The following is a 144,179-nucleotide window of genomic DNA, read 5'->3' on the forward strand; positions in this document are numbered from 1 at the left end:
AGTAGTTTTATTTCGAACAGACTATTTTTTTGACAAGTTATTCTTACAATCTTCTAATTATTATTATTATTTTATTTAAATCTTTTAATCATTATTGATAGTGATGATTGCTTGTATATAGATTAATTTATTAGAGTAGTTTTATTTCGAACAGACTTTTTTATTGATAAATTTATAAATAAAGTTTTAAATTCTAAAAATTAAATTAAAATCATTATTTAACTATAAGAGATTTTAAATTGATCATTATTTTAATTTTATTAATCAAATTATTTAATTATTTAAATTATACCAATCAAATCAAATCGTATACATTTAATATTAAAAAAATTGACACAATTATTAATAAATTATTTTTTATTATTTCCATATTTTGTTAATTTTTTCCTTATTATATGTGAAATATTAAATGTGTGTGTATATATATATATATATTGTTATTTTAATAGAAAAATAATTAATGCTAATAACATTTAATTTAATGGGATACGATATTAGATTCTTTAAATAAAATTATGAGTTTAAATTTTAATGTTTGCAAATAAAACAAATTAAATTGGGAGATCATTTTCATCCTGTAATATCTTATTAAGATTAATAGATTAATAAATCGAACTGGTTACATAAAAAAAATTAATACAAAATGCAAACACTTCGGCGAAAGCTGAATCAGCAGTAAAACAAACAATGCCTACCGGTTCTCGCGTTGAAGTTTCCCCCTCTTTTTTTCGTTTCCTTTCTAAACTAATTTTTTCTTTCCTTCCAAACACAAGTTTTCCTTTCGGTTCCTTCATTCCTTCAACTTTTCAATTCAAATTATTTGATTCGTTCCTTTCATATTCTTCCTTACCAAGTGACATATGATTTTTCGTTATGGCGGTGATTTACAGTTTCCGCGAAAAGGAGAGAGATAGACGAACACAATGATTCGTTCGATTTAGGGATTTTTTTTGGCTTGATTTGGCCGAAACAATGAATATGCCAAAGAAAAACCAGGTGACGGTCAGTGACTTGGTAGAGGAAGCCAAGAAGCGAATTGTGATTTTAGCTATATGCGTCGTCGGATTGTCCTATCTCATGTCACGTTAAGTTATGAAATCCTCTTTTTTGTTTGCGTTTCTCATCTTATTGCTATTGAATTTACTCTATGATTTTGATTGTTCAATCGTTCTTCTTAATCTTCAAGTTAAATCTGATCAATGCTTTTATCCAGTTATTTGCTTTTGAGTTCACTTGGGATATGAGTGTGTTCAATTAGAGTTAAAAAAATCTTGGTATGTTCATTACGGCTTTAGTTTTTTTTTTTAAGTCTCGTAACATCATATTTTAGGATAGAGTTGCATCGGTTATATATGTTTCTAGCATTGGTGTTTTGAGAAAAAAAATAGTAATTTACAACTCTAGTTCCAAAATTTATGTTGGCATCTTGATTTGTAGTTGGGTTTCTTCCTTTTGGTGAGGGTGGTGGAGGGGGGGGGGAGAATTGAGTTAGGTTTCTTCATAATTATCCCGCCATAATTTAGCCAGTCTCACATTTGATTGTCTGGGTGATAAATCGCCAGTTGCAACTACTTAATCTTTAGATGTTGTCCAGGTCTCACAGTTTTCCCAACTAAGCCTTTAAATTAACATCACTAATTGGTTAACATATTTAAATATAATGGTACTTAACAGTTGGCCTTTAGTGAGCAAAGATAGAGCACACCGGTTCCTTTACTTTTTTTTTTTACTAATTGCCAGCAAGTGCAGTATAATGCTATCAATGTATGGTGGAATTATATGTATGGAGCCCTGAAATTTTGAATCACATGAAGTTCATTCATTAATTTTTTCTTAATTTGGACTTGGATTTTAAGATATTTAAAAAGACATCTGACATTTTCAGTACATGATTCCTATTAATTCATTTCAACCTTTTGAATTGATATTTACACATTTCTTTTTTCTTATATCAGTGACAAGCTCCTCGGTTTTGGTTAATCTTCCTGCTGCTGCCTCCTTAATCATTCTCCTCAGGTATTTCTTGCTAGATTATGAAATGCGGAGGAAAACTGATGCATATAACAGAAAACCTGCATCTACAAGTGCCTCGGCTCCAAAGCAACCACCAGAATGTCCTAAAGTTGTTGAACATTGTGATTGGAGAAGGAAAGTAAATTCTCCTGTCGTTGAGAATGCGATAGATCAGTTCACAAGACATCTTATTTCCGAGTGGATGACAGATCTATGGTATTCTCGTTTAACACCTGATAAGGAAGGCCCGGAAGAATTGGTGCAGATCATAAATGGAGTTCTTGGGGAGCTCTCAGAACGCTTCAGAAGTATAAATCTCATCAACTTACTCACAAGGTATAAGTCCATTCCACCACTGATTCTTTTTATTATTGTTCAAGACTGCTTAAGAGGGAGCTAATCTATATCTAGGACGATGCAGGGACCTTGTTAATCTCTTTTGTTCACACTTGGAGCTTTTTCGTATCAATAAACCAAAAATTGAAAATAAGCAAGCTGAACCACCGACTATCGAATATCGAGATGCTGAAATAAGACGCATTCTGGCAGCAGAGAACAAACTGCACCCGGCTTTATTCTCTACTGAAGCTGAGCACAAGGTTGTTGAGTTTTTAGTTTGACCTTCCAGTTATGTCAAAACTAGTCCATTAACCTGACATTCCTATAGGAGTGTACTATCCCTTGATTATGATAGTGCCTGCCCTGTTCATTTCAGGTGTTGCAACATTTGATGAATGGTCTCATTTCTTTAACATTCAGGCCCGAAGATTATAGTGCTCTTTCTTTCGTTATATTGTCAGGGAGCTTCTGGCTTGCACAGTAATTCGAACTGTCATAAATTTAGTGAGTCCAAGGTGATATGCATTTCTACTTTTCTTGACTTCATTATTTTATGTTGCTACTTGTCTCAATCATATTGAATTTTTGCCACAGGTTTATAAATGAGAGGATCGAATCTGCTGTTATATCTAGGACAAAAGCTAAAGGAGAACTTAATGCTGCTCAAGATGCATCTCAATACAAAGCAAATGGCTCTTCAAAGATCCCGTCTGATCATTTTTCTAAGTTTCTAGATCCTTCTGTTACTGGTGTTGAACTTGTACGGTTAAAAACTAATCAGTCTGGAGCTGCTGGAGACACCACTGCAACAGACGAACTAAATGGAAAACAACTTTCAAAGGATTCATTGCTTTCCATGGATACCCAAACTTTCCGTTCATGGAGCTCGGTGCCCTTGAACTCACAGACTGGTGCTGAAAGAGATATTGAACGACATTGTTCAGGCGGAGAATGGGGTGACGTGTTAGATCTGATTTCACGTAGAAAGACTGAGGCCCTTGCTCCCGAAAATTTTGAGAACATGTGGACAAAGGGGAGAGATTACAAAAAGGATGGAGAAAAACAATTAATTGGGCAAGTTCCACATCATTTCTTTGCTGGGAACTCTGCTGCTGTGGATCATGCAAAAGCAATAGTGAAGACCAGAGAAAAGTATCCAGCCAAGCTTAACTCATCTGAGAGTCATGTTGCTCAACCGGCATTAACTGATCCACGCAGAATAGAAAGATCATTCCCACATGAAGTTCGGAACGTATCATACTGCTCTTCAGTTGTATCTTCTCAGGAAGATGATCATAACCTTGTTGATTTGGAGGAGGTTGAAACAGAAAGCAGTGATTCCTTTATGTCTGGAGAAGAAGACTCGGGGCTTGTAATGGGTCTTGATTCTTCTGGAACTAAAGTTTGGGATGGTAAGAGTAACAGAAACCTGACTGTTTCTCACATTCATCATCCACTTGAAAATCCTGAGGGCCATATTTAAAGAAGGCTGGTGGAAGGCACGTTCAATATCGAAGATTGACTAGAACCCCATCCAGAAGGAAAAGATCTAGATCAACCAGTCAGAAGTTGCCTGTCTGGCAAGAGATTGAGAGGACAAGCTTCTTATCAGGGGATGGACAAGACATACTTAATTCACTGAATGGACATGGAAAAGCTGAATATTCCAGTGATGATTCTGAGACTGAATTCTTTGGTAGACTTCACAGTGGAGCAACTGCTTCTTCATCTGCTTCTCCTCTCTCTATTTCAGAAAGTCGTAGTTTGACTGTTAATTCCTTGCAAAATTCGTTGGTTGGAGGGTCTTTTTTTAAATTGAGATGTGAGGTACATAATAATGACAAGTATCTTCTTCATGTCAGTTTGCTATAATTTCTCATTCTGGTACTTTTTCCATGATTGTTGCAATATTATTTCCTTTTGCAGGTTTTAGGTGCAAATATTGTGAAGAGTGGTTCAAGAACATTTGCTGTTTACTCCATATCTGTTACAGATGTAATAAATAAAAATAGTAGTTGGTCCATCAAGAGAAGGTGTGTAGAGTGTGCTATATACTTTCTGGTCTACCTCCCATGTTGCATCCTAGAGCATTGTCGAGGCATCTCAGCTGGATTTTTCGAAAATGTGAAACCAGTTAGATTTTTATCTTCACCTCTATCTGTGTTGCTAGCCTTTTTAATTGTTCTCATTCAGGTTTCGCCATTTTGAGGAGCTTCATCAGTGTCTTAAATCTTTTCCAGAATATAAACTTCACTTGCCACCAAAGCATTTTCTCTCATCTGGTTTAGACATTCCTGTAATTCGAGAACGGTGTAAATTGCTTGATGAGTATTTAAAGGTTAAATGCTTGAACTCAATTTTATCATTTTTCTGTATTGAGTTTTTGTCGTAAAATATATATGTTGGGCTGTTTGATTACTTGACATTTAATTCATATGTGAGAAATAGGCATAGCATATGCTTTATATACTAGATTTTCGTATCTTTATGTATTTAGAGGACTTATTAATATTTTTTTCGTCTTCAGATGCTATTGCAGCTTCCGACTATTTCAGGATCAATTGAAGTTTGGGACTTCCTAAGTGTTGATTCCCAGGTGAACTTATTTTTCCTTTCTTTTATGGGAAGAGAAATTGTTTAGAGGTTGGGGGTGGTCTCAGATTTTCCTAGTTAAGTACAACCTCTTATTATATAATATTTTGTAATGCAGACATATGTATTCTCGAGTTCTTTTTCTTTTGTCGAAACATTGTCAGGTAATTCAAATATAATTTAGTAGGCTGTTTGCATAGTTTGCTTTTTCCTTCAAATGATTATATTTTGTGCGTTGCTTGGAAACTTTCTAGTTGGCCTTGATGATAATCCATCTGGAAAGGGCAAAAAGGCTTCAAATGTTATGGGGCCTCTGATGGGTCCCTTAACTTCCAGGAGACAACAGTTAGATACTGAAAGCAAGGAACCTTCATTGCAAACAAAGCTTACTCTTACAACTGATGGATTAAGAAATACAAAAAATGTGTCTAATTCTCTATCAAAAGTTGCCACTGGAGCATGGTGCAAGTCCTCTGAAGATACTGGCAATGGTTCTGATGCTAAAGTGAGAAATACATCGTTGGGAAGGAACTCAAAGGAAAATGTTAAAGGAAGAGAGAACGAAATAGTGGAAGATGCTTCTGAGTTGCTTCTTGATTCTGACATGTACTCAACACTTCCTACAGAGGTAATCAGTTTAATGCCAAATGTTTTCTATCCTCTGTCAGTGTCTCCAGAATTAACTTGTCTGTCATAACCATGCTTAATCAAATGCAAAACTTTCACGTTTCATACTTATTTGCAATTCTATTTGAAACACATCTATGGTCCTCGATGGATTTTAACCGACTCATCTTCTGTTGTAGTGGGTACCACCAAATTTAACTGCTCCTATATTAGATTTGGTGGATGTCATTTTCCAGCTCCAGGATGGTGGATGGATCAGGTACATAAATGGCTATAGGACTGTTCACTTATGTTGGCATCATATTTTGATTTTGCCTCCTTAAAATGGGAAATCATCTGCCCTTATGTAAGATTAGCATTAACACATTGAATTTTAACCAGATGCACAAGTTTTATGTACTTTGCTTGTGTATTTCAGGTACAACTTGGAATGGGTGATGCTTTTGATGACTGGCTGATAGAAAAGATCCAGCTACTACGCAAAATCAAACGGGTTGAGCAGGTAGTTATTTGATCTCAGAAATTATTTTTTTCCTTTAAAAGTATAGCCAAGTTATCTGTAAATTTGTTTGGTGTCATTAGAGACCTAGAAGAAATCTCCTCTTGACCAAGCTTGCAAGAGGATTGAAGGGCCAGCCCAACCCCAGTGATCTTTACTCAAGCCTCTACAGCGGAATCATTTTTGTCCTCTATAGTGGAGTTTTCCATACAGCTTAGTCTAGATCTGTCCGACATATGTTTTTAAGATCAAAGATCAACTAGGATTCTATTCAATGTCCTATCCGACTTGAAATTTATATTTACATCCTTTGTCTAATATGTTTTTGCTATATTAGATTTTTTTTTTCTGTATTTACTTGTGCTTCCACTTTACTACTTCATGTCTTGTTTTGTGGAAACTGCAAGTGGTTTTTTACAAAAAATAAAAAATATAACTTTTAAACGTGGCTACCGATGCTTGTATGCACTTCTAACATAGAATGCCTGCAATTTTCATGCAGATACTTTGGCCTGATGGAATATTCATAACGAAACATCCAAAGAGACAACGTCCGCCACCATCTTGTAGTCCATCCCAAGCTTCACCACATCCACAATCTCCTGAGACATCATCTATATCGAGTGATGAGCAGCAACAATTGGAAGCAGAACGTCGTGCAAAATTTGTTTACGAGCTAATGATTGGTAGTTTGTTTATCATCAATGTTTCTGATCATAATCTGCATTGCACATTTTCTAATGTCACCAAACCGAAAATTCTAAGAAAGTCAATTAATACGGTTTTCTCGGTACAGACAAAGTGCCTGCTGCTATTGTGGGTATTGTTGGTCACAAGGAGTACGAAGAATGCGCCAAAAATGTCTATTTCTTTATTCAGGTAATTTAGGACATTAATAGAAACAACACTTGAATTATTAACATCGAGTTGGGTATAACGTGATCGGTGCAGCTTACAAGTTGTTGAGAGTGGCTGGTGATTTTGGTTTTCATATTGAAATTCATTATGGTTAATGTTTTTGGTGTCTCTTGTTGCAGTCTAGTGTGTGTTTGAAGCTGTTGGCATACGATGTTATCAAGCTATTGCTGTTGTCTGCATTTCCGGAGATGGGTTACTTATTCAAGCAGTTGCATGAGGAAAAACACAAGTTCGGTGAATATAAAGCGTATTAGTTGGAGGTTGAACAATAGAGGTTTGGCCGTATATTTCCCCTCAAGTCAGTGGAATGTTGAGATTCATGTTTTTGGTTCATTGCATTGAGAAGAGATTACGTCATTCATATTTTACAGCGCCAATATGTACCACTTCATATACATTTTCAAATTCTGTAATTAGTGTCCTTTTCCTTGAGAAAAAAAAAGATTCATCACTCTTGGAGGGAATTGTAAGTAAACCTTGAGAACAGTTGATATACGATTGAAAGCTTTTGGCTGTGCTTTTTCGCCCAATTCTTATCATCTAATGTTTAACAATTACCTCATGAGCCGCGATTATCAACTAAAAATACACAGGATTTATAAATCTTTTGATGCATTATTTCTAAAATTTCAGCCATCCAAAACAATATTACAGGCAACGTCACTTAAACAAGTATGTCATTAATTTAATCCAGAAAAGAAAATAAAATAAAACATCAATTAAGAGTCGAACAAAAATAGCCTAAGCAGCTACATAAAAATAGAAACTAAAGACGACAAAACATCCATTGTTGTAATAAGTGGCACTTGTCAAGTAATGCTCCAAACAAAACTTGTACTAAAAATGATGAATTCAACTAAACAACCTCATAAGCAACTTAAGCAGAAGAAGCTAATGCGATCTTCTTCCTCGGTGCTGCTTCAATACCTAGGATCATGATCCAACATGCAATTCAAAATATTAACAATTTTTGGGGTTAAAAACGTTTCAACTGGAACATAATATGTTCATATAAAGAGATTAGCAGGCATTTACATACCTTCTCTGAAACCAGTCTTGAACCTCCTAGGAACATGACGGAGATACCTCATCCTACCAGTTCCGGTGGTCTTCCTTCGGATTGCCTTAACACTCCAGTTATCTGATTGACACAATAAACAGGCTCCCCTTAAATTTAACAATTAACATACCAAGTTACAATCCCCATTCACACATAATTTAACATCTAAAACATCACGAGTTCACGACACTACAACCGTATTACTGCGATCTAAGAATATAAGCAAATTTCTTGTAACATTAGAACTAACAAGTACGATCATCATCATATTACAAACATTCATACTCCTGCAAGTAAAAAAGTTTAAACTTTGGTAAAGAAACAAAATTTCACATCAGTGATCACACACTTCTCATTATATTCAGGATCTCTATCCCCATCAATCACCAGCAATTTTTGATTTGGTACACTAACATAGCCCTGGATAAAGAACTCTAATTATAAGAAATTTATTCAAGTAGAAAAGCAAACTAGTAAATTACAATCCAAGATACATAATCTTATCAAAAGAGATTAACTTGAATACACTGAGTACATAAAAAGAAACAAACCCAGAAAAATAAATCAGCCAAACGGGAAGAAACCCAGATTTAAAAGCATACCTAATAAACCGTAAGCAACGAAAAAAACTAAAGCTTTAGAGATGAAAGGAAAGATGAGGTACTTACATTTCCTCTTACGGGCAGCAGGGAAAGCACAAGCAGAGCACCGGCTCTTTTGGATATGGAAGCTACGGCGGCCGCATCTCACGCAAAGAGTATGGGTCTTGTTCCTTCGTTTACCAAAACTCCCTGTTCCCTTTCCCTGCAAATTACAGTATTCATTTCAATTGTAAACATGCAAGCAGATCAAAGGAAGAGAAAATAAAAGAGTGGTTGCTGTTTTTTCTGTTTTACCATTGGAGCTGAACAAGGAGGAGAGCGGCGCAGGAAGAAAGTATTATGGCAGCTGAAGGGTTTTTCAGAATGGAGTTGAAGAATTCGATTTCTTGGATGCGCCTAATGGGTTCGTTTTACGTTTTTCGGCTTATTATAAGAGATTAGCTCGATTTGTTCGTCCATAATGGGATTAGGTTTGAACTTTCCACGTGGTCGAGAAATTAAATTTGAAAGGGGAAAACCCTCTTAACTCTCTTTCAATTTTAAATTTGAGCAAATTGGTCCCTGTAAAAAGGAAGAGCAATCCAGACTCGAAAATTTTGAAAGTCAACACTTATTGACAATTTAGTGTGATTTTAAGATTTTCATCAATTTTATATATGAGTAAACTATATAAAATATCATTAAACTCTAGACGGTGTATAGTTTATACCACTAAATTTTCAATGCCCTAATTATAACATGGAATTTTTATTTTGATGTAAATTATATGTTAAATTATACAATTTGACTACAGTTGCTGTTGAAGTAATCTTTTTGCTCTTTTCTTCACATGGTGAATCTGAATCATCCAGCAAACTGCTGCCAAATCAATTTTTTCAATAGAATCTCCCTTTAAAAATGCAAATAATAATAATAAATCATAAAACCAAACCAATCTAGCAATGTATTTCGGAAAAAGTCAAATGAATAGTTTGACTTCTATCTTCAACTCCATAATCAATAGCCAGATGAAGATACTAACACGTTATGCTCCTTTAAGCGCTTATGGAAATAAGCCAATCGATTTTGTAACTGTGTGACGCCGGCAGCCTTCTGAGAAAGAATAGCAGTCAACCTCGATATATAATCATCCAGCTGGTTCCCGGGTTGATCTGCTTCAACCAGCAGGTTCATCTCCTGAAAATGTTACATTTGAATTTAATGAAATCATGAAAGCAGCTCAATGAGGTAAAGAATAAGTTGCGAACTCAGGTTTACCTCTTTGACAATGTTCATGGTTTCCTCCACTTGTTTCCTGTGGGCATTTACAAGATCCTCCTCTTCCTGTGTAAAGGCAACACTTGAGCTTTAACATTAAAAAACAAGTTATTTTTTATGTCATCATCTTGTAAAAATTACCTGTAGGAGAGCATTCAAATCATCGTCTGAATTTGAATGCTTAAAGTTGGATCTTACTGGTTCTTTCCATTTCTTCTGACCGATAGGTTTCGGTAACTTGTTCTCCAATGTAGAGAAATTGTATTGATCCCGCTTCCCATTTTTCTTCCACATCACTTTCTCCTGCTCAAAGGTGTCTTCTGATGCTTCAAAATCATCTCTTTCATCTTGGTCAGGCCATGTATCATTAATATCATCCTCGAAGGATGATGATGCAGTTGCTGAAACTGAAGATAAGGGCTGAGCAGCGGATTCTTTCAGATTTAAGGTCGAAGATAAAACATCTTTCTTTGGGTTTCCCCCTTTGGAAAGGCTCTTCACCCTGTATGTAATTTTTACATCAAATAGAAGTCAAACACATGAAAGGAAAAGGCAATTAAAACCAGAGGAATGAATTTAAAAAAAGATTAGTAAATTTTGTTTATAATTAGACAAGTCTTGTTTACCTATCGGCATATCTTAAGGTGTTCAGAGTGTGTTCACATGACCCTGAACTCGGTGAAATGCAAGATATCATAACCGTACGGGAATTCCCCATAAAAGAGTCCCTTAGAACTTCAGTCAGTTTACTGCCTCTAAAAGGAATGTGGCCCTGATCATTGTCAAGAGCTCTTATGCACTCCTTCAAGGCAAGCAAGCTCTTGTTGATCTCTGCACCTTCCATTCTGCATTACAAATAGAAATGGCTAATTAAACAAGCAACACTAAATTCTGTCTGTTTAACTTATAGTAACAACGCTTTTTTTTTATATATATTAAGCTCTGTAATTGAACCTGCTCTTTATCCATGGTCATTTTGCAATTTAAAAGATGTACAGTACCTTGTCTGCTTATCATTATCTGTAGTATCTGCACCTCGTTCACTTCCAGCCAGATCTATAAAGGAGAGCTTGCCAACAAGACGGGGAGGCTTTGATCCATTTCCATCAACAGATCTCTTGACGGCAAGCTGAAGTATGGCATGAGATCGGGATGATTCCTCATTTGCACCTGTGGTACCAGTACTTCTTGTGGCATTTCCTTTCTCAATAAGCTCCTTAATAGTCTCTACATCTGATACTATGTACTCTTGCAGACCCACAATACAAACTTGCTGCTTACCATCCTCTCGCATGCAAAGTTTTCTACAGAAAGAAAGGTTAGTTTTTAGCGAATTTAGAAACAAAAGCACTGAACAGAAAAGGAGAATGCTTGTAACCATTAACAACTTACTTCCTATCACCGAGAAGATCATACAATTTTCCTCCATATATCTCAAAGAAGCTTACAAACAACTGAAACCCTTGGTTCCTGTAGGTATGGTGCATCAACCTCAAAATATCCCTAGAGGCTCTAAGCGGAAGCGGCTTCATAGTATAGGTTTTTCCACTTCCTGAACAAGAGAAAGATCTATAAGTGCAAGATGGCTTAAATTTGTAATTCAGAAATAAGAAATAAATTGATGCAGAAAGCAAATTATAAGTTAGTGTCAAACAAGAAAAATTCACAGTTAAAAAAAACCTCCAACAAAGTATCCATCTAAGATTTGGTGACAGTTATTTACCTGTTTGACCATATGCAAAACAAGTGGCTTTGGTGCGTTGAAAAATTATAGGAATTATGGGCTCCACCGTCTCATGATAGACCTTCAGAAAAAATGAAGCCAAGATAGGGTGAGAAAAACAACAATTCTAGGAGATCCATATCCTGTAATATATTCTAACCTTATCCACTAATAAGTTTAGACCATCTACTCACCTCATCATTAGAAACCTCTTCGTTCAGCACTGCATCAAAAACGAATTCATGCTTCTCCAAGTATTCTGTAAGGTCAACCTACAAAATGTCAAAAATTAAACATGTCAATATATGTAGTATAAGAATAGACTAATTATGCTAGATAAATAGTTGAAGTGTGTCAAAAAAAACCAATTAACAAATGAAGGCATAAAAATGCAATAAGCTTTTTAATGTGTTATGCCATGGCATAAAAAACATATAATACTTCCTCCAAGAAGGGCCAAAATAATCATTTGAAACTAAAAATACAAGTGAAGGTTTGAGATTCCTTATTGATGTACAAAACTGTTGTTTAAAATAATTTTTTTTGATAGGAGTTGTTTAAAATAATTAAATGTGAAAACTGTTTGTCATTGGTTCCATTCACATTTTTCTTTGTTCTTCGGGCATAAAATTGGGAAATACATATTTGAGATTTTCTGGGTTCATTTTGAATCGCTATGCTTTTATGTGACCTTTCTAATTTGGTATAGCCTTGACCTTGTAGAGGTTAAAATAATTTAGTTGTTACCTTAAGTTTAGTCTCATGCACTACTAGGGAATTGGAAAGGGTCTCTATGATATCTTCCTCATTTTTTGCCAACTCCTTTTTATTGAGAGGTCTCTTGCGCACCTGCAATAAAAAACCCATAGAAACTGAGTGGTGGTGGTGGTAGCTTGATGTAAGATACTTAGATGTTGATCATTAATTTACTCATGCAAAACATGTGATGCATGAATCACAAGATAGTAAAAAGCATCTACTGCTTTTGTTGGTATTGCAATCCCTTTAGGTTGAAAAGAGAGTAAATTATGAAGCGATAGTCAAAGGTAATCAGCATAACAAAGACATACCACAACTTTGATCTTTGCAACTGAATTGACCTTCTCTTTGTCTGCAGCAAAGCTTTTGAGGAGGTCATTGCCTGGCACACCACCAGCTCTGCCTGTTTGTTTGTTATTTGAAATATAGGGTTCAGAGTCATCAAAGCTTTTGCCTCGGACAGGATTATAGAGAGAAGAACCATTATACAGGTCGGGAACAGGCATCTGTCACCAATAAACAAAATCATGGACATAAACAATCATAAAAATTGATTTACTCATACAGTTGAATCTCAAAACTTCTAGATTGCACACTTCCCGTGAAAACAAATAAGACTAACTATAAACATAAATCAAAATACTATAAACATGGAGTGCATGAGGTATAAATCAAAATAGGTTAACAATCCTTATGAATCTACCAAAGTTGCTATAAGAGAAAATTGAATTCAGTCAAACAGCTTCCTTCTATCACCAAACACTGATTTATACTAATTTTAGTACATGCTACCTGCCCCTTTCGCTAAGTTTAAGCATTAACTAGTAATAAATGATTAAAAATACAAGAATCTAAACTATCTTCTCTCTTTTTTTCTTTCTTTCTTTTTTTCATTTTTTGTTACCAGAAATTATAATCCTTTAAGACACTAAAATCTGAACTATGATTCAATGTATGCACCCAAAAAGAAAACTGATGATTCGATGAACTTATGAATCCCCTATTTGTTTATTACTGGACTAATTCATCAATAGTAGACGTGAACAATAAACCTACTAAATTTAAAGAAACGGTGAATGACTAACCTGAGGTATAAGCTCTGTATCAAAAGAATGCAGATCTAGGAGACCAGGACTAAATTCATTGGGCGACTCTTCACCATTCTTCCTCTGGCTTGACAGCCGTGAACAAACTGGAGGACCCATAGGTTCAGAGAATAAATCGTTCCCCATATTGAAATCCCTCTGCACATTCGTATAAATCCTAGACCCTTGTCCTCCTCCATCGCCACCTCCACCGCCATAGAATGCATAATCCTGTTCTCAATTCAAGCAGCAAAATAACGCAATCAAGCATTCGGATATTGAAATAATAACTAAATTGAATTGAACGTTGATCCATAAAGATCCAGAAGTCAATCCTCCAATCAAAACCTTCCAGCATTACTTTTTACACTTTCAAGTAGTGCAGATTAACACAAAATTTATCTCTTACTTCTAGCTCTTTTCATTTTCCCCCTTGGAAAGGGATTTTAGATCTACAAAAAAGAAAACCATCCATAAAGAGAAAAACCCAATTTTGTTCCAACGAAATGGCATCTAAAAACCCTAAATTATTTTAGTACCAAAAACGGGGGGTTATATCTCTCGCAATTCTCCTTATCATTAAGACTAAAAATTATATAATTATAGATCTAAACAATTTTCTTACATTGTCCATTAATACCAAAAGTAGTACGTGTACCTAGATAGCAAATTAGCAATTTTCATTTTGCGTCATCTGCGCATTACTCGGAGCCAAACATGATTCAGAAATCTAAAAAGAAAAAAAAAAGTATGAGGACCTGACGAGGAGGGATGGAGTTGTTAGAAGAGTGAAGATGCTGAAGACCAGCAGACTGAAGCCACCTTCCATTCGACGTCGTTTCCAAGAAGTTATCTGAGTATTGCCTCTGATGGTGTACCTGCAACCCCGACGCACCAGATCTCTTCCCCTGTCTGCCCATTCCGTTCATCTCCCACAACTGTCTCCCCTTACTCGATTACTTATACTCGCAATCGAATTTTTTTTATTTAAAAACAAAAATAAAATCTCGGATGCTTCGATTCAAAGCTTCCCTTTCTCTGTCCCTTCTTAAAATGAAATTATAAAAGGAAAAAAACGCACCCGATCACTCGATCTACAGTTAAACGAATCTTAACCGGGTTTATACCCAAAACAAAGAAGCTTCTCTCTTTTTTTTTTTTTTTTGGTTACAGACAAGATTCAAAGGAGGAATGGAAAAGAAGATGACTCTGTCTGTCAGTGAGAGAGCTGTTTTTTATTTTTGAATTTTGAAGACAGATTTCGAGACATGTGCGGCACGTGCGGTGTGGGTGAAAGGGTGCTGAAGACCTAAAACGGCGGCGTATTGCTATTTGATTGGGATAGTGGTGGATTCAGTGGGCTGTAAATGGGTACAGTGGATGTTTTCTTAAGCATGGGCCAATCAGCAACAACCACCGTCCCACATGGTGGGGCCCTGGAGAAATTAGTCCGTTGCGCGGACGGTTTTTGACCTTTTTCGTTTGAGCCTTCTCGTTCCAAACTCCCACACTTGGAGGGATCCCTCTCTATTACACACACCTGTCGCTATTAATTATAGATTAATAAATCATAAGATTAGTACAGATCCATGGACGAGATTAATTTTGTTCATTCATATTATTATTATTTATTTATCTGTAAAATCACATTATTTTTTATAAAAAAATTAATTTTATGTGTAAGATATTTCATTATAAATATTAATAAATTATTTTAAATTTTCAAATAGAAAATGCATAAGGAGACAACAAGGAAAGAAAATTGTCATAAATGGTAGAGACAAAGCAATTAGTGTTGGTGAGGATGGGGAGAGTATCAACTGCATTAAGCTATGGAATCTAAATGAATCCAATGCACCCTTGGTGTTTGACTCGGATTCATTAAATGTTCGCTTAGCTTATCTCTCTCATTTTTTATTCATGCTTAATATTTAAAAAATGAGTCAATCAAAATTTCTTATGATTGGATTTGACGTCTCGACTCATCAAGATTATGCTTATTTATTATAATGTTTATTTTCTCTATTTTGAACCATCGACTAAATTTAGATATGCGACTTACGTTCAGAGATAGTTTTCTCACGATATTCAACTTTGATTTGCGATTATCGGCGATCTTTCAATAGTTTGATATCTTTTCGTAATTCGTTTGTCGATACACTCTAACATATTCATATCCTATTTTTTATTCAATTTTTTTTGATGAACTTTTAACATTTTTCTTGTATAGTTTTTATATGACCAATTATTATATAATCATGTTCTAATTATGTTTCATTGTAATTTTAGATATTCCTATTTTCAATAAATTAGCAGCTTTTATTTACGTTAAAATAAAAATGGATATTTAGAATTGGACATATAATCTTAATAGTCATTATAGCTTAAATAATTCATTTTTCTTTGAATTTTTAAATTCTAAATCTTAATGCCAATTTTTGGATTTAAGTCATTTTGCCACTAAATTACATTTGAGAATAAGCTTGTAATAAAAATAATACCTCAAAAGGGGTTTAATATTCGTATAAATTATCTATAATCCCTTAAATTCTTGAACTAGTATTTTCAATTTTTTCCCCAAAAAAATTAATTATTTTTTTAAAAATTTTATTTACAATTAAGAGTTTAAATTATTTACTTTCTACTAATTTAATGTATAATATTATCTCTTAATAATAGTTAACAACCGCTATTTAAATAGTTGAAACTTTAACCATAAATTTAATAATAAAGACCTAAAAATTAATAGAATTAGAAAGGTCGGAATTATGATTTAATTTTATCAATTTTATAAATAACAATAGTCTAAATTATAATTAAATTAAAAAATAAAGAGAGATTAAGATTTCATTTTATTAATTTTAATCTACAAAAATTTTAAATTTAAATGTTCAAATATAAAATTTAATTTTTAAACTCTACATGTGATACGTAACAATATTTAAATTTAGTTTATAATATTTTTTGTTATCAGCGCATTCTTAAACAAATAATATATTACTGTGAATCAAGATTAGTTGTGGAAAATTGTATATCAAATAATTATATTTAAGCTTAAAAAATAAAATAACTACCTCTAAAATATAATTTAAATTGGGATAATTTTTTCGTACGACGGGCTTAATTTTAACATTTTTTTAACACAACTTAAAATAAACTTTTTATATTTTTCGATTTAATTAAAAATATTATAAAAATATAACATTTTTAGTTACCAATAAAAAATATTATAAAAAATTTGTGCAAATGAAAAAATTAATAAAAAATTAAAATTATACTCAACTAAAAATATTAAACTCTTTTTAATATTTTTGATGTGTCTTTCTTTAGATTTAAATTAAACTGTCGTTCATCGTACATTCCCAATCAAATACATTAGTAAAAAAATTTGTTTAACTTTGCAACGTGGAGTTTCCATGGATTTCCTCCCGCGGATTAAAATGAAGAGGTCGACCTTTTAATGCTTCATGAAACTTCCCGAACTAAACAAACACCTCCAACGAGCCTTTTTTATAGTTCCCTCCAATCATCGTTACCAGATCCTTGAAACTAACGAAACCGTAGTGCCAACCCATTGAAGCAAATCCACAAGCATTCTGGCAGCCATGGCAGAAGACGGAGCTGTAACACTCTATAAACACGGCCATCACCGACCACAAGCAAAACCCGGCCTCGATCAAGGTGGGCCTTGATAGATTACAAAATATTCTCCAAATATTTTGTATTTACTATTGTATATTTAGTTGCCTAAGTTATAGCCTAATTCCTAATTACAAAATATTCTCCAAATATTTTGTATTTACTATTGTATATTTAGTTGCCTAAGTTATAGCCTAATTCCTAAATTATAGCCTAATGATTAGGATTGTATCTACTAATGACTGTGTATATATTGAACCCCTGTGGTAATGAAAAAGACACGGAATTACATTCTTTCATGGTATCAGCTACGGTTGATCTATCCTAGCTTCTGCAACCCTATTTTTTTCTCTTCCTCTTCTTCTCTGTCTTCTGTCCTTCCGTCTGATATGGCTCCCACATCATCTTCCTCATCCTTTCACCCTGCTCTTGCTGTTTCTAACATCAAGACACATGTTCCCATCACTCTTGAGATGGAGAACGTCCAATATACAGATTGGGCAGAGTTATTCAAGGTCCATTGTCGATCTCACAAGGTTCTTCATCATATTATCCCACCGAAATCTAAGGACGGGGAGGCCACAGAGCCGGCCATCTTTAGTCAGGAAGAACAAGAGTTGTGGGATACGTTGGATGCTGCTGTGGTTCAGTGGATTTATTCCACAATTTCGACAGATCTTTTGAATACCGTTATTGAAGCTGATGTTTCTGCCATGGCTCTATGGAATCGTCTTCGCGATTTGTTTCAGGATAATGAGAACTCTCGTGCTGTTTCCTTGGAACACGAGTTCAACAACACCTACTTGAAGGATTTCTCCTCGGTTTCTGCATATTGCCAGCACCTCAAAACACTTTCCGACCAACTCAAGAATGTAGGTGCTCCGGTTTCGAACAATCGTCTTGTTCTTCGCATGGTGGGTGGTCTTACACCGGCTTACAAGGGAGTTGCTTCGGTTATTCGCCACAAAAAGGTACTACCTCCTTTTTATGAAGTTCGATCGATGTTGGCCTTAGAAGAAACCAGCATGAAGGAGGCGACGGCTGATGATGTGATGATGGTGACTAATCATGACACTGATGAGATTTCTAATCATCCTCCTCCAGGTCGTGCACGTGGGAAACAGAACAAGCACCGCAACAACAACAAAAACCGCAAACCTACTAGTAGTGGAGTTCAGACGCCGGGTGTTGGACGTGGTGGCAACCGTGGAGGTGGTCCGAACTTGGGCGGTGGTCAGCAGGGTCCGATGCAACCAACATGGGCTATGCCTCCTTGGTGGACATGGATGCAACCACATTGGGTCATGCCTCCTTGTCCATATCCGACTTAACCTTGGGGTAGGCAAGTTGGACCACGACAACCTGGTATTCTAGGAGCACGACCTCAGCAGCAGCAAGCCTATACTACAGCGTCCGAGTGGGCTCCTACGGATATTGAGTCCGCCATGCACACCATGTCTCTCTCTCAATCGGATCCAAACTGGTATATGGACACTGGGGCGACGTCTCATATGACATCAACACAAGGTAATCTCCCGTCTTATGTTAATATGAGCAAAGATAATGGTGTTACTGTTGGTAGTGGTCAGTCAATTCCAATTCGTGGTTACGGTCATACCGTATTACCTTCCCCGAACCCACCTTTGTATCTCAAACATGTCCTGCATACTCCGAATCTTATTAAAAATTTAGTGTCTGTTCGGAAATTTACAACTGATAATAATGTGTCAGTAGTGTTTGATCCTTGTGGGTTTTCCGTGCATGATTTACAGACGGGGAGACGTCTAATGAGATGTGATAGTACCAGCTCTCTCTACCCAATCACTCCCACCAGACCGCATCCAGCCTCCTCTCCTACTGTTTTGCTTGCTTCAACGCTTTGGCATGACCGTTTAGGTCACCCGGGCGACTCCATTTTATCCATTATTCAGCAAAATAAACTGATTGCTTGTAATAGTCCATCTAAGTCTACTACTTGTCAATCTTGTGTACTGGGAAAACATATTCGGTTGCCTTTTGTTCTTTCATCTTCTCAAACTTTCATGCCTTTTGATATTATTCATAGTGATATTTGGACTTCTCCGATTTTGAGTTCTTCGGGACATCGTTATTATGTGCTTTTTTTGGATGATTATTCGAAATTCTTGTGGACTTTTCCCATCGCTAATAAATCACAAGTATTCTCCATTTTTACTAAATTCCAAGCTCATATTCGTACCCAGTTTGAACGAGATATCAAAACCATACAATGTGATAATGGGGGAGAGTTTGATAATGCCTCTTTTCGACAATTCTGTGAGTCCCATGGCATTTCTTTTCGTTTCTCCTGCCCTTATACCTCCTCACAAAACGGGAAGGTCGAACGAAAAATAAGATCCATTAATAATATCATGCGCACACTACTTATTCATGCCTCTTTGCCACACTCTTTTTGGCATCATGCGCTTCATATGACAACCCATCTTTTGAATATTCTTCCCAGTACACTACTAGTCGATGCGTATCCTCTACAAATTTTATACCACCGGGTTCCCTCTTATTCTCACATTCGGGTTTTGGGTGCTTGTGTTATCCTCTTATTCCATCCACGACTATTCACAAATTACAAGCTCGATCCACTCCTGTGTTTTCTTGGGTTATCCCGATAATCATCGAGGGTATAAATGTTTTGATTTATCCAACAATAAAATCATAATCTGCGGCATGTACAATTTGATGAAATTATCTTCCCTTTTACCAAAGTCCATCAACCTAGTACAAGTGATTATGATTTTTTGAATGATGGCGTGTCGCCGTATCTTCTTCATCAAAACCAACCACAACAGACTCCACTTTCTTCTCCTACGACCCAACCAGTCATGTCTCCTCCAAACCCTTCACCAATTCGGCCCAGACCGCCCCCTGTTCCATTCGAACGCCCTGTCACCCGCAGCCAGCATGGTATCTTTAAGCCAAAAACTATATTTGACCCATCCGAGGCCCATACTATCACGGTTACGAGATCTTCTCTCCCCCGTAACCCTGTGGCTGCACTTCGTGACCCGAATTGAAAGTTGGCTATGACTGACAAATATGATGCTCTTATTAAAAATAAAACGTGGGATTTGGTACCCCGCCCTCCTGGAGTTAATATCATTCGTTCTATGTGGATTTTTACTCATAAAATAAAGTATGATGGTTCGTTTGAGAGGCATAAGGCCCATCTTGTAGGTGATGGTAAAACTCAGCGTGTTGGTATTGATTGTGGAGAGACTTTCAGTCCGGTAGTGAAGCCAGCAACAATTCGTACTGTGCTTAGTCTTGCCCTGTCGAAACAATGGTTGATTCATCAGTTAGATGTAAGCAATGCTTTTTTGCATGGTGACCTCAAGGAAACGGTTTATATGCACCAACCTATGGGATTTCGAGATCAAGTGCATCCTGATTATGTCTGTTTACTGCGTAAATCTCTCTATGGGCTCAAACAAGCCCCTCGGGCGTGGTACAAGAGGTTTGCTAATTTTGTTTCTTCCATTGGTTTCTCTAACAGTAAATCAGATACTTCCTCCATTTATTTACAAACACGGGTCGGATATGGCATACCTACTACTTTACGTTGATGACATTATTCTGACGGCGTCTTCTGAGCATCTTCGCAAGTCTATAATGGCTCGTCTCAACTCTGAGTTTGCTATGAAGGATTTGGGTTTCTTGAACTATTTTCTCGGTATCAGTGTGACTCGACACAAGGGTGGGTTGTTTTTATCACAACAAAAATACGCTGAGGACATCATTGATCGAGCATGCATGTATTCTTGTAAGCCCAGTCAGACTCCAGTTGATACCAAGCCGAAGGTGAGTGCCAACAGCGGTGCACGATATGCTGATCCAACTCAGTACCGCAGCCTTGCGGGTGCCCTGCAATATCTCACTTTTACGCGGCTGGATATTTCCTATGCAGTTCAGCAGATTTGTCTCCATATGCATGACCCTCGGGATGAACATATGAACGCTCTCAAGCGTATCATCCGGTATATCCAAGGTACTCTTCATCTTGGTTTACATATTTCTCCTTCCTCCATTACCGATCTTGTCTCTTATACGGATGCGGATTGGGGAGGCTGTCCCGATACTCGACGATCCACCTCCGGGTACTGTGTTTTTTTGGGTGACAATTTGATCTCATGGTCGTCCAAACGACAACCTACGCTTTCCCGATCAAGTGCCGAGGCAGAATACAGGAGAGTTGCCAACCTTGTCTCGGAGTCTTGTTGGCTTCGTAATCTTCTTCTCGAACTCAACTGTCCCATCCGTAAAGCAACAATGGTTTACTGCGACAATGTGAGTGCTATCTATCTTTCTGGTAATCCCATTCAACACCAGCGTACGAAGCACATTGAAATGGATATTCATTTTGTTCGAGAAAAAGTTGCACGGGGTGAGGTTCGTGTTCGTCATGTGCCGTCTAGGTACCAGATTGCGGATATTTTCACTAAGGGATTGCCCCTTATATTGTTTGACGATTTCCGGACCAGTCTTAACGTTCGAGATCCTCCCGTTTCGACTGCGGGAGAGTGATAGATTACAAAATATTCTCCAAATATTTTGTATTTACTATTGTATATTTAGTTGCCTAAGTTATAGCCTAATTCCTAATTACAAAATATTCTCAAATATTTTGTATTTACTATTGTATATTTAGTTGCCTAAATTATAGCCTAATTCCTAAATTATAACTAATGATTAGGATTGTTACTAATGACTGTGTATATATTGAACCCTGTGGTAATGAAAAAGACACGGAATTACATTGTTTCAGGCCTCGCACAAATGCTCCGTGGGGGAGCCATTCTCGAAGTCTCAAGAGTCAAGCCCCAACCAGGCAAAATCGCCGAAGAAGCAGGCGCCTGTTGTTTAGCCGTCACTGAACCGAATCCCCGAGGCATTTCACGCATGCCGGTTGAAGCCCAGATACTTGAACGAGTAGGCGTCGATTACATTGACGAAAGCGAGGTTTTAGCCTTAGCTGATGAGGAGAATTTTATCAACAAGCATAATTTTAGATGCCCTTTTGTTTGCGGGTGCAAGAACCTTGGCGAAGCGTTAGGTAGAGTTAGGGAAGGAACTGCGATGATTAGAACGCAAGGGGACTTGTTAGGCACTGGTAACATTGTTGAAACGGTTAAAAACGTCAGGTCTTTGATGGGTGAAACTAGGATCTTAAATAACATGGATGAAGATGAAGTATTCGCGTTTTCAAAGAAAATTGCAGCCCCTTACGACTTGGTTGTTCAAACTTCAAACCAAACAAATGGGGAGACTGCCAGTGGTACAGTTTGCCGCTGATGGAATTGTGTCTCCGGCAGATGCTGTGCATTGATGATGCAGTTAGGGTGTGATGGTGTTTTCGTGGGGTCAGAAGTGTTCGACAACTGCTCGGATCCGTATAAGCGTGTTCGACGAATCGTAGAGGCGGTTAGGCATTATAATGATCCTCGTATTTTGGTCGAGAATAGTTGTGGGTTGGAGGAGGAGATGGCGGGGCTTAATGTTGGTGAGGAAAGGATTGAACAGTTCGGAGAATGAGGAGTTTGATCAAGTAATGCATCTTCTATTTGATTCTTGTTGATGCTATTGTTGAGAATATGAGTTCACTTGTTCTAGTTTTGCTATGGTTATACTTAGATATACTGTATTTTGTATGCCAAACTAATACAAAAAATGAACTAGAATAAGTTGGTCATCAGTCTTTCAGCATCGTCTTGCATGTAGAACTGTTTGAGGCTAATATAATGCAGGAATGAACTAGAATAATTGGTTGATCATTTTGTCAACTGTCCTTTTTTGGCTCACTACTTAATTGTCTGTGTGATCGGTTGAGTGGTTTGTTGCTCGAGTAATTACAGGTCCATAGAGTAATTGAACTAATCACTGCCCCTTGTTAAGCTCTTCATTTCTTTCGTGTGATTAAACACTTGTTCTTTTTCTCAAAGGTTAAGATGATAGAATGCGTTTTCTGTGTGTGGTATTTTCGTTTGTTAACTCTTTCTTTAGTTCTTGCAAATGAAAAAGTTTTAGTTCTTTACTAGTACAGTTCTGTACTTAGTAGGACCTTCTTGTTGTTGGGGAAACCGCTCAGCTTTTTCTTATTAGGACTCTTTAATCAGTTTCTGATCCATATAGCGAACACAACTGGCCATTGTTAATTTGCCCGTATCCTTTGTATTTGCTTCATCTATAAATTGCCATCATCTGGTCGGCTTTTTTTTCTCCTTCAATGCAAATGATGCATGTTAATGTCTTTGAAGGGATGCCTCCTATAGCGTTGCAGCGATTTGGAACATGATTTTGAAAGTCATTGCTATATTACGTTTTTGGTTGTCCATGTACCCCATTAATGCAGGCATATCATCAGATTTTGTACATGATGTTTGAATGTCATACTATATATAAATAATAGGCATGAAGATTGCAATGGCTGCCAGTTTAGGATCATGTCAATTTTCTTTCGTATTTTGGTTTGTATCAACGGAAATTAGATACAATAAGTTCAAGAGAATACAATTCTTGGCGTATTTAAAAACTTTTGAATTAACCAAAGGTTGCTTAATCGCTTCCTCTCTATACTTATGCGTTAACTTAACCTGTTGGTTACCCTGTTTTGACCTTACTGAAACTCGAGTGAGTCCCCCCCCCCAAAAAAAAAGAAAAGAAAAGAAAAACTCACACACCCACACACATGAACAAAAAAAATTCCTTCTACCTGCTTCCCTGGCTTACACATTCTAACCCTTGTTCACGTTGAAGGCCAAAGTGCAAGGGTAAGCTACCAAGCAAACTTAACCGCATCTTCACTCTCTTTTCCCTTCTGTTTCGTTCTGATTCATCATTTATAATGATTGCAGCATAATGGAGTTGGAGCATTGAAGTTTCAAGTCATGGAGACCAGCATAAGCAGCTTGCAAACTAAGGGACGCAAGCATTGCAGATGCATTGTAAGCTAAGCTAATCAAATGAGTTCTAACATGTTCGACAATTTACGTGCTACTAAGTTCGATGATCATAACATTGCGTTGTGGATATGATAAGCTATGATAAATTTATAAGATGGAGCATATCCACGTTGATTCATATTATTTAACAGTATCGTACATGATCCCTGACCTGCTCTTATTAGCTATAAATAAATTGTTGTTGATTTATCATCACATGGTGCATTTTTTGACCATATCAACTCCTTAGTAAAATCAAGTTTATTCTAGATTGTGTTATCAGTCTGAATGTTTCCATTTTTGAATAAGCACCTCAATGCAATCTCATAAGCAGAAAATATAGCCCCATTGACTACAAAAGCTCGAGCAACCGCAGTCCCTAGTCCTCTCCATAAAACGCTATATCCTTCCTGTTTTACACTTTTTTGGAGACAATCAATGATGCCATTGTACTTCTGTGGGGAGGCCAGTGACTGAGCCTGCAGTCTAGTCTTTACAACATCCAAGGGATAGCAGCAAACCCAGCTAGCAACCCCTGCTAAACCTCCTGCTATCAGCATTGTTCTGAGGGTTTCTTGGCCGCTCTTTCTGCACCCCGGATGAAGCTGTTCTCGCATATACTCATACGTCCAAAAGTAGAAGCCATGAGAAGGCGCATCTCGAAGGGCAGTGATGGTAAAACCTCTGTAAATTCCCCTCAAACCTTCTGTTTTTATTATGGTTTTAGCAACACTAATTGGCCCTTTATGAACACTAGCTGATTGAGAACCTGGAAAACTAGTGTTCTGCAATTGGAGGCGGATTTTAACCAGTTCTACCGGAGCAAGCATGATGCTCTGTAAAGCCCCAGTTCCGACTCCTCCTAGTGCAACACCTTTGTAGGAAGGCGGATCCGTGGTGGAAGCCGACGAATCGAATGCTCGTGAAAGAATGGCATATATCTGGAAAACCATAGCATTCTGCAATGCACAAATCTTTCCGTAAGGACTACCTTCTGCCCCATTCAAAGGCACAATTCTAACATACAATGAAAGCTCTTATCTCGAATATTTTGCAGACAACTGATCTTTCAATGTAATGTAAATGTGTCAAAATTTATTTAATCACGAAATATTAAAAAAATTACAATTTATATAACATATAATATTTCAATAAGGTTTTTGATAAGCTGTAGGAACCGTATAAGGCCAAACTCATAGACAATGACATTCAACAAATATATATGTAATCAGCAAAGCACCAACTTTTCAATAAACATAAACATGGAAATTTGGGTACCACATAAGATTGACGAGTTAATCAGATGGATCCTGATGAGGTTCTATGCCAAATAAAAGAAGGATATCTTAAAACTCAAAACATAAAAGAAATATCACACAAAAAGAAACCTTTAGATCGAAAATTTCAATGAACAACCACCATGGATGAGAGAAAATAACCTGAAAGGTTACTGATGCCAATGGTGCAGCCATGCCTCTATAGAGTGCAGCAGGTCCTTCCCTGGCAACAACCCGACGTAGGATGCTAAAGGCAGAGCCGGAATCCGTGCTTTGTTGCCGGATTCTGAGGGTATCGAGCGGATAACCGGAGACGATGCCTGCCATGCCACCGAAACCTCCGGCAACAAATTCTTTTCCCCAGCTACTTGCAAGAAACTCTGGCCAGAAATCCATTATATCCGCCAAATTTAATCACACAGGATAATAGAAATATGAGTCTTTCTTTCTTTTATATAGGCAACAAGGACAAAGGCACCTATAGTGTTCTTTTCTTGCACGGCTTTGAATCTCCTTCTCAACTAAAAAAAACAGTTTTTTCTTTACCTTGTTTGGCTTAAGAAAAATCTTTAAAAAGGTGTTTAACTTTATATATGATTACAAGATTCCCTAAGATGCCAAAATAAAAATGCACTTCCTGGACATAAAAAGGCAATATTACCTAAGATCCGATTCTGCCGCTTCCACCTTTTATCTAATTTCCCTCGAACAAAAACCAAGAATTCAGAAGAAGAAAAAAATCCAATTTCCTCCATGACCATACAATTCTAATGGTGTATCCCTCAGAAAGAAACAGCAATAGAGAGAGAGAGAGAAAGGATGACGAAAATAGGTAAAGAAGAACCCTAAGAGTTTCTATATGATGAAGGGAACAAATGGCACCGGTTGCAATTTTGTTAGGAGTTGTCCACTGTCTCCAGTGGGAAGAAACGGCCAATCTCTTCTTTTCTAGGTCCCCATTAACGGCTTCCCTAGTGGACCTACGAGATTTCTACACGTGAACTCACCCTTGTCTCGGTGCTTTTCGGTTCAGTGTTCTGATGTCTTATTATTAATCACAAATAGCAATAAAAATTGTTCTCAGTGGTGGGGTATGACGCAACCACCCTTTGCATATTGATTCATATGATTGTTTGATTTTGATTTTCCTTTTTTGCATTATTTCTGTCACTGACTATATTATACATTTAGCACTTGTAGGAAATAATCTGTTTTTTTAAGTGTAATGCTGCCTTAATTATTGGATAACTGAGATAACAAAACACACTAATAAAGGTATTAGGCCTCACCCATCGATTCCACACTTATCGGTATTGGAATAAGTCTTGATAAACGTAAAATTCTTAAAGCAAACCATCTGACGGGAAAATTGGAGTTGTAACGGCTTTTTCAATCATCAATAAAGTTGATACCTAATATGGGATATAATTTTAACAAATTATTCAATTATTAAAAGTTATAAAATGATATCTCAATTATTAAAAATTACTTTATTGAGTCCCTCAACTAAGTTATCAAATTATCATTCAATTATTCATTAAATTTCAAACTCATCATTTCGTTAAAAAGTTAACGACAGTCTGAGCTAGATGTTAATATGCTGATTGAGATATGATAAAATCTGATCTCATAATCTCAAATGACTATCATATCTCAGTAGTATTAAAGTTCAGCTTAGACGATTGTCAATTTTTAACATAAAAGGACAAATTTGAAATATAACAAATAGTCAGGAAACTATTTTATAATTTACGATATAAATTTAAAAGGAATATAATTTAATTTAAATATTAAATCCATCAATAAATTCACTCTTTTTTTCAACAAATATTTTATTATTATTTTAGCTTATCTGTGTTGTATAGTATAATATTTTATCATGAGATTTCTCGATTGGATGGTGGATGAGCAGAATGATGTGGAGATGAAAAGATTCTCCAAGTCTTATCATTAAACTTCATTCTCCATTTTGAGTTATTGTTGTATGCATGAATGGATGCATATATATATATATATGAAAATGCTTAAGTTAATATTTAAGGTAAATTGTACTATTAATACTTTAATTATTATTTTTTATTCTATTTTACTTATCTAATTAATATTTAGTTTAAAATCACACTTAATGTTACGTTGTGGTTTCATTTTGTTCACATGCCGTTAAAAATTTAATAAAACTGCAGTCGTGACATTTTTAAATTTTTTTAAAGATGACGTAAAATTACTTTATGGTGACACGTCAACATCATTTTTAAAAAACATTTAGATGACTAAATAAAAGTGATAATTAAGATATCACACCTATAATTTATCTTTATATTTAATATAATATCTACTATAATTTTATACACAAACGTCATTATTAAAAAAAAGAAATTAAGTTTATTTTATTTTCAAATGCATATCATTATTTTATACGCAAACAATATATTAAATAATAATCATAAATAATTTTTAATATGAATTGTATGCAGTGAAGATTTTCATATTCAAACAAACTTTTGTTTGATTACAACAATATACTATCAGACTCAATTGTCGATACTCGATACACATCCACAAATGTCAAACACGTCATCTTTCCACTTCCATCTTTATCGGCTATATTCATTAGAAACCATATCTTCATCGCCCCTTTAATTTTTTTCAATTATATTTTTATTATACTTAATTGAGCATTTATATGTATAGACCCAGCCACTTCTGATAAAATAATTGTGATTATTTATTGGGTTTTAGATTAAAACATTAAGAATGTTACGAGTACGAGCATTTAATATAAAAAGATAAAGAGTTATCTTTGAACAATTATTATTTTGTATTTATCCCAAATTTATTAAAAAAAACTTTTGATTTATATTATATTTTTATAGTACGAACCAAACGATCTTATTGGTTATAAGATGATAATTATTTTTAGTGATTTCGGACTCGAGCACGACGTATGTAGGGATGTTTGAGCATTCATTGTAAAATAGATTAGAGTCTTTCGAACAAAAACTACCTTATAATCAGCATATTAATAAGAAAAACTTTTGATTTATATATAAAAGAAGACTTAATGATATCTAAAGTCCTTGAACGTTTGAAAAAAAAAACATTATGACTCTTAAATTTATTTTGTATCTTATATGTCTCTTAAACCGAAAATAAAATTCAATTTCATTATTTGTACGCAATTAGGGGTGTAAATGAAAAAAACGTTTGTTAAACCATACATATAGCATTCGTTTATATTTGTTTGCTAAGCTAAATAAACAAGTATGAATTTTTTATATTAATTTAATAAACGAACAAACACAAACATAGTTATGTTATTTTTGTTTTCGTTCAAGAAAAAACTTGTTTATAAGTTCATTTATTGACTAGCTCGTTTATGTTCATGAACAAGCTCATTTAGAATCTCATTTACTTTTTATTTTTTATATTTTAAATATTGGTGAACGTCGAGACTAAATTGAACACATAGTGAAATTTTAAGATTAAAGATTGTATTTTGTTGTTGATGTGCATGTTATATAAGATTTATTTAGTTAGTTTTGTTTAATTTCTAAATATATAAATGAATATGTTCGCGAACGTTAAACGAACATTAAATGAATATATTCACAAACATATAAACTAACATGTTTGTGAACATTAGATGAATATGTTTGTAAATGCTAAACGAACGAATATGAACATCTTCAAAAATAAAATAAAAAACGAACACAATATTAAAAATTTAAGTGAAAACGAACTAAGCATGAACATAAAAACCTTTAAAAATAAACAAACAAACATAATATTTTTCTTTTAAACTCGGTTCATGTATCATTGATCTAAAAAATCTTAAATTGAAAGAATTGTTAACGTAAATTAATATTTTTTATTATTTGAATTTCAATTTTATTAACATCGTTATTGTTTCAACGTCTTAAAGACAATAAGTTTAAACGTGCTTAAGTGTATTTGTTTAAAAAAAGTTATGGACGTTGTAAAAATAAATGATTAACAATTTATTTTTGGCTCAAAACAAAAATCACCCCCAAAGCTTGAGACCTTAGGTCAAGTTGCCCCTTAACTTTTCTTTCCCCCAAATTGGCACGCCTTTCGGTAAAATTAACCCTCAACTTAACTCCCAAGTTCAATCCATTGATAACCTCTAGTTTCTTCTCTTTATTAAAATAAGATTGCTACCTCTCTAAATAAATAGCATTAAGGCAATTAAAATTCAAAATAATTGATTAAAACTATTTAAGTTTGAAATAGTTGATTAAACTTCGTAGTTTTTTACCATCGATATGTGTCGTCACAATGAATGCCTTGCATTAAAAAACTTTTATTAAGAAATTATTTTAACTAAATAAAAAATAAGTTTCGACAACGGGCTCATTCAAAATCCAATGTCAAGGGTTCATGGACTCCTCATTTCTGAAAACATTCAACCCATTCCCGTAATTCAAAGCTGATTTCTTTAATAATTTCTTTTTGAAAATTTTGAGATACATGATTTTGATTCCAGTAGTGTCACATGAAGAAGATTAGAGATGGTCGTTTTCTTCCGGTGAAAGAACCATTTATTTCAATGAAGAAAATTTTCCAATGTGATCAATGTTCTAGCGCAGTTCTAGCATTGCCTAGACAAGACAGATTTGAATCATTATAAATCAATTAACCATGAAAAAATAACATTCTATATAACTAGCCATGGAATTATGCTCCCAAAGTACATGGTTCCATCATATTAAATGAAGCTACACTATTCCTTTCTCAGATAAAATCGAAAGCTAAAGCTAGCCAAAAGATTCAGATTTCACCAAAGAACATAAAGCTAGCCATCTCAAGTCCTATGTGCTTCATTTATCATGTGTACAAATTACCAATATTTGGTTTAACAAATTAAATGAAATAAAAGGGAAATCATAGTGATGGACAGGGCACTTAAGAATCAGATTTGTTCAGGAAACCCAGGCATTAAGACATCACAGCTATGGTAATATGAAAACGCAGACACAAAAGCACAAACAGTATACAACTTCAGTTTATTAAGTTTTACAATATCGAACTTTCACAAAAGGTTTTGCGGCAAATTAAATTATGAAACTAGAGCATCAGATCATTCCAAATGATGTCCTAGCCCATCAAACTAAAACAAAGGATGTCATCAGAATAGAAGTTTTACTCACAAACACAAGCCACAGCAGTTTGTGATTTGATGAGTTTTAAATCCTCATTTCTTCCCACTCTTCTTAAGTCCTGCACCACCAACCGGCCCCTTTTGTGCCTTTGCTTTCAGCTCCTTAAGAGCCTGTCCATCACAAATAAATAAAAAACAAAATAAATTGATGATTCGAAGAACATACTTGTACAAAGCAAAAAAAAAAATAGAACTCCAAGAGTAACAAAATCAACACCTCACCTTCTCTTCTTCCTTCTTTTTCTGAATGTTAGCCATATCAACCTGCACAAAACAAATTAAAGGATATAAAGAAAATGAAACCAAATACAATTACATTATCATAAAATTCGATATTCCATATGGTTAACATGGTTTCCATTAGTATATTTTGTATCAAAACGATATTTACTTTACTAACTTCATGCAGCTAAACAAATAGCAAATCCAAATAAGCAGACCTAAGAGGAAATTAAATCTTGAGAGAAAGTAATACTCGAATAAAGATACATACAAAAAGCATATAAAATACAATTCAACTATATGTAACCTTTTTTCTTATTTCTGCATTATAGATCAATTCAAATAATATAAACAATAATTGTGATACCTCGTCATATTCTTTCTTTGCAGTTTTAGGTTGCTTCAAAGGCTTCGCTTTACCACCTATATCCCCAAAATAACCACACAACAAAAATCAATATATTTGAAATTAACAGGAATCGCGAACCGAAATCCCTATCAATAAATATGAAATATCGAAACTAACAGAGTCGATATCTTCGAAATTCTAGAAGAGATTACCTTGCTTGGAAGACATGTTAACGCCTGAAATTAGAATAGATCAGAGAAATTGGGGAGAGAGAAAACTAAGAGCCCTAACCCTAAAACACGCGACTTTTTGGAATGGGGAATCACCTAAAAAGCTTCTAAAATAGAGAAAGTAATTTAACACGCGCTTAGCGCGTGATTAATTGCTGCCTCAAACCAATAGGGTCTAACTCCGCATCATTTTATAGGATAAATTATATTATTTCTCATTGAAATTTGTTCTCTTTTATTTTATTTACTGAATTTTCAAATTTTTAATTTATTCAATAAATTTTATACATTGATTTATTTTGCTCATCCAACTGTTTTATCTCTAACAGCTATATGAAGTGACTTTTTTTAATAATATATAATGATAATATATATTTTTATTAATATTTATTTATGATGTGTAATAATTAAAATAAAAATTCTTAAATTTTGTTCCTAAACACTAAGCCCAAATTACAACCCCACCCTCACCCTCCAACCCCCATCGTCACACCCTACCATTGTCATGATCTATCTCAACTGAAGCTTCCACAACTTTTTTTTGTCATCGGAAAACACCCTCTATAAACACCACTAAATCAGATATACAAGGCAAGTCAATATCTATAAATAAAACATTGAAATATCAAATTAAAGTCCCATTGATCAGAGCTTAGTTTCTTGTAGCAGAGCAAAATAAAAATACAATAAAAGCAAAACAAGGGAAAACTAAGAATATAAAAAAAGAGGGGACGTGATGTATGAATAAAAGAGGAGTGCGAACGACAGTTCAATGACGAATGATTGAGATCAAAGAAAAAAAATCAAAAGATTCAACGTTATATCCATGAAGTTTAAGGGATTTTTAGGTTAAATAGACAACAAATTTGCGTTCAATGAGACAAAATGAGTTAGTGAAAAATTTGGAGATTATTGGCTATTGTCAACGGCGGTCGACAGTGATCGATGGTGGTCGATCGTAACAAACGGTCGAAATTCTACGATGGTGAGAGAAAATGGAAGGAATAAAAAGAAGAGAATAAGAGAAGAAGGAAAATGAAGGAAATTTTGGGTTTTTATATAGATGTAAAACGACATCGTTTTGGTAGAAATTTAGTTTTTAAAAATAGCATTGTTTTGATGTCGTGTGACATGTCATAATGTCGTTAATTATTTAATGACGGGGTGACCAAAATTGAAGCAATGTAAAAGTTTATTGAACAATTTGAAAAAATTGTAAATTTTATGAATAAAATAGGAACGAGAGTAAAGTTTAGCGATGAACATTGTAATTTACCGTTTTTATAAAGTAAATTCCTTTTGGCAATTTGCAATTTTTTAATGGTACATATTCAATTATTAATGCCATTAGTATTTAAAAAGTATATTAATTTTTATAGTATACATAAATTACAAAATTTATTTTTATATTTTAATCTAGTTAATCTTTAAATTTAAAATTTTAATCCTAACCTAAATAGTAATCATATTTATCAACTCAAATATCATTATCAGTTCTTTTATTGTGTATTAATTTTTTTAAAGAAATTAATAATTTTAACTATGTATTTTTTCGATAGTCGTCACAGTTAATCATCATTCATTATCGATCGGTAACATTAGTATCAAAATATTCACATTTCATTCTTTTTCCTTTTTTAGGTTTGATTTCTCATAAAGCTCACTCAAAATTGACAAAAATTCATTTAAAAGTTTGGCATGCTAATACTTTGATCTCTTACAATGACTGTTTGATGAGACTGGATTTGAGGTATGTTGTTCGTTTTCCCGAAATAATATTTCTCACCATTTGAATTTTCAAACAAACACCTCAAATCTAAGAAAGTCCTTAAACCCCTAAAAATTATAGTTTTTTTTTGTTTTTTTTTTCGATTTAAAGTGAGTTTCGTAGAAAAGCAATCATAGATAGAAAGAGGTGTGAGATGTTAACCTTTTTTGTATCAATCTTGCCATGAAAGAAAACCAGTAATAGTCGGTGCTTGGTTGCCGGTGACGATCGAAAAATGCAATGCAAAATGATGTTGTTTTGAGCAGTAATCGTCTTCGTCAAAACAACGTTTTGTTCACGTCATCACGCAATTTGAATTTTAGCGGTCCAATGACATATTGAAGTTAACATTAAAATTCAATATTATAATTGAAGAAATTAAAAGTTAACAATTAGTGCCAGATTTGATATCATAATAGTCAGTAAGTGAGCATGAACCCCAATGACTTCGATAGTAATGTAATTGTTGTTATTCTTTGAAGTATCGAGTTCGAGCACCGGGAATGTTAGACCTACGAGCATTGAATGTCAAATGATTAAGAGTTGTCTTTGAACAAATATTATATTGTACTTACCCCAAATTAATAAAAAAAATCTTAGTAAAAGATTACTATTAGAGGTCCGGAGTGTGAGCGTTCAATATTATCTTGTACTTATTTATATTAATAAAAAAAATCATATTAAATGAAATTAAAAAAATGCTCATATTAGAGAAGGAAGTTGAAGAATCCGGAAGACTAATAACTGCATCTTTCGTAGATGAAGAGGAGGTTTTCGGATGCTCATATTAGACAGATTGTCAATTAATAGGAATTTCCATACCGGTTGGAGAATAAATTGACGAGTCTTGCATCTACTATAAAACGGAGATAATAAACAATGTGATAAGCATCTTTGTGCTTGGGACAATGGCGTAGCCAGTTAGCTAATAACCGAGGCGCGTCTATTACTGGTTGAAAATTATTTCCAAACCCCTTCTTAGGCCCGGGTTTATCCTTGGCCTTTGAGAATTTTTGGAAGGACTACCTTAGGGGTAAAGTCTTACAATTTTTAATTTTTAAAATTTTATCTATAATTAATACCACACTAAATATATTAGCTCCTTTAAAACAAATCTAAGATACCGAAAGAAAGCCGGTTAAATATCATTATTATTCAAGCTTTCCTTGCAAGAAATATTCAATTTGTCAAAAAAAATATTTTTTTTACAGTAGAGGTCTACAACTAATATTGGACGATAGGCAGATTTAGGGTTGTTTGTTTATTTCAGAATGATTAAGCGCTTAATGATTCAGAGGCTCTGTGTGAATTAGCTCTGAATGTGACATGTTGTTTGATAATGGCTCTGAATCATTCAAAATGCACTTATGTGTTGAATCATTCAACACTGTTTTGCTGAATCAATCAGCACTAAATCATTCAGAGATGAAAAACAAACGCGTTGAATGTTGAATGGTTCAACGTTCAGCACTGAATGGTTCCATTCAGAGCCAAACAAACAGCCCCTTAATTTGAACATAAGCCTAAATAGAATAAAAATATTATTATTGTACTTTCTCAAATTACTTGATAAATAAATTACGAGAATAAAAAAATCTTCACGACTTTATAAGTAAATAAGTTTATGTATGATGAATTTGAAATGAACATGATGGTAGGCTTTCATTCTTTTTGAGACTCTAAATCAAGGGAAATGACATCTTCATCTATCAAACTAAGAACATAAGGAAAATGTTCAAAAATTATGGGTCGGAGGATTTCAAAACTCATAGAACTATAAAGTTTGACAAAAATATGATTATAAACATGCATATGTTAAATTATACATGTCAATTATTGGCTCTTTATTTATCTTATCGTAAGTAAATCAAATATAATATTTAATGTTTGATTGTGTGTTAGATATAAATTTTGTCTTCGTGAATTTCATTTACAAACCATTAAGAGGATATTTTGATGCATTAGAGACATTGATATTTGCTATCCTAGAGACTTAAATTTTAATTTGCATATATTATCAGATGTGATTTTAAAGGTTGTAAATTAGATAGAAAAGCACATTCGGTAGATGTCAATTTCTTGACATGTTAATTTCATGATTTTCAAATAAATATATTAGTTGCGTTATCAACTATCGAGACACAATACATTTTAATTGATAGTCATTGTGTATACATTTCATGAATGAAACAACTCATGAACTATGGAATTGATATTGATACTATTCCTATGAAGTGTAATAATTCCAAATCATTTATCTAACATTTTATGATTAAACACATTGAAATTAGATAATATTTTATTAGAGATTATACCCTAAAAGAAATGTAGTTATAGAATATATAAACACTTTACATCAAATAACCAATACTTTCATTAAGTCTTTGAATAATAATATTTTAGACCTCTACCTCTACTGTAAAAAAAATAAAATTTTGACAGATTGAATATGTCTAGCAAGGTAAGCTTGAATATTAATGATATTTAACCTGCTTTCTTTCAATATCTAGGGTTTATTTTAAAGGAGTTAATAAGTTTAAAGTGGTGTTAATAAATGAGAAAATTGTGAAAACTAAAAATTATAGGGCTTTATCCCGAAGGGAGTCCTTCCATAAATTCTCAAAGGCCGAGGATAAATCCAAATTTTTTTATAATTATATTTTTTTTTTCAAAATGACATCTACATTTTAATTACTTTGCTATTTTGATCATCCAACTATTAACTAATACTGGAAAGATGATTCAATTTTTTCCACTTAATGCGATCACTCAATTATTAACTATGAGATTTTAACTGAAAACGGTTGGGTGTGAGTAGTTGTTGAATGTGAACGGGAGTTCTTTCAAAATGAGTTTTAGTTTATGTGATATAAGATTTCTTAAAGTCAACAATAAAAAATGAATAACAAAAATAAAGTTGACTAAGGAGTTGGAAATGAACTATTTGAAAAATAAAGGAATTGTTTTTCTACAAATAAAAAATGATGATTAAATCCACACAATTAAAAAGGTACAGGGGCTAATATCAAATTTTACCCCTAGAAATTCGAACTTTTTTGCCATTTGTATCCCTAAAGCATGCCTCCAATTCAAATAAGCAATCACGATATTCATAAAAAACCCATTTCCATTTAAAAGAAGAAAAAAAATCAGAAACCCAAATGAAAGCGCAACCCTAAAGAATTCAAAAGAGTCTGCTTTGTGGAGATCTTTCTAGAAGCTAGAATCTCTAGAGATCTCTAGTCGTGGTTGGTCCACTAAATTCCATGAATGAACTCGCTCAAACCTTTATAAAATAAAACCCCAAAATGAATCTAGCAGTTTTTATTATTTAGAAAAAAAATCGAAAATTCCACACAAACCCTCATTAATAAAGCGCCCCCTCAACTCTCTTTTGGCTTCGTGAGGCTCTATCTTGAACGCATAAAAAATATTTGCAGTACTCCTTTGGGCTCTAGTCTACCCTTTGAAGGTACGATCGCCCGCCTTTGCACTTTGCAGTTCTGTCGATCTCTTTAATTGTTGCTGTTGCATTTTACTTTTTCCGTCGTAAATTGTAGATCTGTTTCGTTCTAGATTTGGCGCGTTGTGAAAAAATCGCTTAGATATTTGTTTGTCTTCAGATTTAGCTGTTTCCAGAGAATCAGGTAGTTTTCTTATTTGATTTCTATTTGTTCTTCATATTCAACTCATTTTTTCCCGTAGGAATTTCTTTGACGTTTGAAGTAGTAATCTTAGGTTGATTTGAACGCGATTTATAGTTTGTCAATGCAAGCAATTTTCATTTCTGATTAATTTTAGTTAAAAAGGACTGTTCATTTTGGGTTGAAATGTGATTGTTAAAGTTTTAGAGTTGGTTTACAATTGTTTGATTTATGTTTGTGCATTACTTTTTTATTTGTTTAATTTTTTTTTGGTTTTTTCAACTTAAGTGTTGTGGTTGTTGTATCTCCGCTTAGATGTAGGTAGCACTTGCCTCTGAGCCTTATTTGGTTTGTGTTCTTGTGAATGATAAACTCCATATGAGTCTTAAAATGGGAACAAAGAGGGGGAATGTTTATTGAATCTTAAAGTGATCCTTATTGTATGTATTTAAGAGCAATCACCCTATGAGCTCAAGCCCATGGAATCTTAAGCAGCAATTTTTTGCTCCTAAAAATGGGAATATACTGATATGACTGTGATCGATGCAATGTGTTACTTATTAATTCTGCAATTATGCTCCATTAGCTATATTTTCTGACACCATGAACGCAAGCCCATTGAATTTGACTTGGAGTCTTGAGCAGTAATTTTTTGCTCATTATAAATGAGAATATACTTATATCACTGTGATTGGTGCATATGTTATTTATTAAATGTGCAGTTGCACCAATAGCTAGGTTTCCTGCTTAATATTTCTATGTACGTATGTATACATACACATACATACATATATACATATATTCTTATTACCTTTTGGTTTCTTGGATGCCAGATTGATTTTATTGATATAGTAAAGTCGTGTAATTTCTGCTGAAAATGAGCGTTGTTGGGTTTGATTTTGGCAATGAGAGCTGCATTGTTGCTGTTGCGAGGCAGAGAGGAATTGATGTCGTTCTTAATGATGAATCAAAGCGTGAAACTCCAGCTATTGTTTGCTTTGGGGACAAGCAGAGATTCATTGGTACTGCAGGGGCAGCATCTTCTACAATGAATCCTAAGAATTCAATTTCTCAGATAAAGAGGTTAATTGGCCGTCAGTTCTCAGATCACGAGTTGCAAAGAGATCTCAAGTCACTGCCCTTCAATGTCACCGAGGGCCCTGATGGATATCCTTTGATTCATGCTCGATATTTAGGTGAAATGAGAGCTTTTACCCCAACCCAAGTTTTGGAATGGTTTTGTCGAATTTGAAAAGCATAGCCGAGAAGAATCTGAATGCAGCTGTGGTGGATTGCTGCATTGGAGTTCCTGTATACTTCACTGATCTTCAAAGAAGGGCTGTATTAGATGCTGCCACAATTGCAGGCTTGCACCCCCTTCGCTTGATTCATGAAACTACAGCAACAGCATTGGCTTATGGTATCTATAAAACTGATTTACCTGAAAATGACCCATTAAATGTTGCCTTTGTTGATATTGGGCATGCTAGTATGCAAGTTTGTATTGCTTCCTTCAAGAAGGGGCAACTCAAGATCTTAGCTCATTCATTTGACCACTCTTTGGGTGGTAGAGATTTTGATGAAGTTCTGTTTCAGCATTTTGCTGCAAAATTTAAAGAGGAATACAAGATTGACGTCTTCCAGAATGCTAGGGCTTGTATTAGGCTCCGGGCAGCTTGTGAGAAGCTAAAGAAGGTGCTTAGTGCCAATCCTGAGGCACCTTTGAATATTGAGTGCTTGATGGATGAGAAGGATGTCAGGGGTTTCATTAAGAGAGAGGAGTTTGAGCAGATCAGTGCTCCAATTTTGCAACGTGTGAAAAGGCCACTTGAGAAAGCGATTGCTGATGCTGGACTTGCTTTTGAAAATGTTCATATGGTTGAGGTTGTTGGCTCAGCCTCTCGTGTTCCTGCTATTCTGAAAATCCTCACAGAGTTCTTTGGTAAAGAGCCTAAACGCACAATGAATGCTAGTGAATGTGTTGCAAGGGGTTGTGCTTTAGAATGTGCAATTCTCAGTCCCACATTCAAAGTTCGAGATTTTCAGGTAATTTTCTACTTATGATAAATTTTGTTGTCTGTATTGAGTGTTATCTCATCTGTTCATTTACATGGTTCATTACTTAGCATTTGATTGTATTGTAGTTTGATTTGGAGCTCTTACTTTTTATCAGTTTCGTTGATGGGATATTTTTCTTTCTACCTTTTCTGTTCCTCATATTCCCATCGTTGTTGCTGCAAGTGGTATAGTCAATGTCATGCCCTTTTCCTCTTTCTATATTTGAACACAGCTGACCTCTTAACACCTTTGATTTGTAAAGGTCAATGAGAGCTTCCCTTTCCAAATCTCACTATCATGGAAGGGTTCTGGTCCGGATGCTCAGACTGGAGGAGCAGAACAACAACAACTGGTTTTTCCAAAGGGAAATCCAATACCCAGTGTCAAGGCTGTGACATTCCACAAAACAAGTACTTTCACCGTTGATGTTCAATATTCTGATGTTAATGATTTGCAGGCCCCGACAAAGATCAGTACTTACACGGTAATAAATTCATAAATGATAATCAACCTCTTCCGATTAGCTTTTGTTTTCTTTTTACTTGAGCTTAAGGGTAACTTGTTACTTGTCCAACCTTTACATTTGTTATAATTTGTTGCATTTGTTAAATGGCAGATTGGGCCTTTTCCCACAATAAGAAGTGAACGACCAAAATTGAAGGTCAAAGTTCGCCTGAATTTGCATGGAATTGTGTCCCTTGACTCAGCAACTGTAAGTAGTTTTGAGTTAACTTTTCAAATTTTTATTATATCTGAAACGTGATTTTTCTTTTTTTCCGCTTTCTTGACTACTTTAATGTAATTTTAGCTCTTGGAAGAGGAAGAAGTTGAAGTTCCAGTTTCAAAAGAGCCTGAAAAGGACAATTCTAAAATGGAGACTGATGAAGCACCTAGTGGTACTGCTGCTCGAAGTGCCAATGAGACAGATGTTAACATGGAAGATACGAAGCCTACAGCTGATGCAGCAGGGGTTGAAAATGGCGTTGCTCAGTCAGGTGACAAGCCTGTGAAAGTGGAGACTGATACTAAAGTAAGTGATTATTCTCTGCTATATATGCATGAATATGCAGAGGTGGTGGTGTAGCCTTTAAGGCAGACTTACTCCTGAACCAAAAATGTTTTATGTGGCTGGTACTTATGTGGAATACTTTTATTCCTGGGTTTTGTGTGGTTTGGTCGGTTGGTTTACGTATCTGTTCTGCCTTTCATATAGGTTGAGGCTCCCAAGAAGAAGGTGAAGAAAACAAATGTCCCAGTGGCAGAGTTGGTCTATGGTGCAATGATAGTTGCAGATGTTCAAAAGGCAGTAGAGGAGGAGTTCGAAATGGCTTTGCAAGATAGAGTTATGGAAGAAACCAAGGATAAAAAGAATGCTGTTGAGGCTTATGTATATGACATGAGGAATAAGGTATGATGCTGTCTACTAATTTTCTGAATCCTAGAATTGTTTCTTGGCTGTCATGATCTTGAAACTGATTATCCCTTGTGTCTTCACTCTTCAGCTTAGCGATAAATACCATGATTTTGTTACTGCTCCGGAGAAGGAAGAGCTTATGGTTAAACTTCAAGAAACTGAGGATTGGCTATATGAAGATGGAGAAGATGAAACAAAGGGTGTTTACGTTGCCAAGCTTGAAGAGCTTAAGAAGGTAATAATTGTTCTTCTTTTGACTTACTCAGGTTGATTATATACATAATGTGCCTGACAGGTTGTCTAAATTTTGAAGCAAGGGGATCCTATCGAAGAATGTTTCAAAGAGTATACTGAGAGGGGAACTGTCATCGATCAACTTGCTTACTGTATTAACAGTTACAGGGAGGCAGCAATGTCAAATGATCCCAAATTTGATCACATTGAACTTGCCGAGAAGCAAAAGGTATAGACTTGGTCCCTTTATTGCACTCCATTCCCTCCTGTTAGTGCTGAGATCTAATTCTTTTGGTGCATTGCAATTACAGGTGTTGAACGAGTGCGTAGAAGCTGAGGCCTGGCTGAGAGAGAAAAAACAGCAGCAGGATCAACTTCCCAAGTATGCCACTCCAGTTCTCTTGTCGGCTGATGTGAGAAAGAAAGCTGAAGCATTAGATAGGTACGCCGCTGTTTCACATGCTTAAGGTTTTGTATCCAGTATTTAGTTTATTTTGTGCCCTGCGCAAAGTAATGTATCCCCCCTTCACGCATCTTATATGGTTATAGATGTTCATGTCTACATTTGATATGATGCCTGGTTCTGAGATATGAATTTGCGTCGAACAGGTTCTGCAGGCCTATAATGATGAAACCCAAGCCAACTAAACCAGCCTCACCTGAAACACCAGCAACCCCGCCACCTCAGGAAAGCGAGGGTCAGCCCCAGGGTGCAGATACCAATGCAAGCCCCAACCGCAACGTGCCTAGTGAAAATGCAGCCCCAGGTAGTGGTGAGGCACCTCCTGCTTCTGCAGAACCAATGGAAACCGAGGGTGCATCTACTACTACATAAATTATTAGCTGAAAATTTCGTTCGTATGTGTAAACCCACTATTTTCGAGAAAGTTTGAGACCAACTCCTGGTACGTTATCGGTTGGGTTATTTGGGGTCATGATTTAGTAAAGCCGTCTCTTTGCATTGCTTGCATGCCGATATTTGTTTTCATTAAGACGGAGTCTTTAGAATCCTGGTTTTATCAAAGAGGGTTTTTAAGAGAAAAAAGAGCTACATCTATTGTGGTTTCCTTGCCAAAAGTTTAATCTTTTAAAGGATACAACAAGTGCTAAAGGAATAGGATTTTCTGTTGGTATTGTTTTTGGATTTTCTTAAAATCTGTCTTCTCATAATGTCTATTGAATAGATTTCCCATGCAACAAGTCCTTCGTTTTTGGTTTCGAGATTTCCTCATTCTACACTTCCCTTTCGTTTTCCGAAACCAAATAATAACTGCAACAAATTTTCATACTTTTGGTTGAATAGGAAATTTGAAAAGTTAAGAAGTTTAGTTGAAAACGAGAACAGAAATCCCGTGTGTTAAATTGGCACTTTGCTCTTTTGGCAATTTTGCTCCGATGGAGCGTTGAAAATAAAGAAGGGCTGAAATAGGGTAGGAGAAAAATTATTTCCTACACTTTCTCAATCTATACACTTCCGTTCTTCTGGTTGCTTATAGAATCCTCCGTGCGCTGCACATTTGAAGCTTCAAACATGAATCCGAGTTTCTTCGACACAGTACCCCAAGTGCTTGAAGAGCCCTTGTCTTCTCTATTTCTTACCTCATGTTTGAGCATTCTTTAAAAGGTATAAATACATAATATCTTTCGTATCATACAATCTGACATTTATTAAAATTTAGAACATTAAATCACCATTTTAATATCTTTACAAAATGTATTTATACAATGTAAATCCTAAAAGTTACATAGACTATAAAAGAATTACAACCTTTTAAAATAATTTTCTTTCATTATTTTAAAGATAAAATGCATAATTTTTGTTTATAGAATTAAATATTTGATCATCAAAAAATCTTTATTTCATAAGAATTTTAAGTTGAATAAATTTTATCATCAATTAGTTTTCAATCAATAAAATTTAATTTAAATTTTAATTAAACTTAACATTATATTTAACCAGGTAGGTTATGTGAGGATAATCCTTGCATTGGAGAATGGACAGCGGCCTTGGCTGAATTATGTGAGGATAATCTGGCATTGATTGTGAATCGTTTTTGCATGCAATGCATTGAAAGGGTGCATTAAAGTATCAAATTGAATAAACAATTAAATAAATTATATATAAAAAAGCATGTGCAAATCTTGTCTTGTCGAGTTTTGGCACAAGAACAGGCTGAACAACATGTCAATAACAACGATACACATACGTATGTGTTCATGCTTGATGACTACAACGTCTATATATTTGTACTTCTTCGTGTTTGACGAATAATGATGTAATATCTTTAATTGTTCATTATATTAAAAGGTCATGTTTAAACACATAAAAAATTTAATATTTAATCGACGCGAGATTTGATAATACGAATCTTAAATTGATTAAATATTAATTTTCTAAATACTTAAATATAACTTTTTAATATATGCTTAAGTCACCGAAGATAAGACTTACATATATTATTTAACCTATGCTAGTTTTAACATGTGTATTGGACTTGTACTGTGAATGTTGTTTTTTTCCTTTGGATAAAAATTCACTTATTTTTTCTTATTTTTTGTTTAATACTTTTTTCTTTGTGGTCCCTGATTACTCGTGTACTAATGAATGAGATGAGACACTTATTTCTTAAATAAGTAATCTTTTAAATATATTTTTTATAAATAATTAAAAATTATATATATATATATATATGAAGCTCAAACACTCATAAGCTTACACCAATAAATATTTTCTTTCTTCTCAAAATTTTTAACCTTCTTTTTCAATTCAACCTAACATGATTTTAACAAGTGTCTAAAGTAAATGTACAACATTTCATTTCAAAATTATTTCTAAGTTATTTGTTGAAAAAATTGTTATATTCATTAATAAGTTGTTTAAGTCTTTCATCTTTTTACCTATCTCATCACTGTAATTAGGATTAATTTTTAGTAATTGGAGTTTGATTTCATTTACAAATAGATAAATATTCATAATCAATGTGTTTGAGATTACTTTTCACGAAAATGAGAATAAAAAACCATAGATCAAATATGATACACATGGAATAGATGTGTATTGAAAATAGTAGTGTTTGAAACTTAAAAGCATTCTTTTTTATTAATCTAAGGTAATTACAAATCGTATTTGTTTTAAAAATTCTCAATTGTTTGATAATGAAAGCTCAAACATTTTTGCAATTTCTTCTGTTCGAACTTAGGACCTCTAAAAATAACAATCATCCTTTTACTACTAAGGTATCTTAGTTCGTACATCAAGTGATCTCAGTGGTAAAAAAATTATTGTTATTCTTTGAAGTCCCGAGTTTGAGCACCATGAATATCAAGAGTGTGAGCATTAGATGTCAAATGACTGAGAATTATCTTTAAACAGATATTGTATTTTACTTACTCATATTACTCCCAAAAAAAAAACTTAAAAATGAAACCATTTTTTGTAATCTTTCCTTTATTTTCCTAAAAAACCGAAGGGAAGAATATTTTCCTAAAAAAATCAAAGGAGAGAAAGGAAGAAGATGAACTGAGACTGCATGTCGCACATTTATCAGACAAACTATTTCTTAACGAACGATCTAAAAATGAAAACTGATAACTTTCGAAGTTGGCAGTTCGTATTGGTTGAATTTCCAATTACTATTCATGTGAAGTAGGGTGGTCTATATCCACCGAGGGCAAATAATGCGGTGATCATACTGGCATTGGGACAATGAACTGTAGCTTTGCCTACATCACAACCTTAGTGGAGATGAGCATCAAATGTTGTAATGCTTTTATTCAACTTATCTGAACTTTTATAATACAAAAGTAAATTCTATATTTTGGAATTAGAAACTAGGGTAAACTACACGTTTAATACCTCAACTATCATATTATTCCATCTTGATCACTCAACAATCTTTTGTTTCAAAATCTTATCTAATGTTACGTTTTGATTTCATTTTGATTACCTCCGTTAAAAAATTAACAATGATATTGACAAGTCACCATAAAATAATATCACATCATTAAAAAAATTTAGAAAATATATATGTATCAACAATTCTACTTTTTTAACAATGAGCGATCAAAATAAAACCAAAACGTAACGTTAGGTATATTTTGAAATAAAAGTAATAGTTGAGGAACTAAAAGTGTACTTTACCCTAGAAACAATAGAATTTGACCTGCAGATGATAACTTATAAGACAACAATCCTAATCTGCATATAAATAAAGCACAAAAATGCAAAAGAACACAGGAAAAAGTTTAATGGTTTCTAGCTAGTAACTATTAAGAGGGCTTAGATAACTGCATTACTTCTCATACTTATTGAACCAGAAACATTCAATACAACTCCGTTTTTAAGAGGGCGAAACGATCGCCGTTCATCTATAATATACAATTCTGCTAGTGATGATGAAGCAACGATTCTGCTCTAAATTCACTAAAAGTTTCTACTTGGTTTTGAGTGGTGCAGTATGACAATCGTGTTATTATTTCTCTCATAACAGCAATTTGCAGAGGGCTCCAATATCATTATACAACAACATTTGGCAGTTAAAATCAAATGAATGTTATAAAGAAGATAAGTGGGTTTTGCATATATTACCCACTAGCATTCTCGGCAGATATGTCGTTCGCCTCGTCATTACTGCGTTGCATTTTCGCAATTTCGGCCTGTGCTCTCTCCATGATCTGCCTCTTCTGTGTTTCCAACTCCCTGTGAAAATCCATTCTCATCTGCTCCAATTCCAGCATCTGCTGCCTTTTACTATTCTCAATCTTTTCGTATATGTCGCTAAATTTCTGAATAGAATCCGCAAGCAGTCTGACCGAAGAACCCTCGGCAGATTGCCTCCCGAATCTTCTCTTTTTAGGTGGCAGACCATCTGAGACATTCTCCTCACCGTCGGTGGAATCAGAGTTTGCTGGACTATCCCTCATTTCATCCAAACCATTTGCTCGGTTCAAATAAACCCGAGGGTTCATGAATACATATTCACCCGAGTCAAACCCGCAAGAGAGCTGGCCCTGCTGTGGAGGAGTTGACATCAACATATCCATCTTCTTGAAATAAACCCATTTACTAGTGGTAGCACCAGTCTCCGCTAGCATAGCCTTCTCCTTTTTATATTTCTTCTTCAAAGTATCCAAACGATTCCGGCATTGTGTCTCGGTTCTTTCTATCTTTGAAATCTCTGAAACCTTCTCTGCAACTTCTTGCCATTCCTCGGTCCGAAGGCTCTTCCTCCCACATTGCAAAAAGTGGTCACCCCAGGAATCTAGCAAAACAAATGTCTCGTGCTCGGTCCAATCCGTAAGAGAATTCCTCCCACCATATGCAGGCTTTACCACCGATGGTGATGGAACTGCCGGTGCAGTTACTCGAGGAGCAAATTCGTAACTTGACACCAAACTTTTCAATTTCCTCTTTTTCGGATGCTTCCCCAAGTCACCACCTTCATCCTCATCCTCATCCTCATCCTCATCCTCATCCTCATCCATCAAGTCATCATCCTCGTCGTCGTCATCGTCAATCACACCTTTTCCTACATATCGAACACCATTATTTCGGTTAGGATTTTCGTCTTCCTCCCCCAAATCATCAGCTTCGTCGTCCTCATCTTCCTCGTCATCAACATAATGATTCCTTATCGGCCCAGAAAATGGAACATTTCTTACCTGAAGCTTTTGGCGATTCGAAGAACCATAACCCTGCCGGTGACTAATACCGTAAGGATTTGGAGGATATCTAGCATCATCCTCAATGTCATCCATTGGGGGGGAACTCGGCTAAAAAATGAGACAACACTAAAGTATCCCTAACAAAATTCAACCCAATCTCAAAAACAAAATTTGTAATCACAGATGCTTCCTCGTCCAATCAATCTTCAAGAACAACACAACAGCCAATATTGTTTTGCCAAAAACAATCCATTCTCATCAACATTCCTAAAAATCTCGAATATTTTCTTGTTAAAAAAAGAAATAATTGCAAAATTATGCATCCACCTTTATTACAGAATCAAATAACAAAACCCCATAAAAGATTGATTTTTTAAAAGTTTTTTTAACTCTAAACCATGCAATTCCCAAACTTTCAACACCCAAGTTCACAAAATCAAACCCCTCAATGTTAATTTACCAAATCCAGAAATAGAAAAACCAATAAATTTCCAATTCTTCTCTTCTGTCTGATCCCTTTTACTTTCCAGCTGTTGATCACTGATTCATCCTTCACCCACCAAAAAAAAAATCAAATTCCAATTAAACCCTCATCAAAATAAAAAACCGTAATATCAATTCAGAATCCAGTTTAACTAAATCAAGATTTACCTGACAAAATCTCAAAATGCCCAAACTTCTCTTAAACATCAAACTTTAATTGAAGCACCAAGGAGAATCTAGCTCAAAAAATAAGGAAAATGAATCGCTTCGTTTCTTTTTCTTGGGGGAGAGGATTTGTCAGGGGAAGGGGAGAAAACAAACTGTGAATATGGCCAGTGTAAAAAACTTGGAACGGGAAAAATAATAATTGAGGGATGAAAGAGAATTGCTGCAATTGTACGCCTTGTTCCTAATATTTTTGGATAACAGGCCTTGATATTTACGGGCCCATTGATTAAGGGCCTTTGGTATGGGTAGAAAATTTGATTTTGATCGGGATGGAATATATATTTAGATCGAATCAAGGGTAAATTATTCTAAACACTACAAAATTTTAGGTTTAATATTTATTTTAATATTGAAATTTAAATCGATACGATTATATCACTGAATTTTATTTTTAGCTCCAATTATAATATGAGACTGTTAACTCATTGGCGTCGTGATTTGAAAATACGTGTATATATTCGATTGTGGATATTTGAATTCTATGAGTTGAGATACAAACCAACTATTTTGATACCGAAATATTTGAATATGTCGATACCATTGGACATCCCTACTCACAAGTAGGATAAAGTACACGTCTTATTTTGTTGAATCTCTTTACTATTAAAAATTATAAATGATCCCGATTATAGGTTATTGCTTTATTGAGTTTTTCAAGTATGAAAAGTTATAAAATGGTATTATTCATATGTTCTAAACTCGTCATTTTTTGTAAAAACAATTGGCGACCGTCTGAGATGGACGTTAACATTTTGATTGAGATATAATAAAATATTATGTTAATGAGCCAGTGTTTGAAAACAACAACGATGTCAACAAATATTATTAAAATATAATTTTTATCATATCTCAGCATGTATATTAATGTTTAGCTCAGACGAACATCAATTTTTTAATAGAAAATGATAATTTTGGAACATATAAATAGTTAGGTGCACAAACTAACTTACTTCAATATTTAAATGAATCGTTGTTATTTTTAAAGATCATGAGTTTGAGCACTAACAACTGTAAGGGTGATTAGGCGTCTTTTAATAGTTAGGAGATTCAACATAGTAACATCCAATAATCGGATTATTTATGTAATTTACCTTAATAATAATAACCATTGATCTTCAATGAAGATGAACTCTTCTGTCATTTTTTTGGAGGAAATGGGAAAGAAAATCACAAATAAGATTCCAAAGAGAAATATGTCAAAGCCACGCCACCTTCTCGACATCAAGGAATTAACCCACGTGACTTTTCTATCACATGGTAAAAAAAACAACGAACGTGTGAGGTTAATCGTGACCGTATATTCCAACGCGTCGTAAGTATCAACGGACGAGGCAACGTCGAATGACACACGATAGGAGAGACCGAATATTCTATGACGACGGGAGATTGGTGAAAATGAAGAAATGCATGCATATTATATTCATCATTTTGCTTAATGTCAAAGCTTTCCCCTTACCATATATAATCAATTCTTGCCTTCTCCAATTTACTCTCACTTCTATTCATTTAATCACAATAAATTTCAGCTTCTCTTGCCTCAAAAACCAACTTCAAACGATGGTGAGACTTTACTAGCCATTGATAATTATTTGTTTTTCAAGTTGGAAATTTCATGATTTATCAAGATTTTACTGATTATTTTGTGTTTTCCTGTCCCTCTCATTTGCATGAGAAAGGCCCACTCAAATTTGAGGTATACTACCATCTTCTTCTCCTCTTTATCTACGTAATTTTTTTATTGATAATCTATTTTCGTTCCTTAAAATTTTAAAATTTTATAAATTCACCCTATAACATAAAATATTATGTTGTCCCTACGATCATATGATCAAAGAGTTTTACTGAGTTTGATAGGAATTATATTATCTTTTGGTGCAGAAAGAATTTGTTCAAACTTCAGAGAGAGTGAAGTGTGTGGATCTACCGTCATCGAAACCATGATATTCAAACATTTTTTTAACCATTTAATCATATGGTTCCCCTTTCTCATCCTTGCAAAATCCACTCAACTATTTTGCATAAATTTTCCTACATGACAAATTTTCATGCAGGATTTTAGCCTCTTTGTACTCCGGAAATCTCTGTATCTGGAACTATCAGCCACAGGTATGACAATTCAATATGTATGTATGCATGCATGCATGCATGCATATATGTATGTATGTAAACAGAAAACACAAAGACTAGTTGATGGTGAAAAGAAACAAGAAGCTTATTAAGATATTCGACAATGCTTGGAGCTCTTGCTGATATACTAAGCACTAACTCAAGTTTCCAATGTTTCTGTAGAAAATGGAAAAGTCCTTCAAGGTCACCGAATCACCAGGTACATATATTGAGACATAATCTTTTGATCTCTAATAAATACTCACATTTCTAGTAATTTAGTCTCTAATGTGCATTAGAATATATTTGGAAATTGCAGTAAGGTCAGCCAAGTTCATAGAGCGGGAAAACTGGATAGTTGTTGGAGCTGATGATGGCTTCCTTCGTGTATACAACTTCGATACAACGGAAATGATCAAAGAAATCGAGGTGCATACCGATTTCATTCGGAGTCTGGCTCTTCATCCGACGCTTCCGTACGTGTTGTCGGCCTCCAACGACAAGCTTATTAAGCTGTGGGACTGGGAGAAGGGTTGGATTTGCAGTAGGGTGTTCGAGGGCCATGGACAATTGGACATTATGTGATGCAAGCTGCTTTCGATCCAAAAGAACTCGACACTTTCGCAAGTGCATCACTCGATGGCACCATTAAGGTACCTGAAAACAGAAAATCAGTGTTGAACATTGTTGAAATGTTCTGTTTGTTTGTCTGAAAATGTCCCGAATTTTTCAGATTTGGAACATGGATTCTGGATCTCTTGAGTTTACGTTGGATGCTCATTCGAAAGGGATTAATTGCATTGAATACTTCATTGCTGGTGATAAAAAAATTCTTATCAGTGTCTCTGATGATTTCGCTGCTAAGGTTCGTAACCAACAACATTTTCTTAACTATAATTTCGGCCACGTCATGTTTATCGCAGCTGCGGATATAATTTCACATTTTTTTGGAATCATAGACTCTGATTGATCAACAGGTATGGGATGTTGTGTCCAAAAACTAGAAGGGCACACACATAATGTTACTACAACAAGTGTCCACCCTGATCTTCCTATTATAATTACTTGTTCTGAAGATTGTACCGTTCGTGTATGGAACAAAACAAGTTACAGGTAAATTTCCTTTGCAGCCAATACCTTTTAGGGTAAACTACATATTCAGTCACCAATTTATTTTCGCGGTTTTGTTTTGATCATCTAATTTTTTTAAAATTATACTTAATGTTACGTTTTTGTTTTTTATTGGTCAATCGTTGTTAAAAAATAAATAGAACTATTGATGCGGTAATTTTTTAATGATGACGTGACATTATCTTATGATGACATATCAACATTGTCGTTCATTTTTTTAACGGAAGATGATCAAAACGAAACCAAAATGTAACGTTAGGTGTGATTTTGAGAAAATTTGGCATAATACTAAAATGAGCCCCCAACGTTTACCAAAATGATCATTTTGGACTATATTCTTTTTCTTAGAACATTTTGGCCCCCAACTTTTCATTTCAGGCAAAAAGGCCCCTAATGTTTGATTGAATAGTTAATTTGACCTTTATTCTTTTTTTTAAGCATTTTGGCCCTCAATATTTCGTTTCAGGATAAAAAAGACTTCGTTCAATATCCCAGCAAGTAAGTTTACTGACATTGATTGAGTTATTTATAAGCAGAATTTGTGGTCCTGACCCTGGTTTTATAACAGAGTGGTGCTTGGGTGCGATAAAGGGACGATTGTGGTCAAAATTAGTGGCACTCATGGCTCGGATTATGCTAATGTTTGATGGCATTGTGGATCATAAGCTTGAAGATGCAAATTTATTACATCGACTAGTCGATATGTTCTTCCCTTTGTCGAGTAACCAATTTATTTAAGCTTGTTATTGTACTTGTGTTAAATTCCACGGAAGATAAGTCATATTTCGTATCAATCTTGTTAAATGATGGGCATATTTGTTCAATTGGATTATATATATATATAAGTTAACAATTGTTATATTATTCCGAAAGTAAAAGAAAAAGAAAAAGAAAATATAAGATTTTATGTAAAAAAATAAGGGTAAATTATTAGTTTAGTACCTTAATTATCATTTTTATTATGTTTTGTTCACATAATTACGGTGAAGCTGACGCGTATCCTAAGATAATGTCACTTTATTATTAAAAAAATTAATTTAAATCTTACACTAAAAATAATAATTAAATGATCAAAACGAAATAAAAATGACAATTGGAGTACTAAACGTCTAATTTACATAATAATATTATATTTAATTTAAAATATAATAATCTTAAAAAATTAATTTAAATCTTACACTAATTACAATTTAAAATATACTATATAATTACAAACTATCACATTTGGCCATTTTCTCTCTCTCATTAAATATATTATAAGAAATATATAAATTGTTGTAACCCACAAATTGAATATAGCATTTGATCCATTGGACAAGCCATCGCAATTTCAATTTATTTATCCTCCAATTTGATGATAAAAGAAAATTTTAGTAGATTAAATAAATTAAATTTAATAGATGTAATGTATAATTATATAAATTATTTTAACTATCAAGTCTAATATAATAACTTGACATTATTTAAATAACTAAATATTTTAATTAATGAAATAAAAATAATAATGATAAATTAAAATCTATTTATAATGAAATGATCAGGACTATGATTCACCCACTATATTAATATAGTCATAAGTGTATTATAAAAATATCTTAACTATAGCGTGGCACTTCCATTAATTTTAACTTATCCTAGTTAAGACATTTCAACTCCTGATAAGTTATACTATAATTAATATATTTCTATAAAACAAATATAATTACTTTTAACTATAATTTATTTAAATATTATTTTTACCAATAATTCTACAAATTTATCCTTTCTTTTAATAAGGCAGAGAGTGGCACTTCCGTAATTATATCCCTTCCGAAGCTATGGGTCTCTTTCTAATTCACATTTTTAGTTAAAACACACAGTAGAACACTCTCTCTCTTACGTTACACCAATCAAAGGCACCTCTTTCTATATTGAAACCACGATCTCGTCCCGGCATCTTCTTTATAATTTTTATCTGCAAAAATGGTTAGTTAATTTATTGATCTGTTTTGTTTCGCATTAGATCTGGTTCAAATCCCCTTTGTTTCGTTCTCAATTCTCAATTTCCTGTGTAATTTATGGAACCAGAAATGGGAAGCGTTTTCAGTGATTTTATTTTCCCGCCTTTTATCATTTCAGTGATATGCAGCTAAGCTAGAGAGTTCGGGATTTCGATATGTTGAAATCTGCCGAGTGAATTTGTTTTTCTTTTTTTTTCTCTCATTTGAATTGTTCAATGTGAATGCTGCAATTCCAATTTTGTTTTCTTTCCCACTGTTGAATGATTTTGATTTAAGATTTGTTTGGTTTTGACTAATTTCTTATCTTTTTTAACAGCCTCTCAGACTCGAAATTAAGGTACGTGTTATTAATTTCATTTGACTTCTGTTTTATTATTTGCAAATGTGTGAGTAATGTTCTTAACTGTGATGTTTGGATCAGAAGAAACTTGCTCAAAGGTCAGAGAGAGTAAAATCCGTAGATCTCCATCCAACAGAACCATGGTGATTTCTAACTTTATTCTGTTTCCCATTTATTTGAATTTTATCTTTTTCAAGGTTGAAAGCTAAATGTGATCTATTATAAATGTAATTGCAGGATTCTAGCAAGTTTGTATACCGGAACTGTGTGTATCTGGAACTACCAGTCACAGGTATTTGAGCTTTATTGATTGCCAAAACTAGAAGCTTTTTCATGTTCCATGTTATTGAAATACCATAATCTGAGAAAAAAAAGGTGAATAAGGGATTTATTTTAGTATTTCAGTTGGTTTCTAGAGTTTAGTTAAATAACTATCCTGTTTGCTTCTTTTTAATCCTTCTCATTATTATACTTTTGAAGTAGTGAAGAAAAGAAACAATTTTGAAAATTTCATAATAGAGCTTGATTTTTTGGTGCCGTCTGAAACATTTTCCCACCATCTGTCACAGTGCAATTCTGTGGGTGTTGTGGGATGCTATGCAAGAAACTATGGTTGGATTATTAGATGGTTATTTTTCCATAGAAAACATATATGGAACTTAATTGGTTTAAGCCTTAATCCAGACTAATTTTGTCCATTCTGCTTAGTCCAAGTTTTTTTTTTCCTGAAAGATATAAGGTACCTAAATCTTATTTACACAATAATAATAATAATAACTACAAATGTGTTATAGACGCTTACCTCTTCCTCTCTTCACTTGAATTGAGAATTTCTTTTATATTAGAGTAACCTTATACCTATGACATGGTACTTGAATTTACTCTTTGTTTTCGTTATGAGTAATTCCATTTCTTATTCCATCACTACTTTTATGATCATCTGATCAAATCCATGGACAATGGCAGATCTTGACTATCAACTTTGGGGGTGGGGTAATTAATTTTTTTGAAGAAAAGGGTATCATATAATGTATGCGTATATATAAAGCAGAACTTTGACTATTATTTCTTTCATGGTGTTTCTTCATTAGAAGAAACTCTTAAGAGGTTGTACAAAGCAATAGAAATTGCCTCTTTTTTAGGAGAAAAGAGCCTAAAACTGTCTAAATACTATGTGAAATTGTTGAAATTTTTTCAATTTTACATCAATTTAAAAATTAGAGGGGATATGAAATTTGGTTTTCCTCCAAAAGATATATTTATTTGAAAATACTATAAAAATTAGGGGAAACCAAAAATACCATGGTTTGAGAAATAATTAAAAAGACAATATTGAAATATAAAAAAGTCTTAGAAAAACTAGCTTGAAGGATAAAATAATGCTTTAAAAAATAAGTTTAAATTCACATATTTGTTACTTATCTTTACGACAATTTAAGTCAACTATATAAAATTTATATTTTGAGGGTATCAATTTAATATAATATAAATATATATTAACTATATTTAAAAAAATAAAAGAGAAAAGATTTTCTGACATTTTTAAGGTTCTGAATGAAAAAAGTTAAAAATTTCAGGGGGTTATTGACAATTTTTCAAAATCTTGTGGCCCATGGCCCCCTCTACTCATTCTTACCTTCTGCCATTGTCCATGGAACATGGGGACATGTATCTTTTTAGCGCTATGTATATTGTTTGTCCTTTATCTGTGAAACTTTTTTTTTTGCATCTTTTTAGTTCTATGAAGAATGCAATTTTCAGATGCACCTTGATATAATTATGTCATAATACGAGTCTATAAAATTTATTATTAATTTCATGAAATTTATTTAGTTTAAGGTTTTGAATTCTTAAAATGTTATTAAAATGGTATTAGGCTTGTTTTGCCGTTTTGCTAGTCATTATATGTAGAATTTGAACTGTTTAGAGTTTTACATATTCTTTAGTGTTAACTAAGCTGTCCTTGGTGTACAGACCTTGGCTAAGTCATTCGAAGTCACTGAGTTGCCAGGTATGTGTTCATTTGTTATGGTTCATCTATCTTTGTCCGCTGGTGCTATTTTCCCATTTTCTTTCATCGTGATGATGTTATTACCATTCTCTGAAGTTGACATTTTTCATCTGCAGTTAGGTCAGCCAAGTTTGTTTCACGCAAACAATGGGTTGTTGCTGGAGCTGATGACATGTTTATTCGGGTATACAATTACAACACGATGGATAAGGTTAAAGTATTTGAGGCACATACCGATTACATCAGATGTGTGGCTGTCCATCCTACTCTTCCTTATGTGTTGTCATCGTCTGATGATATGCTCATAAAGCTTTGGGATTGGGAGAAGGGTTGGGTGTGTACTCAGATATTTGAGGGACATTCCCATTATATCATGCAAGTGACCTTTAATCCCAAGGACACTAATACTTTTGCCAGTGCATCTCTTGACCGTACTATAAAGGTACAAATGGCACCTTTCTTGTATTTTTTTTCATTATCTTTCCTGCTTCATTTGTTATAACCTTGCTGAATCAGCGTTGACTTTGTTTGAAATTTCTAGATTTGGAACCTTGGCTCCCCCGACCCAAATTTTACTCTGGATGCCCACCAGAAAGGTGTAAATTGTGTTGATTACTTTACAGGCGGTGATAAGCCCTATCTGATTACTGGTTCTGATGACCACACTGCTAAGGTATGCACTATGGTGGTACAATATATATTCTGCTATCTTTTGACCATAAATAAATCTTGAGGAACTATTCACAGATAAATTCCATGGGTGCAGGTATGGGACTACCAAACAAAGAGCTGTGTTCAGACATTGGAAGGCCACACGCACAACGTTTCTGCTGTTTGTTTCCATCCTGACCTTCCAATTATTATCACCGGCTCTGAGGATGGGACAGTTCATATCTGGCATGCGACCACTTATAGGTAGAAACATTTCTGCTTTGGTATGCTTACCCCCTTTTGATTTCTAGACATTTGTTTTGTGGTGAGGCTGATATTGTCTGGTTCTGTTTCTGCATAACAATTCAAGATTCCACCTTATTTCTCATCTTCATGTCTCAGAATTGCATCGGTTAACGTGTAAATGCTTGAGGATTGTAAAAAAATGTTGCCATGGGCATCTTGAGTAAACCTGTCCAAGGGCCAAGACCTGGACTAGAAAATTTGTAATTTGGGCTTGAAAATGCATTGGATTCAGTTGTAAAAATAAAAATATTATTATAAAAATATTTTTAATATTTTATTACATGCAACAGTAATTTGGGCTTTTGAGCTGGCCACAAGCATGTGTAAGCAAAACATAAAATTCCCAGACTGCAGCCAGTGGACTGGTCTAACCTTGAGATAGATGTAGAAATTCATGGTCTGGAACCACTTTGGTGCTTTCCCATTGATATTTCATCTTTTATTGTTTTCTTAAGATGTTTTGATCTTAATAGTCCTTGATGCATCTGGTGATGTCTTTACGTGTTTCAACTTATTTACTTTATAACCAATTCATTTGTTTTCAGGCTAGAAAATACATTGAATTATGGTCTTGACAGAGTTTGGGCAGTCGGATATATGAAAGGCTCACGGAGGTAACTTGTTTTGGTTATATCATGCAACAGTTTTATGTTTATTTTCTTCTTTTTTCCCTCACTATAACTTTTTCTAGGTTGTTTATTTATACTTAAAATGGTAGAATGAATTTTTGGTCATTAAATGCTAGAACAACTCCTGATAAATGTATTTCAAAAAGAAAAAAAACTCCTGATAAATGTGAGCAATCAACCAATACTCTCATTGAAAAAAATGTGAGAAATCAATTATAACCGTCGTTCTTTTATGTTTGACCTGACTTCTTTAGTTGTATGTTTCCTTTTACATGCAAATTGATGATATTGGATTTCTGAACCGAGTTCTTGCTTAGATTTCTGAACCGAGTTCTTGCTTAGTTTTCATGCCAAGGTAAAACTAAATACCATTTTCATCTTGCAGGATTGTGATTGGATATGATGAAGGAACTATTATGGTGAAAATTGGCCGTGAAGTACCTGTAGCAAGTATGGACAACACTGGGAAAATCATATGGGCTAAGCAAAATGAAATTCAAACCGTGAATATTAAGAGCGTAGGAGCAGATTTTGAGGTAGTGTATTTTTCATAAAAATTCTCTTTCTGCATTCATGGTGTGACCTTCAATATTGGAATTTTCACCTTAAGGAGATGGTGTTATATTTTTTTCTTTGGTTCTTAGGTTACTGATGGAGAAAGATTGCCCTTGGCTGTTAAGGAATTGGGGACCTGCGATCTATACCCTCAAGTAAGTTGCTGATTTCTAGCGTCTTTTAGATGAATTTGTGCATAATGTTACGGGTCACTCCTAAAATATGTTGATCAATTTGTTTGTAATCTGTGTTTATGTTTGTTCGTGTATAATCTTTTACCCCTTAGTCTATCTTGTGTTTCTCAGAGCTTGAAGCATAACCCAAATGGGAGGTTTGTTGTAGTCTGTGGAGATGGTGAGTACATTATATATACAGCTTTAGCATGGAGAAATAGGTCATTTGGTTCAGCATTAGAATGCGTTTGGTCATCTGATGGTGAGTATGCTGTTAGAGAAAGCACATCAAAAATCAAGATTTTCAGCAAAAGTTTCCAGGTTTGTACTTTTTTGTCTTTTTGATGATTCCTTATCTTGGATGGTATTTTTCTACATATAATTTTTTTTGTGCTTGCACACTTTGTTTTATGATGTTGAAAGATATAAAAGCATCATCAGACCTTTCGTTTCTGGAGATCTGGGTTTTGCAAATAAAATTTTGGGTAGGGACGGGGATTGCAATTTTCAAGTGTATATGATTAAAATCTTATTATGTGTATTATGTAGTTCCATTTATTATGGAATTTTATCTAATGCTATATTCAAGTTGATATTTACATATTGAAAGAGATTTAACACTTCCAGGAAAAGAGGAGTGTCCGACCAACCTTCTCTGCTGAGCATATTTTTGGGGGCACTTTACTGGCTATGTGCTCCAATGATTTTATTTGTTTTTACGATTGGGCTGAATGCAGGATGATTCGTCGAATTGATGTTACTGTGAAAGTAAGCTAAAATAGCTCTACTTGCTCCATTTGCTTCTTTTTAGCTATCTTGCATTCTAAATGTCTTTTTGGTTATGTTACGGAAAATGTCAGAATCTCTACTGGGCTGACAGTGGTGACTTGGTGGCAATAGCTAGTGATTCATCTTTCTATATCCTAAAGTACAATGTAAGTCTCTAATGTAATCTGCTTCTTAGATCAGCAAAATCAATGGACTCTTTGTTAAATGCACAACTTCTTACAGTTATGCACTAATGAATTTTGATACTTCCATGTTGCAGCAGGATGTAGTTCAATCTTACTTAGATAGTGGAAGACCGGTTGATGAACAAGGAGTTGAGGATGCATTTGAGCTTCTTCATGAGACCAATGAGCGTGTCAGGACTGGCATTTGGGTGGGGGACTGTTTCATTTACAACAACGCTTCATGGAGACTTAATTACTGTGTTGGTGGAGAGGTATTTGTGATGTGCTTATCCTTAGGTTTAAATTGCTCCATACATTTAGATGCATCGGTTTTTGTTGCTTTTGATGTTCACTTTGATCATTTAATTATTTTAGGTTACCACAATGTTTCATTTGGATCGTCCGATGTACTTGTTGGGATATCTTGCAAGTCAAAGTCGGGTATATCTGATAGACAAAGAGTTTAAGTAAGTCAATTAGTGATTGCTAATTTTTATGTCAAAGTGCTTGTTGTAATGTTGTTTGCTTGAAAATGCATTGTTAATGTCTATTTGCCCTCTTTTTTGTCATGCGTACAGTGTTATGGGATATACATTACTTCTCAGCCTGATTGAGTACAAGACTCTTGTGATGCGTGGAGACTTGGAAAGGGCCAATGAAATTTTACCTTCAATTCCTAAAGAGCACCATAATAGGTATGCAACTCAATATATTTCCTTCCATTTTCAAAGTATATAGTTGGTCATGTTCCATCATTCTTGCAACTGTTCCAAAATGGGTTGTAGATGTAAAAATTAATTTCTCCTTTCCCATTCTTTCATTCATATGTACTTCTTTTTCATTTTTGGTTCTTGATTACTCAGCTCGTGCTGAATATTTATCCCCCTTGTGCTTGGAATTGTGTTTTCATCTTTCGTAATATCTTTTCATATCTGGATTTGTTGAGAAACTCAGAATTCCCGTTTGTCTCTATAAAGTGCTTACTCTGAAGCTAGTCCCTTTACCTTTGGGCATTCCATTCCCTGAAAGCCATTTATTTTAAATTTGTTCTATTGAATTTCTCCATGTTTAAGTTGTGATTTCTGAAATACTTTTTGGATCTAATCAGTGGTTTGCATGTTTGATAGTGTGGCCCATTTCCTGGAATCGCGAGGAATGGTAGAGGAAGCTCTGGAAGTAGCTACAGATCCTGACTATAGATTTGAGCTTGCCATACAGCTTGGTAAACTAGATATTGCTAAGGTAAGAGTTGTTATCTAATTGGCTTGGGATGGAAGCGCAACTTCGTAGATCTTTTCCTTGCTGGAATATTTTATTTATTTATTCAATTTTGTGTTAAGCTTTGATTTTTCTCTTTAAGAAATTTCCGTCATCACTAAAGATTCATACTCATTTGTGCAGGAAATAGCTGCCGAAGTTCAGAGTGAGTCTAAATGGAAGCAGTTGGGAAAATTGGCCTTGTCCACTGGAAAGGTGTTGTGTGTTCTCTAATTTACCAACTTTTTCTGTTCCATTTTTCTCTGTTATGATTGTCATTCTTGATTCTCCTAGCACCCCCTTTTAGTAGCTTTTGCTTTTATATTGGTATCATGATGTGGTTACAGATCACAATTTGAGAATGTTCAATGTATTGGCTCTTGAATGAATCTCTTAAGGATGTATGAATAGTGCTTTGCTTTTAATTACTATTTTTCAATTATATGAACTATGGATTGGTTATTTAACTGGTAAATGAATTGTAAGATGGCCTTGTGTGCTCAGTGTCTTCTTTAATGACAGATGCACGTTACTGTTTTCTGAAGTAGATTATGAATTGTATGACATGCACTACCTTTTTGTCTTAATGTAGCGCAATGGGCATACAATGCTGTATAAATTGTTAGTTTTCCTTTCCTTCTCAGCTAGTTTGAATAAATTCTTTTAATTATTTTAAACTTGTCAATTGTCATTGCAGTTAGCAATGGCTGAGGAATGCATGAAGCATGCGATGGACCTGAGTGGTTTATTGCTGCTTTATTCCTCCTTGGGAGATGCTGAAGGAATATCAAGACTTGCATCACTTTCCATAGAGCAAGGGAAGAACAATGTTGCTTTCCTTTGTTTATTCATGTTGGGTAAATTGGAGGATTGCCTTCAGCTTTTAGTGGAAAGGTAATTCTGTGTCAGGTACCTGACAAAAATAGACTGTCACATGTTCCAGTAGTTATGGATTTATTGAAGTATTCGTTTTGCAGCAATCGGATACCGGAGGCTGCTCTTATGGCTCGATCTTATCTTCCAAGCAAGGTTTCAGAGATAGTGGCAATTTGGAGAAAAGACCTCATCAAGGTTAGCTCCCATTACCTTGTTTGTGGTGTTTCTTGTCCTGCTTTCTTTATGAACTGGGTTAGTTTTATCATAAACTCTTGTTTGTTTTGGTTCTCTTGTTTGATCTTCTAATAGTTTACTATTCTTCATACTCTCTAAGCTTCTTGTTCATGAATTATGCATGTGTCTTAACCATGTCAACATATCTACCTTTCCCCCCTTTTTATCCCAGATGTAAACTAGTATAGCTTGATTTCTTCCCTTTTGTTCTAATTGCTGGTTAATTTTTTATGTAACACCTTGATATTTGGCTGGAAAAGATTTGTTTGAAAATCTTCTTATGGAATATCTTTGTGTTTTGATGTGAACTAGCTTGTCTTATCCTTTTTTTTCCATACACCGAAGCATTTTAGAATCTTTGTATTTCCATTCTAAGTGCAATGATATATAATTTCTTTGTACTCACGTGACATGAATCAGTTGGGCTTGCATGTTTTAATTTCTTTGTACTCATGCTTCATCAATCAGTTGTTTTCAAACACTGAAGCATTTTAGTATCTTTGTATTTCTATTCGAAGTGCAATGATATTTAATTTCTTTGCACTCATGTGACATGAATCAGTTGGGCTTGCATGTTTTAATTTCTTTGTACTCATGCAACATGAATCAGTTGGGCTTGCATGTTTTTAATTTCTTTGTACTCTCATGAGAGATGAATCAGTTGGGCTTGCATGTTTCTGTTATGATACTCAAAAGTAGATCTACTTATCCGAACACTTTTTGACTTACGTTACTTATTATGTTTGATTAATTGAATAGATTTCTAAATGATTTGATGTTATTTTTGTGTCATCTGCAGGTTAATCCAAAGGCTGCTGAATCCTTAGCTGATTCGCAAGAGTATCCTAACTTGTTTGAGGATTGGGAACTCTCTCTTTCTGTTGAGTCTAAAGTGACAGAAACAAGGTACCAAACAGGATTCCTTTCTGTTATTTATTGTTACTTGTTATTGGTTACTATATTTGTAGGCAATTTTATTTGGTACCACCTTCACACAATCACGTTGGAGAATACATTTTCGGATTCCAGTTGTTTGGCCTTCTTGGTTGCTCTATGATTTTTTTACTTCTTGCTTTGGTTGCAAATCCTTGTTGAAGCACCCTATTTTTCTGTCTCACATGGATATGTTATCAACTTTCTATTGCTTTGTAGGGGTGTTTATCCTCCTGCATCAGACTATTTGAACTGCGCTGATAGATCGCAAATGACACTTGTGGATGCTTTCAGAAGCATGCAAGTGGAGGATGAGGAGCCACTTGAAAATGGTGATCTTTATCATGAGGTATATAATCAATATGTATTTATTTCTAATTAACAATATATTAAATCTAGGAACTGCTTTGAGTAGTTCACTCCCGGCTAAGGTCTGGTTTTACTTTGTCCCTTATTTTGTGGGATTCAGGCTGCAGAACCAAATGGATTAGAGCAGAATGAAGAAGAGGGTAGCCAAGAGGAGGTGGTTGTTGTGGATGCTGATTCCAATGATGGGGCAGTACTCGTCAATGGTAACGAGCCTGAAGAAAAGTGGGGTACGAATAATGAAGGATCCCGGTCAGCCTAAAAGCTATTGGTCGGGGCAGTGTGAAAATCGATATCGTCTCTGGTGATTAATAGTTCTAAAATGTCATACTAACCCCTTTATCTTTTGGGCTTCTCTGACTGTTTTGTTTTAGCACAGTCACTAATTGTAACAATTATACTGCCTGCTAACCTCTAAACAGTTTTCCTGACTTTGTCTTTGTCTTTCTGACTTTTGCAAATTACGATATTACTAATATAGCCTTTCTTTCTTGTATTAACAAGTTTGTTTCCCAAACTTGGGCGAAGATCAAAGATCAAATTAGTTTGACGCCTATTGTTGATAAATATGATGTACATTTATTGGCCTTCAATCCCTCATATACCCTGCAGCATTTCGTGTTTAATTTTTGTCTGTACTATCAGTTTAGTGCATTCTAACATCAAATTGATATTATTTATCTTGTATGCATTAGAACACTAATATGAGGTCTAGATAATTTTTTTATTATATGGTGTTTTTGGCAGTTCCTATGATTTGTCAAGCGTTAATTCTTACTTTTTATCGTTCTTTTCTGCTGTTGGCAGTTCTTACACCAGACCGTTACGTCCCATGAAGACATTCATTTCGAGCTCCAGTCAGCACTTATTTGAGGTTAGAAGCTGGGATTCTTATTATTTCTTGAAGGAGAAAGCCTTGTAGTTTTTCTGGTTTGAATTTGCTTAACGCGTGCCCGAAGTATGCATATTGGCCCTTTAAAAGTGTGCATGCATCTGGATCTTTATAGTGAATGTCTCCAGTCTCCGGAATGTAGTGTTTGTTCCTTTCCAAATAAAATCTAAGTAGAGTGCGTCAATAGGATAAAGCATTATCATTATCATTGTTTTAACAGATTTCAAACTATGATGTCTGATTGTCTTGCGTACCCGGTGGTTTGGAGCTGTCAAGAACATTGAATTTTGGCTTGGGGAGGGCATATACAATTACTGGTTAGCTTTGAAACTATTATTTTAGTTGCTTTGTTTTAAGTTTGACCATATATATATATATATATTCTTTCGGGGCATTGTTCGATGTGCCATTATGAATGTAGAAAGAACTTAAGAATTAGTGATGATTATCCGATTCTAGCTCATTTCTATGTTGTTTCAATTATAGATGCTACAGCACTATTTTGTTTCCCCCTTGAGGCATGAATCAATTGGTTGGGTTGTAGTTGTGTGTGGGGTTCAACATATGGAACTTGTACTGCAATATAATAATTTGGTCACTTATTTTTAACGTTTTGGTCGTATCAAATGTCATTAGTTTGATAATACATGTTAGTAAAAAAGTTTTATTTTTTAATTTGACCACTCAACTTTAAATAAAATATTAATTTGACTCATAAAATTTATATCAAATATCAATTTGACCCTGAAATTTTAAATAAAATATCAATTTAAGTCTTGGATCCAACCAAAGTTCCTCACTGCTAGTTGTCACTCATCAGCGCCATTGGTTTTTTTCGGCTATCATTGACAATCGTTGGATCCTAAAATTTTCAGTTCACCCTTATTGCTTTAATTATTTTGGAATATATTGATTGTTTATCCATTGCTTTGAGCTAACAATTGCACTCTAAATCATGAACTTTTAGCAGCTCAGGGTTGGAAATTGTAGAAAGTATCCGGTTAAGGTTTCATTGAAATGTTGATATATTTGCAAAATAAAAATAATTAAAAGATGATGATAATTGTTATATTAACTTAGCATTTCAACCATGTGCGTTCCGCAATACTAATCCCAAATTTCTCTTTTCATCCAAATGATTTAAACTTTGAACCCCCTGCAGCGGCCCGCTACAGCTTTCTTTGTAATCAAACAGAGAACGAGTTATTTGATATTCAACTACATTTGAAGACGTGTAACAGATAGGGTTTTACGGGTCGATATGTTGGACTCTTGAACAGCAAGAAATTCCAACTTTCATAGATGTTTTGATCTATTATCCTTCAGCTATTTTTTGGTTGTTTTGAGTTTTGAGATGATCATAAGCTTTTTCTCCACTAACCATTCCTCTTTGTCTCTGAACATGACATTTCCATGTAAGCATAAAACGAGCACAAACATAACCGAAATACCAAATATAAATATGGTTGATGGAGAAAAAACTTACGATAGTTAAAGGATAATAGATCGAAACATCCATGAAAGTTGGAATTTTTTATTGTTCAAGAGTCGAACATATCCATAGGTAAAACCATCTCTCCTACATTGCTTCAAATTTAGTTTAATAATATCAAATAATTTGTTAGCTAGACTGTGTTAATGTAATTCAACATATATAGATATGAGAAGAATCTCTATAATGCATTTGATGGATTGATACAATATTATTGATCTAATGTGAATACAAAAATAAGTAAGCAAGAAGATGCGAAAACATAAGAGCAACAAAGATAAATTAATCAAATCAAAGAAGAAGCAAATTAATACTAGAACATTTTTAATAATTTACAGAGCTTTGCTTTATATAGAATTAAGATAGGATAAGTGGACTGTTGGGACTTAAATAGCAGTCCGCCGCTGCAATAATATTCGTTATATAGTGGTAGCGGTGCCGTTCAACACCGTTATTGCATGATCGCGATCTCGCAATCATCACAATAACTTTCGCTATGTGTACAATTGAGATAAAACGTAACGTAGTCAAAAACACAACTGTTACCTTATAAATGAAGGAATAAAAATTGTTACTCATCATAGTTAATTTTTTTGAAGTTTAAATCTATGCATTATTGAGTTTGGAGATTTTTTTTAAGAAACAAATATTAAATTCGTGTTTAAAAGATTAAGAAAAATAAATTGAAAACTTTAAGGTCTTATAGTCGTTAGTGACAATAGCCAGTAAAGACAGATGATGGTTGCGAGTTGCGAGTTGCAGTTGAAAATGGGGGGTTTTGTTAGAATTCATGAATTAAATTGATATTTTATTTAAAGTTTAAGAATGAAATTAATATTTTATGTAAAATTATTCTCTTTTAATAGTATATCACATCAAAATGTTATAAATAGATAATTTAAATAATCAACATGTTAATTTTTTAAAATTAACATGTTATAAATTAATAACGTAAATGATCAAAATATTAACACTTTTAAAATTAATTTATGAAAATGAAATTAAAATGAATATTTTAGTGATTTATTCTTATATTTATTGAATGATTTTAATAATTAAATAAAATTTACATTTTTAAATTTTAAATTCAAATAATTATACGTAAAAAATATATTTTCGTCGTCAATAATTAATAAGAAATATTATAATCATACATCCCTTTCCTCCGCTTTGGCGCCTTCCATGTCCAAACATTTAAACCCCGTTTGCAAAATAAAAATGAAAATATAATATAATAAAACCCCTTGTATTCTGTGGATCTTTCTCATCTCTCTCTGTTACTAGGATTTTGGGTCTGCTTTTGCTCTGATCTTATGTAAGTCCTTGTCCATCCCCCTCTTCTTTACTGTCTTAATGTTCGTCTCTTTATTTTTATTTGCTTTATGCTCCGAATTCTCCTCTTTTTCAGAACATATCTTCTAAAATTCCTCCTTTCCTGGATCCTAAAGTTCATAGATTTTCATGTTATTGTGTAATCCCCAGTTCATAGTAAACCTCAGATTCCTGTTTGCTTGCTTCGAATACTCGAGAAACAGCGAGAGTATAGCAATAAGTTAATTCCCTTCTATTTTTTTATCTGGCTTAGCTGAAAGTTTCCGTTGTTATTTAGGGGATTTATCATTATGTTTACAGACACAGAATTATCTCTTATGTTTATGTTTGCATGCGCTAAACCCTTAATTCTGGGAGTTTATGAAAAAATACCTCTTTCTTTTTCCCCCGTTTCGGATTGTGTTCTGTTGTTGAATCTGCCACCGTTTCCTGATTTTTTAATTTCGTTCCTAAAAGAAGAAGAAGAAATCTTCCGTTGCTGTGACTTAATTGGGCTAGTTGTCTAACGACTTGTTCAAGATTTATTGGGCACTCTTCCTTTTTGAATAAATTCATTCATAAGGGTATCTTGTGCTTACTGTTTCATTAGTTTAGTAATGGGGATGAATAATTTGATTGTAGACGCTAGTTTTTGTTCGGGTCTTTTTTTTTTTAATATTATATTATATATTATTATGTTATTAATTAATTACATATTTTGTAGGCTAAATTACAAGCCCAAATGGACTCACTCAGCAGACCCACTCACAAACCCGGTTTAGCAGCCCACCAGCATAGATCCGACTCGATTTAAAATCTTAAACATATTAGGGTTTCTTGGAGATCCAGCGCCGCTCAATCCATTGATCTGGACCCAAATCAACGGTCCAGATCAATGACCATTCTAGGGTTACAGGAACCCTAGCCCAGATGAGTACTGTCGTTGTCGCTGCCTATTTCTCTGTTGCTTCAGCCACCAGTTCTGACGCCGCTGTCGTCCTTCCCTGCATCAACAGTGACTCACCAATCCATCAAACAGTGACCCAGATCCTATCTAAGTTAGAAAATCAGAAATATCATCCTATAATTCTATGATATTATTATCCTACATTGAGACACTCAAATATCATCAAAAACCATCACCAACAACCATCAAAGGGATCTGGGATGCAACATAAAATAAAGAAAAGAAAAGAGAGCATTCGGGTTTTGGAGAGTGAAAACAGAGAGAGAAAAGGAGAGTTTACAAAGGGGGAAAGAAAAATCCCAGGCAACCTATTCGAACTAGAGAGAAAAAAGGAAAACAAAAAGGGAGAAGGGAGAGAAACCCTTACCTCGTTTCTCCGTTGAAAGCTGAGCTCTCCGGAGTTGAAGAACCCTTCGGGTTCTTCGTGGATTCACACCGTTTGAGCCCTTTCCAAGGGAAACTAACCCTGGATTCGTGACCAGGGCGTTGAGGTGCTTCGAGTAGTACCCTTTTCTCTCCGCTCCGGCGTACGGTGGTGGCCGCCGATCAGTGGCGCCCGGCACGGTGGAACCCCACCGGAATCTGGGCTTCAGTTGAAGCTTGGAGATAATTTTCTCTCTCTTTCTCTCTTGCAGGCAAAGAAAAAAAATGAGGAAATGGGATTAATTTGGCCTAGGCTTGGCCTTATATTTGGTGTGTGAAATGACGCCGTTTTGCCAAGGGTCTGAGCATGCGTGTTTTAGCATAAAGGGTAAATGGCACTTTTGGTCCCTAATGCTTTGTAACCGTATTATTTAGTCATTAAATGAAATTTATTTCATTTTATTCGAGCTTAATGTTTCAATATTTGTATTTTGGTCTGGTGCTGTTTGTTTTATTTATTATGTTGAACTTTGGTATAGTATTTATGATTATTTCAATTTAGTCATTGGTTGTTTGTTATTCATTTCTTGTGAATGTTAGAATTGGCCATGATATTTATGTTTCTTATATTTAGTTATGTTTGGTATTGGTATATTGTTTGAATCTTTTAAGTTCCTGTTTATTCTGCAATTGACCACTGGTTTGTTCTGTTTCATTCTAGCCATCGATAATTTTCTCTATTTTATGATTCTGGATACTATAGTTTCAATTTACGCAGTTAGTCACTTGTTCATAAAGTTAGTTATTTTATGTATTTTGCGTTATGGTCTGCCATGTTGCATGTTACATTTTAACCCATGTTATATTATTCATGACATATATTTCCAAAGTATTGTGCATGTACAAATTTATTTATTTTTATTTTATTTCATTACATACGCATGTCGTATCATATATGTCTATATACATAAATTTATTAAATTTTTTACCTTGTATATTCGTATATATGTACATATATTACCAATGTTTGTTCCACGTATTTAATATGATTTATTTAACTTGTAAAAATATATAGTTGTCTATATTTTTAATTGTTCAATCATTTTCAAGAACAACGATTTGTAGAACGTGCGTGGAAAGTATCACTTGATCGAAGTGGTATAATCCAATACGACATTCGAACAAATACGAACTTGAAATAAATCCATTTTCTTTTACTAATTAATTTATTTTAATGATGCAATGTGTGTGTGTTTTTAATTTACTATTTATTTCCTTTTATTCTAATGCAAACGTTAATTTTATTTATATTCGATTCGCATATTTATAATGAGAGAATATTCTTTTATTGACAAGAATAGTCGAGTTAGTTTTTCCGATGGAGGATTACTAATTTCGATATTTCTTTTCGAGTTAAAGAATTTTCTGTAATTAATTCATTCGAAGTAAATTAATTAAATTTCAATAAATGGATCACATTTTAATTATCGATGCGATTTATAGTTTCCACCATCACGACGATATGTAAGCGACACAGTACCAATTTTTGGGCGTTGTGGAGTGTTGTCCTTCCCTACATGTAATAGACTCCCGAACCTGTTTAAATAAATCTTTGGTAAACACAGACCAGTTTTTATCTTAAAAACGATTTTTTCTTTAAATTATTTTTAAAATACGTTTTTAGGTATTCGACCTACCTAACCCAAAGGCCGATGATGACTCCCTTTCGATTTAATTCAAATTAATTCCAAATCACCATTTTTTTCAAATTAAAAGTCATAATCGTTTTTTAAAATAATATTTAATTGTTTTATCAAAAAAATGGTTATGACAGCTTGGCGACTCCGCTGGGGACTTTTTTTTTATGAGAGTCAAGCTGTAAAGTCGCTTACACATTGTCGTTGTGGTCGAAATTATGAGTTTGAGTCTTTAGTTAATTTATGATCCGTTTATTGAAATTTTTAATTGCTTCATTTTTTAACTGTCATACTAACGTTTGAATTTTTGTTTTCAGATCGATCCAAGTTTTTGTCGAGTTTTATATCTTTTTCGTTTTGAGTCAAAGGTAGGTATGCTCCTCCTCACACACATCACATACATTTGCATAACATAAGCTCTAGACACGAGCTTCGATCCAAATTAGTTAGGGTGATTGCTTTACTCTCGTAAGAATTTATTCTTCGTATGAGTTTTAGCAATTAACCCATAGGATACATACCTTATACCTTCGTAGGGATTTATTCCTCGTATGGGTATAAGGCAGTGAATCCCCTCGAATTGAACTCGTTCCGTTCGAAACCTGTAATGGGTGAGGATCGAGGGTCTAGCAGCCCAAGGGGGCACCGACATTAAGGACAATTCGAGTCCCATTTTCTTGTTAGAGCCTAAACCATGCATATAGTGAACCGTAGAACGGTCACCCTAGGTATAGGCATATCGAACCTCTGTCTGTCATTAGGTACCCAAAATATGTGTACACAAAGGAGGAACGTTTCTGAACCTTTCCTTTTTGCTTTAAATTATGTTGAATAATAATGCGAACTAGATACCATGCAGTTAGAATTATTTTCTTGAATTAATCATTGTGGGTAGAAAGCATGTCCGGGTAGGAATGTTATTTAATTAAAGCATGTTCGGGTAGATATCATGACGGGGTAGGTGTTATATTCATCTCTGAATAACATTTTTATCTGTATCAATTATCTTACCAGTACTAACTAATTTCTTTTCTTTTGTTTGTATACACTAACTTATTTATTTTTTTATGTCTTTTTTCATCATTCTTTGCATTGGATTGCATCGTCATGATATAATGCAAGAATGTTGATCCATAAGGGGATATTCATGAGAAACTTTCCACAAGAAGAGATAAAAAAATTTCAATCAAGCAGTCACATACACAGACATCAACTGAGGGCTAAAAAGAAGGCCAGAGTACCAGAATGAGATATGCTCGAAGACCATATAGCATTCAAGATGACGATCCACTAATCCGAAGAGTAATCCAAAGATCATTGAGGGGCATCAGTTCCAAATACAAAGATCTGAGACGAAGCAGTGAGCTCGAAGATCGTGTAATATTCCATACTGAAATGACGATCTATTGATTCGATGAGTCATCCAACAGTAGATTCTTATCTACGATCCTACCAACGTAAACCACCAAAGAGTGACGCACTGACTTCAACACTGAAGGGGCATCAACCGAGTTAGATTACAGAGTATTGAGAGGCATCATTTTTTTGAGGACGAAGATCCGAGATGAAGTAGTGATCCACTTCAGACTCAACCATCTAGGCGAAGGCATGTCTGTAAAGTAGACTATTTTGTAATGTGAAACCTTTTATTTCTGGTGAAAATTATTCTATGATATTCATCGTTGGGATCAACATTTTTGCACCTGCATTTGCATCTTTGCATTTGGTATATGCATTTCATTTTTAAGGATTTTCATAAAAACATTGAGGTAATTCATGGAGGATTTGAGGAAGTGGTCCTAACCACATTGAAAATAAAAGCAAGAAGTTGAAATCAACACGATGAAAGCTTGTTCGGCTGGTTGCAGGGTTGAGTCTACCAGGACAATCTGAGAAAAGAGTCTCCGTTTCTTGAGGTCTATGATGTTGATATCACATAGGAAGCTCCAGTCATTCCGCTGAGAATTGTAAGGCACTGAAGATCAAAATCTAGAACCTGATGGATTCAGGGGCATGGATAATCGAAGAATGATGGGGGCATTGCATCTACCATTTGCATCCATAGAGATTATTTTGTTTGAACTAGTTTTGTTTTACCTTTACTATTTTCTTAAGTATTTTTAATCTTAATGTTTGAACTTATGATGCATTCTAAGGTGGAAAATTGAACAAGTTTTAATCTTTAGTTATTTGAATATCGAATGAATTAAATATTCTCTTAATTCTTCAAGAATTATAGATTTTTGATATAAGACAAGATTAGACCCTTTATTATTCTGTCTAAACCAAAAATTAAATCTTTTTTGATTTTTTTTACCCTAAATAATTCATGATCACCACCAAAGAACCAATTTTTTTACATTCCCTCTCTTTGAGACCTTGAAACATTCTTTTCAAATTTGAAACATTGTATATATCCTTTCGATATACAAAAATCATACCCATGCATTTTGTTGAGCTAATAAATTCACACCATCGTCTTCTTAGACGTCAAACCAACTTTTTCTACCAATAAGACCTATAGACATTGAGTACAAGATGTTCACTTGAACATGAAATTTCCTGCAAGAAGAAATAATGTGGGACATCTCGAAGCGATCTTCTGAGGACGAGCGAGCAATTAAGACATGCTAAGAGCAAGAAGCAGAATAAGAAAATTAATTCAAAATAATTTTGTCATGCATTAATTACATTATTTTCATGTGAATAAAAATTATTCCTGAAAATCTATTCCCCTGGGGATACCTCTTCTGCAAGGACTTCTGTGTATGAGATGATGAATGGCATTCTTTCTTTATCCTTTCACAAAATGAGAAAATATATCCCTTGTGTCCCCTTTGAGCCTAAATTATGTTTTTTTTCTGATTCAACCCTAACCAAGAATCACCCTCCACACTGGGGGGCAAGGTGGAGGAAGTCTGCTCACATGAGTGAAGACATCGATTCAGATGATATACCGAAAGTGAACTAAATGCCAAGTGAGAAGATCAAATCAAAACAAAGAGAAAAAGAAAAGAAAAAGCAAAGAATAAAAAAAGGACAAAGAGCACAAACAAAGAGTCTATCGACTCAAATGATGCATCGAGCTTCAAACCGTGAGATTGATCAAGCATAATCACTCCAGAATCACTCCACTCGAAGATAATGGAACATCAAGAGAAAATAAAGAACTCATACGAGCATATTCAAATTGAGCAAGACAATATTGAAAGCATCATAACAAATTTATCATTGGTTCAAATTACCCTTAAACACTTATTTGGGCCTATTTATCCATTTCTTTCATAACCTTGAACCATGGCCTACATTACGTTCCTTAAAAGTCAATTCTAATCATACATGGATTTCTAAACAGAAAAGACTATCTTCAGATATCATCCCGCCCATCAGGATTAATCTTTTATTTATAAAAAAAAGGTTTTCTAAAATCTTTAATGCATGATAGAGAAAAATAACAAAAGGGGGTTCAAGACGTAAATTCTGAATAACGTCTTGAAACCAAAGGAGGATTCGAGTTGAAAACCTGAAAAGGCGGCTCGAATACGAAGATGTGCAACTATTGCATAGAAGGCGATCACATAAATCTCTTGATAAGGCATCACACAACCCGAATAAGAACACGAGAACTGGGAGTCGGACCAATAAATGAGTACAGAAGCTACTCCATCAGATCAGTGAACAATAAATAAATGAGAATACCAAACCTTTGACCAAAAATAACCACTTGAGACTTTTTTATCCTTCCTTACTTAAACCATTCCTCAAAGATAGCATTGATCTTGACATTTGTCAAATAGCTATAATTTATTGAAGAATTAATAGTGTAATTAATTCTTTGATATACAATGAACTCTTGTTTTATGATTTGTCAATTGTGAAACCTTGAAAGGGGCAATATTTTCAAAATCTTTGATTAAACATTTTTAAAACTCTTTTGATAGATATTTTCAGACTTTTGAAAATAAAAAGAAAAAGGAAAACATTTTCAAACAAGATAATCTCTGTGGATGCATATCTTGGAATTCAACGAATATCTATCTAAAGCTCAAGATCGAAGCTGGAGCAAGAGAAGCTAAATTTTGGGGCAAACTTTAATGGGACAAACAAATGGTCTCAGATTAAGGTTTGCAAGAGTACACCCTAGTGGAAATAAAGACAAACTGAACCAATGATAGAGTGAAGATTGCTCTTGCAACTATTCTCCTTCCAGATCGAAAAAAACATACATCAACACATGCATACATACATACATACATACGCATACATGCATGATACATAAATTTTGCATCAAACATTTATCATGATGTATATTAAAGACATTTTTCTCCTCACTCGAGGACAAATTCAATAAAAAAAATCAAACAAATTTCATTTTTAACATCAAAGATAGTCAGTCAAAATGCATCATTTTGATCTCTTAGGAAATCATAGCTCAGAAATGAAAAAATATCTCTAACTTGAAGAAACAATGACATCCACAGATGTGACTTCCTGAAGTTAACAATTAAGGCATTTCCTCCACCAGCAGGAACAAACAGATTATCAGTATCTTTTGATGTTGTTTCTCTCGAAACAAAATGTTGTCTCGCTAGAGACAACTTCTTTTGAAAAACAAATCTTTTCTCGCTTGAGACAGTTTTCTAAAATCAAATTTTGTCTCGTTTGAGACAATTTCTTGAAAAACAAATTTCGTCTCGCTTGAGACATTTTTCCTTTGAAATACAAATTTCGAATTTGTTTTCATATTAAACAAAGTTGATCTCACTTGAGATCGTTTTCTCAAAAACAAACGTTGTCTCGCTTGAGACAATTTCTTTAAAAACAATTTTTGTCGTTTGAGACAATTTCTCTAAAAACAAATGTTGTCTCACTTGAGACAATTTTCCAAATTATGAATTTGTTTCACTGGAAACAAACATCATCTTTGATCTTTTGAAACAAATGATCTTTGAGTCTATTTCTTTTGAAACAAAACTTTGTCTCTCTTGAGACAGATTTTCTTGAAAAATCTTTGAGTTTGTTTCACTTAAAACAAAATGAAAAAATCTTTGAGTATGTTTCTTTGATAACAAAATTTTGTCACTTTGATAACAAAATTTTGTCACTTTTGAGAAAGTTTCTTTTGAAAGAATCATTGAGTATGTTTCTTTGGAAAAAAATTCTGTCTCTTTTAAGACAGTTCATTTTGAAGAAAACTCTTTAAGTCTGTTTTTATGAAAACAAAGGTTTGTCTCTTTTGAGACAATTTCTCTTAAAACAAACATCTTTAAGATTGTTTCCCTTGAAACAAAACCTATCTTTGTGTTTGTTTCTCTTGAAACAAAAGTCTGTGAGTTGTTTCTTTTGAAATAAAAATCTTTGAGTTGTTTCTTTTGAAATAATTCTTTGAGTCTGTTTCTTTTGAACCAAAGTTCTGTCTCTCTTGAGACAGTTTTTTTTTCTTGAGAAAAATCTTTGAGTCTGTTCCTTTTGAAAAATCTTTGAGATTGTGTCTCTTAACAGAATCATCTGTGATTATATTTCTTTAAAAACAAATTTTGTCTCTTGAGACAATTTTTAATGAAAAACCAACATTTGAGATTGTTTTTTGGAAAAAAATCATTGAATCTGTTTCTTTGGAAACAAAATTTTGTTTCTCTCGAGACAGTTTCTTTGAGAAAAATCTTTGAGTCTGTTTCTTTGGAAACAAAATTTACCATCTTTGAGTTTGTTTTCCTTGAAACAAAACAAACCAAATCTTTGAGTATGTTTTTCTTGAAACAAAAACATCTTTGAATTTGTTTCTCTCGAAACACCGATCTTTAAGAACGTTTCCCTTAAACACAAATTTTGTCTCGCTTGAGAGTGTTTCCTTTAAACATCATATTTGAGTCGTTTCCCTTAAAACGAATTTTGTGTCTTTTGAGACAGTTGCTTTTGAAACACATCACCTTTGAGTTTGTTTCTTTTGAAACAAATCTTTGAGTCGGTTTCCCTTGAAACCATAATCACTAAAGATGGCCAGAACTCTTCATCAAGTATGAGCCGTGTCATCCACCGAACAGACCTCCTCATCATGTAGGAGCCGTATCAACCATAGATAACTAGCAGTCCTCATCACGTAGGAATCGTGTTATCGCCCTTCCTAAAGATGACCAGAACTCTTCATCACGTATGAGCCATGTCATCCACAGACCAGATCTCTTCATCACGTAGGAGCATTGTCACCCCTAGATAACCAGTCACCCCTAGATAACTAGTCATCCTCATCGCGTAGGAACCGAGTTATTACCCTTCCTAAAGATGACCAGAACTCTTCATCACGTATGAGCATTGTCATCCCTCAACCAGATTTCCTCATCACGTAGGAGCTGTGTCGCCCTTAGACGACCTGAACTATTCATCGCGTATGAGCAGTGTCGTCCCCAACAACAAAACTTATACAATTTCTAAGAAAAGGGGGAGAACGAGACAAAAACGTGTGGTCTTGTCGTCTTTGCCCTATTCTTGTTAACATAAGAATATGCAAAGAGGGGCAGCTGTAGACACCCGTTTTTGTCCGGGTCTTTTTTATTTTAATTTTATTATTATTATTATTATTATTATTGTTGTTGTTGTTGTTGTTGTTATTAATATTAATTAATTACATATTTTGTAGGCTAAATTACAAGCCCAAATGGACTCACTCAGTAGACCCACTCACAAACCCGGTTTAGCAGCCCACCAGCATAGATCCAACCCGATTTAAAACCCAAAACATATTAAGGTTTCTTGGAGATCCAGCGCTGCTCAATCCATTGATCTGGACCCAAATCAACGGTCCAGATCAATGACCATTCTAGGGTTACAGAAACCCTAGCCCAGATGAGTACTGTCGTCGCCACTGCATGCCGCCACTGCCTACTTCTCTGTTGCTTCAGCCACCAGTTCTGACACCGTCGTTGTCCTTCCCTGCATCAACAGTGACTCACCAATCCATCAAACAGTGACCCAGATCCTATCTAAGTCAGAAAATCAGATGCAACATAAAATAAAGAAAAGAAAAGAGAGCATTCGGGTTTTGGAGAGTGAAAACAGAGAGATAAAAGGAGAGTTTACAAAGGGGGAAAGAAAAATCCCAAGCAACCTATTCGAACCAGAGAGAAAAAAGGGAAACAAAAAGGGAAAAGGGAGAGAAACCCTTACCTCGTTTCTCCATTGAAAGCTGAGCTCGCCGGAGTTGAAGAACCCTTCGGGTTCTTCGTGGATTCACACCGTTTGAGCCATTTCCAAGGGAAACTAACCATGGATTCGGGACCAGGGCGTTGAGGTACTTCGAGTAGTGCCCTTTTCTCTCCGCTCCGGCGTACAGCCGTGGCCGCCGATCAGTGTCGCCCGGCACGGTGGAACCCCACCGGAATCTGGGCTTCAGTTGAAGCTTGGAGAGAATTTTCTCTCTCTTTCTCCCCTTCTCTCTCTTTCTCTCTCGCAGGCAAAGAAAAAAATGAAGAAATGGGATGAATTTGGCCTAGGCTTGGCCTTATATTTGGTGTGTGAAATGACGCCGTTTTACCAAGGGTCTGGGCATACGTGTTTTAGCATAAAGGGTAAATGGCACTTTTGGTCCCTGATGCTTTGTAACCGTATTATTTAGTCATTAAATGAAATTTATTTCATTTTATTTCGAGCCTTAATGTTTCAATATTTGTATTTTGGCCTGGTGCTTGTTTGTTTTATTATTATTATTAATGTTGAACTTTGGTCATAGTATTTATGATTATTTCAATTTAGTCATTGGTTGTTTGTTATTCATTTCTTGTGAATGTTAGAATTTGGCCATGATATTTATGTTTCTTATATTTTAGTTACTGTTTGGTATTTGGTATAATTACTGTTTGAATCTTTTAAGTTCATGTTTATTCTGCAATTGACCACTGGTTTTGTTCTGTTTCATTCTAGCCATCGATTAATTTAGTTTCTCTATTTTATGATTCTGATACTAGAGTTTCAATTTACGCAGTTTAGTCACTTGTTCATAAAGTTTAGTTATTTTATGTATTTTGCGTTATGGTCTGCCATGTTTGCATGTTTACATTTTAACCCATGTTATATTATTCATGTACATATTATGTTCCAAATGTATTTGTGCATGTACAAATTTATTTATTTTTATTTTATTTCATTACATACGCATGTCGTATCATATATGTCTATATACATAAATTTATTAAATTTATTTTACCCTTGTATATTCGTATATATATGTACATATATTACCAATGTTTGTTCCACGTTATTTAATATGATTTATTTAACTTGTATATATATGTACATATATTACCAATGTTTGTTCCACGTTATTTAATATGATTTATTTAACTTGTAAAAATATATAGTTGTCTATATTTTTATTTGTTCAATCATTTTCAAGAACAACGATTTGTAGAACGTGCATGGAAAGTATCACTTAATCGAAGTGGTATAATCCAATACGACATTCGAACAAATACGAACTTAAAATAAATCCATTTTCTTTTACTAATTAATTTATTTTAATGATGCAATGTGTGTGTGTTTTAATTTACTATTTATTTCCTTTTATTCTAATGCAAACGTTAATTTTATTTATATTCGATTCGCATATTTATCAATGAGAGAATATTCTTTTATTGACAAGAAATAGTCGAGTTAGTTTTTCCGATGGAGGATTACTAATTTCAATTTTTCTTTTCGAGTTAAAAAATTTTCTGTAATTAATTCATTCGAATTAAATTAATTAAATTTCAATAAATGGATCACATTTTAATTATCGATGTGATTTATAGTTTCCACCATCACGACGATATGTAAGCGACACAGTACCAATTTTTGGGCGTTGTGGGGTGTTAGTCATTCCCTACACGTAATAGACTCCCGAACCTGTTTCAATAAATCTTTGGTAAACACAGACCAGTTTTTATCTTAAAAACGATTTTTTTCTTTAAATTGTTTTTAAAATACGTTTTTAGGTATTCGACCTACCTAACCCAAAGGCCGATGGCGATTCCCTTTCGATTTAATTCAAATTAATTCCAAATCACCATTTTTTCTAAATTAAAAGTCATAATCGTTTTTTAAAATAATATTTAATTGTTTTATCAAAAAATGGTTATGACATTGATATCATCAAGGAATTCAAAGTTGTGCCCAACATCTCCTTTTTATCATTTCTATTTTTGGCGGTGGGGTTTGTTTCATTTTTATGCCCTTCTTTTGTCCTCTTAACTTGGAACCTTTTTCGTTTTCTTTTCGGGTTCAAAGTTTTCTCCAATCAAATGTTTTATACCTATATGTCAAAGTCCGCCTGTACAATTATTTTCTATGTTACTCAGTGTTTCTGATGCCTATTCAAACATTGATATGATCTCCCAAATACATGGAAAAAAGTTTCGAAAAGAAATTGAGAATACTCATGTTGGAAGTTTGAACATACGCGTATCTGATACCGCCTGCAAGTCTGGGTAACATAGGTTGTTTGCTCACTTATGAGAAATTGGCATTGCATGTGACAAAAACCTTGTTCATTTAGGCCAAGTTGCCTTCAGCTTTGATACGCTTGAATGTTTTTCCCACCAGGAAAAAGGTTGGCTTTAATGCATCAAATTTATTTATGGCTTATAAGGAACCATAAAACATCTTTGATGATTTAAAATAGTGGAAACTACATCATTGTATCTAGGGGTTTACCAGTTTTCCAGTTAGTTCGTTATAATTACTATTTTATTTGTGTTCTGTGTATAATGAAGCTTCTCTAGTGTCAGTTTGATCTACAAGAGAAGGAAACTTTTGATAATGCTTTGTTTCCTTACAACTTCACAAATAGTTTTGTTTTTGAAGAGCATGTAGGTTGATGCAGACTCATCTAGTTTTTCTCAGTTAAGTTTATGGGGCTCGCTTGTTTTCTTATTGTATTTTGACGAAAAAGTTGTTAGTATCTGAGCATATTTTTTCATTTTATTGCTGGTGGTTCCATTAGTAATAAACATTTTTGGTTATTGTCAGATATCAGAAGTTATTAAAAAAATTTAAGTTCCTGTGAACTTATGTTTGTCTTAATTTGCTTATCTTTTCATTGGGCTATGCACTATTCCTTGTTCATATGTTTTATGGAAGTTTTTATGGAAATCTCGGGTAGTTTTGTGTCTGTTTGTTGGTAAATATCCTTTGCGAACATCTAATTATTGGTCATGAGTGCCACCTTGTTGAGCATATATTTTATTATTTGTGCTTGTTACTATTCCTGCACACATTTTCTCAATTTTTGATTATTATGGTTGGATGAGAAATTATATGTTGCAAGATTCACGTTAATTTGTTATTTTATTTTCTGATCATTTCCAATGAGCAGCAGATATCCTAGTTTGCTCCAAAAAGTCTTCAAGTTTCAGTTTCTCAGCTGCTTTGTAATGGGGGATGCGGAAAATACCCTTCCACCATCAAAGAAGAGGGCTGCTGGAAGAGAAATTTCTCGTGATAATCCTGGTCTTGAAGTCGAGGAAGATTCTTCTGAACAAGAGAATGGAACTTTTAAGTGGGCTCGTGATGAAGTGTTGGCAAACAGAAGAATAGTCAAAGTTTGCAAAAACCAAACCTCGTCAGCTGCCTCATCAAATCCTTTTTCTGGGATCCTCTTGGTCCCCCCTGCTGAACCAACCATTACTCCTGCTGCATCTGGTGGAACTCCTGAATCCGGAGCAACCACCACCGAGGTTACCACCGAAGCACCTATTGTTGATGTGAAAGAAATCAGAAGATGGGGAAAATGATTTTAATAAATCTGAGAAAAATGACGGGAATAATCAGCAATCAGAGGAAACCAATGATAAGGATCCTGGGTCCGTAAAGAGTGAAATTAAGAATATTGAACAGTCCGAAAGTAAGGAAGGACCAGTTTCTGAAGCTGCTGTTGATAAGGAAAGTAACGTGGATAAGGACAGTGCCGTTTTAAATAAAGAAACTCAAGAGGTGGTCAATGATGAAAAACGAGCAGGAGATTTTAAGACCAAGGATGAAGATAAGAAAAATGACGAAACTGCAAATGGAGACAACAAAGATAAGAGTAGCGAAAATGCAGATTCAACTGCAGAAGGTGCATCATTGAGTTCGTTCCAACAGCTTTCAAGTAGCCAGAATGCCTTCACGGGACTTGCTGGCACTGGATTTTCGACTTCTTTGTTCTCCTTTGGATCTACTCCAAAGGATGGTTCTACTAGTTCTGTTCCACTCTTTGGACAGCCTTTTGGTTTTGGTCTTTCAACCAACGGGAACTCTTCCCTCTTCAATGCATCCGGGGCTTCAGTTGTTTCTAAGAAAGAGGGAAGTGGTTTTTAAGCCATGCCGAAGGTTCCAGTCAAGACAGGAGAAGAGAACGAGAAAGTGGTATTCTCAGCTGATTCCGTGCTGTTTGAGTTCATAGGTGGGGCATGGAAAGAGCGTGGTAAGGGAGAACTTAAGGTGAATGTGTCTACATCCGGGACGGAAGGAGCTAGGGTAGTCATGAGAGCCAGAGGAAATTACAGATTAATTCTAAATGCAAGGCTTTATCCAGAATTGAAGCTGACAAAAATGGACAAGAGAGGTATCACATTTGCATGCATGAATAGTTCAGGTGAAGAGAAAGAAGGCCTGTCTACATTCTCATTGAAGTTCAAGGATGTTTCCATGGTTGAAGAGTTTCGTGCTGCTGTAACGGCACACAAAGGCAACACAGCTGCTGTTTTTAAGACACCAGAAAATTCTCCTGAAGCCTTAGAAGATTGGAAGAGGTTGATGTCCCGAACTCGCAATTTGCAGTAGTCCTTTTTCTCTATGGAAGAAGGGATTATTTCTTGGGTATTGCTACTGATTCTTAAGCTCTTATGTGTAACGGAGTAAACAAAACCTAGTCTTGCAAAAAAAAAATCAAAACCTAGTCTTGCAAAATTTATTTACTTAATGAGGTAAACCATTTAAGTCGCATATTTGTTAAAATTGCAATCTTCATCTAGATATAAACATGTTAATCGAAATTTAGATGTATTTTAATTGTTAATTTTGAAAAGAATCTATTGCTATAGTTTAATAATGAGAAGAAGATGCACGCAGCACAAATCAAGTTGTGATTGTTATCTTGTCCCTAACAGTCTTAAGTGTCTTTGAAAGGGGAGAGAACGAGGATTAAATGTGCAATTTTTCTCTAGAGGGAAAATCAATTTAAAGTTTGGGGCTTTATTTTTTTATATATATCTTTTATAATTTATGATAAATATAAGATATAATCGGTTTAAATACTTTCAATCATTTTAACTTGCAATAAAAACAAGTCGATTAATTATTGAGGTCGTTTGATTCATATAATTTGAGACTTAACACATTGGCAGAATATGTTGTAGGAAGTGTTTTTATTAGCTTGCATGTCTCGTGATGGTTGTGCAGAAATAAATCTAGATTCAATGGCGTTTCATTCACTGTTGATCAGCTATTCAATTTGGTATTACTGCAGGTTGGTTTTTGGGGTAATGTTTTATGGCCGACACTAGTTCCTCAAGTACTAGATTTTGTGCGTTGTCCGGATGCTATTATATTTGGTTGCGGTTAATTGAAGTCATGTGGTGGATACTGTGTTATTTCTGAAAGTTCTTAGCCAGAGTGTTGAACACTCGCCCAGGTCTGAGAGCATTCGAATTACTTTCTTTTTGGGTTGATCTAATGCTAGCTTTTCGGTTCAATTGCTGCTTGATATTCCTGCTTTGTTGATCCGGTTTCAGTTTGTGAGGTCTTTAATTCTCAGTGCTTGGCTTCACCCTTGTTTCGGTTGCTGTTGTGGTTTGTCTTCTAGTTGTAACGCTATCTTTCCTTGGGTTTAGGGTCTGTGTATTCTACGTCTTTCTCATTTTCCATGGCAGTGGTTCATGTTTGTTGTCCATGAGTTGGGCTGGGGATAGATTGTATGCAATTGTTTCTAGAATATTTCATTTTAACCGCCTCAAGGTTACTCTTTTTCCTCCACTTAGGCTTAGGGAGATTTTTTAATGAGATCCTCGAGGTGGTGTACTTTGTAATCTCCTCTAATACAAAGTACACTCTTTCAAAAAAAAAAAAACACATCTTTATCTTTGTGTGGTAAAAAGAAGTGTTGAATTGAGAATTAATATTGAATGAGTTGAATAATAAAGAGAAAATAACCTTAGTGACCGAAAATGTCTTATAATATACGATTTTGACTAATTTTTTTTCGATTTGCTAAAATGACCAATAAAATCGCAACGCGATCTCCAGTATCAAAAATCAGTTTCCAGATTCGCAACGTGATTCTGACTATCGCAACGCGATAATACAAAATCGTAACACAATTCTGACTATCGCAATGCAATAATACAAAATCGCAATGCGATTTTTCAAATTTATGTTAGTTCAAATTCGTTGCGATAGTCCAAGTTCACGTTGCGATAGTCGAAGTTCGCGTTGCGATTAACGACTGGTAGTATTGTATTTGTTTCTTAAGAATTTTCTCTAAAAAGATAGTATCCGCGCGGACGTGTCGAAGACACGTATTACCACTACCACGACCACGACCACGAGACGGGACGGTGGCTGCGGCGGTGCGCGAGAGTCCCCCTTATTCTCTTCCACTCAACAAGGAAGTGGGAAATCCAAGCCTTAAATACCAATTCCCAATAGTGTTTCCAATACTATGTGAGATTGAGCATTGCAAAAACTTGGGAATCTTTTACACTATCGCAACACATTCTTTATTGTTTCAAACTAAGATCTTACAAATGGCTTGGGAATCTTGTACACTATCACAAAACATTCTTTATTATTTCAAACTCCACGTGAATTTGAAATAGTTAAAATGTAAACTTATTTTGGATTTTTCACTATCGCAACAACACGTATTTCAAACTCTCGCAACACATTTTAACTATAGCAACACATTTTTCAAAATCGCGTTGCGAATTTAGAAACTGAGTTGAAAAATTAGAGTTCGCGTTGTAATTTTGTTGGTCATTTTGACAAATCCAAAAAAAATTAATTAAAATCGTATATTATAAGGCATTTTCGGTCAGGTTATTTTCTCTTTAAACCTTAGACTCAAGCTCATGAATATCCTAAAATGCCCTTATTCTTTCCTCATAATCCCCAAACCCCCCAAATTATTAGGACAAAATTAAAGTCATGTCTAATCTGTCTGCAATCTTCCAATTCAATTTTATAAAAAAAAAAACCGCACTCTCCCTAGATCCTATCCTATTAAACTATAAATTAAGGGTTGTTTCTTCTTTCAATTTCAAGGCTACTAGGGTTCTGATTCTCTTCGAGTTTTTAGGCGATTGGTTTTTTAATGCGTCTCTTTTGTTTCGTAATAATTTTGTGAAATTAGCGACTTTGGTTCCACGAGGAAGTGATGGCTACAACGGGAGAAGAGGAGGTGGAATACGAGAGTGATCCAGAGGAGGTGAACTGTTCGCTGGCGATGCGGAGGAGAAGGGCGGCGAGTGAAGATGAGGAAGACGAGAGGGAAGTGGATGATAGTAATAACAATGCGGTAACTATGGATCTGAGGGTCGTGGTTCACTCCGATGAATCCGATGGTCAGGAAGGTGCTGCAGATTATGATGATGAGGAAGTAGAATTGGAGTTAGAAGAGGAGGGGGAGGAGGAAGAAGTATATTACGATGAAGAGGAGGAAGAGGATATTGGTGAGGAGAAGATAGAAGAAGTGAGAAGAAAGGAAGTGGAAGGGAATGTGGAGAGAACCGGAGGAGAAGCAGTGGTGGATGATGGGAATAGGAATGTGGATAAGAGAGTGGAGATTAGTAACAGTAATAATCATGTTGGAGAGGAAGATGAAGAGGGAAAGAAGGAGAATGAGCCATTTGCTGTGCCACAAACTGGGGCGTTTTATATGCACGATGATAGATTTGCAGACAATGTTGGCAATTGTAATAGGTATTTGGTTTTATTTTCTCTCTTTTTTTTTCTGGGTGTAAATTGCTATGCTAATTCATAAAGTTTGAAACTATTTGAGTATTAATTAGCAATTCATAGAAATGTATATGGCGCGTTTCTATAGGACGTTTTGTTTACATGTAATGGTTGAAACTGGAATGCTCACTTGTCGCACCATGTACTTCCCTTTGCAGACAGTAGAAGCGATATATATTTTTTATATGTAATTTTAAGCATGTTCATTTAAACTGCAAATGTGCTTATCAGGTTTTTGACGCCTATGATGCGCATGCTCTATATGCAGCTTTTTTATCTTGAACCCTGAATCATTCCGTGATTTATTGGGTACAAGGAAATATAAGGTTGTAATGAGAATGAGAGCTTAACTTGATCTTCTAGACATTTATGACTGATGATAAATTTAAGTATCTAATTTTAACAGTTGGAATTGGGACAAGGAGTGAAGATATGAAAGATAATACACTTGGTTAACGTTAAACTACCAAACCTGCATCCCAGTCGTCTTAAAGCTACCTGATTTGATCCAGGCATGAGCTAGCTGTCAGGACCTTGATTGTAAAACTAGTGAGTGGCCCAGTGTAAGAGTAAATGTAATCTGGTTTGATGGCATTATAAGAGCTTATAAGTTATTATTACTACTACTTGACTTTGTTTGTTTATGAATAGGGAAAAGTAATATCTAATTCTAAACACGCTTTTCAAGATAGTGTAAATACCATGAGAACTATGCAAATTCTAACAGTATTAGGTTTTCTTTTTTGCTCCAAATCTTTATTTTTATCCTTATTTTCTAATGATTTTATCATTTTTATATGGGTACTAGCATGTGTGTAAAGAGTAACTATGATGTAGTCTTGTGCACATATTTTGTAAAGGTTAGGATTCTTATCCAATTCTTGGCCTATCAATTGGACTGTTGAACTAATAACCTAACAACTTTGCTATGGTTGCTTTATTGTGCTTCAGGTTTAATCTCTTATGGGGTCAATCCCCATTGTTGTATTCTGGTTTTTCTTCTCAACCTTGGGTTCTCTTTCCCTTTCCATTCAAGTTACATTAAAAGTCCTGAATTGTGTATTAATCTGTTTTGCACGTATTAGGCGAATGAAGGGTGGAAGGAAATTGTGGGAATCCAAAGATGATGGAAAATGGGGACATGACAAGTTTGAGGAGATGACTTTGCAAGAAAAGCAATATAAAGAGGTAAGGGTTTTGTACATATCCAACTTGCAGGATTAGTGTTTCTTTTCTTAATCTCATTTCGATCTTTTTCTTTTCCCTATTGATATGTTTTGTCTTCCACATTCAGGGAAGAAGATCTACTAGAGGGTAGATATCGTGCTCGTAGTAAAAATCGTGTCCCAGATCATGGTTATCCTAGGGGAAGTAGGTCCAAAGCATTTGGGAAAAACTTCAATCAGAATCAGGCTCCTAAGACTGTGAGAGGGAGAGGGCCTAGGAGATATGAACCTTCTATGAAAAACAGCAGTCAAGCATCTCCACTGCTGAACAAACCGTGAGTATTTGCACCCCCCCCCCAAAAAAAAAGTTTTGTAATCTTCCTACCACGATTAAGTTTGCATGACATTGAATGATTTATATATTTCAGTTCTGGGAATCCTGTTGAGAAAACTTCACATGCCCATTCAAGTAGAGCTTTCACACCTGCAACAAATGCAGACAATGTATCATTTCCTGCTAAGAAACACAATTTTGCATCAAGCTTGAGTTCAGCTTCCTCACCCTTTTATCCGTCAGGGTCTTCCAAGAACGACAGTTTGACTCAGAAGAAGGATTTCCAAGCTGGAAGTGTCAGCAGGGATCTTCACCCCTCTGTTACAAATGAGAAATTTTCCGTATTTCAATCCAATTCATTACGGGAAAAAAAACGCACTTGATTCTCTCAGCATGGCAAAACTTTATATAGATGATTCCACCACATCAGCTTCTGCGAAGCCTTTGACCAACGTGCGAATGGTACCATCTGGATCTTCATTGGATAATAGTAGTCAACCCTCTCAATCCGGGGTACAGGGTAGAGGCATAGCTATCCCAGGGCCGAAGACTTATCAGCCAGCTCCACAGCAGAACCAAGTCAATAGAGTTTCTCCACCAGCACAGGTCACTTCTGTTCAAAGAATTCCTGTCCAAGGCAGGGCTCACTTTTCTGTTCAAGCAGCTGCTCAGCAGTTGGGCCATCATCCTGATGTTGGGTCTAGAGCTTCTTCTCCGCCAAAAACAGCTATGTCAGTCAGTTCCTATGAATCTGGAGAGGTTGAATCTTCAGTAAAAAGTAAACCCGAGGGTGCATTGGCGAGCAAGGGAAAAAGCAGTCTTCAAGGAGCTGGAAGGGGCTCTTATCTGTATGGTGGAGCTCATATAATTGGAACTACAGGGAATATGTCTATCAGCCATGGCGATCAAAACTTTCCTGCCTTTTTGCCTGGTAAAGCATTTCATTTTTATTTTAACATTCAATTTGTCTTGATCACATAATCCTACCATAGATGGTAAAATGTGAAATGGGGGAAATTGCCTTAACTGGAGAGGTGCATACTAGTTCCTGGGTCCTAAATCCCATTTTTTTTTGAATTTTTGTATGAATTAATTAAATGGTTTAGTAAATATTAGAGGCAGTTTTTATTTGAATATTTTAATGGCCTTATGTTTAAGACCAGATGGAGCTTTAATTCCTTGAATGTTGTTTTGATTAGGGATATACTTTTTCTGCGGTGGTTTGAAGTTGGAGTTTGACTTTATTTGCATCTGAAATTAATATTATGCGATGTTTGGGAATAGCTTTTATCTATTTACTTGCTTAGATTCACTTCTATTATTCAATGTTTACTCTTGGACAATTCTCTGCTTTTTTAATTCCTGCTATTAAACTTTTCTATAACCTCAATTTATTTTATTTTTTTTCCTGAATGGTTGTTATGTAGTTATGCAACTCGGAGGTCAGCACTCTGGTGGTCTTAGTGTTCCTGCTGTTGGCATGGCATTTACAGGATATGTTGCCCAGCCGCAACTTGGAATGAGAAATTCGGAAATGTCATGGTATGGTAATTCTTTTTCTGTAGAAAAGTTGGTTCTGTGGATTACATCTGGTTTCCGTAGACAAATAAGGGTGATCTTTCAGTCAGGTCTTGAACGGCCAATTGATTTTCGCATGGAGGAAGTTACCTGTTCATAGTGAAACATAACTTAGAAATTATGAGTCACTGGTCTGACTCCCACCAGATAAGCCTTTTTTGGCCCATCGCATTGAGCATGGACATTTGTTTGAATATTAGTGCAAGGCTAAATCTCTCTTGATGCCTTATTCAGATTCTTGTTCTTCTGATCTATTTATTTGTTTAAGCCAAATGCAGTAATTATTTTCATTTTCTTGTTTAGGCTCCCGGTACTGACAGGTGCTGGTGGGGCTCTAGGAGGAACATATTGTCCACCTTATATCGCTATTGATGGGGCTTATAATGCTCGTCCATCGGGGCGGACATCTTCCACAGGATCCTCAGGGTTAGTATCTTGGTTTTGGTTTCCTCAACCTGCTTGATTTAAATAACATCGGCTGTCCCTGTTTTCCTTCTTCTTGCCAGAGTGGGAATGGAAATATTAACTTTATTAGTCTGAGAAACTTGAAGCGTTCAACAGTTGCCTTTTTGTCTTATTCTTGAAGGTTAACATCTGGTTGGAATGTCCTTTCAAGATACCCCTTTAATCAGGCAGGACAGCAGGACTAAGACATGCTTAAGTTCAGTTGAATGTGTTTTTGTTATTTGCGTGTTGTGTTTATCCAATCTAACCTATATCTTAATCTTTATAGAAATCCCACCGATATATTTGGTGTGAAATTCCCAGTCTTTTGGAGGATCATAGTATTGTCAGTTTACATTGAGCTATTGGCCTTTTTACATAGATTAACTTCAAAACAGATAATAATTGTTCAAAGATGTTTTTTTTTGTATGTTGTTCAAAGATGTTTTAAAGTAGTCTTTATTGGTTTGACAGCTGTGTTACTATTTCTCTGTAATGGTCACTGATGGTTCCTTTCATATTGCAATATTTCTTTTAGTAGATTGATTGATAACAAAAGTCTTGTATCCTTATAGTTAGATGTTTATAATTGACCTTGAGGACAATGTCTCAGACTTTTTCTTTTCTATATACTTGGGGTTTGTGTCAGGTTGAGTGAGGCAAAATAACTAATGAAATCTAAAGATATTGGCAGTTTAATTGCTTGTGTATTTACAAATTATATGTGGCAATTTGTGTTGCTTGCTGGTTGTTTCAATAATATTTAATAATCCTTTAATGAAATCTAAGATGATTGGAAATGTAATTGGTTTTTATTTTAATTTACAAATTATATATGATACTTGCCTGATTGTTTTAATAATATTTGATCACCCTTCCTTTGCAGCAATGAGAATACTTATAACAAACCAAACAGTAAATGGAAGCCTTCCCAAGGACCAGGTAAAGGAATTTCTGAACATAGACCTTCCCATTTCATGTGTTTTGGTTGTTAAACAAGTCGACTCCTATGCAGAGCTTGTGAGTGATGAACTTGGGCGACGATTGAATAAACAGCCCCGCAGGCAAGTTGAAACTCTTGAGCTTTTCCTGTGGACCAGTTTAGAAAAAATAAAACCCCTCTGTTTCTATCATCTTTAGGTAAGCGAATTTATTTGTTTATCCTTCGTTCCTAATGCAGATATTCAGATATGAGCTTTAGCAAGTAATTTGATTATTTAAGATGGAGCCTGCCTCAGTAAACTGATAAAGGTGAAAATCATGCAACGAAAGCTTTTACTATCTTGGTGGATGTTTGGAATTTCTTATTTGTGGATTACTTGGCGGTGTAGACCTTTCTTCCAGCCCCTTTATGATGTCCAGCTTATGACTTGGACCAGTTCGGGCCACAATTTATTCCCTGGATATTTGTAAGTAACAATGCAGTTTATATGTCTGCATTTCCCCTCATCTCCACAATGAGGTTGGAAATTTCTCTATAACTACAGGCACATCGTAAAGGTCTTTGAGAAATTCGTAATATTTGGTGACAGTTTAGAGATTGTCACTGGTTAAAAGCCTTTGTTGCATTTAGGCGGATTTAAATCTTTTTTCCCCTTGCATTTTGTGCTTAAATGAGTTGAGAATCATTATTTCATTCAATCATTCCTTTTAACCCTAAATGTCTCTCATTCTGGCAGTTGCGCATGACAAATGCCTGCTCATGCTACTTCAGTCTGAGAATATTATTGTGGCTTGACGGGTGGCATTCCCATGTTTATATGTACGGTACGAATATATATACCTATATACCTATATATATATATATATATATATATATATTAGAGAAACTAATCTTCTTGTTCTCTTGCAAAAATTCATAAAATTGCTATTATTGTTTCTTAACAGGTTTTTCTAGTGGCTTGATTTTGTAATGAAGCTTATGAGAAATTTAGGCGTCTTGTGGGTAAAAAAGTATGAACTAGAATGAATGTGCATTGATGGTGATGGGGTTCTTATTTCTCTTTGGTGAGCATATTTATGTGGTTGATGAGTTAAGCCTGTTGTTTGAGAATTATTCTCATTTTAATTTGAATGTTGTCTAGTTATTGAGATATAGATCCTGCTTTCATGTGGATTCGTTAATTTAATTAGATTATATGATTTGGAGCATTTATGGTGGCATTTCTTTTTTGGTTTTATCCGACTCTATTGATGACCATATTTATTACATCTTCAGTGTGTTTATTTATAATATGTCCATTTAATAATCAGGGGGCAAAGCGTAACGGAAGTGTTGATTTTAATGAATGAATTTACAAGTTGTTGGAATTTGGTCAATCCTCTCTTTCATTCCCGGCACGATTGATTCCTTCTCCATTTGACATTTGGCAACGCCAGTCAGCAGCCACCTGAACCTGATACAGCCTAACCTACCAGAAAATTAAATCTTAGTTGCACAAAAGAATAAAAATTAGATACTTAAGTGCACCAAGAAAAAATAGACAAAGAGAAAATTTAGATATCACATTATACATAAATATTAAAATTGGATACTGAAGTACCTTTTGTTTTAAAATAAAGATGACAATTTAGTTAAACTACTCTTTAAACAAATAAATAAATGTATCCTATGGGATTCAGTCATCCAGAGTTTGATCTGGTAAAGCTCCAATACTAAAATCAAAGCTGTTTCAACCCGTCTTTTTAAAACTAAACTTAAACCCAACAACCATAGCCCATAGTATATAATAATTATTACTAATAATAATTCACCGACCCCTCATAGTTATTATTATTTTTTTAACGATGGCAAATTGTATTTTAATGGAATGCGTCAAAATTATAAATATAGAGAGAGAAATAGGGACAATAATAACAAAAGAAAAACTCCTACACAAAATAAAAATATTAAACTCAAAGATATGAAGAAAAACGAAATATTCTCTTTATAAAATTCATTGTTTCTGTCAAACGAGACGCTTTAAAAAGTGATAGAATAGTAAACAAACCAAACAATTTGGCAAGTTGTTTCGTTACACATTTATGATTATATCGAAAAATAACTTTTTACCAAATAAGGGATATGACAATACGTGATTACCAACAAACCAATCAAAAAATATTTTTTGGGATCCTTACGCGAGCACCAACACGACCGTAGAGATATGCGGAAAACGTACCAAAAGCTACAAGGAACATATCACACAATTAGAGAAAAAGCGTATCACAAGAGCATAAAAAATGTATTACAAGAACATAAATTCTTATTTAAAATTGAAAACAACTTAAAAAAACAAATGATATAATATAAAAATAAATAAAAATAATAATCATAAGTGATCGACAATTAATATTGAAATTGATATTGTTACCAACTAAATAAAAGTCAAAGGAAAAGAAAAGAAGATATAAAAATATTGGGAAAAAGCTTAAGAAGAAAAAAAGAGAAACCCTAAAAATATAATTCTCCAAATATGAACTATAAAATAAATATGAAAAATACAGGGGAAAAACATAATTCTCCAAATAATGAAATAAAAGAACTGTAAAACCCCAAAGCCAAATTGGCAAATTGTTTGGGATCAGCACTCAACAGCAAAAGCAAACAACAGCTAAGCTGCACGTCATCTCCCGATAATTGACCACCATAAACTTGTACGCCGCCTGATTTACAAAGGCAGCGCCTGATCAGAACCATCCACTCCACTGTTTCAAATATCCGTTCAGACATCTCAGTCTCTCCGCATCTTCTTTCTCCCTCTCCCTCTCCCTCTTGCTCGGTGTTTTTAATTTTTTTCCTCTACAATGTAAGCTTGGATCAATCAAGAACACAGATCAAGAGAGAGAAAGAAAAGAGAACAATTTCTTCAGTTTCTTCGAATCCTTCTATGTAAGCTAAACTAGTTGTTTTTGTTTTTATTTTTGTTTTCCGTTTACTTTAAAAAAAATTATTATATATTTCGTGTTCAATTAGATGGTTCCTTGACTTTTTCCCTAGCTTTGATATGCGAGTGCTAAGTTAGTAAGAAACATAAGGATGTGCTTGGTTGTCGAGAAAATGCCAGAAAATAAAACTATGGAATGTAACGAAATTTGAAGAGATTGTTTCTGTTTCTTTATGAAACTGCGTGGTTGCTGAGAAAAGTATATGAAAAGAAGAAGAAAAAAGGATCTCCACTCATTAAGATTTATTGAATGTGGATTTTTATTGTCGATATTCTGATTGGTTAATAGAGTGGTAGAGAACGAGTGGAAATAGAATGTAATTTTCATCTAGGCATTGTTCGTAGGATGCATATTAGTCCTTTTTTATTTATTTTATGTTTTAGTATTCATGAGCTTCTCAATATCCGAGTTACATAGAGGATTATATGTTTTTAACTTTGTTTTAGGACTATTTTTTCCTAAATCGTTTGGAACGCCAACTTGTAGTTAGTTTTGGGTGTAATTGGATTTAATTACACAGTTTTAGCGTGTTTGGTCAACTATTATTTTAAATTTAAACTTATGTAATTGAGTAATTATAATTTGTACTAAAAAACATGATATGTAGAATTACAATATAATTACACTCTTCCAGTCAAACATGCCTAAGGAATTAAAATTCATTGTATTTACATTTTCATGCAATTACAACTTGGTTTCCAAACACGGCTTTAATTATTTGTTTAGGTTGTATTTAGTCCATTCCATATAGGACTCCTCTTATTAAATCCCGTCCCATATAGAACTCGTCTTATATAAATATCTATGGATAATCTATTATCTATGAAATACAAGTCAGTTCAGAGTGGGTTGTGAGGGGAAGACTGATCTTGGAAAGTGACTGCAAATCTGCAGTGGACTGGATTTTGTTGCCTAACTCGGCTCCTATTTTCTTCAGATCCCTTGTTTTGTATATTGTGTCCTTAGTTTTAGAGAGGGCGGTTATTATTAGATTTATTCCAAGGGGCTGTAATTGGGAGGCAGATAAATTAGCTAAGGAGGGGATCGGTTGATTGTAAAGCTTTTTTCCCTAGGGAGTGTTAAGGATTGTAGTTTTTTTCTGATGCTCTAAATGTATTGGTGTATGTTATTGTAATAGTTAATCTATTCAATAAAATTAGGTACTCTTTTCCTCCTTCCGCTAGTTACTCCTTTATAGAGTAATCTAAGAGGGAGGTTTTTAACAAGACCTGCTATTCCTATAAAAAAAAATGAAATACAAGTCAGTTGCTACCATTACCATTATAATCATTGATAGATTTATGAGAAAATATAACCAAATATTTACTTTTGACATGAAATAACTTTGTAAGTTTAGATTTTTGAAAAAAAAATGGAAGTGAGATCTCACTTTTTTGTCTTCTGATAGTCTGAAATAGAACATCACCTTGGAAAGATATAATTTGCTCAAATAAGCTGAGGCTGTTGTTTGTTTGTCACGTTACTTGTTTCTTTCAAGTAAATTTCTGGAATTAATACAAGACTCGGTAACTTTCACGAGAATTTATATTTTTATCCATTCCCGACCTTTTGTTATGCCAACCATATATACAGTTCCATGCATAAGATTTTGATGCTGTTGTCAGAAGAACATCTAACCTATATTTTCTTCATTCATATAGGTTTGAATTTTGGAAAGCTGTAGAAGAAGGTGCTTCTAAGCATTTTGGATCTAGAACGAACATAGACCTTTTAGTGCTGTTTGTTTTTGGGATTGGCTAACATATGAAGAATACTGATTTATCTTGTCAGCAAAATACTATAGCCAGAAGCTAATGGAAGAACGTCTCGGCAAGGGACCATCATCGTTAAGGCAAGGTAGCTTTAAGTCGAGTTTGTCTGGAAGATCAACTCCTAAGAGTTCTCCTATACATCGGAAATTGAATTCAAGCCGAACTCCAAGAAGAGAAGCTAGAACTGGTTCTGGTGGTACGCAATGGTTTAGGAGCAACCGTGTAGTCTATTGGTTGCTTTTAATCACTCTTTGGGCTTACCTTGGATTTTATGTCCAATCCAGGTTGGCTCATGGTCATAACAAGGATGAATATTTGGGTTTCAGTGGTGATACAAGAAATAAGCTTGTGGATGCTGAACAGCAAACACGACGAGATTTGCTTGCTGATGACAGTTTGGTTGCAATGATTAATGTAACTAATAAAACCCAGGTCTACGATGACAGAAAGATTGATGTGATTTTGGCCAAGAAGGGGAATGACGTTTCATCGGAAGAAAAGGAGTAAAAGAGCAAGGCGTAATAATTTGCACAAGATGCGTGGTAAACTTAAGGCAAAGATGAACATTGAAAATGGTGGCACAGAAGGGCAAGAACAGGAAATTCCGATGAAAAATTCTTCTTATGGATTACTTGTTGGTCCATTTGGGTCTGTGGAGGACAGAGTTCTGGAGTGGAGTCCTGCAAAGCGGTCTGGAACATGTGATAGGAAGGGGGACTTTGCACGCCTTGTTTGGTCTAGAAGATTAGTGTTGGTATTTCACGAACTCTCAATGAATGGGGCTCCGATTTCAATGATGGAGTTGGCAACTGAGCTTTTGAGCTGTGGAGCCACAGTATCTGCTGTAGTTCTCAGTAAGAAAGGAGGATTAATGTCGGAGCTTGCAAGAAGAAGGATCAAAGTGATTGAAGACAGAGCAGATCTTAGCTTCAAAACTGCCTTGAAGGCAGACCTTGTGATTGTAGGGTCAGCAGTCTGTGCAACATGGATTGGTAAGAAAATTATCAGAAAGTTTATATTTTTAAGACATTGCTTAAGCTGATATGAAGCTCAGCTATTATTTGGCACAAGATTGCGGCTTTCTTTTAGCCATATAGTGTTTTAAACTCATGGTACCAAGCATATGTGTGTGTGTGTACATGTGTATGTAAATTTATGCTTTCTTAGTTGTGTATATGCATTTAATTTAGATTGTTACCTGAACCATTTGAAAACCTATCGACTATGTTTCATATGTGTGTACGTGTGTTCTTACTCTAGTTTTCTCTAAAATCCTGATTAGAAAACTTGAATTTTCATTTTTGGTCTGCCTCCTTATGTATGATGGTTTCAGATCAATATATTGCTCATTTCCCAGCTGGAGGAAGTCAAATTGCTTGGTGGGTCATGGAAAATTGAAGAGAATACTTTGATTGGTCAAAGCTTGTACTAAATCATGTGAAAATGCTTATTTTCTTATCTGAAATGCAGAGTATACAGTGGCTTACTTGGTGTCAAGAGGAAAATATTAAGTTGAGATCTCAGCCTGCTCTTGTTCCACTTGCTGTTAATGACGAGCTGGCTTTTGTAGCTGGCATTCCTTGTTCTTTAAATACTCCTGCTGCTAGCCCAGCAAAGATGCTAGAGAAAAAGCAGTTGTTGCAAGATGCAGTGAGAAAAGAGATGGGTTTGACAGATAATGATATGCTCGTAATGTCACTAAGTAGCATAAATGCAGCTCTTTCTTCTTCAATCAGCAGGCCTCGTGATTAATGAAGATCCTTTGGAAACTGATTCTGAAGTTAAAAAATCAATATCAGACAAGATCAATCTAGCTTGGCTTCAAAGCATCATTTAAGAGGTTTGCTTCAAAAGTTGAGAAATCTTGATGTATCTTCAACTGAATTGCGATCATTTACCCCTGTGAATGCCACAAATGATGTCAGTGTCAACAGTTCTATTGGAAGGAAGATGTATGATAGAAAAGGAGCACAGGAACACGCCCTTAAAATTCTTATTGGTTCAGTTGGATCTAAGAGCAATAAGATACCTTATGTCAAAGAAATTCTAAGGTTTTTGTCTCAGCATGCAACATTGTCTGAATCTGTACTCTGGACTCCTTCAACCACACGTGTGGCTTCACTATATTCAGCAGCAGATGTTTATGTCATGAACTCCCAGGTAATTAATTGCTTATCTTTTGGTTCTTAATTAAATTGCTCTTATTTCTTCTACTCTGAATAGTAGTTTGAATTCTAATGTTTGTTAACTTCAGTACGTTCCAGATGGGATTTTTCGCATATAACTGGCCCTTTTATATTATTATATAGCTCCATCTTCCACGTAGTAAATGCTTTGGTAGTATTGTGTTCCATATGAAAAGGGTAGAGAATTGTGCTTTTTTCTACTAGTTTTTTCTTTTCATCTATTCATTTATTTGCACTATTCTGAATCTCTGATCAACACATTGCTAAAGCACTTAATTGTCATAAACATTCTTTTTGCTGTTACTGTATTGATGTATTTGTTACTATTTCAATTTAGCTGATACTTATTTCTCAAATTTATTATAATTTGTTTTGAATTAAACGGATAATATGTTATGGTATCTGCATTTTATGTACAGGGACTAGGAGAAACATTTGGGAGAGTGACAGTTGAAGCAATGACATTTGGTCTAGCGGTAAGACACCTTTACGTTTCTGATTTGATTATTCTTCCGTTTGATGGCTATTTTTGGATGTTATATTGCTTAAGCTTGTGATATCGTGTGCTCTAGGAATATCACCTGCTATTCATTTTCATAAAATCCCATGATTTACTGGCTTGTATTTCATCCTATCACATGAAGTTCCATTGTAGTTGTCTTCATCTTCCTTGTAAATAATCTTCAGAATTTTTGTTGAGATTTGTGACATTAGTCTTATGATTCACCTGCATGCATGCATACATGTTAGAGTTTTTGGATCTTGCCGAATATTGAATTCGTACAAGACTATAACTATTTTATCAGATGTCGATTAAAAGTAAGAAATCTAGTTTGAGTAGATTTTTTGCTGCTAAGTTTTATTCGTAATCGAGTAACTATCCCTATAAATAGGGATTAGACTTATAAGTTAAGTTGATTAAGCCTTGACAGCCGTGCAATGCCACAATCAGCTTGTATTCTTGTTATTTTCGATACTAGTGAAATTTCTCTTCTTAGTACGTAATTTTCCCCTGATTTCCCACTATCTTGATGTCTCTTCTTTATATTATAACAACACATCATGCAAATCTCTATCCGCGTGTGTACTTCCAAGTGCAAATGCATACAGCCATACATGTTTGAATATTAGTGTTGATTTCATAGTAAGCGAGTTTGGTTGTCTTGTTTATTAGTGTCCTAAATCGGAAAGCTAGCACCCTTTATTTAGCCCTTCCTAGATTTGGAAGTGGAAATATAATCGGTATATTGAAAATGTTCCTGACATGATCACAGGTTTTGGGAACTGATGGTGGCGGCACAAAAGAGAAACTTCAGCAAAATGTGACAGGGCTTTTGCACCCGATGGGACGTCCTGGAACGCGAGTTCTCGCCAAAAATCTCCGGTTTTTGCTAAGAAACCCAAATGCAAGGAAGCAAATGGGGATGGAAGGAAGGAAAATGGTAGAAAGTATCTGAAGCGGCACATGTACAAGAGATTTGTAGAGGTTCTTACCAGGTGTATGAGAAGCAAATAGCATCATCTCGTATTTTGAATCACTCTCATTCTTTAATTGATTTTGAACAATTTAAAGTACTTTGGACTGCATTTGTACATTGAACAATTACAATTATTTTGGGCCTTCAATTTCTTCATATGAATCTGGTTATTATGCTTTTGGATTTTGTGTTTTAAAAAATATCACATGATATCATGTATTTAACACACATTAGATATTGTCGATAGTTTCACTATTCTAATAGTTAAGTAATATAAATGATGAGTATATATCTTATATCATGTATTTAAGACATCCACTTTATCTAAGATTCAAGCCCTATCCTCTCCCAAAAAGTATATATATGCCAGTTACTTTTGAAATTGTTTGTGTTGTACCCAAGTCAAACGTCCTTTATGCGTCATCTTCACATCCGTACCTCAAAATCCTTGAAGAGGCAACCTCTCTATAGAGAGGATCTCGAAAGAGCATCTTCGAAAATATTAAGAGAGCGTTTAGTTCATAGAATATAATATTATCTCTGGGAATAAAATTACCGAAAAGTTACATTACCTTACACAATACTGGGACTATTACATTATTGTGTTTGGTTTGTTTGACATGAATATATGATTACAGTGTTTGGTTAAAGGAATAAAAGATTACTAGAATGCATATTTTACTAAATTGTCCTTATGGTATTTTTTTAACAAGTTGAATTCCAAATATTCAAATGAAAATATTTATATAAAAATTCATAAAAAATATATTATTATATTATTTTCAATTTATATTTTTTATTAAATTTTAAATTCATAAAATTTATATAAACTTTTCACAAAAATCAAAAGATAAATGGGTAGATTAAAAGAGTAAATATACCATATATTCTTTTAATCTTAATTAATATTTAAAAAGTTATGATAATAAATAAATAAATAAAATTCCCGGTTAGGAATATTTTTGAAATAAAGTTATGATAATAAATTTATGATAATATACTATAGTTTTTGAAATAAAAGTAAGGTATTTTTGAAATAAATCTTTTAGGACAAGGGCATTTTAGTCCAAGTTGAAGGGAAACAAAAAAACCTAAGCCCATTGTTGATAATATTTTATTACTCCCCTATTGGGAATTTTGCTCATCCAAACTTGGAAATCACAAGTAGGAAAAAAATATTCCTACCATTAATGTTAAAATCCTCCATCCAAACACCCCCTAAACATCTCGAGAGCTCTAGAAGTCATAAGGTGAAAGTTTATGAAAGAATAACCTCAAATATCTAATATACTTAGGGAATTCGCAAATTGTTGATATGACTTCTAAATCTAATAGGTTCATGTGACTTATTAGAATTAAATTTATCGTTAATTGATCATATTCACTCAGTTTGTCAACCTACAAGTAGTCATGATGACCCTACACCTAGCATTAGTTTCAGGAATCACTATAAAACCTCAAGACTATGAGAAAGAACACTCCCACATCACTTATCTATTTTCTATCTTCTTATGGAGATAGAATATTTAGACGTCAATCAACGGTCGATCCATCACATACTATTGCTATCCGTCTAAATCAATATTTAGTGTTTAAATTATATTTTATTGTAACTTTTATTCCAAATTACAAAAGACGTCACCCTAATTTGATAAATACAAATTATATTTTGAGGCAACATGAATTTCGAAGTACAAAAAAAAAAATGGACGTAACGGCAAGCACAGGGTACAAGTATTAGAACAAGCAAGTAGCGCTCTTAGCAATAATGAGAAGCACATAGTGAGACAATGGGGACCTAAGCAGTGGTTGTAAAGTTGAAGTTGGAACATGTTGTTTGTCGGAATAGCAGTGAAGAAGTGAATCCAAGCCTGGATGCTGCTACATCAAACTGCAGAAGATTGTCCTCCATTTGATGCCCTCCTATCACTATCGACGTCCGGCGATCATCTCCTCCATCCACGAACCCTAAACACAACACATCTTTGTTAACTTTCACCTTTGAGTTTGCTCCAAATATCCTCCACACCAATTTGTTTGGCAACACAAGATCGATATGTGGCACTGCTGGCCCAACACGGCTGCTGCTGAAGCTTCTAGCATCGAAACATGTGACGAAAGGAGCCACTGCTGAAACCCTAGGAACCCTGGGAATTTGCTTCATAAAGGCTTCAACTACTGCTTTGTAGATTGATATTTCCATTACAGTGTAGGGAGCAACGGTGCTGATCTTTGTTCCGCCGTTGCGTTCTTTGCTAATGGAAAGCAAAGTTTTGTTCAACGCCACTGGTTTTTCATTGACGGCAATGCCCGTCACTCCGATGAAGTAGTCTGCAGATGGCTCGCCTTGAACGGAAACCGCTGCGGTGTTGACGGGATTGAGAATGAGTGGAGTGTATATGAGAGATTTCGAGACATCGGTGTTGAAAGGAAGGAAAGTGTAAGGGCCATCACCGAAGAAGACGACTCCATTTGAGGAACTCAAACAAACGGCGAATTTTCTCGGGAAACTAAAAGCAGCAAAGAATTGGGAAGTCATTGAAATCTTGGTTCTACCTAGACCAGCCACACCTTGAACACCACTCGCAAGACCTTCCATGAGAAAAGACCAAGCGCAAGTGAACAAAAATCTGGGCACCGAAGCAACTTTACCAGGATTCTTTCCATCGGTAGATTGGACCGAAACAACATCTTGAGCAGCCTCACCGATTGTGCCGGTTGATCTAAGGTTGTTGATCGGGAAGAGATTACAAGTATTTTTATTGCAGCCTGGCTTGCGGCCATCGAGACAAGTTCCGCAAGAGGGCGAATAAGACAAGTTGCATGCAGCCGAGTTACAAGGGACAGGCTTGTAGGAAGAAGAGACAGCCGTTTACACAGTCGATCCAGGACGAGTCACCTCCAACATCAAGGGTCATCTTTACAGGCACTAAAGGTTTATTTTCTTGATTTGGGTGATGTATTGGAGAGTAGAGGCATCTTTTGGCTGAAAAGAAAAGTATTTTACTTGAGACAGCCATTGTTGTTTTTGGGTGTGAAGAGATATGGAAAGAAGACTGTGTATTTATAGTTGCAGGGCCAATGCCACTGGTAGGCGGCGAAACTAGCAAGTTTTATCCAAGTTGGCCAAGTTTGACCAGGGAGTCTGCTTTTTCCAAATACTTGGTCTTTCCATATTGACGTCTCGAACCCAATTTCAGTGTTTTTATATGCAGAGATTAAATGTATTTAAATTAGAAAAAGGATAAAAGGTGTGGATATTGAATGCCTTGTAAAGAGGTGGGTGATAATGCAGAAGAAGGTATCTATTCCAACCTATAAGTTTTCAGGAGCTCCTGTCATCTTTTGTAACATTGGATCATAGGATAAGAATTGTATGTAATATGAGATTTGAGCCAACGAAGAAGCACTACTAGATGCATAGGATTCTCTTATATCAGATTGAGTAGTAGATACCACTTGTATAATATCATTTCGAGTTTTAAGTATACGGGAAAAATCACAAGTTCTGATGATTTGAACTTAGTTGAAGTCATCACATTATTATTATGTTGTTCTAACTTAGCGAACAAAAATACGCTCTCATCAAATCCTACATGTCGTTATTGACATGCGATACAATATGCGAAAGAATATCTAGTTTTGTTTAAATACCACACACCTTTTTGGTTGTTTTGGACATTAGCTTGTCAATATAGTATTAATTTGCAACCGGAACGTAATGTAACGACCATATCATAATATTTTTCGAGGTCACCACGACACGGTAAATCACAACATAACAATATAGTTATTTTTATAAAACAAATCACGTTGTAATGACTGCAACATCCGCAACCATAATTTAGTATTATGGTCGTGAATTGCATGAAAGCAGGATACTCTAAATTCCTGTGGGTTTCAAGAGTATTACATAACGTTCTTGGTGAATGAAAAATATCAGAATTGAATTGGGTTCATAAATTCTTAATTTCTCTCAAAATTGCATTTATCCAAAGATTTCATTTCGATTGGAATTTAGTCAAATTGCATAAAATGAATGAGGAGATGAGACATATATGATTGAAAAGCCTGTCACTCTCGTTTATAATGGTTAATTGACAAGGAGTATATTTTGATGGTCTCAATCATATTTAAGAAGTAGAATTGTAAGTATATTTACCTCAAAGGAAGCTCTTCCAGAAATCCTTCAACCCCAAGCAGAATTACATTTTGCAAAATTGTTCTGTGTATAGTATCTGTTCCTATCAATTTAATGTCTGATACATGGATTATTGATCCACATGATATTAAATAAATTTTTATAGGGGATGTCCCACCACAATAACTTGCTATTGGGGTTCTCTAGTGTCGTGTAAGTATTATTGCTTGCTATTGTACTGTTTCAATCAGCCTTCTACAATTTGTTCTTTTGTCTCTGTTTGTCTTTCATCCACCTCTCAGCCAAATGCGTTGTAATATCGGTCGAGTACTGGTTGTGGCATCATCGACTCGATCACCCGTCTGTTGATGTTGTTAATATGGTTTTGAATAAGACAATGTTTGTATAGTCGCAATTGTTGGCTATATCTACTGAAAAATAAATCCTAAGTGTTGAATGCTTTTCACATGTTTCATACTCTTGTTGCCAATCAATTTGATACTCGTATTGTCGCTTTACATACAGATTGTGGCAGTGAATTTTGAATTCTTGAGGACGAGTTAGCTCGCCTTGGCGTTCAACATCGTAAGACTTGTCCACACACGTCACAACCAAAATGGCATCGCCTAACAGAAGTATCGTCATGTTGTTGAAACAGCGTTAACATTACTTGAGCAGGCTGGCATGACTCTTTAATATTGGTCGTTTGTAATACTCAGTTCGGTTTACTTTAAATCAATTGTCTTTCTCCGACGGTGCTTGGAGGTGTTTCTCCTCATCAAGTGATGTATGGGAAGGCACGTGATTATTTGTTTTTCAAGGTTATTGGCTGTCAATGCTTTCCAAATGTTTGGCCTTTTAACCGCCATAAATCGACTTTCGATCAAAGTCATGTCTTTTCCGGGAGTATTCACCTAAGCATCATGGCTATCAAAGTCTGGCATTTTTTAACCGAAGCTTTATTGTGCTGAGTTTTCAGATGTTCCTGTCACATTGCAAGAAACTTTTCAAGATTCTCATTGGTGTGCTGTTGTTGAAGCTGAATATACGGCCCTTTCAGATAATGATACATGGGAGATGGTTCCCTTAACTTCTGATTGGAAAGCCACAGCCTATAAATGGCTCTTCAATATCAAGAAGAATTCAGATGGTTCAGTTAGCCGCTACAAGCGGCTCGTCTTGTTGCAAAAGGATATTCCCAAGTACCTGGCTATGATTTTGTTGATACCTTCAATTTTGTGATCATTGTTTCACTGTTACAAATGGTCCAATGGATGAGAAGCCCGTCAGGTTGATGTTAATAATGTGTTCTTGAAGGGTGAACTACATGAAGACATGTTTATAGTTCAACCCCCTGATGCAGCTGATGCTGATGGTAATTCAGCTCCACTCGTGTAAGCTCAAGAAGGCACTGCACGGACTTCGCTAGACACCTCAAAATTGGTTCTCGAACCTTAAAGACTTCTTGCGCTCTTTAGGCTTTATGTCGTCTCATGTTGGTAGTTCTTTGTTTATTGCAAACGGGACACTACTTTTACGTATGTAGCTGTGTATGTCGATGATATTTTGATCATCGATAGTAACACTTCCCATATGGTGGTTGTTATTACTCATTTTCATAACAAGTTTTCATTTAAAGTTCTTGGACTTGTTCAATACTTTATTGGTATTGAGGCTCGTCATACTTGTATTGGTCTCTTTCTTACCTAGAAGAAATCTGCTCTTGAACTACTTGAAGACGTCTATCTTCACTCCTGAAGATGTGTTTCCTCTTGTCAAATTTAGGTAGACTTGAGATATATGGTTTTGATTCACTAAAAGAAGTGTGAGAGATGATTTGCTGTATTATGGAAGAAATATGTTGATCTTAGCATCTTTATTTGCTCTATCTTGTGTCCAAACATTTTCAATATATCAGTATAAATTTCATCATCCTCTTGTTATTACAAATTTAGAGGTGTTATTGATGAGTGAAAAATCAGAGGCTTTACGGTGATTCTAATGACAGGGAAGCCTACACTCTTTTAATTATTCTTCTCCCTTGGCTTTCTTGACCTGTAAAAAACACAGTTGTCCAATCGCAGCAACACGTTATTCCTGCTTCACAACGTAGCAATCGCTATCTAATTTATAATCTAAATGCCCACGCAAATTGCATCAAGAAGTTTTAATCAAAGTGATCCTCATCCATTGGTTTAACAATTTAAGCAGAAACTAATGTAATCGAATCGATTAAGATCATAAAAACAGCAGAACTATGAGTACTGAATGCTTGAAGATGTGGAAAAACATTTGTTTTTCCCTTTCTGGTTTCTAAAACACAAAATTGATAGGGAAGGCTACACTACTTGACTTATATAGGAAAGATGATAATTGATTGTCAGATTGTCCAGTGGAACCCAGCGGCACGTTATTCCTGTTTCAGCACTCAGCATGCGTGTAATCCAAGTACAACGCAAGTTGCTCAACTCTTTCCCATTGTCAAACCTTAATTAATTAATGCCTCGAATTATAAGCCTTACTATCTTCAAAATAAAACCATATCAATATAATGACATACAAGTTGTACTTTACAACCATGGATTGCCTCCTGACCTTAGTTTTGCTCTAGAGGCCAAAACTAGGTGCTTGTAAATCCTGCTCCTGAGTAAACGGTTGTACGTTCCAGGGCATTCGGCATTCGGATTGCCCCTTTTATGGCCACTGATCTTAGGAACGGGTTAGATTTTATATAAGAAGAGATTATTTTATAAAATTTTAAACAATAAAATAAATTATCGATAAAAAAATATAACAAATATCTAAAATATATAATAATTTAAATTTTTCAAAAGGGCGACTATCTCCTCTCGCTCTCTGGTCCATCCCTATAAATAATGTTTCACTTTCTGATTTTTCCAAGATTCTTTTTTTTTGGTATATTAAAAGTTTAAGTCATGGGTGGCTCCCCCAGTCTAGGGCCAGGACATACCTAAGACCTAATTGGGATTTACATAGGACTTTACAGATTATCCACCAAGAGTGACGGTGGTGAGATTCGAACTTGACCTTACAAGCTCAAATTCCTGAATCTCAACCACCTGTATTAACACTCGTCGGAGATTTTCCAGATTCTTTGTTTCCCACTCTTTTCATCCTAATCTCAATTCATTTTTGCTTTCATCAATCACTTTAAATATTACCCTTTTAACAGGGACAACGACATCACTCGTTACTTTTCACTTTTTTTTCTATAAAATTGTGCTGATTAAAGTAAGGATCAACGTAAAACTTTATATTAAAAATGATGAACTTATAAATAAGGAGAAATAAACTGATAAAATCTTAGGAGATGAATAAAATTTTTAATATAAAAAAATATTTGAAATACATAAAATTTTAAAATTTTCAATAGACGACCGTCTTCATCTGTCCCTATCTAGGTCGATCCCTTGATTAAAGAGAAAATCACACTCGTATTCATTATCTCATTCTATCACATTTCAAAACCTATTTACATTATAGTATAAAATTCGAATTTTAATATTTAAAATATTTACAACTCTACATAACAACTTGATTGAACATGACCGGAGTATTGATCTGCCGGTTTCATTCTTGTCCACGTGTAATTTTTCAGATTCAACACGTAAGCGATGTAGGGCTCACCGAAGCTTGGAGAACCAATCACCAACAAGTTGTGTTTCCATGCGGCTACATGAACTGTATTGCACACCTCAGCTGGCAGCTCAGCTACTGCTTTCCACGTATTACCTTCCAGTTTTACCACGTCATCTCTTTGACACATGTATAATGCTCCTGCTGCTGCCACGCAAGTTCTAGGACACATGGCGTGACATAAGAGGTTCTCTTGCACTGGGGTCCATTGCCATGTGGCAACATCGAATAGCTCGGCACTACTCTCGAAACGGCCTTGCCTATCTGTACAATACCCGCCAATGACGTAGAACTTTCCGAGGTGGAAGATTCCCTTGCACTCGTCACGCTCTCTTTCCATATCGGGTAATAAGACCCACGTATTAGAACCCACGTCATACGCCATTGCCGATCTCAATGCGTTTTTCTCCCCGTCGTGTCCGCCGGCAACGAACACCATCCGATCCGAATCCGACGCGCATCCGAAAAAGATTCGCTTCAAGCCCGGCATGTCGGCCCCACGCCGCCAAGTTGCTGACAGAAAATTATAAACATACACCTCGTTGCGGACATCAAAAGTGTCTGGATCCAACCCACCCATCACCACAAGGTTCAACCCGACTCCAACGACTTGACAAAACACCGGCAAACCATCAGAAAACCCTGGAACCGGTGGCAGCTCACACCAGTGACCGACATCGGGTTCGAAAACCACGATCCGATAGATAGGCATGACCTGGCATTTCAGACCCGAATTTCTATCCGGGTTAACTCGGGATTGAGTCATGATCATCACATGTTTACTACACCCAGCGGCTCTCCGATGACGGAAAAATTCAGGCAAATGAATTTCAAGCTTCCAATCTTTACAGGTCGATGCAATACTGGAGAAATTATTGTACGGGACTCGAATTAAACATTCACGGGCAATATCATTAGGAAGACCAGGTATAAGCTCCATGAAAAAAACCTTCTTTGAAGAAAAGAAAAGCTGATTTTTTTCTTTTGGAAGGAAATTGAGGATTCTGATGAGCAAATTAGAAAAGAAGATTTGGGTTAGAGAGAGTGCAGGATGAGAGATTGTTATAGGGAAATGGATGAGTTCAAGTTGAAGAAGACAGGATCGAATAGACAATGTGAGAGACCATTGGATCATTGGCCGCTAGTCGGTTATGCCCCTTTTATTAGTATCCTGTTTTTCCTTTTTTTCTTCTTTTTCTTTTTGTTTTGTTTTGTTCGATTATATCACTGTTTCCAAACCTATCTTTAATTTCAAATGTAAAGTTGAAGTAATATTTATATATGGGTTTTCGATGGATTTTCCTGCTGTTGGTATTGCTTTATTAACTAGCTACATATGTGGGCTGTTGTTGGTATTGCTTTATTAAGTAGCTATATATGGGGGTTTTACCATAAAAATACCCTCGAAATAATTATTTATGAATTTAGAATCCTTTAACAAACTATTTATTGAAATGGATAAAGGCGTGACTGATGAAGATCACCTTTCATGAATTTTCATAAGGTGTAATTTTAAGTTTGTACTTTTGTTATTTGTTTCTAGTTTAAAATCGATTTTAAATTCAAATCACTTGAATTCTAACACAACCCAAACTTATCAAAATTTACTAGGTAAAATTGAAGTGTAAATATTATTTATCTTTGAAAAGGTAAAAACACTTCTGTTGAAATATGTTTTTCATTTTGTAGTTTGGCCTCGCATATTTTCTGCTTTTGAAATAGATCCATCGGTAACAAACGCATTGAGATTATCTGAGAAATAGAAAGCACATTTGAGCATAATTGCTTTTATTTTATTTTATTTTCATAGTCTTTGCACTTCAGTCTAGTCTAATCATCTTTGACAATTTTAGTTTGAGTTTGAAATTTGATAGTTTGGTGTTTATAAGAGGAAGATGGTGTTGGACAAAATGAAAACAAAAAATGTTTTGGGTAGTATTGTTTAATCATTTTACTAGAAGGTTCGAATCAAGGGATATCACTGTCATATATGAGTAGACATTCATCGATAAATGCCTTTGAGATGGTGTATGACTCGTACATAGAGGTTTCATCAAATTCAATGGAGAAGCATTCATATATTACCTCATTCGACGTCAGCTTCAGCATGCCAATAAAACCAACATATAACATATATATTGAGATGCTATCTTATTCTATGGGGAGGCATTGTTACACAAGTGCGTTTGGTGTCATTGTTAGAGGATGGTTGTTATTTATGACAGTTGAAATCTCGAAGTATTTCATTAAGGAAGAAACATTTGAATCAAGGGATATCACTGTCATATATGGGTAGAAATTCATCGATAAATGCCTTTGATTTGAACTAATGAATGCTCTCAACGATGGTGTATAACTCGTACATAGAGGTTTCATCAAATTCAATGGAGAGGCATTCATATATTACCTCATTCGACTTCAGCTTCAGCATGCCAATAAAACCAACATATAACATATATATTGAGATGCTATCTTATTCTATGGGGAGGCATTGTTATACAAGTGCGTTTGGTGTCATTGTTAACATATATATTGAGTTGTTATTTATGACAGTTGAAATCTCGAAGTATTTCATTAAGGAAGAAACATTTGAACCTAGGCTTGATGACACATACGAGGTAGATGATGATGAGTCTAAAAAATTACTTATAGAGCCAATTTCAATTGCTATTGACTATGACAATGATGATGTAGAGAATGAAGTCTCAACCTTCACAACAGACAATAAAATGGGAGTTGGTGGAAGTTGTTAGAGCTAAACCTTAAGAATCTTCATCTCTCATGTGACGCATAGAGATGGACGTAATGAACACATTAGAATTTTCGAATTATGAACATCTTGAGTTCAATAGGACCAATAAAAAGGATAGGATTAGTTTCTGTTTAAGGGTTAATTGAGGTGGATTGGAGAGATGAGTATGGTAATGGGCAAGTAGGTTGGTTCAAGGTTCAACGAGACTAGTAAGAGGGGTAGGGTGGTTTTAGTTAAAAGGTCAAGGCGGTATTGGTAGATTTGGGTTTCAGCTTTTGATTGTGACCATGAATGTAGTAGCTTGACTTTTAGTTTCGAGGTCAAAATAGGATAATGGTTGAGAAGTAGGGGGTAAGGTAGTTGGCGTTTGGGTAGGGAAAGTGAGGGTCAATGAATGAAGTTCGATTTGATGGTGGGTGTCTAGTTTTGGTTGAGCGAAGGTATCAGTGATGAGTAATTTCAGGTGGGGATGAATGTAAGGATTTCAAAATTATTACTTTATTTCTTTAATTAACACCACAATTATTTCTTTGATTTGTAGTGATCATTTAATGTATTTCTTTTTTTACAAAAAAAAAAAACCTATGACATGGTAGAAAAGAATAAACCAGCTAACATCAATGTAATGATCTCCTTATTGTTCCAACATATAGGTTGATTAGACGTAAAATAAAAGATTGAAAAAGTTGAGAGAGACGTAGAATTTTATATCAGGAGATAAATTTTTTAAATTTTAAGAAGGGTTAATCTTAAAATCGTTTACAAGTTTTAAAATCGTGCTTATTAATTGTGGAAAAGAAAAAATCCTAGTCATTTTTTCTTTAAAAATAAAATTTAAGGTGATGTTTTTTCTTGATAGATGGACAATAACATCAAATTTTTTTATGGTTGTCACCATCGATATTTTTATTTTTTTATTTTTTTATATCACATTTAATAATTATCTTTATGGTAAATTTTTTATCTTTATGACACATTTTTTCTACATTTATGATACGTTTTTAGTCGTTTGGTTATTGTTTTAGTTTATCTTTTTTCTCAGGGTTTGATTTGATATTGTCACGACTGATCAAGATGACATTTATTTGTTATCATGTTGATCTTTGCTACTTTGGACTCTCGAATTGGATTTGGATACGTGATTTGCGTTCGTGAATAATTTTTTTTCCACTTATATCGATTATGATTTGTGGTTTGTCAGTGGTCTTTCAATAGTTTTATCCACTTGTAAAGTTCATTTGTTGATGATGTCAAATGTGTTTGTATCTATATTTTGTCTGAGTTTTTTGTTAGAGTTTTAACTTTTTTTTCTTGTATGGTCCCTATATAATTTTAAGTAGTTAATTTTTATGTTAATAGTTCTATAAAAGTGTCTAATTATGTGGTTAACTTACGTTTATAATTGTAAACATTCACTGTGATTTTAGATATTTCATCTCCCTAATAAAATTGACTACTTTTGTAAAAAAAAAATAGTATTTATTCTTATTAATTGAATTGAATTGAATTGTATTGAATTTTTTATTTAATATGTAATTAATTTTTATAATATAAAAATAAGCATTTTATATCTCAAATAGTGAAGATAACCTTTAAATGTTGGACATTTATTACTGCAAAACTGACTAAAAGATTAACTAAACTAAAAATAAATCAAAAAATAAGAGTGTTATGGAAGAACCAGAGGCATATCTAAGGTTGTAATTAAATATTAAGATTCAAGTATAATCCTCATTGGTCTTCCTTTTTTACTGCCCTTATTTGACACATTTGGAAGTAAAGAATGATTATGATTTTAAGGGTGCCACTTACAAAATAGATTCTACAATTCACAGTAGCTATAACTGGACAAAATGCTATGCAAATAGTTCCAAAGTCCCTGTTATATTCCGGTACAACATGTGACAAATCCAACGTGATCTCCACCACCCCGAGGATGGATGTGCTTGAACACGGATGGTGCAGTTGCGACACTTGATGGGCGAGGCTCAATTGGTGGTGTTATCCGTAACTCTAACGGATAATGGATTACATGTTTCACAAAGAATGTAGGCACAACATCGATACTTCACGCTGAATTTTGGAGCATTTATGAAGGTCTACTCATTGCAAGAAACTTGGGCATTCACAAGCTATGGATCCAGTCTGACTGCAGCAGAGCAGTTAAATTAGTAGGAGAAACTAGATCAATCTGCAACCATATTCCGTTGCTCCGCGCAATTCTGAAACTTTGACAGTCGGGATACTGAGTGACAAAAATCCAATAGATTAGCGGAATGGAAATAAGATTACCGATAGGATGGCAAAGCAAGCTTCATGGCAACACTACAACTTGGTTCATTTTGATTCCCCCGGATGTGCTAACAGACCTCCTAACTTTAGATGTTGTTGTTACGCAGCAAACTGATGAGAGTATACGTGCATAACCTATTGTTTTGGGCTTCTTTCAATTCAAAAAAAAAAAATCCCAATGCAAATTTTAAACATTTGACGAGCATTAATGTAATTTACCCATATATAGATCAGCTTTTGAATTCAATTGTTGAAATCTTTTAATTCCTAAAGCCCCGGAATATTTGCCGTCCCCAAAAGCAGAGCAATTTTAGACACGCTTTAAAGGAGGGAAAAAAACAAATTTACAGTCAGGCGGTGATTAGATTAGATTACCCTCCATTTCCCAAAAAAAAAAAAATATAGCCCACACCCACCTGCTTCCACCTCCATTTCCCCCCAAATTAATCTATATATTCCTTTATTTTTATATCTAAATTTCTGGGCTTCAATTTTGCTCCCTTTCTTCTTCTTCTTCTTGTTGTGAATTTCATTTTATTTTATTCTTTTTTAAATCAAACCCAGGAATGGGTTCATATATTATTTTGTTCTCCTATATTATATCTCTTTGTTTAATAAGATGCGTTTGGGGTTCTTCTATTTGTTCGCATGAAGCTGACGTGTTCGTTAAAAATCTTCATTTTCAGTGTTCTCCTTCGGTTTCTCCAATCCCCCCTCTCAAGGTACGTTTAACTCTAGCTTAATCTTGTTGGAATTCTCATTTATTAATTGTAGATTGATTTGTTACTTGGTTTAGGAAAATGGATTCTTGAGGTTTAATTACTTTTGTTTGATTTCGGATTCTTGGTATTTATGTTTTCCCCCCTAGTTTTGTAAAAAGAAGGAAAATTTCTAGGAACTTTTGTGTTTTTATAATGAATGATCAGGGTAATTTTATGGAATTTTCATGATTGTAAAATTTTGAAGAATCAGAATAAAGGCTTTGTTGCATTATGGGGGTATTTGATTCTTGCAATATAATTTAATTTGAATTTCAAAATAAACAAATAATATAGAAATGAAGTTGCAAAATTGATTAGCCATTCATTCTTTAATATTAGTCAGTCTTGGTTAGGGCCTTTGAATTATTTTATTCTCTTCCAGAACATTTTGACTGAAGTAGCATTATCATGTATTTGAAAGCACGGGAACCTAGTCCTTAAGGCTACAACAGCTATGACGAACGTACTTGAAACGCAGCTTAAGATCTTCTATTTTAGGATTTAAGATTAAGCCTTATGCAAATCAGCTGGAAATAAGCCGGATTGGTGAAATATGTTGTCCATGTGTTCTATGGCTATAATTGAAGATATGAAACATTGATAGTTTTTGCTTTAGTCGCGTACTTGTAGCTCTATGGTGGCAGGATTATGTTGATTATTAGATTGTGGCTGGAAAAGAATCTATATGGCTGGATGGCTGAGAATGTAAACCTTTTTATATTTGATGTTTATATCCCCAACTTCCTTCTAGGCTTAAATGACCCTAAATATGAAACTTAATTACTATCCCGATCTCTCATCAGAAACTGTTGCCTTTGTGCTTTCGGTTAAGGTATAGACCTACCGTATCAGTAGATCTAAGGATGGTAAGAATCCATAGGATGGACTCTTTGCTCTTGAACTAATGGTTTTAGAATATATTGGTGCACACTAATACACATATATGCATGTCCATAGCTCAAATCATAATCTGTCTATCCTCGTTTTGGCCCTTTCAGACCTAATAGTAGGAAATCCAGCAAACATTGTCTCTTTTAGAGTTTGTTTATAGGAAATATCTGATGCCCAAAAAAAGTGATCATTGTAACCCAAATGAGTGTACATGAGATACAGGCAATCAATATCCCCTCACCTGATCAAGGATAAATATATCCATGAAAATGAGTGGTCATGCAATTATATATCCATCCAAGTGTCTTCAGTTAACTGTTATGACCGTGTTTTTGGGATTGGTGATTCAGCTCATTGAAGGGAGACTGAAGCCGTAGGACTCGTTAAAGAGAGCCAAATCTTTTAAGGTTTTTGATATAAATTTAAACATATGGTTTTATTATTTCATACACCCTTTAAATAAGGACCAATCTCATTGCATAATAGAGGAAAGGAAAATAAATGCATAACAGACTGAAATAAAACTTAAAAGACTTGAGGAAAGAAATAAAAGCTTAACCTAAGACTTGATTTAAATAACCAAAATTAACGGCCTTTCCTAACATAGATTTGGCCCAAAACATTAACCCTCTTATATGATGCAACCAATGTGGATTCATTTGAGTGTTATTCACCCATCCAAAGCACTGTGTTTAACTTGAATTGCTTGGTTGTATTATTATGTGGCTTATGATGCTTTAGTTAGCTAAACTCTATGTGCTACCGAACTATTGAAAACTTTACCAACTTTTCAGACATAGACACTGAAAGAATTTGATGTTGCCAGAAATACAGAAGGCAAACCAAGAATAGGAAATAACTCTTTCTCTGCATTCACCACTTTTTTCTGTTCTACCTTAAAGGGAAATGTTTTCTTTTAATTCTATACAATTTTGGTAAAGAATACCATTATCTTGAGCATCAACTTGTATTTTTAAGTATTAAGTGAATAACTAGGACTCGTGCAATTGCCTTGCCGAGGATCCTCTAATCATCGTAATTATGGTTCATAGATTTGTCAACTTTCCAGTAATTAGCTCAGACCAGTGTGCCATTTGATTGTATTTCAAGGATTAATATTTTGCACAACTTGCTGTTTCTTGGAGACAAACCTTCTGATAATCTTATATGCATGTTTATAATTTTCCTTGCAGGTGGATGGCAGCTTCCTTGACCGAGCATTGATTTCCAAACAGAGAAGTGGTTACACTTCTGTGCTCTTTTATGCTTCCTGGTGCCCATTTTCACGCAGTTGTACCCGAAGTTCGACACTCTCAGTTCCATGTTCCCTCAGGTAGAGCATCTGGCAGTTGAACAGTCTTCAGCTTCACCGAGGTATGCAGCTACTTATCCTGCTTTAAGTATTGGTATTTGTGAACTAATTAAATTATTGATGTTTCCTGTGTTGAACCTCTCTGTTTGGTGCACCATGACCAAATGTACTTGAAAGCTTCCTTAAGTAAAAAGCATGCGTGCAAGCGCACATATCAACTGAAGTGATTTGTCTGGTAATGGTATGTAGTATAACTGTAACTTGTGGAATCAAAGACCTATATCCAAAGTCCAATACTTACAAAGTAATTATGGCTTTTGGGGTAGTTTCCGATCAATTATATTTTTTTGCTATTGTGCATCTGGCCAATGATGATGCTCATGTCTGCTACTTAAGTAAAATACCGAATGTTTATATATATTTTTACTGTGTGATGCTTCTTTTGTACTTCTTAATGTGTCCTTAATCGATGCCTGAAAAAAATTCTTTATGAATAACCTTCTTTACCTCGGCATACCTTTTGTGATTATTAATACGTGAAACAGACTTATTAATCAAATAACCATTCTTTTTTCTCACCGTTGAAATTTAATTATAATTTTCATAACTAATGCCTTTGATATGTGTCTATCACAGCATATTTTCAAAGTATGGAATTCGTAGCTTGCCGTCAATTTTAATAGTGAACCAGACTTCAAGGGTACGATATCTTGGTTCAACAGACATCCCCTCAATCGTACAATTCTATGAGAAAACAACAGGTATTTGCTCTCTGCCAAAAATATATCTTTTACTGCTTTAGCTTATCAAGTAGATGACCCTGGACATTGGCAATGTCAGCTATGTCTTTAGTTGGAAAAAATCTTGCAACATAAAAATTGCTTTTCTGTGTACTAAGAAGCATAACTGAACTGTATCTCCTTATACGAAACTCTAGTTTGTGAGTTGAGCATAATTCCAAGTTTATTAACACGAGTGTCTGCATTTTAGGATTTGAACCAGTTCAATATATTGCTGAAAGCGAATCAGTTGTATCAGGAGACGACAATGAATACATGATACAGTTGTGGAATGAAACCCCAATGGAGATCGTAAAACGGGAGCCCTACTTAGCATTTGCCTTATTGTTTCTCTGTTTCAGAGGGCTTCTATCCATATTCCCTAAAGTTATGTCTCGTCTCAAGGCTTTCTGGGTTTCATATGCTCCACACTTGAAGTTGGAAATATTTGGCGAGACAGGTCAATTGTTTGTGCGAGCACTTCACATGGTCGACGTGAGGAGAGTTTGGACGAAACTGAGGCTGAGCAAAACCAGGAATTTCCATCAAGGTGCCAAGAGTGCCCGTGTTTGGGCTTCTTCACTGGCATCGGTCTCTTTGGGCGAATCTTCTTCGGGTAGATCATCACCCTCATCCTAGTTTGGAGTTTTTCAGAGCTAAGCTAAAACACATGAAGGAGCATATCGATCGGGTAGCGCATTACGAACTTCGGTGATGCTTTTATTAAATCCCATTGATAGTCTTGATATCAAAATCTGTTGACTGAGTTGTAGGTGTTTTTTGGGAGGAAATCAAGTAGCATGTATATTTGAGAACAGTTTTCTTCTTTCTTTCTGGTGTGTATATCACTCTATTTGTTGGAACATTTCTTACCTCACATCTATGGAATGTAAAAGCTTATTTAACTGCTCTCTATATCTTACAAGCGTTGCAGATAATATTATTTGCCCAATCAAAATGCCTACAAAATAGATAATGCTCCTCTCTATCTCTCTCAATGATTTAGTGATTAATTAGTTTAATCTGAAAGGTATGAAATGATAATTTATTTCGAATGTAAATTCATATGTCAAATAAAAAGGTATCTATTGAAGAAACAATTTGTTAGGTTCGGCTTAGTTGAATTTTTTTTATTAAATTAAATCCTCCTTTACCAAATTAAAAAGAAAAAAAAAATATGAATGTTTGGTACTTTTCATATTAATTTGGTAAACACATATTTATCATCATTAATGTCAGATTAATGTATCAATTTAAGATGATCTATAAAGGGGACAAATTAATTAATTTTAATTTACCTATTAGTTTAAAAAGTGAAGGCTTAGTACAAAAAATATTTAAATTATATCTATTTTTTCAATTAAGTGTATAATTTTTTTTTGATTAATTTAGATATTTAACGTTACAAATATTACTATTTTAAGTGTAATAGTGACTGATGTCAAAACATTATGTTCAGTAAAGCGTATACTTATATGATTTTGAAAATTTTATTTAAAATTAAAAAATAAAATATTAATTAAAAATATTAAAAAAAAATCCCCCTTCGTCCCCTCCCTCTAATCCGTCTCCCTCTACAATTTCCCCACTGTCCCACGCTCCCTCGTTCCCCTTGTCCCATGTCACCCTTCTACCCAATATTAGCATTTCTACCTTGTTGAAGATCTAGTAGTGCTACCCAAAGACTTGGATTTATTGACCTAGCTAGTGGAATAAGAAAGACATGGGTCTATAAAGGATTTCCCCTAACTTTGTTTTCTCTCTGCTCGTCCCTGGATCTACTTGCTCGCGGAGCGACATACCAAGAAAAATGATTGATAAAGGGCATGAAAACCATGAAAATGAAAGCCAATTGCTAAGAAAAAGGTAGAACCGTAAATACTATCCGAAATAGAGAAGGCTCTGGTGGTGAGTGGATGCTGCGATGTAATGACTTCAAAGGTTGGTGACCGGCGATGTTGACGGTGGCTAGTGGTCTCGCACTGATGAGGGAGTGGGTGGCCAGTGATGAGTTCCGTCGATGGTTGATGGGTGTTCACTTACGATGGCAACTGTAGCGACTGACGTGGATATAGAGATTCGAATCAGGGTTTTCGAAGTTTTATGGCTTTTTTTTAGATTTGATTTTTTTTAGTTTTTTAAAAAATATATAATTTTAAGTTTTTATTTTAAATAAAAATTTTAAAATTATATAAATACAACATGTGTCATTTAATGAAACTTTCTAATGTTAATTAGAGTCGAGAAACTTAAAATAATAATATTTATAATTTTAGACATCTTAATTAATCGAAAAAAATTTAGACACCGAGATGAAAAAAGAGATATAATTTAGATATTTTTTTAAAAACCACTAATTTTATTAAATAAAAAATATCAAAATTACAATGAAATTTTACAACCACAACTGTAAACTAAACATATAATAATAATATTTTTCTACACAAAAAAACTAGCAACTTAATATCAATGACCATACAAGGAAAAATGTTAAAAAAATATAATCAAATAAACTCGAACAAAAATAAATACGAATAAATCTGATTGCATCGGTAAGTGAACCACAAAAGAGAATAAAGATATTGAAAGACCACCGACATACAGCAAATCAAAATCGAGCGATGTCAAAATACTTGTTGGTAATGCTTAATCCCACATAGTATTGGAAATACTATTGGGAATAGTATTTAAGGCTTGGCTTTCCCACTTTCTTGTTGAGTGATAGAGAACAAGGGGGACTCTCGCGCACCACCGCCGTAGTCCGTCCGTCTCGACTCGGCACGGCTCGAGTAGTGGTCGTGGTCGTGGTCGGCTCAGCTTCTCAACTCACTCTCAAACATTCACAATTCACTTACAAAAGTGTTTTCTACAATTCTCTCTGTGAGTTCTCTCTGAGTGCTTTCCAATCAGAAGAGCAATACCACCAGCAATCCACTCCGGTTTCGGGTGTACGAAATTCGGAGCGACCGTGTTAACCTCGGGGGACGGCCTGCCTACTGCAGCGATTACACACATCGGGGCGAATTCGTTTCTAAGGCAGTGATTTTTACCACGACATGGTTTACGAATTTATTCCTTTTAATTACTGTTTATATTTCCAGTCAATGCTAACGATGTAGTTTTGCAGTTCATATATCCAACAATACTATACACTAATGCAAATCGCATATTCAAATTCAACCAGAAGGTCCAAAACAATGAAGATTATCATGATAACAAATAAACATCATCTTAATCAGTTGTGACAATGTCAAATTCAACCCTAAAAAAACGGCTAAACAACCTAAAACGTATCATAGAGACAGAGAAAAGTATGTTATAAAAAGCATAAAAATATATGTCAAAAAGATAAAATTATTATAAAAAAACAAAAAACCCGGTGAATATTGACAGTCGACAATCAACTAGTATCAAAACTAGTGATGTCGTCAATTAAAAAGATAAAAAAAAAGATTAATGGTGGCTATGAAAAAAACAGAGAGAGAACAAATCCTAAAAGCAATTATGTGTTTATTTTTTAAATTTAGATAATTTTGTTATATTAAGGTAAAAAGTATATAAATCACAAAAATAAAAGAATTCAGATATAATTTTTATTAATTTAAAATTAAAAACCTTGAAATTAATTAAATAAAAAACTATAAATTAAGACACAATTTTATTAAATTAAGATGGGCATAATTTAAAAATAATAATTAAAAAGTAAATGTAGAGAAATTATAATAAAAGGAAAAACAATCAAATAACGGAAGATGCCAGACCATGGACGATTGTATCATATAGGGTAAATAAAATAATTCTCCATCGACTAGATCCTGAAACAGGTGTTAGTATCTTGTAAGACAAGGTATTCTCTACGTGGGCCATACTTACTTTGTCTTCCTCTTCCAAGGATAAGCTCATCAATGTCGAATTTAAAGGTTTAATCTTTCACTCTATCACTGGAAATCCCACATGTAAAAACCCATATTTTCTGATTCAATAATTCAACAACCCTCCTCCCTAAAAATGATTCACCAGGAAATGGATATTGATGACTGGGTTTTCTTGCCCGACAACAGATTCCTGGAAATCAACCAAGATTCCGAGAAGAAGCAAATCCACGGAGGGAACCGAGTTTCCGATCTCGTTTTACTCGCCGATTATTTTGACAAAAACCAGCCATTTCAATTGGAACCCAGAATTCCTAATGATCCGAAAAGCATACCTATCGATTTCAGTTCTACGCCGTCGATGATCCTGGAGAAGATCAAAGAAGCCGGTATCGAATCGGTTGAAGGCGACCGGGAAGTGAAGACACAGATTTCTTTCAGGAAACCGAGTTACAACAATGAATCCGTCGACATGACCAACAAAATGGACTCACCCAGGTCCACTACTAAAGGATCCATCCCTCAACTCGACGCTGCAGGTACATTTGATTTCGATGACGACGACGGTGAGTTTTTGCAGAACATGCGCTCTCCAAAATTCAAGGACTCGGTCGAAAACAAAGCCAACTTGGAAGACAACTCCGGTGGGATTTGGAAATGGAGCTTGAGGGGCATCGGAGCTATTTGCTCCTTCGGGGTTGCTGCTGCTACCTTTTGTATCATCATATTCGGAACTCAACAGAGGCAAAAACAACACCTACTGAACCAGAAACTGCTGTTTCAGCGTTACACCGATGAAAAGGTAATCAAATTCCACAGGAAACTCTGTAAATTTTATGTTTTTAACTGATCTGATGAAGGTTGCAGCAAACTTTTGCCATATTTTTTAGTAAATTTTGTGATCGCAGAGGATGAAACAAGTGGTTCATCAATCAACAAAACTGAATGAAGCAATCTCTGCAGTTAGAGGAGTTCCAATCACCAGGGCTCACATAACATTTGGTGGTTTCTATGATGGTGTTTAAAAGCTATGTCTCCTGGAGAACCATAAACTGATCTCCATGTCTGTTTTTGTACATAAAAAGGGTATATGGATCATGATTTAAATTTTAGTTGTCATATTTTCGGTTATATTACATTTATTTCTATTGCAGTGATAGTAGATGATATTCCAATAACAATCCTCTATTTAAATCCATGATAATCCATATTTTTTGTGGTGTTTAATTTAGCCACTTGATTGTATCTTGATCTGATCATACATGCAAGTATAGTTTTCACAATGTGGGAGTTTGCTAGTGAAATGTCTGCAAATTCTGATCGCAGTTGGAAATACTCGAGGGCGGTAAATCTAGCAAGATTTTCATTGCTTTAAGCCTGTCATTTTAGATTTATTCTCATGGAATAGTTCCTGCCATGGCTGCACCTCTTTTACTAAGAAAAATAAAATTAGTGGATATATTTTAGTTCTTTAAATTTTCAAAGATTTCACATAAATCTTTGGTTTTGAATTTATTTTTAATATTTAAAAAAAATCAAAAGTCAAACTATTTTTTTTTAAAAGTCATAATTTGAAAATAGAGAAAATTTTATAACTATTAAAATATAATAAAATAACGTTTGATATTTAGATTTGAGATTTTTTATGATTCCTATATATTATTATATGTATTTTCTTTTATAGAATTTTGATATGTATTAAAGTCGTTTTAACTTGAATTCTATTTATATGTGACGATGTAATATTTTAAGATTATATTTTAAAAATTAAAATGATGATACGGGCAAATTTGCTTAAATAATGGTTTAAATAAAAAAATATTTAATATGGAATGTGAAAAAATCATTTATTGATATAATGTAAATACTATAATATCAATAAGAAATTATTTAGATAACTTGATATCTTTAAAAAGATACAAGATATGATATCTTCGTAAAGACATATGAAGATACTCGTCTTCTCAGTTACGTATAATCCAGTAGTAGGGATTCTGAAAATCGAAAATTATATTATTCAAAACTCGTCGATTTAATTGGACGTTTTCTAGAAATAGTCGGGATGACTCCAACACTTTTTAATGAATACTATAGCAATTATCCTAATTGAAAAAACAATTTTTTAACCCCTTATATGAGTTAAATATTTTTACTATATTATCTTTTTATTTGTTGGGGGTGAACCCTACACAAAATAAAACTAAAATAGAGTGCATAAACATGTCTTTGAAATTATTTTCTTCAAGAACACTGTATACTTTTTTATAGTATCAATTTCAAAACAAAAAGACAGTTCCTTTTCCTATTAAATTATCTGCCTTGGCTGAGTTTTAAATCAAAATGCAACCCCAAAAATGGAAAATCCACCCATTTAGCTGTCAAATGAATTTTATATCCTTAATTAAAATCAAATGAAGATATTTTAACAAACAATGAAAATGACTGATTGATTGCACACCCAAACAGATAAGAGTTATTGATTCATGTCCCACCTCAGAACAAATTGTCCACCATTTCTGAAAGTTTTTTTAAAGGATAAACTATATATTAAGTTACCTAATTATTTTTATAATTTTATTTTTATTATTCAACTATTCTTTTAAAATGTATAAATCAAGTTATCTCAATGATTAAAGAAGTAATTGTCATTCTTAGAAGTTTTGGGTTTGAGTATCAATACGATAAGATATTTGAGCATTCAATGTCAAATGGTTGAATCCTTAGAACAAATACTTCCATTTGTAATTACCCTATATTAATAAAAATTTATTATTTTAAAATTATATTTAAAGTTACATTTTAGTTTAGTTTAGGTTATCCACCGTTAAAAAATAAAATTATTGACCTAATAATTTTTTACGTTTTCAATGGTGATTTGATATTATCTTATGATAATATCTGAATATTATCGTTAATTTTTAAATGAACATTGATAAAAGTAGATCAAATGTAATCTTGAATATGATTTAAAAAATAATGATTAACTGATCAAAATAAATTTGTGAGAATAATTAAATACGTAGTTTACCTCATAAAAAGAGGTGATACGAGTTTACTAGAAATAGAATGATGTGATTGGGTTTCTTGGAAGGATGTGTTGGATACTGAGAATCATTGCAAGTTGTGGGTGAGTTGGGGTTGCCGTGTGTAGGCCTAAACTGTTGAATAGTATTCCAAAATATGCAAATTTGGTTTTTGTTTTTTAATGGAATCTTGGATTTATGGGTCTTATTGCCAATTGGCCATGTGATTTTGATGAGTTTTGGTTTGTAAGAATAATATGACGACAAACATGCATGTTGTTCAAAATTTGATTACTGGTATTTTGTAATGCCACCATTCATGGACCACTTTGACTCACTGCTCTCCTTGGTTACGTTAAGATTTGGTCGAGAGTGATATTATTATTGCGGTACATAAGATTAATTATATTAAGGGTGAAGTTATCATTAGTCTAATGTATAAGAATTAGGATTGAGCAAAATTTGATTTGATTTGGAAAAAATTATCTTTCAACTTGATTTGATTTGAAAAAAATTCAACTTGAATTGATTCAACTCGTAATTTTATAAAGGGTAAACTACGTAAATGATCATAATGTTTGAGTAAGTTTTTGTTTACACCACTGATGTTTCAAAAGTCACAAATCGATCACCAACATTATCTTTTGTTACAAATTGGTCACTCGCCGTTAAGAGGCGTGACAGAAGACACAACTGACGCGTTAACTGCTTACATGGACTAGGTTAACCACCACGTTTCTGAAATTTTAACGAGAAAACGAAAACTTACTCAAACTTTAGTGACCAACTGTGTAATTTACCCTAATTAATAGGGGATCAAGGGTTTCATTTACCATTATGAATCATTATTCTTCGACAATCATTTTCTTCTTCTTCTTCCATAAACTCGTTTCTTCTTCTTCCATAAACCCGTTTCTTCTTCTTCCATAAACTCGTTTCTCTTTCTTTAATTCGTCTGAAATAAAAAGTAGTGAGAAAAATGAGCAAAGAAAAACCATCGTACTTACATGGAGGTTACGACAAAGGGGGGACGATGCTATGCTTTATGGTAAGTTTCTTTTAGGTTTGATAGAAAATAAAATATAAAATAAAAGCTTAGCTGGGAATCCACATTTGTAAAGCGGAACATCAATGGAGTCTTCTATCTTCACAGGGTTTCTCTTCTCTTACAATTTTTAGAATTTTTTTAAAGAATAGAGATATGAATTAAAAACCTAAATTAAGTTCAGGGATTGGTTTTTTTTAAGGAGAAGAGTTGATCGTTGAAGGCTTTTGGGTCTCCAATGTGGTGGTTAACCCAACCAACCCAGTCCATGTAAGCAGTTAACGCGCCAGTTGTGTTTTCCGTCATGCCTGTTAATGACTGTTAACGTCGAATGACCAATTTGTAACAAACGATAATGCTAGTGATCGATTTATGACTTTTGAATCAGTGGTGAAAATGAAAACTTACTCAAACAATAATAACCATTTACGTAGTTTACCCTTTTATAAATTCGATTCAATTAAAAAAAAATTAAATTCTAGCTGAGTAATAAAATAGAACTTGAATAACTCAAAATTTTTAGTAACATGTTGATTGGTTTTCAAGTTTGAGTGGAGTCCCTCAACTTTGTATGATATATGTATATTACATATAAAAAACATGAAGAAATATATATGTATTATATATGATTATAAAAAACCGTTTAAATTATAATCAAATAGTATCATAATACTAAAAATATGGGTAAACTATAAGAATAGTCCTCTTTATTTTCGATATGACCAAATTTGGTCACCGATTCAAAAATTAAATGGGTATGGTCCCTTATGTTATCATCTCATTCGGTTTAAGTCCTTCAGTTGTTAACTTCCGTTAACCCATTAACAAAAGTATTATGTGACAAATTAAAAATAATAAGTCACCGTCCATAAGTGACGTGCAAGGACAAAGCCCGGATTTTATAAAGGCAGGCAAAGTATAATTAACAATAAAAAATGGGATGAGCAAAATCAAAATAAATCAAAACTTGAATGTCTAAATAAATATTTATTCTCATATGTTTTTTAATAATAAAAAAATTAGGGGGAGGAGGCAGTGGGCCCAAGATATCAAATAGCGTTTTGAAAACGTGATAGCGGCCGTGATATAACGCGACCGAAACTGGTTTTCATGATTTTTGCGGTGGGTCACGGATTCACACCAATCTCGGTCGATTGCGCCCGCAATTTAACGGGAAACAGACGATTGCGCCGATAACGAAATGCAACAACCGTTATCCAACGTGATTCCAAAATAAAAACATTAGTGCGCGTAGTTTTTTTTTCAGAAAATAATGGGGGAAGGAGGAAGGGGAGGCAGAAAGCCAGAACCATTTTTGTTTCAGACAATGATGGGGGAAGGGGACAAAACCATTTTTGTTTCAGAAGATGATGGGGGAAGGAGTTAAAACCAGAAAGGTGGGGAAGGGGAGGCAAAGGTCGAGGTAGGGAGAGGGTTGATTTATTTCTTTTTTTATTTATAATTTTTAAAATATAATTTTAAATGATATATTAATTTGAGATCCCTCCCACTTTTAGAATTTATAATTTAATCTCTAGTTTAAAATGTAAACTTTAATTTTTATTTAGTTTAGTTTTAATTTCAGTAATATAAATTTATGCAATTAAATTTTACAATTTTATTTTAATTAAATTTAATTTAGACATTTTAAAAAATTCACGATCGTAATATCCGCAATGACCACAATAATATATGTTATGTCTGCAACCGTGATAAACATGACGCGACCGAAAACGTGACCACGAACGCTATTTAAAACCATGAAAATGGCCCCCTTAAGACTGCATATAATTCCGTCCCTGGTGACGTGAGAATAAAAACTCATTAATATTTACATTATATAAAATTATTTTACACTTATATATATTATAAGAGCCAATTCTAGGATTAAAAACGCTTAACAGCCCTTTTTCTAAAACATTAAGAAAAGAGGAGGCAGAAGAAGAAGCAAAAGAAAAAGAGGCAGAAAAAGAATGAAAGGCAGTGGTGTCCCTATTTATTGACTTGGACAACCAGCTGAGATTGTTAGTAACTGCTTGGACAGATGATAATCCATGCAGGAGATTCTTCGTTTGTAAAAATTATGGAAATGGGTAAAATACTCATTGTCCATTCTTTACTTGGTACGACGATCCTGTGACACCTCGTGAAAGAGTGGGGTCATTTTTAAGGTGTTAAGAAGAGTGAAGAAAATGGAGACGTCAAGATGGATAGTAAGACAAACCAGGGCCGATTGTTGTAGCGTTTTGTGGTGATGAAGTTTTCCATCATCCCTAATAAGACTGTTTCCTCTGCAACTGCTTAAAAACTAGAGGGATAAATAAATTGGGGAGAGTCTTTAGAAGTGCGGGGGGGGGGGGACAAAGAAAATGCAAGTGAGAAACAGTAGATTTGTTTGGATTTTAGTGGAAGAAAGGATGAGTTGTTTCCTTAATCCGAGGCTGGATATAATGAGAGGATAGAGCTTGATTTGTGGTGGAACAGAAATGGGAGGGAGGCAGGGGTGGACCAGAATAAAAATTCAGAAGTTGTACAAAAAAATGCTTATAAATTTTTTTAGGGATTGCACAATATTAAAGGTGATACTTGTATTAATTAAAAAAATTAGAAAAAATTAACATTAAGTAGACAATTTTGTTATATAAAATTTTTTTTCTATAAGAATTTATTTGAAATATAAGGATTCGGGGTTGCCCGGGTTACTCCTGGCAACCCCCTGGGCCCGGCCCCGGAGGGAGGATTCATTGCCAATGCTTGCAATGGTCGTTGGAGAAAGGGGATTTCGACGTGTCTGGCTTCGTCTCTAAACGCATAGACTGAGGGAAGCGATCGGTCGATCAGCTACTTTGTCGGGTGGGTTTCTACTACTATGTTTTCTCTCAGACTCTCAACATATCTAAAAAAGTAGGATGTTCAATCAATCGATCAATTCAATTAGCTTGAATCAGTCAGTTACATTTCTCTGATCCAAGTTCAATTTTCAATTAATTAATTTAATCTACCAAATTAAGTGACATTAGAAAGATTATTAATCGTTGAAAATTTCTGAGACGACGTGTATTACAATTGGTTGACCGATGTGTTTTTTTTGGGATATTTTAATTGCCACATCACACGTAACGAGGAACCATTATATATTAAATCGATAACGTAATAGACTAAACCCACTTAATTTTTGAATTAATGACCAAATTCAATCAAGCCAAAAGTAAAGGAGATTATTTATATAATTTACCCTATAAATATTTATAATTAAATTTAAACAAAAACTTAAATAATTTAACTCAAATTTTATACATTCAACTAGATTAAAAAAATTAAATTATAAAATAATACTCTCCAACTAAATTAAACGCTAACCCTATTAAAGGTGCTTCTAGATTCGAAATAAGAGATTCATTTTTCTTATGTATGGTGCGAGTACACTAAGAGTGTAAATTATCCGATAAAATTTAATAGAAGGAATCTTAATGGGCTTGCGATAATGAAGCATCTCCACTTGTGGTTCATCAATTCTTACGCATGAGTATTGATTCTCAATTTTTCCCCTAATATTTTTTTATAATTTATTGTAACGATCTGAAAATTTAAATCAATGTTTAAGTCTTGATATAAATTAAGATGAATCAATTAGTAAGCATAATTAGATTCATCATATAAAGTTTGGACTAAATTGAATAAGAGTAAACCCAATTGGCAATAAAAAAAAAGGAACCTTTGATTTTAGAATGAAAGAGGAAGGATAAAAAGTTTGATTAACCCATTAATTAAAATCATCAACATTTTTTTCATGTATCATATATATTAGTAAATAATTATAATTAAGGTTATTTATATAGAAAATTAATAAAATAAGTGCAAACAATTTATAAATTGAGGAATTAAGTTAAAGAAAAATAAAATTTTAGTGATCAAATAAAAATGAGAAGAAAATTGAAGGAAGAACCGTGTAATTTACCCTTGATTTAACTTTAGAAAAGATTAGACAAAACTACGCGCATAATGATCATGCTCAAACAAGGTATTACATTCTATTTAAAAAGTTAATTTCATTTTGTTAAAAAAGGGAAATGCTGTGGTTTGCTTTAAATTCACGGCAAAAGGATATTTGAGTGGCTTAATTAAAATATGAAATCAACCGATGTGATCCCATGGCGAATAGTGGAATAATGCTTTATTTTCTTTCCTTTTTTTTAAAAAAAAACCCTGAAAACAAAGAATATACGAGAACAATCTAGGAAAAAGGAGCGGAAGAAAATCGTTCCTTGACAATAAATTGTTTCGAGTTTTGATGTGAGCCCCTGTCTGAACCAAACGGCGTTGTATTATACTCTAACCATCTGGTTATTCGAGAGGCATTCATTCACCCAGCAAAAAGAATGAAAATGTACAAGGCTGCTTGGGGGACAATTGAGAAAGAAGGAAAAAAATTCAAGAGTCCCCTCAAAAGCCCTGATGCCATCTCTGCCTCCTAACTAAGCCAAATGCGTAACCCAGATTACACTCGCACGGCTACTCAAAGAGGCAAACAATGAGAGAATATCGTTAGGAAAGAAGAGGCGTTCTAGGGTTTTAATCAGATCGATTTAGGGTTTTCTGGTGGAGGGTTATTATATTGATGGTATTTTTTCAATTACGTAAATGTCCTTTCATGATTTAAGACTTGAGAATTCGGTCCAGTGGGCTCTGCCTCTGGTTTTCACAAGCCTGTTATGATCAACTCTAATTATAAACTATTAGATTGTTTGGATTCTTTTGAACGATTATATAAATATTACATAATTTATTTATTTATTTTTTAATAAATAGAGGCTAAATAAACTTGCTAATAAATCACAACATCTCCACAAGTCACGAAACCGGTGTCAAGACGACGACCTCCATCGGTATTAGTCTTGATTAAGGGTGTTTAATGAATTGAGCTGCTTGAATTCAACTCGGTCAAAGTTCGATCAATGCTTAACTTGGGTTAATTTGATTTGAATTCTACTCGAGACCATGAAGACAAGTTTAAATTTAATTATTATTTGATATATTATCGGTAAAAATATGATCCTATAAATCTTAAAATGATGATAAGGTTATATGTATATATATATATATATATATTAAATTTTCAAAATATTTTAAGGATTCTTGCTATCATTTTAATAATGTTTGTGTAAATAATAATTTATTTTATAATATGATATCTAAAAATCTACTATGATGACGAAGATTTATTTGTTTATGAATGTTGGTACGTGAATTTGAATGGCAAATTAAACCAAAGCAAGCTGTGAAAGTGAAAGTTTAATTCCAAGATTTACACTTATAAATGATAAAAGGGTGAGCAAGTTAATGACTCGTAACCAAAATACAATGAAAGTTGCTTCTTTTCTTCATGGACTTTTTTTAGGGTAAATGAGGAACAAATTGACATGGAAAATAAATAAATTAAAAAGCTAAAATAGAAATTACAAGCAAACACATAATTCATTTGAAACAAAATCACATCAATTATACATTACAATAAGTAGGAAAATAGAAAACAAAATACAAATAAAAAACAATCTCAAGAAAGAAATAATAAAAGAAGACAACTTTAGACAAGAAGAACTCTACGTAAACTCCAATCGTGAAATATCAACCCTCCAAGAAAAAAGAAAAAAAAAACTAATACTATTTCATCAGAGGAGGAGACCGAACGCAAGAGCAACAAGGGAAGCAACCACCGTGGGCACGAATGCGGTGGCATCCGAGGTAGGGCTAGGGGCCGGAGCATCGGCTGCTGCGACGTTTTGGATTGCCGACACGGCCATCAACACGACAACCATGGCGAAAAATAGTCTCGTCCTCAATGCCTCCATTTTGTTGTTGTAGTCTCTTGGTAGATTTCCCTAGCAAAAGTATTGTTGCTAAAGAGAAGGAAAATGAAGACAAAGGGAAATTGAGACAAGCAGTAATGGGGTTGCATGAAGGTGGATTTATATACACATGAGATGGGGTCATGGGAACATTCATGGAAGTGCATACAAAAAAAAAAATTGATTGTAATATTTTATTAGACATTTTTTAGTGTCCGTTTGCAGACGGTTTGCAAACGGGTACAGTTTTATAAATTTCGCAATGCATCCGCTCCAATTGGGGCGGGGATGGGTATAATTTTAGCGGGTAGTGGGCGGGTATGGATTTAGAAAGTGGTACTCGTCGCGGGTGGTGGGCGGGTAATGGGTTTAAGACATTACCCGCCCCACATCCGCCCCGCATCCGCCCGCCCCACATCGGCCCGCCCAGCTAAATATCCATTAAATTTTGGACCATTATGAATTTAGGTGTAATTTTAGAGACTAACTTATAAATTCTAATATTGTATAAGATATAACATGTAATTTATCCAACTCTCCAACAAATAGCAAATGATATTTTGGGCATTATTGTCTCCATTGTCCCATCAAAATCTGTATTCAGTATAGGTGGAAGAGTAATTGGTCCTTATCGTAGTCGACTACTTCCGGAGACAATTGAAGCATTAATGTATGCTCAAAATTGGCTTTGGGTCGATATTAAAGGTAATATTATTATTTAGTTTATATTAGTTGTCAAATTGTGCTTAATTATCTTATTAAAGTTTAGTTACTAACTTATATTAGTTTTACTTTCTATTATATATGTAGGTAGTAGTGAATTTAAGTTGGAGCGCTCTCAGTTGGAGGAAATAGAGAATGATGATTGTAATACTTGAGTATTATATGTCACAAATATTGCCTGAAATTTTAGAATGTTGTGCCAAAGAACAAAAATATTATGTGTTTGTCATTTATGTTTCTAGACTTTAATTATGTCCTTTATTATGGTGTTTTATGTATTTTAAGATCTATATTAACACTTAACTTAGATAATCCTTGGATTATTTTATTATGTTTCTTAATGAACATGTTTTTTTTATGTTTGTTGATTATGTATAACTTAAGTTTGCTGTCAGGCATGTCTAGACGAGTACGTCGCTAGTGGGTAGTGGGTGTGGGGATGGATTTGAGAATGTACCCGCGTGGGCGGGTGTGGATTTGAAAATTTGTACCCACCATGGGTGGTGGGCGGGTGGTAGATTGAAAAATATTAGGTGGGTATGGGGATGGGGGAGGGGGTATCCGCACCCGACCTGCCCGTTTGCCATCCCTAGTTGTCTTAACTACCACTTTTTCTCGGGCACTGCGGGCAGCTTATTTCCATATAAAACAAACAAAATTGTAGACTATACCTCATGAAGACTATTTCAACCCTACGTGAAACCATGTTCTGTGGTTTGAGTTATCTTTTATTGTGGCAATCTTGGTATTTTATGTGATTAACAAATAATTTAATGGTATTTTTAAGGGATTTGGATTTTTTTTTTGCGTTTGGGGTCATATAAAGATACTTTTAGTGTGTTTAATTTTTATTTAGCGTAAATTACATTATATATCATTAAATTTCATTAGTTGATTTGTGTATATTATTGAGTTTATAATTTTATTAATTATAATATTGAATTTTAGTTTTATATTTAATTAAGTCAATCTATCATTAAGCCAATAACATAACAATGACATGATTAACGGTTGTTGAAATGACATACCACACTAAAACAACTTGTTTTGGTACGGATTTTTTAATGCTTAAAACAACGTCGTTTTAGGCATTAAACATTATGTGTGTGTCAATTTTGTCACTGAATTTTTAAACAATTTATTTTTTAACACTACACTTTGCTATCATTGTAGGAAGCCAATCGTCGGTCAAGTTTCGCAATAAAAACGATATTAAAACGTTTGTATTTCGCTCATCTTTCTTATCCTAAGATTAGTTTTCTACGAAGTCCACACAAAATCAACGAAAATCCATTTAAATGTGTAAACATTGAGGACTAAATATATAATTATACTATTTTTTTAACAACCACTTCAATTTATTCTTTAAATGTGAACCGTTGATTACTTAATTGACAATACTTAAATAATTAAGTAGTTTGATTTACAAAATTGAAAGATCAATGGTCAAAATGAAAAAGAACGATAATTAAGTAGTCATGTTATAATTTACCCATTTTTATTTGAAATGTATAGGGTGGCGTGAGCTGTTGGGGCCCTTTCATTCACTGTCATTCACCAATTATCCTATCATATGCCCCAACTATCATATGGCTTCTTAAAAGGATGACTTTAGAGGTCACTATTCACTAATAACAACTTTTTATGAAAATAAAACTATTTTTGCTTTATTAATTGTTATGAGTGAACAGTAACATCTAAAGTCATCCTTTTTAATTCAATAATATATTATTTATATAACTTTTAATTAGACGATATATTTTCTTCTCACGTAAAAAAAATCAACAATTCATCCATAAATTAATTACAATACTTTTGTCAAATCACATTATTATAGCTTAATTTACGCTTCAATTTCAAAATTAATAAATTTATATATCGTGTTATTTTAGTTGTTAGTCGAAGTCACCCTAAAATTTTTGTAATTGGATGAAAATTAAAGTAATTTTATATTTATTTTAATATGTAAATTCATGTATAAATTGATGTCACAAATCAATTAGATATTATAGATAAAAATAAAAAGTTTTTTTTTTGGAAAGAGTGTGGGTTCATAAGAATGAAACAAATAAAAGAGATATTAACATACGTTTTATTAAAAACTCCTCTAAACTTAGTCGGAAGAAAAGAGTGCATATAATAACATATAAAGGGTGCGAAGGTTCAACAATGGTAAAACCCCCATGCGAGAAGGTGCTAAAAAATTAATTCGGATGGTGCCGTGGCAGGTGACTTTGGACATGCTGGGATCGGAGGCTTACGTAGAAACCACAATGGTAAAACGCTGATTCAGTTTTTGCGAGCTAATGGAAATTCGGGTCCTGCTTCTGCGGAATTATTAGCCATTAAAGAAGCTTGCATGTTGTTCCTTGCATCTGAGTGGTTCGGGGCTGCTGATATAATTTTTTTGAATCGGACAGCAGTAATTCTATCCATTGGATTAAGTACTCAGAGCTTGCGCCTGTAAGCTTCAAGGATTTAGTTGAAGCTTGTAAGGCTGCTGTTTCCAGGTGTGGTGGTTCTCTTCGTCTGATTAGTGGAGGGGGAAATTGTGCTGCGGACAGTCTAGCAAAGAATGGAATTAATAGGCGTTTTTGATTTAGTACAGGTTTGGACCTCAAATACCCACGGTTAATTGTGCTAATTGGTTTTTGCGTGATAGTTGCTGGTGGCATGCTGAATTCTGTTTTGTGTTTCCTATTTGTGTCTTTTTGTTCATTTGGGACAGCTTTGGTAGGTGCATGTCGTGGCCATCCCTTTTCTTATATGGCCACAACCGGATACGTATGCCAAGGCCAACCATGTATAGGGCCTAGTGGCAGGGTAGAATAAGCTTGTCCTCTTTTCAAGCATTTCAATGTTTTAGGTAGGGAGTGGGGATATGTCTTAATGTCCCTGTTCGAGCTTTTCAACGTCTATAGGTAGCATTTCTGTTATTTTGTTTTCGCATATATGTAGGGGGGTGGACAGCCGGCAGAGTTTGGGCTGATCCACAGGTAAAGGTATGTGTCTTGTGAACATCATCGAGGGCCGCCCCTACGGCCTAATCGATGGTGTGGGTGAGTCTTCTGTAACCCGATGTTTCTTTTGTTAATAAAACATTTTTCCCTCGGAGAAGTCCGGGGGTTGAGGTGTGCATCCGCTATGCCCCACGGGCTTAAATTATTGGTTGAGGGACCGTGTTGCTACAATGATCTAACGTGATGTTTATTCCTGTTTGATCAGATATACGAGATAAAGGCTGACTTGACTTGGGAAGAGTCCCTTTTCAGGTGCCGCACGGATTACAAATCTAGTTGGAAAAGGTAAGTCCGTGACATTTGGTATCAGAGCCGAATGATTCGTGGTAGATGAGATGTGTTCTTATTTCTTTTAAGGAATTTCGCCGAGCGCTTCAACATTAAGAGTTGGAAGGGGGACAGAGTTCATGCCGAGCGCTTCCAGTGGGGAGTAGGCCGGATGACCTGATCTTACGCCGGGCGCTCTAATGTATGGGGTAGGCAGGGTATTCCTATTTTCACGCCGAGCGCTTCACCGTTAAGAGTTGGAAGGGGGATAGAGTTCATGCCGAGCGCTTCCAGGGGAGTAGGCAGGATGACTTGATCTTACGCCGGGCGCTCTAACGTGTGGAGTAGGCAGGGTGTTATAATATCACGCCGAGCACTTCAACGTTGAGAGTAGGCAGGGGGGACAGAGTACATGCCGAGCGCTTCCAGAGGGGAGTAGGCAGGATGACCTGGTCTTACGCCGAGCGCTCTAACGTGTGGAGTAGGCCGGGTGAAACAAGATGTGCCTTAATGTCACGCCGAGCGCTTCAACGTTTAGAGTAGGCAGAGGAGACAGAGTACATGCCGAGCGCTTCCAGAGGGAAGTAGGCAGGATGACCTGGTCTTACGCCAAGCGCTCTAACGTGTGGAGTAGGCCGGGTGAAATAAGATGTGCCTTAATGTCACGCCGAGCGCTTCAACGTTGAGAGTAGGCAGAGGAGACAGAGTGCATGCCGAGCGCTTCCAAAGGGGAGTAGGCAGGATGACCTGATCTTACGTCGAGCGCTCTAACGTATGGAGTAGGCAGGGTGTCCCAGATTCACGCCGAGCATCTCAACGTGTAGGGTAAGCAGGGTAGACAGAGTTCATGCCTAGCGCTTCTAGAGGGGAGTAGGCAGGATGACCTGGTCTTACGCCGAGCGCCCTAACGTGTGGAGTAGGTTGGGTGAAATATAATGCGCTTTAATATCAGGTCGAGCGCCTCAACGTGTGGGGTAGGCAGGGTAGACAGAGTTCATGCCGAGCGCTTCCAGAGGGGAGTAGGCAGGATGACCTGATCTTACGCCGAGCGCCTTAACGTGTGGAGTAGGCCGGGTGAAATAAAATGATTTAGGCACAATAGTGCTCAATTGTGAAACTGCGCAGGGATATTTTCATCTGAGTAACAATACAAGCTCATGTAATAACACTGTTTGGCAAGGGGATCTTGCTTTATGTAGCACGGAGGTGCTTTATGGTAACATTTGTGCGAGAATGCTTATTTGTGTTCTTGACATCAAGGCGATACTTTTGGCATGAAGATGCTGAAAGAATTTGTGTTGTGAGAAATTATATTCCAAGTATTCTGGTGCTTACTTGTGATTATTATTGTTTTTACAGTGTTACCTAACAGATATTGGAAAATGGTTGGAACACGTTCCAGTGGTTCTGTAGACCAGAACAGAATTGAGAGTTTAGAAGCCGAAGTAGCGGCACTAAAAGCTGGAATGATTTTGGAGGATCGAGTTCGAGTGATTGAGTTAGCTCAAGCTCAACTCTCAGAAGCCTTAAACGAACTTAAGGCTGAAGCGCAAAATGCTATCAGTTCTGTGTTAGAGTCGTTCGACGAACTCAAGGCTCAAGTCAATTTAATTCAACTCGCTGTGGGTAATCTGGGTTCGGGCATTGTTGACAAAAGTCAAAGGGTCAAGGTACCGGAACCTCAGCGGTTTGGCGGGACCAGGGATGCTAAAGAGTTGGAGAATTTCTTGTTTGACATGGAGCAATATTTTAAAGTGATGCAGGCTAACTCCGAAGAGGACAAGGTCTCTATGGCCTCAATGTATCTTGCAGGAGATGCCAAATTATGGTGGCGATCCAAGTTTGTTGACGGCGTGTGTTCCATCAATACTTGGGATGATTTAAGGAAAGAATTGAAGAAAACCTTCTTCCCGGAGAATGTGGAGTACAATGCACGAAAGAAGCTGAGGGGACTAACACAAACAGGAACTGTTTGTGAATATGTGAGAGAATTTGCAACATTGATGCTAGACATCCGAGACATGGCTGAAAACGACAAAATGTTCTATTTTCTGGAAGGGCTCAAACCGTGGGCTAGAACAGAGATCCAGAGACAACGAGTAGAGGATGTGACTGAAGCTATGAATGCCGCTGAGCGTCTCAGCGATTATACTAATGTTATAGTCAAGCGAAAAGGCACCTATCAAGGAGAGGACAATATATTTAGGGGTGATGGTGGTATTAATTTCAGTAATGGGAATAAGGTGGCCAGAAGGGATGGAGCTTTCAGTTGGGAAACAGATAAGAGGACTTTTCTCCGAGACCCAATACCAAATACATCAAGTAATGGGTATAGGCAGAGTGGCGATAAACCGAGGCAAACTGTGGATTCACATCCTAAGAATGGGCATAGGCAAAGTGGGGAAAGACCCAGATCATCCTTGGAGTGCTATTTGTGTAAAGGCTCTCATCGATTGGCTGAGTGTCGCATAGGAGGGCTTTCAATGCGCTTGTGAACACATCGAGGAATGAATCACAACAAGATCCATCAGAAGAGGATACTGAAAATGAACCAGCTAGAATGGGTTCGATTCGATTCTTGTGTGCGTTACAAACTCAAGTTAGTAGGCTAAGGAAAGAGCCAGTTAGGGGCCTCATGTATGTGGATCTCGTAGTGAATGGAATAACTTCAAGGGCCCTGGTGGACACTGGAGCAACCGACACTTTCATCTCCCCTGAGGAAGCTATGAGGTGCGGGTTGAATGTTATCAAGGAAGAGGGGCAGATGAAGGCAGTGAACTCGTCCGCCGTGGCGATATGTGGGACCGCTAAGAATGTGAAGATAAAACTAGGAGTATGGGAGGGGGAAGTTGACTTTACCATATCTCCGATGGATGATTTTTGATGTTGTCTTAGGTATCAACTTTATGATATCAGCACGAGTTATTCCGATGCCTTTTACAAGTTGTTTGATGCTGTTGGGAGAGATTCCATGTGTAGTGCCGACAACCTTGCTGCCGAAGTTGGAAAGGAAGAATTTTACCAAGAGAGAAGTCCTCAACACAACGTCAAAAGGAAAAGGTTCGAGAAGCACTCGTCGATGAGGACATCGACTAAATGGTGGGGTAGAATGTCGTGGCCATCCCTTTTCTTATATGGCCACAACCGGATACGTATGCCAAGGCCAACCATGTATAGGGCCTAGTGGCAGGGTAGAATAAGCTTGTCCTCTTTTCAAGCATTTCAATGTTTTAGGTAGGGAGTGGGGATATGTCTTAATGTCCCTGTTCGAGCTTTTCAACGTCTATAGGTAGCATTTCTGTTATTTTGTTTTCGCATATATGTAGGGGGTGGACAGCCGGCAGAGTTTGGGCTGATCCACAGGTAAAGGTATGTGTCTTGTGAACATCATCGAGGGCCGCCCCTACGGCCTAATCGATGGTGTGGGTGAGTCTTCTGTAACCCGATGTTTCTTTTGTTAATAAAACATTTTTCCCTCGGAGAAGTCCGGGGGTTGAGGTGTGCATCCGCTATGCCCCACGGGCTTAAATTATTGGTTGAGGGACCGTGTTGCTACAATGATCTAACGTGATGTTTATTCCTGTTTGATCAGATATACGAGATAAAGGCTGACTTGACTTGGGAAGAGTCCCTTTTCAGGTGCCGCACGGATTACAAATCTAGTTGGAAAAGGTAAGTCCGTGACACTTTGGTTGCTATTTTAAAGTGTTAATTTTTTGTATGATTATTGGCATTGATACAATACACTATTTTTCTTCTATTTAAGATTAAGGAAGTTTTTTTTTTAATAAGATTCATATTTTTGTCGAATCTAAATGATGCTTTAACCTTTAGGTACTTGTATTGTCACAATATTTTATTATTTCATATTTATATATATATATTTTTAAAATAATATAAAATAAAGTATTTAAAGATTTAACATCAAATTAATATATTTATATATAAATAGTATCACTTCAAGTATGATTATTCATTGAGTACTTTTTACAAACAAAATTTATTTGCCAAATTGTAATTCGCTCTTAATTAGATGAATACTCATAATGGAGAACAATCTTCAATTAATCAAAATATCCAAATATTTATAGCTTTCAATAATTATATGTTAAAATTTTTCATAAATTAAGCCTTTGTTTAATAAGGCATTTAAACAACAGGTAAATTCCACATTTAGTATCTAACTATCACTTTTGCTCTATTTTGATCATCCAAATAACTTTTTGAAAATAATGTCTAACTAGGGATGGGCACAAACCTAAATCCACAGGTTCCGACCCGATCCTATTGTGTTAGGTTTTTTTAAAAAAATTGGGTCGGATGTTTTAGAAGATTTATTTGGGTTAGATTTGGGTTTAAAGTGAAAGATATCTGACCTGACCCGAAAAATAATATAATTATACCTTATATATATAAGGATAATTACAATAATACACCTCTCTATATTGTTTTTTCTATTAGATCTCTATTTTTATTGAATAATATTTAAATTTTTATAAATATATTTATTTTGAGTAGGGTAAAATTCATGTTTTATCTCAAAAAGGTGGGTCAGATTCGAGTAAGATGAAGTTACTCTAAACACGGGTTGGGTTGAGTTTTGGATAAAGGGTGTATATTTTTTGAGCTGAGTCGAGTTGGTTGTAAACCAATCCGACCCATGCCCATCCCTATATCTAACATTACGTTTTGATTTCATTTTGGCCACTCATTATTCAAAATTAACAAAATTGTTGATGTGATATTTTTAAATTTTTTTCAATGATAACATGACATTATATTATAGTTTACCCTTGAAAAAAGTTAAATTCACTTAAAATTAAAACAGTGATCGTCTAAGGCTTTTTTTTCGTTGTTGTCTAAAATTAATAGATTTAGTCCATTAAGGACGATATTCTCTCGATTCTTTTACATTTTTTAAAAAAAAGAAAAAAAGAAAAATTCGACGACACTCGTTAAATGTGGATGAGTATCGTTAACGACGAACACTATTAAATTAGTTTATAAAACGTTAAATTATAAAGTACTAAATGTGTAATTATAAATTAGTTAAAAATCTAAATGTAATTTAATTAAAATATAATATTTATAAAATATTAGCTTTTAGGGTAAACTATATCAATCGATTTTTTAATTTTATCAATCGGGTCACCTAACTATTTAAATCTTATCAATCAAGCCACCTGTCGTTAATTATTAACGGAAGAGGTGACGTGGCAGTTAATAAAATTTGTATAATTACACATTTAGTTCTCATTACTTACACATTCTATTAATTTGGTCTCAACTTTCAATTAATTCAATTAAAATATTAAGAAAAAACATCTAATCACATAGTGACATGTGTCATCAATTGAATGAATAGAAAATAAATTGAGTCAATAACTATTGCTAGTGGGGTTTGAACCCAAGACGTGAGGAAAGGAAACAAACACCCCAACCACTGGGCTACACCATTCAAATAACAAATCTATCACGACATAATATATTAGTTAATGGCAATAAAAAAAAGGAAAATGACCTAATAAGAACTCTAACATTGAATAATTGAATAATACGATAACATGATATATATACACAAATATTATAACTTATTAATATGTGAATGTATTTTATTTATATTTTAAATCATTTTAGTGAAAAAATAAAAAAAAGTTTAATATATTATAATCGAAATATAACGAAAAGCTTTGTCGACTTAAAATTTTTCTGATAGTTGAGGGTTTATCGTAGTAAGCATTTTAACTTATCCATTGACTTGTTTATATCGCGGTTAGAGCAAGAATTTTATATTTTGTTATTTATTCATTATATATTTGTAGAAAATTTTAGGGGAAAATTGATTTTATTGAATTAGTCTATTTTAATATAGAGTTATTAAATAAGATTAGAATCCGGTCAACATTATGATATTTTAAAATATAAGATATGATACATTTCAGTTCAATAAAATTAGAATAATGAAGACAATTTATTAATTTAAAATATGTTAAATGATACATTTCAATTATAACTTATTAAATTCACTTTTATTTTAATTTTTACATTAAATATGATTTAAAATATAAATAAAACATATTAATTTATTAATCAATTATAATATTTGTTTATATATATTTTATATTTTCATTCTATTCAATTATTTCATGTTTGAGTCCTTACAATGTCATTTATTACCATTAACTATATTGTAAATTATATTGATTATATTATATATACTAAACAAATTTAGTGGTTTAGCTTAGTGGTTATGGTGCTTAATGTTTTGGCTTGCATCTCAGGTTCAAACCCCATCAGTAGTGGTTATTGATTTAATTTATTTTATATTCATTCAGAATGAGTACTAAATATGTAATTATATAAATTTTATTAACTGACACGTCATCTCCTCTGTTAATATTTAATGAAAGACAGCTTGATTGACAAGATTTAAATAGTTAGGTGACCCAATTGACAAAATTGAAAAATCAGTGGTTAAAGTAAAATGGGTAAATAGTTAAGAGATCAATGATATAGTTTACCTTAAAACTAATATTTTAGAAATATTGTATTTTAATTAAATTATATTTAGATTTTTAATTAATTTTTAATTATATATTTAGTACTTTATAATTTAACATTTTATAAATTAATTTAATGATATTCATCGTATACTCATTCGACAACATCATAAAAAAATATTATTTTACAATGTGCTATTTTTTTTTTTACAAATCTTTCCTTGTTCATATAAAAAAATATGAATTGTTGGTCTTGTTTTTAAACACATTTTAATCTATTATTCCGCAGATTTTAACTCATCGATCCCCTGAGCTAACTGCCTCTGCTTATTATCCTCTTCCACCGTCTTCTGGTTTTGCTCAAAAGTGGGAGCATGCTAGTCCACCAGAGCCCGATGGGGCCTCAGGTAGAAGCAGTGACGGTGGATTATACCTTTTCTGGGAACGGTTTCTGACGGAAGTTCCGGATACATGATTATTTGCGCAAAAGATTCGGCGGGTTTAGATTTGGTGATAGAGCATATGGCATATGGAGCAGCATTCTCCAGGTGAAAGACTGTGGTGTATTCATTAGTATAAAATATGATCCAATGGGTTTGGATTTGTTTGATACACATTTTAGTCCTAATGCATGTTGACAAATGGGGAGTTTAACAATTGTTATGTACCTGTGTTGATGCTCCTAATAACCCCATTGTATGTGGAAGATTTCATTCCGCTACATGGGATGAAAACAATGTTCTGTTCAACAGGTTTTTTACAAGGGAAGATGTACACATATGCAAGAGGTTATCATGGTAAAGATGGTACCTTTTATGTATTGATTCAGTGGGTTGAGAAGAAACCCGGCCATCGCTGAAAAAACCAGAAAATATGTGCCAAAATTTCCCTGTTTGTTGTTTGGTAAAGATGGTACCTTTTATGTCTTGGTTCAGTTCCCCCATGAACTATAACCTAACTGTTTGATTTTTCCCCCATGAAACCAAGACTAAGTCCATAACTTCTGCTGATGCACGCAGTACCTGTACTTGATACAGTTTAGAATCCTCCCAAGTTTGGGTTCGTTTTGACTAACTTCTCGTCCGTACTATTGTTTTAGATCAACAAAAAAGAAATCGATTAGTCATTTTAGAGATAGTGGTGACAATTTGAGGAATTCAAAATGAATTCCATATGCTTCATAAACAAACTGAAATGCATCACTGTTCATTGAAAGAAACAACACCGAGAAAAGATTGATGGAGAGAACGTAAGGATAATTAAGACATGATACAATGTACAACTAAAACAAATTTGAATATATCCAGTATATGTATGTGTATGTGTATGTATATATATTGTTGCTTACATTAAGGGCCAAAGAAGCTTATTTTTCTACATCATGAATATCCAGCTCTTCCTATAGCCTAACCAGACAGTTTCTGCACATCTCGAGTGTTTCAAACTCTGATGTCTACACCTTTAGAAAGAAGCTCTGAGAAGATATTATCTTCTTCCTCCCCTTCATTTCAGTTCATTGAAGACAAAACCAGAAAAACAACCGATGATTCTTCTCTCAATCTGAAAGAAACTGAGCTGAGTCTTGGGTTACCAGGTTCTCACGCTCCTCGCAGAAAAATCTGCCTTTTTGGCAAAGATTTAGAGAGCAATGGTAAAAGTAATGGTTTTGCTGTTTTCTCGGATGCCATTGATGGGCCTAATGAGAAACGGATTTTCTCTATGAATGGTGAATCTGATGTTGAGTTGGCTAAACCTGCTTCCATTAAAGAGGTGGATGGTGTTCCTTCAGGTGCAAGGTATGTTAATCTTCAAAGCCTTCTTTTTGGGGGGATTATTTTTCAATTTATTGAGCAGGATTTGTGAAACAGGGAACTGGTGGTAGGATGGCCACCGGTTCGATCATTGCGGAAGAATACAATGGCCCCTAATTCAGCCAGCAATGAGGCTACCGCCGATTGCCTGTATGTAAAGGTGAGCATGGATGGAGCACCATACCTGAGAAAGGTGGACCTGAAGACTTGCAAAAACTACATGGAACTCTCTTCAGCTTTGGAGAAGATGTTCAGCTGTTTCACCATATCCGAATATGTGCTCACATATGAAGACAACGAGGGTGATCGGATGCTTGTCGGCGATGTTCCGTGGCAGTAAGCTTTCCTTTAATCTACGTCCTTCCGTATATAAAAATAATGATGTTAATTGAACTAAGTTTCAATTAATAGTATAATATTTTATATATACGTAATTATTCATATATTTGATAGTATTCTATTTATGTTTGTTGCTCAGGATGTTCACCGATTCATGTAGGAGAATAAGGATTACGAAAGGTACCAGCTACAGGGGCCATGGAGATGCGCAAGAACTATAGTAACAGAGATGAATCGAGGTTGTTGGAAAGTGCCATCGAACTCTCTAAAAATTTTAAATTGTTATATAATTTATGTATTCTTTTTGTATTTTTTACTAATAATTTAATTTTACAATCTCTGAAATTTTATAATTTCGCACTCTTATATTTCTAATATAATTTCATATGTTCGCACGTCCTGACATATAAATTTATGCATTCATTACTAAGAAGAAATTTTAAAGGGTTCAAAACCCCTAAATTATACAGATGTGAGATATCTTTAGTTTGATGTATTTAGGATTATGTTTAACGGATGGTAAAACATATCACTTAATTATATGTTTGATCACAAATAAACTATTATTTTAAAATTATAAACAAATTATTTAATTAAAAAATGTTATAAGCATGTCACTCTATTTTTAAAAGTAAAAAAAATTCTAATGTGATTCGTATAATAATATTTTTAATTTCAAAACTTATAATTTCTACCGATTTTATTTTAATTCAAAATAATTCAATCATTCATATTTAAAATTATCATCAATTTTGTTTTTTTAATGATATTGTCAAATCAAGTGACTCCATCAAATCAATGCATCGTTTATAAGACAACAAGTTATTGTTAAATTGTTATTTAAAAAGAACCCATAAAAGTACAATAATATTTTTGGGAGAAGAATAAACAAATTAGAAGAATAAAGAATCAAATGATAGAAAATTTAAATATAAGGGGTTAAACCAATTGAAATATTTTTAATTAAAACCAAAATAATAGATTGTATAAATTTTGAAGATTAAAATTATTATTATACCGATTATGTCTAATCAATGATCTATTTATAATAGTATTTTAATTGAATAATGCGTTTATAATTAAACAAGATGAAGTGTGTTTTACCTTTTAACATATAAATAAATGAATAAGCATATTTATAATTAGAAAAATTAAGAATACGTTGAGTTGTGAATCTAAAGCTTAGCTCGGGTCACAAATGCTGGGAATGAGATTCTTGTTTGAGGAAAAAGCTACACAATTTCAAACATTACTTTCTCATTAGGACAAATTAACAAGTCTTTTATGAGAAGTGAAAAACATTGATCATCTCATCAGTAAATTACATTGGAAAGACATCTTAGTGTATGATCCTAAAATTTTAGGACAGCATTTTTCTGAAAAAAATTAAGAAAATCATCATAACTTGCTATGAATGAATGAAAATATTGGCACATGTTTCATCTACTGAAGTTAAATCAGATCTGATCCCGGATACTTTCAAGATTCAGGTTTTGAAATTTGCAGATATACCATCTGTGTGTATCCATTAAATACAGATCTCTCCAGCCTATCTAAACCGAGCCGTTGAAACAAGCGGTATCGGCCATCTTCAACAATAGGAGGAGGTGCACGGCCGGGATCATATCGACTTTGGTGGGTGAGAGATGGACCAGCCGTTGGTGGCAGCTCCCAATAAACATCAAGAATCGATTCAACAAACCTGCTGTTTTGAAAATGTTCGCCATAAGAGATTATGGTCTTATTGTGGTTAAAGTTATCCCGCATCTCCCCTCTAACACCCCACCATGCTTCATGTGGCCCACAAAGTTCATCTATATCCACAGCCTTCTCCCAGAATTTCTTTCTTTTGGGTCGAATTCTGGCTTCATCGCTGTCCCTAAAGCAGCTATGGCCACCTCCTGAATAAACAAAGCTCGTTATCAGGTATGGAACAAAAACAACTTCAGAAAGCAAAATTTGAAGATATCGAAAAATGAGGGAGCATATGAAAGTCAAGGATATAAATTACAGACAAAATAAAAGAAGATAAAAGTGAATATGGGTCAAAAGCATGGCAAAAGAGGGGGGACACTCATAAACTGAGAAAGGAATTAAAGGGAAAAAAAGGTGTGGAAGGAGCATCTACCTCTTATGTAGAACTGGTCACAAATCTGCCTCAATGAGTAATGATATCTTGTCCCTGTATCATAATTGTCTTCAAAAACAAGATGACGAAAGCCAGCTTTCAATGCCTGCTTTAGCCTGTTCATGAGAGCACATCTTAACGGAATAGGCACAACAACTCGAAAGTCAAAATTACTAAAGGTAAAAACCAATACATTAAGTAACCTTCAATCAGCTCATGAATAACCTACAACTTGTTGAGGGAAAAGATCATCATTGCATGGATGCATTAAGTACCTTTTCAGTTCATTTTGATGGTCATCAAAGAAGACAAGAACCCGGCTGAAATCAGAAATTCCACGAACCTTTAGCGCCTCCTCCCAATTAACACTTCCAAAATCCATAAAATATTTTCCAGCAAAGTATGTGCAATTTTCATCAACATAAGCAGGTCCCTTTTTCAAGTACTTCTCGGGATGCCGAGGTGTGATCGAGATAATTGGTGTGTCAGGCATTGCTTGCCGCAGAACCCAAGTGGAATGTCCCTTGAATGCACCACTCTCAATCATTATATCCGGTTTTAGCCACCGGGCAATGAACCAAAGCCCAAAGCTGTGGTCAAAATCATCCATCCCATACATGTTGTTTTTGATTGGTCGCATTTCATATATTGGTACAAACTCCTCCAAGCCACTGATTAAATCTTTGGATGTCCATTCAACTGTTTTTCCATGTTTCGATCTGCCTTTTGCCAAGGATACAAATTAAATGGGCACAAACCATGCGAGTTAAGAATTTAACACGCAATTGGGTCTTTAGCAAGAAATAAAATAGTTAAATAAAAAGTCTAATCAAGTTCCACCTTAAAAAAATTCCCATCTTTAACACCATGAAGAACTTCCACAAAACAAGCAAAGGAGGATAACCAAGTTTGCAAATTTAAGAGGCGAAATGTTCATAAAAGTAAAGCAAGTGGCCTCAATTTTGAAATGAGCAATTAAAATGCATATGATATAACAATTGACCACAAGGAAATTGAGGATTAGTTCTTGACTTCTCGTTAATCAACAAGACAACAACAATCAATAAAACAAGGCCGAATCTCTTATGAACCTAAAAACAGATTTAAGAGTCAAGAAGAGCATATTCAAATTAATTCTTAACGGTCTTTCAATGAAATGTGAAGTTTTAGCCAAATTTTGTCAAAAGAGGAGACGAAATTCAAAATTGTCTACCCGCTTCCTTTATACCGTCCGGTGAATATTTCATCAAGAAATCAAATACACTAAAGAGATAGTTGCATGAAAAATTAACTCAGAAGCTTAAGCTTTTAGGAAAAGACCTAATCTTTATATTTAAGCTTTGGATAAATGCATTAAAGATAAAAGATTTAATTGTAGAATCAAAATTTTCAGTTTTATAATTACAATCGAGAAGAATTATTGAACATTTTAATATAAATAAACAAGCCTCTGATCTAATAATCAATTAAGAAACGCCAAAGAAAATGGAAAATGCAGCAATGCGACCTATCGGCTACAGCATTCAGCTAATGCAAAATGAAGGCAGCATAGAAACAAAGAAAGAAAGATTGCAGATCCGATCTAAAACCCAAAAATACATCAGAGTAAAGCAAAACTTACACCAAGGAACGCCAAGGGATCCGAAAATCGGAGTGAACACCATCGATACCGAATAGACTAACCCGAGAGATCGGGTCATAAGTCGAAAGGCAAACGAAGGAGCGAGAGTTCAGCAGCAAAGAGAATAGCCCGAAAACGATGAAAATTAGGCAGAGAGAGAGGCAGAGGCACGGAGACTTGAAGAGTCCGAAGCCGGAAATGTAATAGGTGGCCAAAAGATAGAGGTGAGGCTTCTTGGTTTTGGACTCGTCGACAGAGAGAAAGGTGGGGGATCTGGGGATGGTAGATAAGGCAAAACAGGAGGAGGTGGCGGCGGCGGAGGAGGAGGGGAAATCGAAGTCGGAGTGGGGCTGAGAGCGGAAATAAATTATCGGTTTTGTTATTATTTTTTTTAATAAAATTAATAAAAATTTATCGAAAATATTATTATTTTTATCAATTTTTTTATTATTGAATGTTTTACCGATTTTGGTAATATATCTGATAGAATAAATAATATTTTAGATAGTATTTTATTATATATATTATTAAACTTAATCAAATACCTAATAATAATAAAATCGATAAAAATAATAATATTTTAAATAATTTTTTATTAATTTTATTTAAAAATAATAATAATAAAGTTGATAATATTTTTCTTTAATTATATATTAAGACCGTCGGTAAAACTTATCGTATTCATTTTTTTTAGGAAGGTAAACACTGGTAAATGGTAATGTGGGGGCTGCCTTCGGTGGGTTTTTTTTTTTTAACTTTTACATGCAAAGTTATCTTCTCTTAAATATGAAAAAAAATACCAAAGATTGATATTTATATTTTATATTTTTTGACGTAATATTTATACTTTTTAATCTTATTTGATATTTGAATTTAAAAAATATTATATATTTAATATTTAAGTACAAATCAAGTAAATTTAGTGATTAAATAATTTGTTGTTATCTCTTGAGGTATTGAGTTTGAACATCGTAGATATCAAAGATACGAACGTTTATTGTTAAATGAAAATAAAGGAAAAATAAAGATTACTATCAGTCGACAACCAATACATGTCGTTACCAAACAAACAAAGATAAAAAAGGAATAAACGACGAGTTTGAAGAGTGAAAAAAATTAGGGAAAATATAACTAATTGTGAAAAACAATAATTAATCCAAAACGAAAGATAAAAAAGAGATTAAATAAATTTTTTTTATTTTTCAAGTTTAATAGAAATCACTAATTTTATTCAAAATATGAAATATTATAAATTACAGTAAAATTTCATAATCATAATCATAAAGTAAACAATTTCCTATAATCATTTAAATAAAACTAACAACTTAATATCACATAAAGACCATGAAAGATTAAAATCTAACAAAAAAAACTCGAACAAAGATAGATACAAACAAATTTGATCGCATTGACAACCAAACTACAAAAGGAGATTAAGCTACTGAAAAATCACTATTAAACCGTAAATCAGAC

The 144,179-nt window shown here is 34.4% G+C and overlaps 9 protein-coding genes, 1 long non-coding RNA gene, 3 other non-coding genes and 10 pseudogenes across 18 annotated transcripts; 13 read left to right on the plus strand and 10 right to left on the minus strand.

Moving 5' to 3' along the window:
- Positions 1-685: 685 nt before the first annotated feature.
- Positions 686-7,518, plus strand: LOC120125348 (annotated as a pseudogene).
- Positions 7,519-7,650: 132 nt separating this feature from the next.
- Positions 7,651-9,038, minus strand: LOC120125467 (60S ribosomal protein L37-3-like). Of its 2 annotated transcripts, none has more exons than XM_039143904.1 (5): positions 8,945-9,038; positions 8,717-8,852; positions 8,028-8,129; positions 7,846-7,915; positions 7,651-7,802 (listed from the first exon to the last, which is right to left on the minus strand). In XM_039143904.1, the coding sequence occupies exons 1-4, from the start codon at positions 8,945-8,947 to the stop codon at positions 7,866-7,868; spliced, it is 291 nt and encodes a 96-aa protein (XP_038999835.1). In that variant the 5' UTR covers positions 8,948-9,038; the 3' UTR covers positions 7,651-7,802; positions 7,846-7,865. The 2 variants fall into 2 exon arrangements, with proteins under 2 accessions (XP_038999835.1, XP_038999834.1); XM_039143903.1 differs by having other exon boundaries at positions 7,651-7,805; positions 7,849-7,915; positions 8,945-9,037.
- A 532-nt stretch (positions 9,039-9,570) lies between these two features.
- On the minus strand, positions 9,571-14,644 carry LOC120125466 (kinesin-like protein KIN-13B). Its single transcript, XM_039143902.1, has 12 exons — positions 14,233-14,644; positions 13,475-13,705; positions 12,701-12,895; positions 12,378-12,479; positions 11,825-11,902; positions 11,631-11,712; positions 11,300-11,459; positions 10,909-11,211; positions 10,534-10,752; positions 10,049-10,409; positions 9,908-9,973; positions 9,571-9,826 (listed from the first exon to the last, which is right to left on the minus strand). Exons 1-12 carry the CDS (start codon positions 14,401-14,403, stop codon positions 9,647-9,649), a joined length of 2,148 nt encoding a protein of 715 aa, XP_038999833.1. The 5' UTR covers positions 14,404-14,644; the 3' UTR covers positions 9,571-9,646.
- Positions 14,645-17,079: 2,435 nt separating this feature from the next.
- Positions 17,080-22,743, plus strand: LOC120125230 (annotated as a pseudogene).
- A 1,585-nt stretch (positions 22,744-24,328) lies between these two features.
- Positions 24,329-25,817, minus strand: LOC120125244 (mitochondrial arginine transporter BAC2-like). Its single transcript, XM_039143724.1, has 2 exons — positions 25,524-25,817; positions 24,329-25,043 (listed from the first exon to the last, which is right to left on the minus strand). Exons 1-2 carry the CDS (start codon positions 25,755-25,757, stop codon positions 24,351-24,353), a joined length of 927 nt encoding a protein of 308 aa, XP_038999655.1. The 5' UTR covers positions 25,758-25,817; the 3' UTR covers positions 24,329-24,350.
- A 4,520-nt stretch (positions 25,818-30,337) lies between these two features.
- Positions 30,338-31,488, minus strand: LOC120125472. The gene is made up of 4 exons (XR_005516366.1): positions 31,324-31,488; positions 31,130-31,185; positions 30,763-30,804; positions 30,338-30,651 (listed from the first exon to the last, which is right to left on the minus strand). It is a non-coding gene; the product is annotated as an uncharacterized LOC120125472 (long non-coding RNA).
- A 258-nt stretch (positions 31,489-31,746) lies between these two features.
- LOC120125470 (trihelix transcription factor ASIL1-like) lies at positions 31,747-47,063 on the minus strand. 2 transcript variants are annotated; one of them, XR_005516365.1, is made up of 3 exons: positions 46,775-47,063; positions 46,228-46,673; positions 31,747-31,762 (listed from the first exon to the last, which is right to left on the minus strand). XR_005516365.1 is itself a non-coding variant. In XM_039143908.1 (2 exons), exon 2 carries the CDS (start codon positions 46,214-46,216, stop codon positions 45,044-45,046), a length of 1,173 nt encoding a protein of 390 aa, XP_038999839.1. In that variant the 5' UTR covers positions 46,217-46,673; positions 46,775-47,057; the 3' UTR covers positions 44,879-45,043. The 2 variants fall into 2 exon arrangements, 1 of the variants encoding a protein (XP_038999839.1); XM_039143908.1 differs by lacking the exon at positions 31,747-31,762 and having other exon boundaries at positions 44,879-46,673; positions 46,775-47,057.
- LOC120125497 lies at positions 34,000-34,150 on the plus strand. Its single transcript, XR_005516368.1, has one exon. It is a non-coding gene; the product is annotated as a U4 spliceosomal RNA (small nuclear RNA).
- Positions 36,423-41,435, plus strand: LOC120125469 (annotated as a pseudogene).
- Positions 47,064-47,988: 925 nt separating the features above from the next.
- Positions 47,989-49,782, plus strand: LOC120125349 (coatomer subunit beta'-1-like). The gene is made up of 6 exons (XM_039143785.1): positions 47,989-48,072; positions 48,713-48,774; positions 48,886-48,940; positions 49,124-49,160; positions 49,260-49,593; positions 49,674-49,782. The coding sequence occupies exons 1-5, from the start codon at positions 47,989-47,991 to the stop codon at positions 49,523-49,525; spliced, it is 504 nt and encodes a 167-aa protein (XP_038999716.1). The 3' UTR covers positions 49,526-49,593; positions 49,674-49,782.
- A 2,152-nt stretch (positions 49,783-51,934) lies between these two features.
- On the plus strand, positions 51,935-62,716 carry LOC120125468 (coatomer subunit beta'-2-like). Of its 4 annotated transcripts, none has more exons than XR_005516364.1 (26): positions 51,935-52,036; positions 52,388-52,408; positions 52,493-52,554; positions 52,649-52,703; positions 54,386-54,422; positions 54,539-54,864; positions 54,964-55,095; positions 55,189-55,337; positions 55,925-55,993; positions 56,394-56,544; positions 56,653-56,718; positions 56,869-57,057; positions 57,364-57,504; positions 57,597-57,671; positions 57,785-57,961; positions 58,065-58,156; positions 58,268-58,384; positions 58,817-58,931; positions 59,091-59,162; positions 59,644-59,840; positions 59,924-60,017; positions 60,856-60,962; positions 61,209-61,338; positions 61,459-61,659; positions 62,163-62,229; positions 62,468-62,716. XR_005516364.1 is itself a non-coding variant. In XM_039143907.1 (26 exons), the coding sequence occupies exons 1-25, from the start codon at positions 52,034-52,036 to the stop codon at positions 62,189-62,191; spliced, it is 2,733 nt and encodes a 910-aa protein (XP_038999838.1). In that variant the 5' UTR covers positions 51,935-52,033; the 3' UTR covers positions 62,192-62,229; positions 62,468-62,716. The 4 variants fall into 4 exon arrangements, 3 of the variants coding, with proteins under 3 accessions (XP_038999838.1, XP_038999836.1, XP_038999837.1); XM_039143907.1 differs by having other exon boundaries at positions 61,459-61,585; XM_039143905.1 differs by having other exon boundaries at positions 62,163-62,716.
- A 14,755-nt stretch (positions 62,717-77,471) lies between these two features.
- On the plus strand, positions 77,472-79,870 carry LOC120125351 (annotated as a pseudogene).
- Positions 79,871-82,345: 2,475 nt separating this feature from the next.
- Positions 82,346-88,513, plus strand: LOC120125477 (annotated as a pseudogene).
- A 1,669-nt stretch (positions 88,514-90,182) lies between these two features.
- LOC120125473 lies at positions 90,183-96,043 on the plus strand (annotated as a pseudogene).
- Positions 96,044-97,663: 1,620 nt separating this feature from the next.
- On the minus strand, positions 97,664-100,712 carry LOC120125352 (annotated as a pseudogene).
- Positions 100,131-100,313, plus strand: LOC120125495 (annotated as a pseudogene).
- A 2,860-nt stretch (positions 100,713-103,572) lies between the features above and the next one.
- On the minus strand, positions 103,573-104,701 carry LOC120125476 (F-box/kelch-repeat protein At1g15670-like). Its single transcript, XM_039143912.1, has one exon. The coding sequence runs from the start codon at positions 104,662-104,664 to the stop codon at positions 103,603-103,605; it is 1,062 nt and encodes a 353-aa protein (XP_038999843.1). The 5' UTR covers positions 104,665-104,701; the 3' UTR covers positions 103,573-103,602.
- A 4,618-nt stretch (positions 104,702-109,319) lies between these two features.
- On the plus strand, positions 109,320-113,266 carry LOC120125474 (annotated as a pseudogene).
- Positions 113,267-116,510: 3,244 nt separating this feature from the next.
- Positions 116,511-117,425, plus strand: LOC120125475. The gene is made up of 2 exons (XM_039143911.1): positions 116,511-117,185; positions 117,292-117,425. The coding sequence occupies exons 1-2, from the start codon at positions 116,520-116,522 to the stop codon at positions 117,406-117,408; spliced, it is 783 nt and encodes a 260-aa protein (XP_038999842.1). The 5' UTR covers positions 116,511-116,519; the 3' UTR covers positions 117,409-117,425.
- A 7,243-nt stretch (positions 117,426-124,668) lies between these two features.
- LOC120125500 lies at positions 124,669-124,811 on the minus strand. Its single transcript, XR_005516371.1, has one exon. It is a non-coding gene; the product is annotated as a small nucleolar RNA snoR138 (small nucleolar RNA).
- A 23-nt stretch (positions 124,812-124,834) lies between these two features.
- Positions 124,835-124,937, minus strand: LOC120125499. The gene has a single exon (XR_005516370.1). It is a non-coding gene; the product is annotated as a small nucleolar RNA U19 (small nucleolar RNA).
- Positions 124,938-138,256: 13,319 nt separating this feature from the next.
- LOC120125353 lies at positions 138,257-139,178 on the plus strand (annotated as a pseudogene).
- A 1,143-nt stretch (positions 139,179-140,321) lies between these two features.
- LOC120125207 lies at positions 140,322-143,060 on the minus strand. The gene is made up of 4 exons (XM_039143689.1): positions 142,707-143,060; positions 141,361-141,804; positions 141,086-141,201; positions 140,322-140,858 (listed from the first exon to the last, which is right to left on the minus strand). The coding sequence occupies exons 2-4, from the start codon at positions 141,723-141,725 to the stop codon at positions 140,437-140,439; spliced, it is 903 nt and encodes a 300-aa protein (XP_038999620.1). The 5' UTR covers positions 141,726-141,804; positions 142,707-143,060; the 3' UTR covers positions 140,322-140,436.
- Between the last annotated feature and the right edge of the window lie 1,119 nt (positions 143,061-144,179).

The sequence above is a fragment of the Hibiscus syriacus genome, unplaced genomic scaffold (genome assembly GCF_006381635.1).
Source record: "Hibiscus syriacus cultivar Baekdansim isolate YM2019G1 unplaced genomic scaffold, ASM638163v2 tig00110430_pilon, whole genome shotgun sequence".
In the NCBI taxonomy this organism is placed as follows: Eukaryota; Viridiplantae; Streptophyta; class Magnoliopsida; order Malvales; family Malvaceae; genus Hibiscus; species Hibiscus syriacus.

What these genes read in the sequence shown, in the direction of transcription:
- LOC120125466 (XM_039143902.1), bottom strand. Translation starts at nt 14,403, where the DNA reads ATGAACGGAATGGGCAGACAGGGGAAGAGATCTGGTGCGTCGGGGTTG. An exon ending in GATCTTCTCGGTGATAGGAA is followed by an intron (nt 11,212 to 11,299) that starts GTAAGTTGTTAA and finishes TTCTTTCTGTAG; the next exon opens with AAAACTTTGCATGCGAGAGG. An exon ending in GATAATGATAAGCAGACAAG is followed by an intron (nt 10,753 to 10,908) that starts GTACTGTACATC and finishes TTTGTAATGCAG; the next exon opens with AATGGAAGGTGCAGAGATCA.
- LOC120125207 (XM_039143689.1), bottom strand. Translation starts at nt 141,725, where the DNA reads ATGCGACCAATCAAAAACAACATGTATGGGATGGATGATTTTGACCAC. An exon ending in CATCAAAATGAACTGAAAAG is followed by an intron (nt 141,202 to 141,360) that starts GTACTTAATGCA and finishes TCTCATGAACAG; the next exon opens with GCTAAAGCAGGCATTGAAAG. An exon ending in TGACCAGTTCTACATAAGAG is followed by an intron (nt 140,859 to 141,085) that starts GTAGATGCTCCT and finishes TTGTTTATTCAG; the next exon opens with GAGGTGGCCATAGCTGCTTT.
- LOC120125468 (XM_039143905.1), top strand. An exon ending in CTCTCAGACTCGAAATTAAG is followed by an intron (nt 52,409 to 52,492) that starts GTACGTGTTATT and finishes TGTTTGGATCAG; the next exon opens with AAGAAACTTGCTCAAAGGTC. An exon ending in TGGCCTTGTCCACTGGAAAG is followed by an intron (nt 59,163 to 59,643) that starts GTGTTGTGTGTT and finishes TTGTCATTGCAG; the next exon opens with TTAGCAATGGCTGAGGAATG.
- LOC120125475 (XM_039143911.1), top strand. Translation starts at nt 116,520, where the DNA reads ATGATTCACCAGGAAATGGATATTGATGACTGGGTTTTCTTGCCCGAC. An exon ending in AGCGTTACACCGATGAAAAG is followed by an intron (nt 117,186 to 117,291) that starts GTAATCAAATTC and finishes TTGTGATCGCAG; the next exon opens with AGGATGAAACAAGTGGTTCA.
- LOC120125470 (XM_039143908.1), bottom strand. Translation starts at nt 46,216, where the DNA reads ATGGATGACATTGAGGATGATGCTAGATATCCTCCAAATCCTTACGGT.
- LOC120125244 (XM_039143724.1), bottom strand. Translation starts at nt 25,757, where the DNA reads ATGGATTTCTGGCCAGAGTTTCTTGCAAGTAGCTGGGGAAAAGAATTT. An exon ending in TGGCATCAGTAACCTTTCAG is followed by an intron (nt 25,044 to 25,523) that starts GTTATTTTCTCT and finishes TGTGCATTGCAG; the next exon opens with AATGCTATGGTTTTCCAGAT.
- LOC120125476 (XM_039143912.1), bottom strand. Translation starts at nt 104,664, where the DNA reads ATGGAGCTTATACCTGGTCTTCCTAATGATATTGCCCGTGAATGTTTA.
- LOC120125349 (XM_039143785.1), top strand. Translation starts at nt 47,989, where the DNA reads ATGGGAAAGAAAATCACAAATAAGATTCCAAAGAGAAATATGTCAAAG. An exon ending in ACATCAAGGAATTAACCCAC is followed by an intron (nt 48,073 to 48,712) that starts GTGACTTTTCTA and finishes CTTTTGGTGCAG; the next exon opens with AAAGAATTTGTTCAAACTTC. An exon ending in CAAGGTCACCGAATCACCAG is followed by an intron (nt 49,161 to 49,259) that starts GTACATATATTG and finishes TGGAAATTGCAG; the next exon opens with TAAGGTCAGCCAAGTTCATA.
- LOC120125467 (XM_039143904.1), bottom strand. An exon ending in TGCTGCCCGTAAGAGGAAAT is followed by an intron (nt 8,130 to 8,716) that starts GTAAGTACCTCA and finishes TGTGTCAATCAG; the next exon opens with ATAACTGGAGTGTTAAGGCA. An exon ending in CAAGACTGGTTTCAGAGAAG is followed by an intron (nt 7,916 to 8,027) that starts GTATGTAAATGC and finishes TCATGATCCTAG; the next exon opens with GTATTGAAGCAGCACCGAGG.